Source organism: Arachis ipaensis, chromosome B8 (genome assembly GCF_059453495.1).
Source record: "Arachis ipaensis isolate K30076 ecotype BB chromosome B8, ASM5945349v1, whole genome shotgun sequence".
In the NCBI taxonomy this organism is placed as follows: domain Eukaryota; kingdom Viridiplantae; phylum Streptophyta; class Magnoliopsida; order Fabales; family Fabaceae; genus Arachis; species Arachis ipaensis.
In genome coordinates, this window is record NC_142443.1 from 40,398,408 (window position 1) to 40,542,586 (window position 144,179).

Below are 144,179 nucleotides of genomic sequence, written 5' to 3' on the forward strand. Positions count from 1 at the left end.
TGGCGTTTAACCTCCAGTTTAACCTTAAACTGGAAGTTAAACGCCAGAATGAGAATCTCACCAGGAAGCATTTCCACGTTTAACCTCCAGTTTAACCTTAAACTGGAGGTTAAACGCCAGAAGTAAGAAAGGCACCAGGAGCATTTCCACGTTTAAGCTCCAGTTTAAGGTTAAACTGGAGCTTAAACGTGTTCGACTATTTCTCTCCTCCAGGGTTGCTTTCTCATTTCCACGTTTAAGCTTCAGTTTAACCTTAAACTGAAGCTTAAACGTGTTCGACCCAATTGCTCCTCCAGGGTTGCTTTCTTCATTTCCACGTTTAAGCTTCAGTTTAACCTTAAACTGAAGCTTAAACGTGTTCGACATTTCACACTCCTGGGTTGCTTTCTTCCATTTCCACGTTTAAGTTTCAGTTTAACCTTAAACTAAAACTTAAACTTCAACTTAAACGCCACTTTTTGAAAGGATTTCTGGGCCAAATATATTGAAGTTTAAGTTAGCATTTGAGCACAAACATTAACTTAAACGTATTATGGTATGAAACCCAATTGAATATCATGGTTTATGGGATTGGGCCTGAAGAATTGATGAGTCTGGAGCTTCAATTTGTTGAGTCTTGTGTCATTACTTGTTTATCACTAAGTTTGCTCAATGAATGTTACAGAATTGGATCACAGCCTCATCAGGATTATGGACCATAAACCCAAAGCAAAAGGAAATCAAGGAAAGGCCTCAAAGCCCAAGAAACACAACAGAAGCTCAATTTAGAAAGTGTATAAATAGGATAGAATTTAAGTTAGTTAAAACTTTTTTTTGACAGGGAGAACTTGGGATCATTTTCTTTTAGTTTTGTAATTGAATTCAGAGCTATGACTCACTAAACCCCTTTCATTGGGTTAGGGAGCTCTATTGTAATTCAATGAATCAATAATAGTTTTATCTTCTTCTTCAATCTTTTCTCTTGAATTTTGTTAGAAAGCTTCTCGATCAAATTCCATTGGGTAGTTGTCTTGGGAAAGAAACTACCCATAATTGGAATCCTTCGGAACCTTGGGAAAGGAATGGAGGATTCATGCTAGAGAAGCTTTCTCATAGTGAATTGGATTGGGGTTTGGATGGATATTGTGACATGTAATCCTACCAAATCGTGGTTCATGAAACTGTGTGGTATAATCAGTGATCGAGCATCATCTCTTCTTATGAACATTTAAACCAAGGGATTGGGAATTTGTTTGTTTTTAGAGAGAATTGGTGAGCCAAGGGATTGGGATCCAATCATATAAGATTGCCAAGCAAAATTCAATGAATGCATTGGTTGAGGAAGGGATAAAAGTTGTTTTGATTCGGAGATCTCAATATCTCCTAACACCCAATGAACTCCCCATTTCTGATTTACCACTTTCTCTTTACATTCTGCAATTAAATTCATGCAATCACCCCCATCCCTTTTAATTTCAGCAATTTAGCTTCTCGCTCTTTAATTCATGCAATTTTACATTCCGCAATTCTCATCTAAATCTTGATTCCGCTCAACTAGAACATACTTCTAATCCGAATTGCTCACTCAACCAATCCTTGTGGGATTCGACCTCACTCTATTGTGAGTTTTTACTTGACGATAACCGGTGCACTTGCCGGAAGGAATTTTGCCGATCGTGCAATTTCCTAAATCGTAGCATATCAAGTTTATGCACATCATCTGTCCACTGACTTTTCTGCCTCGCGAAATATGGGAGAAAATTGCAGCAAGGGTTGCGTCGGCCTTGATCCATGATCTGTTTAACATGCAGGCGACCTGCAAGGTGTTTTTGGACGTAGCCCGCTCATCTGCAGTGTACAATGTGGCCTCCATAGCGGAGATACCCATCGTGTTCGGTTATGACATGGAGGACCGTCCCGAGGATGGGTTCCTTTATAAAAGCACGCGCGCAGGAAATCCAGCCGCTAAATTCCGTATAGGGATGAGGGAATTCTTCTGGATGAGGCCGACAAGTCGGTGGGTGCGGCACCCTTCTTGAGGCCGCCGATGCGGGTGACGTCCAAGCCCGCTACATGTGTGCGATGCTGCTACTGACGCCAGGTGTTGGGGACGAGGCGGACGCTAGCAGGGGGGTTGAAATGTATGAGAACGTGCTGGTTGCTGGAAAAATCGAATTTTATAGAGAACTCTTCGGGCAGTTGTTTGCAAATCCACTGATTAGAGTGCACCCGTCGGATCCAGGGAAGCCCGTCGTCTGCCGGTCAAGCGTCTGCCCGACCCGCAGGACCATGGGTGCTGCCAACAATTCGTCGAGCGTGTCGTGCATCCAGTGCCTTGCCGAGTTTGAGGTGTTGCATTTCCTTAGTCTGTTTACTTTCAGATGAAGCTTCATTGTATCCAAAGTTGAATGTATTTCATTGCTAATGATTCGTTCGGTTGAGTTGGGTGGCTTTGTAAATTCCCACTTTCGTGGGTCAGACAAATGACATATTCGAACCGATGCACGTAACTGTGTTTTAACTTTTAAACGCTCACACGCATAATCGAAAGAAGTACTATTTCATAACTTCATTAGCTAATAGGGCAAGCAGAATATAAAAAAAACACACAGACACACACACCAGAACAGTTCAATATCAGCGTTGGCCCTAAACAATACAATACTAGACCTAAACATACATTGCCGGGAAGGGGAGGGTTCGGTTTACAGTGTCTCCATCCCGTTGTTGCACTGACCCCTAAGACCTGGGACTTCACCTGTCCAGCAAAGCCTCGGCCAACTGCCATATGATTTCTCCCAGTTGAGTCCTGAGTTCCTGTCTCTCTCTCTCCATCTGGGATATACGGTACTCGATCGACGCAACGGCCCGTTGTATGTTCTCAATTGATTGGCTGATTGCAAGTGATGTAACTTTGTTAGCAACGTATTAATACCGACGCAAGTGACTAGACGTGGGGGTGTCGCAAGAACACATTTTACGCTTACCAGATGCACCTGATTCCGCGCATAACTATTTCTCATCGTCGTATCGTGCCGTTCGCCTTGAACGACGAATCGATTGAACTCAGACGGCGGCGGGAGCTCGCTGCCCAGACCCGGAACAGGCGGAGTCGTCGTCACCGTCGAATCGTGCCGTCCGCCGTGAACGAGTTGATTGAACCCTGACGCCGGTGGGAGCTCACTGCGCAGTTCCGTTAAAGGCGATGCATTCACCTGGAAGTAGTCGTTCCAGGTGTTCACGGCCTCTTGGTAACTCCGGTAACAAAGAAGCAGGTTCCGTGGAAAGCCATTCACCTGAGCCGCTGCCGTCTCGCTGTTGGGGTATATTCCGGGTATTCTCTCTCTAAAGACGACGTACCAAACACCTTCTGTGCGCATTGCCATCAGACTGTTAGAGGAGATCTGGTACACCCTTAAGAGGGAGAGGTGGTTAGGGTTGATGGTGGAATATACAGTTTATAGGTTTTTCTCTCACCTGGAGGCTAAGAAATGGAAGAGTAAACAAATAAAGCAACTAGAATGGTGGGGCGGGGGGGTGCAATAGCAGTCGAGGTCTACTTTCACGTGGACCCTATGTTCAGGAGTAGGGGTGCAGGGACTCTAGGTTCACGAATAGTGGTGTACTTGCACCAGCAAAGAACAAATTAATAACATTTATCTTATTATTCACCACTATTAAGGCTCCTTTAAATTACTTCATTCTTGAGAATATTAGCCCCACCTAGGAAATGGGAATCCAGTTAAATACGATAAATGCTTCTTTAATCAATATAATTATTATACTATCTGAACGCATCGGTAAACGAAAACATCTAGGGAAACGTATGCGGTACTGAATCACAACCCCCCCCCCTCCCGCTACCCCCCAACGGTAGTATATTAAAAGCAAAATGCCACAAGGTCATTTACAAATTCGTCCATCCTCCTTTTGTAATCTCCAATAATCCATCCACGAAGTCCCTCCAAATGGCCGGAAGTTCCCAAAAGGGCAAAACGAAACTGGACGTATCCATTCAGCAGAAATGTCTGCCGAATCTTCTTCCTCTCAAAATATTGTCTAGTATTGCCACGATGATTGCATCGAATTCGATTGAGGATTTGTTCAACATGCAGGCAAGTTGTAGGTTATTTGCATCTGTATGCAATTCCGACATCGTGTACAGGCATGCCTTGGTGTCGGTGTTGCCGATCGCTTGCTTCCTGAACTACTCTGGGCGGCCTGCAATGACATTTCTGCGTCGATGCGCCAAAGTGCAGAATTCGGCCGCTATGCTCTGCGTGGGGATGTCTCATTTATTCTGGTGTGGCCACCGCAGAGGTGGTATACGGACCCTGACTGAGGCAGCAGAGCTGTGCGATGTGGAGGCCTGCTACATCTCTGTGATGCTACTACTGTCGCTTGATGACAAAACCGATGATGAGATCCACCGTGGATTCGAATTTTTTTGCGTGGTCCGTCAGTCCGACGCAGTCGAAAGGTGCAGAGAGGTCTTCACGCAGGTGTTCGCGGGCCCGTGGTCGGATATACCCCCAGCGGACCCAGAAGAGCCCGTGTCATGCCGTTCCGGTAGTTGCCGTACCCGTGGGAGCATTGGTGATGCGAGCGATTTGTCCAGTGTGTCGTGTGTGCAATGCCTGGCCGAATATGAGGTGCGGAAGTTCTTGGGGACTTATTGCGTTTAAGTAGTTTTCTAAACCCCGATGATGGAAATGCTAATCATGCTCCGTCCGCGTGATGAGCGGATAATTTATACGCTTTTTGGCATTGTTTTTAGTATGTTTTTAGTAGAATCTGGTTACTTTTAGGGATGTTTTCATTAGTTTTTATGTTAAATTCACATTTCTGGACTTTACTATGAGTTTGTGTATTTTTCTGTGATTTCAGGTATTTTCTGGCTGAAATTGAGGGACTTGAGCAAAAATCAGATTCAGAGGTTGAAGAAGGACTGCTGATGCTGTTGGATTCTGACCTCTCTGCACTCAAATTGGATTTTCTGGAGCTACAGAACTCAAAATGGCGCGCTTCCAATTGCATTGGAAAGTAGACATCTAGGGATTTCCAGCAATATATAATAGTCCATACTTTGCCCAAGTTTAGATGATGCAAACTGGCGTTCAACGCCTGCTCTCTACCCAATTCTGGCGTTCAGCGCCAGAAACAAGTTGCAAAGTGGAGTTCAACGCCCAAACTGGCACAAAAGCTGGTGTTCAACTCCAAGAATGACCTCTACACGTGTAACATTCAAGCTCAGCCGAAGCACACACCAAGTGGGCCCCGGAAGTGGATTTATGCATCAATTACTTACTTCTGTAAACCCTAGTAGCTAGTTTATTATAAATAGGACTTTTTACTATTGTATTAGACATCTTTGGACGCCTGGTTCTTAGATCATGGGGGCTGGCCTCTCGGCCATGCCTGGACCTTTCACTTATGTATTTTCAAACGGTAGAGCTTCTACACTCCATAGATTAAGGTGTGGAGCTCTGCTGTTCCTCAAATATTAATGCAAAGTACTACTGTTTTTCTATTCAAACTCAACTTATTCCGCTTCTAAGATATTCATTCGCACTTCAACCTGAATGTGATGAACGTGACAATCATCATCATTCCCTATGAACGCGTGCTTGACAACCACTTCTGTTCTACCTTCGATTGAATGATTATCTCTTGGATCTCTTAATCAGAATCTTTGTGGTATAAGCTAGATTGATGGCGGCATTCATGAGAGTCCGGAAAGTCTAAACCTTGTCTGTGGTATTGCGAGTAGGACTCTGGGATTGAATGACTGTGACGAACTTCAAACTTGCGATTGCTGGGCGTAGTGACAGACGCAAAAGGAGGATGAATCCTATTCCAGTATGATCGAGAACCTCAGATGATTAGCCGTGCTGTGACAGAGCATTTGGACCATTTTCACAAGAGGATGGGATGTAGCCATTGACAATGGTGATGCCCTTACATAAAGCCAGCCATGAAAAGGAGTAGGATTGATTGGATGAAGGTAGCAGGAAAGAAGAGGTTCAGAGGAACGAAAGCATCTCTATGCGCTTATCTGAAATTCTCACCAATGATTTACATAAGTATTTCTATCCTTTTTTTATTATTTATTTTCAAAAACTCCATAACTATTTTATATCCGCCTGACTGAGATTTGCAAGGTGACCATAGCTTGCTTCAAGCCGACAATCTCCGTGGGATCGACCCTTACTCACGTAAGGTTTATTACTTGGACGACCCAGTGCACTTGCTGGTTAGTTGTATCGAAGTTGTGACAAATTATGAATTGAGATTAGAGCACCAAGTTTTTGGAGCCATTACCAGAGATCACAATTTCGTGCACCAAGTTTTTGGCGCCGTTGCCGGGGATTGTTCGAGTTTGGACAACTGACGGTTCATCTTGTTGCTCAGATTAGGTAATTTTCTTTTTGTTTTATTTTCAAAAATTTTTCAAAAATCTTCCAAAGAATTTCTCACCTGTTTTCGAAAAAAAAATTTAAAATAAAAATGTTTTCAGAAAAAATATATTTTTTCTTCAGAATTTTTAAGAATGAATTCTAGTGTTTCATGAAGCATGTTGAAGCCTGGCTGGCTGTAGGGAATGTCAGGCGTGTCATGTCTGAGTTACATACTAAAGCTTGGCTGGCTATTAAGCCATGCCTGACCCTTTGATTGGAGCTTTAGACTAAAGAGCATAAGATTCCTGGAATTCATATTAAAAATTTTGGAATCCTTATTTTTCTTTTTCAAAATGATTTTCGAAAAAATTAAAAGAAAATACAAAAAAATCATAAAATCATAAAATTCAAAAATATTTCATGTTTCTTGTTTGAGTCTTGAGTCAAGTTGAAAGTTTGGTGTCAATTGCATATTCATCTTGCATTTTTCGAAAAAATTCATGCATTCATAGTGTTCTTCATGATCTTCAAGTTGTTCTTGGTAAGTCTTCTTGTTTGATCTTGATGTTTTCTTGTTTTGTGTTGTATGGTGTTTTTCATATGCATTCTTGAATTCTTAGTGCCTAAGCATTAAAGATTTCTAAGTTTGGTGTCTTGCATGTTTTCTTTGCATATAAAAATTTTCAAAAATAAGTCTTGATGTTCATCTTGACATTCAAAGTGTTCTTGGTGTTCATCTTGACATTCATAGCATTCTTGCATGCATTCATTGTTTTGATCTAAAAATTTCATGCATTGCATCATTTTAGTGTTTTTTTCCTCTCATCAAAAAGAATTCAAAAATAAAAAAAATATCTTTCCCTTTTTCTCTCATCAAATTCGAAAATTTGAGTTGACTTTTTCAAAATTTTTTAAAATTCAATTGTTTTTATGAGTCAAATCAAATTTTCAATTTAAAAATCTTATCTTGTTCAAAATCTTTTTCAAAAATAAAATCTTTTTCATTTTTCTTAGTTATTTTCGAAAATTTTAAAAATATTTTTCAAAAATCTTTTTCTTATCTTTTTCACATAATTTTCGAAAATAACATCATCAATTAATGTTTTGATTCAAAAATTTCAAGTTTGTTACTTGCTTGTTAAGAAAGATTCAAACTTTGAGTTCTAGAATCATATCTTGTGATTTCTGGTGAATCAAGTCATTAATTGTGATTTTAAAAATCAAATCTTTTTCAAAACTAATTTCAATCATATCTTTTTAAAAATATCTTTTTATCTTATCTTTTCCAAAATCATATCTTTTTCAAAAAATTTGATTTTAAAATATCCTTTCTAACTTCTTATCTTCTTATCTTTTCAAAAATTGATTTTCAAAATTTGTTTCAACTAACTAACTAACTTTTTGTTTGTTTCTTATCTTTTTCAAAACTACTTAACTAACTCTCTCTCTCTAATTTTCGAAAATATCTTCCCTCTTTTTCAAAATTTCTTTTTAATTAACTAATTGTTTTAATTTTTTATTTTTATTTTCAAAAATTACTAACCTTTTTCAAAAACTATTTTCGAAAATCACTAACCCTTTTTCAAAAATAATTTTCGAAAATCCTTCTCCCTCATCTCCTTCTAATTATTTATTCATCTACTAACACTTCTCTTCATCTCACATCACTGCTCCTATCCTTACCCTTGTGTTTGGATTCTTCATTCTTCTTCACCCCTATTCCTTTTCTTCTTCTACTAACAATAAGGAACCTCTTTACTGTGACATAGAGGATTCCTCTTCTTTTCTTGTTCTCTTCTCTTTCTTATGAGCAGGAACAAGGAAAAAGGCATTCTTGTTGAAGTTGATCCAGAACCTGAAAGGACTCTGAAGAGGAAACTAAGAGAAGCTAAATTATAACAATCCAGAGATAACCTTATTGAAAATTTCGAACAAGTAAAGGAGATGGCAGCCGAACCCAACAACAATAATGCAAGGAGAATGCTTGGTGACTTTACTGCACCAAATTCCAATTTACATGGAAGAAGCATCTCCATTCCTGCCATTGGAGCAAACAACTTTGAGCTGAAACCTCAATTAGTTTCTCTGATGCAGCAGAACTGCAAGTTTCATGGACTTCCATCTGAAGATACTTTTCAGTTCTTAACTGAATTCTTGCAGATCTGTGATACTGTTAAGACTAATGGAGTAGATCCTGAAGTCTACAGGCTCATGCTTTTCCCTTTTGCTGTAAGAGACAGAGCTAGAATGTGGTTGGACTCTCAACCCAAAGACAGCCTGAACTCTTGGGATAAGCTGGTCACGGCTTTCTTAGCCAAGTTCTTTCCTCCTCAAAAGCTGAGCAAGCTTAGAGTGGATGTTCAAACTTTTAGACAGAAAGAAGGTGAATCCCTCTATAAAGCTTGGGAAAGATACAAGCAGCTGACCAAAAAGTGTCCTTCTGACATGCTTTCAGAATGGACTATCCTGGATATATTCTATGATGGTTTATCTGAGCTATCAAAGATGTCATTGGATACTTCTGCAGGTGGATCCATTCACCTAAAGAAAACGCCTGCAGAAGCTCAAGAACTCATTGACATGGTTGCTAATAACCAGTTCATGTACACTTTTGATAGGAATCCTGTGAGTAATGGGACGCCTATGAAGAAGGGAGTTCTTGAAATTGACACTCTGAATGCCATATTGGCTCAGAACAAAATATTGACTCAGCAAGTCAATATGATTTCTCAGAGTCTGAATGGAATGCAAGCTGCATCCAACAGTACTCAAGAGGCATCTTCTGAAGAAGAAGCTTATGATCCTGAGAACCCTGCAATAGCAGAGGTAAATTACTTAGGTGAACCTTATGGAAAAACCTATAATCCATCATGGAAAAATCATCCAAATCTCTCATGGAAGGATCAAAAGCCTTAAAAAGGCTTTAATAATGGTGGAAGAAATAGGTTTAACAGTAGTAAACCTTTTCCATCATCCACTCAGCAACAGATAGAGAACTCTGGACAAAATACCTCTAATTTAGCAAACTTAGTCTCTGATCTGTCCAAGGCCACTGTAAGTTTCATGAATGAAACAATGTCTTCCATTAGAAATTTAGAAGCACAAGTGGGCCAGCTGAGTAAAAGGATCACTGAAATCCCTCCTAGTACTCTCCCAAGCAATACAGAAGAAAATCCAAAAGGAGAGTGCAAGGCCATTGAATTAATCATCATGGCCGAACCTGTGAAGGAAGGAGAGGACGTGAATCCCAAGGAGGAAGACCTCCTGGGACGTCCAGTGATCAATAAAGAGCTTCCCTTTGAGGAACCAAAGGAATCTGAGACTCATCTAGAGACCATAGAGATTCCATTAAACCTCCTTATGCCATTCATGAGCTCTGATGAGTATTCCTCTTCTGAAGAGAATGAGGATGTTACTGAAGAGCAAGCTGCCAAGTTTCTTGGTGCAATCATGAAGCTGAATGCCAAATTATTTGGTATTGAGACTTGGGAAGATGAACCTCCCTTGTTCACCAATGAACTGAGTGATCTGGATCAACTGACATTGCCTCAGAAGAAACAGGATCCTGGAAAGTTCATAATACCTTGTACCATAGGCACCATGATCTTTAAGGCTCTGTGTGAACTTGGTTCAGGAATAAACCTCATGCCCCTCTCTGTAATAGAGAAACTAGGAATCTATGGGTGCAAGCCACTAAAATCTCATTAGAGATGGCAGATAATTCAAGAAAACAGGCTTATGGACAAGTAGAGGACGTGTTAGTAAAGGTTGAAGGCCTTTACATCCCTGCTGATTTCATAGTCCTAGATACTGGGAAGGATGAGGAAGAATTCATCATCCTTGGAAGACCCTTCCTAACCACAACAAGAGCTGTGATTGATGTAGACAGAGGAGAATTAATCCTTCAAATAAATGAGGACAACCTTGTGTTTACAGCTCAAGGATCTCTCTCTGCATCCATGGAGAGGAAGCATAAAAAGCTTCTCTCAAAGCAAAGTCAAACAAAGCCCCCACAGTCAAACTCTAAGTTTGGTGTTGGGAGGCCACAACCAAACTCTAAGTTTGGTGTCAAACCCCCATATCCAAACTCTAAGTTTGGTGTTGGGAGGTCTCAACAAAGCTCTGCACATCTGTGAGGCTCCATGAGAGCCCACTGTCAAACTATTGACATTAAAGAAGCACTTGTTGGGAGGCAACCCAATGCTTATTTATCTAATTTTCATTGTTTTTTTCATGTTTTATTAGGTTCATGATCATGTGGAGTCACAAAATAAATATAAAAATTGAAAACGAAATCAAAAACAGCAGAAGAAAAATCACACCCTGGAGGAAGACCTTACTGGCGTTTAAACGCCAGTAAGAAGCATGTTTTGGGCGTTCAACGCCAGAACAGAGCATGGTTCTGGCGCTGAACGCCAGAAATGGGCAGCATCTGGGCGTTTGAACGCCAGAAATACACCCTGGAGAAGAGCTGGCGCTGAACGCCCAGAACAAGCATGGTTCTGGCGTTCAACGCCAGAAATGGGCAACAAATGGGCGTTCAACGCCCAGAACAAGCACCAATCTGGCGCTGAACGCCCAGAGTTGTGTGCAAGGGCATTTTGCATGCCTAATTGGGTGCAAGGTTGTAAATCCTTGAACACCTCAGGATCTGTGGACCCCACTCACCCCTCTTTCACACAATCCCATAAACACTCTTCCCCAAAACCCTTCACCAATCACCTCAATCTCTCTTCCCCATCACCTCTTCACCACTCACATCCATCCACTCTTCCCCATAAACCTACCTCATAAACTCCACCTACCTTCAAAATTCAAAATCAATTTCCCACCCAAATCCACCCTAAATGGCCGAACTTACCCCCCTCCCTTCCCTATATATAACCCTCCATTCTTCCTCATTTTCACACAACACAACCCTCTTTTCTCTTCTTGGCCGAAACACACCTCTCCCCTCCTCTCCATATTTTCTTCTTCTTCTTCATCTATTCTTTCTTCTCTTGCTCGAGGGCGAGCAAAATTCTAAGTTTGGTGTGGTAAAAGCATAAGCTTTTTGTTTTTCCATTACCATTGATGGCACCCAAGACCAGAGAATCCTCTAGAAAAGGGAAGGGGAAGACAAAAGCTTCCACCTCCGAGTCATGGGAGATGGAAAGGTTCATCTCCAAAGCTCATCAAGACCACTTCTATGATGTTGTGGCCAAGAAGAAGATGATCCCCGAGGTCCCTTTCAAACTCAAGAAAAATGAGTATCCGAAGATCCGACATGAAATCCAAAGAAGAGGTTGGGAAGTTCTAACAAACCCCATCCAACAAGTCGGCATCCTAATGGTTCAAGAGTTCTATGCCAATGCATGGATCACTAGGAACCATGATCAAAGTAAGAACCCGAATCCAAAGAATTATGTTACAATGGTTCGGGAGAAATACTTAGATTTTAGTCCGGAGAATGTGAGGTTGGCGTTTAACTTGCCTATGATGCAAGGAGATGAGTGCCCCTACACTAGAAGGGTCAACTTTAATAAAGGTTGGACCAAGTCCTCATGGACATATGTGTGGAAGGAGCTCAATAGAAGATTGACTCCAAAGGCAAGCCGGTTCAACTAAGAAGACTGGACCTCAAGCCTGTGGCTAGAGGATGGTTGGAGTTCATCCAACGCTCCATCATTCCCACTAGCAACCGATCTGAAGTTACTGTGGATCGGGCCATCATGATCCATAGCATCATGATTGGAGAGGAAGTAGAAGTTCATGAAGTCATCTCCCTTGAATTCTACAAAATAGCCGAAAAGCCCTCCCCTGGGGCAAGGCTAGCTTTTCCTCATCTTATTTGCCATCTATGTTACTCAGCTGGAGCTTTCATAGAAGGAGACATTCACATTGAGGAAGAGAAGCCCATCACTAAGAAAAAGATAGAGCAAGCAAGAGAGCCCATTCATGGAGCTCAAGAGGCGCAGGAAGCTCATCACCATGAGATCCCGGAGATGCCTCAAATGCATTTTCCTCCACAAAACTATTGGGAGCAAATCAACACCTCCCTAGGAGAATTAAGTTCCAACATGGGACAACTAAGGGTGGAACATCAAGAGCACTCCATCATCCTTCATGAAATAAGAGAAGATCAAAAAGCAATGAGGGAGGAGCAACAAAGACAAGGAAGAGACATAGAAGAGCTCAAGGACATCATTGGTTCCTCAAGAAGGAAACGTCACCATCACTAAGGTGGACTCATTCCTTGTTCTTACATTCTCTGTTTTTCATTTTCTCCATGTTAAGTGCTTATCTATGTTTGTGTCTTCATTACATGATCATTAGTAGTTAGTAACTTTGTCTTAAAGTTATGAATGTCCTATGAATCTATCACCTCTCTTAAAAGAAAACTGTTTTAATTCAAAAGAACAAGAAGTACATGAGTTTCCAATTTATCCTTGAACTTAGTTTAATTATATTGATGTGGTGACAATGCTTCTTGTTTTCTGAATGAATGCTTGAACAGTGCATATGTCTTTTGAAGTTGTTGTTTAAGAATGTTAAATATGTTGGCTCTTGAAAGAATGATGACTAAGAGACATGTTATTTGATAATCTAAAAAATCATAAAAATAATTCTTGAAGCAAGAAAAAGCAGCAAAAAAAACAAAGCTTGCAGAAAAAAAAAGAAGAAAAAAAAATAGGCAAAAAAACAAGGGAGCAAAAGCAAGCAGAAAAAGCCAAAATCTCTTAAAACCAAGAGGCAAGAGCAAAAAGCCAGTAACCCTTAAAACCAAAAGGCAAGGGCAAATAAAAAGGATCCCAAGGCTTTGAGCATCAGTGGATAGGAGGGCCTAAAAGAATAAAATCCTGGTCTAAGCGGCTAAACCAAGCTGTCCCTAACCATGTGCTTGTGGCGTGAAGGTGTCAAGTGAAAACTTGAGACTGAGCGGTTAAAGTCAAAGTCCAAAGCAAAAAAAAGAGTGTGCTTAAGAACCCTGGACACCTCTAATTGGGGACTTTAGCAAAGCTGAGTCACAATCTGAAAAGGTTCACCCAATTATGTGTCTGTGGCATTTATGTATCCGGTGGTAATACTGGAAAACAAAGTGCTTAGGGCCACGGCCAAGACTCATAAAATAGCTGTGTTCAAGAATCATCATACTGAACTAGGAGAATCAATAACACTATCTGAACTCTGAGTTCCTATAGATGCCAATCATTCTGAACCTCAATGGATAAAGTGAGATGCCAAAACTATTCAAGAGGCAAAAAGCTACAAGTTCCGCTCATCTGATTGGAGCTATGTTTCATTGATAGTTTGGAATTTATAGTATATTCTCTTCTTTTTATCCTATTTGATTTTCAGTTGCTTAGGGACAAGCAACAATTTAAGTTTGGTATTGTGATGAGCGGATAATTTATACGCTTTTTGGCATTGTTTTTAGTATGTTTTTAGTAGAATCTGGTTACTTTTAGGGATGTTTTCATTAGTTTTTATGTTAAATTCACATTTCTGGACTTTACTATGAGTTTGTGTGTTTTTCTGTGATTTCAGGTATTTTCTGGCTGAAATTGAGGGACTTGAGCAAAAATCAAATTCAGAGGTTGAAGAAGGACTGCTGATGCTGTTGGATTCTGACCTCTCTGTACTCAAATTGGATTTTCTGGAGCTACAAAACTCAAACTGGCACGCTTCCAATTGCGTTGGAAAGTAGACATCCAGGGCTTTCCAGAAATATATAATAGTCCATACTTTACCCAAGTTTAAATGACACAAACTGGCGTTCAACGCTAGCTCTCTACCCAATTCTGGCGTTCAGCGCCAGAAACAAGTTGCAAAGTGGAGTTCAATGCCCAAACTGGCACAAAAGCTGGCGTTCAACTCCAAGAATGACCTCTACACATGTAACATTCAAGCTCAGCCCAAGCACACACCAAGTGGGCCCCGGAAGTGGATTTATGCATCAATTACTTACTTCTGTAAACCATAGTAGCTAGTTTATTATAAATAGGACTTTTTACTATTGTATTAGACATCTTTGGACGCCTGGTTCTTAGATCATGGGGGCTGGCCTCTCGGCCATGCCTGGACCTTTCACTTATGTATTTTCAAACGGTAGAATTTCTACACTCCATAGATTAAGGTGTGGAGCTCTGCTGTTCCTCAAAGATTAATGCAAAGTACTACTGTTTTTCTATTCAAACTCAACTTATTCCGCTTCTAAGATATTCATTCGCACTTCAACCTGAATGTGATGAATGTGACAATCATCATCATTCCCTATGAACGCGTGCCTGACAACCACTTCCGTTCTACCTTCGATTGAATGATTATCTCTTGGATCTCTTAATCAGAATCTTCGTGGTATAAGCTAGATTGATGGCGGCATTCATGAGAGTCCAGAAAGTCTAAACCTTGTCTGTGGTATTTCGAGTAGGACTCTGGGATTGAATGACTGTGACGAACTTCAAACTCACGATTGCTGGGCGTAGTGACAGACGCAAAAGGAGGGTGAATCCTATTCCAGTATGATCGAGAACCTTAGATGATTAGCCGTGCTGTGACAGAGTATTTGGACCATTTTCACAAGAGGATGGGATGTAGCCATTGACAACGGTGATGCCCTTACATAAAGCCAGCCATAGAAAGGAGTAGGATTGATTGGATGAAGGCAGCAAGAAAGCAGAGGTTCAGAGAAACGAAAGCATCTCTATGCGCTTATCTGAATTTCTCACCAATGATTTACATAAGTATTTCTATCCTTCTTTTATTATTTATTTTTGAAAACTCCATAACTATTTTATATCCGCTTGACTGAGATTTACAAGGTGACCATAGCTTGCTTCAAGCCGACAATCTCCGTGGGATCGACCCTTACTCACGTAAGGTTTATTACTTGGACGACCCAGTGCACTTGCTGGTTAGTTGTATCGAAGTTGTGACAAATTATGAATTGAGATTAGAGCACCAAGTTTTTGGAGCCATTACCAGAGATCACAATTTCGTGCACCACCGCACAATTTTGGTCAGCCTATGTTGTAATCTGCCAATACAGTGGCTAGCAATTGCCTGTTTGTTACGATCCTTCATTAACCCCTTGCTAATTACTATGCGTACTGATGGTGTATTTTATTTTATTTTTGTAATTTTTTTGTTAAAGAATAGTCTGTTTGATCAATTATCATGTGGAGTACACAGACGACGCAATTAATGTGTATCTTAGCTATAACTTAGTCCAAATATTTCTTTCTTCTTGACTGGGATATGATCTGTACCTTGCACTATTGAAGTGACGTTCGAATGGACAGAAGACTGTTTGGTCAATCAACCTTTTACACCATCAGAAGGTTTTTTTCTGGGGCTGGGTACTGAGACCGCGACAATGAATTTATGCAAAACTGGTAACTTGGATAGGCAATAGGGAGTGACCGAAAAGAGTCATGTAAAAAATGGGTACGGGATAAATTTTGTATGAGCAATGATGATAATTGACGATGTTGTATAAAATCTGTACAAAGGTTGATTAATGATAATGCGGATATGCTCAAATTGAACCACGGGATTGTATTCGCATAATATAACCGGGTGAGAGATTCAATACCTGTCCTTTAATGAACAAAATTTGCTTTAATATTTTAAGGAGTTTTTATTATGTAATCGCACTAAATGTATGTTTTATTATGTAACATGAGAGAGAACTAATTTGAATTTTGTTTCGATCAATGGCTTCGTATTCTTTGTTCGTCCAACCAATCTATTTTGAAAGACGTATTTCCTATAATATCATATAATATTAGGATATAAAAAAAACGAAACTAATTTTGGCTCCGTCGTAACATAAATCCCTAATTGTGTTTCAACAGGTTAAGAACAGAAAGATTAAAGTATGTATAATTATATTATCAGGGTTTAAGTTCCACTATAGAAGATCAAATGGGCGACAGCACAAACAAAGGAAATAAAAGGATCATACAGGCCTCGATGGAAAACATGACATTGAGATATCTTACATGTGCAGCAGGTCAAATAACTCCGGCCCCGTCTTCATTCTGCTCGGCTGGATGACGACCCCGATGGAGCAAAAACTTATGTTTTTCCTCCAAAACGTTGATCATGCGTTCCAGGTCACGCCACGGTAGAGCCTCCACCTGTTCCCGTTCACGGTGCTTGGCAACTTCTGCTTTTAATTCCTTTTCTATGACATCCAACTGGTGAAGGAGCACATCATTTTTTCGCTGCTCTATTTTCAAATCCCTTTTCAGCCATTGCCTTTCCTATACCTCTTCCTCTAGTTCATCCTTCTTTGCCTCGAAAACGAACTTGGCGGCCATCATCTCCACCTTCGCCTGCCTCAATTCTGCGCCGATTGTTACGAGTGCAGCCTTCAACATCTCCTCCCTCTTGACCAGTGCGGCCTCAACGAGGTCATAATCTGCGGACTTTTCATCTACGTGGTTGATGTCGATAAGTGCGTCGATCGAGAGATCCACTAGGTCGTCTAGACTAATGGCGTGATCAGTGACGGGTTCCTCCGACATTTTTTTGGGATAAGAAGACGACATATGGCAGTAGGGGTGCACAGACCCGGCCCGGCCCGAAGGTCCGGCCCGGTCCCGAACACTTTTGGGGCTAATTTGGTGTCATTTCATCGGGTTTAGGGCCGGGTAAGGGTCTCAAAAATAGACCCGGTCATTATTTCGGGTCAGGTCCGGGCCATAGCTCGGGTCACCCGAAGTCGGCCCAGTGGCCCGGTCATCATACACAATTAATATTTTGTATTATTAGGGATGGATCATGACTATTCTTATGTGGAATTTAAGTATTGTAAATCTTAATATTTTGTATTATTAGTCATTATAAGACTATAAGTTAATGTTTTATGTTTAGAATGCATAATATTGTGTTATTTGTATGGATTTAAATATTTGGTATTATTAGACAATATTAGTATTGATTGTGGTTATACTTTAGTATTGATTGTGGTTATGCTTTAATTTTGAAGAAGAGTTGGTTCTTGTTATATTTTTCTAAGTGAATTTTACCATGTTAAATAATGGTTGGAGTCTTGGAAATTTGGATATTTTTACATGCTAGCTTACAAGAAGGTATCAACGTAATGTAATGTTAACGGCCCGGTTTTCACCCGGTATAATTGTGGCCCGAAAGTGTATTAGTTTCATCGGGTCTAGGGCCGGGTTCGGGTCTAATAAATGGACCCGGTGTATATTTTGGGTCGGGTCTGGGTCACATCAAACCCGGCTTCACCCGACCCATGTGCACCCCTATATGGCAGTAATAACGGAGAAGGGTAGACACAGGGTTGAGAAAAGGAGTTACGGCATGGAATAAGGGAAGAAGGGTTGGTACTTAGTAGGATTAGGGTTTGTCAATAACGGGCACGTATATTTATATTTATATATTATGTTATGATGTAGGTAGAAAGTTGCTTGGTATCTTTTTTTTCGTAACTAATGTGTCCATGTGTCAATAATTGGGCTTTATTTTCAGAAAAATAAAACATTAAATTAAACTACTTCGATGGATATTAAAAAAAAAAGAAAGAAGAGATAACATTTATTCAGCGAGTAATTAAGGTAAGCAACTAAAGTTGACGTAAATATAACACAAATTTCGAACAGTGAACATTAAATTCTTGCGTTGTAAAACGAGTATTTCGTTCCTCCCCAACTTATTAATTATCTTATCTTTTCCATAACAATCGGTAAAGAAACATACGACGCACTGAACCTTTTTTTAAAAAAAAGAAAAAGATATAATAATAGCACAAAACATTTCTTTAGTGGTCATGTGTCGTCTTGGTATTTTCCATAATCCCTGGCCCAAGTTGCTTACAAAATGGCTAGAGGTGCCATGAAGATCTTAGTTAGTTTGACTTGGTTAAGCTTGATGGTGTAAATTGGTTTAGGGGTTTTTCCTCGCCTGGATGCTCAGATGTGGAAAAGTATAGGTGTATTGTCACGCGGAGCCCACGTTCAGGAGTAAGCATGTACTTCAAGCCGAAGTAGGTTCAGAAGCAGGTGTGCAGGGATACCAGAGTCAGGGGTAGGGGTGTACTGCACCCCACTTAGATAGAAAGAAAAAAGGTTTGTTCTGTCAATCAACATTTTACATTGAATCCAAATAAATGCAAATAAAAAATTTATCATTTAATTCGAATGTCAACATTCACGGTTTTTAAATCGGCTTAAGATTCTCTAATCTATACAGTTACAACATGTATTTAATTGTTTTATCTGATGCTTCTCAATATTAACCATTATCGATGAGCTTCATTAAAATTGCAAACAACAAAAACGTCTTTCACGTTTCCCATTTCCCATTTCTAAATATCGAGGCAAACTGGAAAATGAAAAGGAGACTGCCCACCGCCATTTGGCAACCCAAGAAAGACACTTCTTCTTGTACGTATATATAAATATGGGTATAAGTACATATATTAAATGTATTAATTATTCGGTATTATCCATAACGTTGGGCAATGAAATGACTGACACGCTGAGCCGTAATAATTAATTTATGTCAGTATATAACATAATATATTATATACATATATTTATAAATAAATTAACTTTTATAGGATAGAAAATTAGTGTTACAGTTGAGTATATAAACGTTTTGAAAACTGGTATTATCGCGATAAGTTAATAATTACCGATAATCCCTCAACAACCACCCTCCTGCCTCTGCCGAGCCCTTGCAAATGGCTGGATCTTCGAAGACAAACAGAAAGGAAGGAAACGTGCCCGTCGAGCATGAATGTCCGCTGAATCTTCTTCCTCGCGATATATGGGTGAGGATTGCCACTAAGGTTGCATCGAATTCGATTCATGATCTGTTCAACATGCAGGCGAGTTGCAAAGTTTTCTGGATGCAGCAAGTTCCAAAGTTGTGTACCAACATGTGATGATGCATGTTATACCGTTAGTGTCCTTTTTATTTTACCTTGACTGGCCGGAGAGGAGGTTTATCGATCGCTGCGTTGAAGCAGGAAATGCAGATGCTATACTCCGACAGGGGTTGAAGGAGTATTTCTGGATTGCCCACCGTGGCATTGGGATGGAACTACTTTCTAGGGCCTGGACGAAGGGCAACGTCGAAGTAGGTTACCTGTCTGCCATGTTGCTACTGTGTGATCACGAGAACGAAGAAGAAATGCAAAGTGGTGTTAAAATGTTAGAGTCTGTCCGTACTTCCGGAGACGTCGAAAGCTGCAGGGAGTTTTTCGCGGACATTTTCTGGGAGCGATGGGTTGACGAGAGACCATCGGATCCGGGAGATGCCGTGGTTTGTCGGTCCACCACTTGCACTACCCACGGCACCATGGCTTGTGTGAATGATGTGTCCCGTGTCTCGTGTGTGCACTGCCTGGCGGATTACGAGGTCAGGGTTTTCCTGGAGATGTTTAGATTTTAGTGAACGTGGTTGTTTATCAACGCTTGTCAATCTGCCCCTGGCTGAACTGTTGTGGGGTTAGCATTATGCAATCTACCAAAGCAGTAGCTAGCAACTGGCGATTTGTTTAGAATGTATTTCTTGGTTGAAAAAATGGCATTTTGATCCAATTAATTAACATAATTAACTCGTATTGTTGTTCACGCATTACTAAATAGCTTTATCCAGAAATAAAAAAACTGTAATGCTGCAAAAATTAGACATAATTAAGAAAACCGAGTTTTATGTAGGGGTTACAGAACATCAAAAGGACAGCTAAAGAAACAAAGCAAATAAAGATTTTGAACATAGATGCCATTGGTCATACAGCCTCGACATCGTCTTCATTCTACCCGGCGGGCTCCTGATAGTTAGAGCCATGTGCCGTTGCCGGATCTTGACCATACAATTGGCAGACCAATAACCCTAGCTTGATCTCTACAGTCTCGAGCCTACCTTCCATTTCACGCCACGGTGCCATCTGTTGCTGTTCCCTTTGACGAAGATCGGCAATTTCCGCTTTCAATGCTTTTGCTTTGTCTTCGAGTTCGCGAATGGTGGTTTGATGCTGTTCCACCTCCGTGCGCAACTTCTTTTCCAACCGGCGGCCTTCATCCAGTTCATGCTTCCTTATACTCGCCCTGACTTTCATGGTGATTGCCTCCATCCTCGTCGTCCTTGCTTCGTCTTGTGTCCTATGAAGACTATCACTCAAAAACGTCATCCTCCGTTGGAGGGTGTCGATCAGATCTGCGGTCGGAGGTTCCTCGAGGTCACTAGGACTATTGGCGTGGTCGCTGATGGATTCGTGCGACATTTTCTCGGGTGAAGACGGGGATGTCTGGTAGATGATGAGCCCTTCAAGCAACGATTTTTCTCCTGGCAGAGAGGTTATAGATAAAGGTAAGGATTATAGGAACTGACGAATGGTTATGATTTGTGACGGACTTGTGCGTTGAAATACATTAATCAAAATCAAAATTTCAGTTACGAATAAATAAATTAATACATTTTAATGTGGTTAATTAAGGTACGTCTGATATTCCTTGAAAAATGAAGATAATAATGCCCCTGGTGGTTTTATCAATAAACGAGGAAAAAGTCTGGGGAAACGTGTGCTGCATCGCTTGCGCAGAATTTGCAATAAATGCAAATCTTGGCAATGTAACGTTAGAGTAGACAGGAAGGGCTGAAGGGCTATGGACTGCTATGAATAACGTGTCAGATGGGACTGGCGGTGAGTTTATAAAAAAATGATTACTTGGCTAGGCAATGGGGATTCACCGAATGGGAGGTCAGTAACGGGGAACAATTGTATTTTTCATAAATAAGATTTTTAATACGAAATAGAAAACACATAAATAAAATGAGGGATGGCAAAACGAGTCACACAGTGGCAAAAATCATTACATAATACATAATACATATACTATGTAGGATAACTAAAAAAATATGGTCAACCCAATCCTATCCTATCAGTCAAAGAGGTGGACAAACATGATCAACTCATAGTCTGCCCGACAATGTACGTATGGAATATGAGCAACACCTCCATCACCGTCGTTTACGTGCCACCCTCTTCCATAGTGTTGATGGCAGTAAATAGCACCCATGTTTCTACGGCTTGGACATGCATGCGAATAACAGACTAGATTATCTGCGTTTAGCATTGGCACCCGACGCATGTGTGTCCACGTCCCCTGGATAACGCCGCGGAACTCCAATTTGCAGATTGTTAGGGCAGCGTCCGCCTCAAGCCCACGAAATGTTTTTAAGCCCTTGGTCTTTGACTCGAAGTCGTCGCGTAGCATCAGCACCATGGACACCGTGTACTGGGCTGCTAAATGGCCCTGGGCTGCGATAGTGTGCATCGTTTCCATCCCCGCGAAACGACACCCGCCGAGGAAAATGTCAGACACAGCATACTGAAACAGAACTTCCAGGTGCCCGCTCTGCCTACATCGCGCCAAGAGTTTCTTGCCGACTGGTGCATGGGACTCAAACTCCACCACCGTTGTTCCGAAACTGGAATCGAGGCGCGTCAGTAAACGAAATCCTCCTCCCCTGCATTGCGTGCAGCGGTGCACGACATCCTTAGACTGCACAAGTCCCTGACGGACCGTGCTGCGGTCCTCCCGGCAATTAACGTCCAAACATCGTGAGGAAGGTTGGCGGGGCCTGTTGGACGCTCCATCTCCTCTCCTTGTATTGAATGCCTGACGCGATGGATGAACGGGCGGTTATGTGTAAGTAGTGGAAAACAGAAGGGACCCGGCAGTATACTGTGATGGCTGTTGTTTAAGGTGCTTTTATAGGCACCCGGCGCCGTTTGCGATGGTGTGTCATCAGTTGCGTACCGTGCCTCTACACCAAGACAGCCACTCACACCGCTTCCTTTAGCAATCACGTCCCTTGTACTAAAATTATTTTATTATTATTATTTTTTTTTATTTTCCGGTCATGACACTCGTAACTAATTATAGGGGGCTACCACAATGAAGTGAGGATCCATGGCTTTAACTGAAGTCACCCGTGCGATTAAGACAAATGTTTCAGCTGGGTGGGTCTTTAACTTGATCTGGTTTTATTAAGTTATATATTAAATTAAATCTTATGTTCAAATTATATATGGTGTAAGTTTAAAGAAATCAATATATTTTTAGATTAGTATTTATATTAATAAATTTGAATAACTTTTTTTTAAAAGTAAAAAAACAAAAAAAAACTACAAAATAAGTCATAATTCATATATTTAAAAATAAATAAATTACTATAGAATAAATCATGTTGGAAAATATTAATTAAATAACAAATTAATTTAAACTTAAAACATTAGAACGTTATTCATATTTATAATTAAATTTGATCTTTTCATAGTGTACATAAACCCCATAATCTAAACTGTGTGTTGATCAGCCAACCACAATATGCCTGACAACCCACAACCCTAAATCCTCGGTATATCTACGTATCGTTCCACCTCATAGTCAGCGCGACACCAAATGCACGGAATATGGTCCGCACCTCCAACACCGTGGACGGAGCCCCGCCCTGCCGCCCTTCGGCGGTAGTCATACAGAAGACCCATATGGCCTCGGGTCAAGCATCTGGTCGAGTCATAGACCGTATGATCGTCTCATTTTTCCGGCATTTGGACTTCATCCGGCCAAGAAATTGCGAGGACCGCGAAGCAATTCGAGAAACATGCGGGGAGTAAGCCACCCGATTCGAGCATGCGAAATAGTTCCAAACCTTTTTTTTGACCTCGCTGTCGTCCCTTCGGATGAGCAACTCCATTGAAAGTGCGTACTGGGCAGCGTCCAACCCAGTCCTTGCTGCATTCTGCAGCATTTTCCATCCGATGGCGTGGTTTCGTCGTATGTAGAGCTCCCGCAGCGCCTCCCGAAACAGAAGCTATGGGTGACCAATCTCGAAGCACCTTTCGAAAAATCTTCGCCCTACCGGGTCCTGTATCCACCACCAATTCATCTCATGCAGGAGTGGTATGGCAACCATCCTGAGCACAGTTTCCTCATCGCCTACATCGCGCGCAACGCAACACGTCATACGGAAGCTGCACAGGTCCTCAATGGAGTTTGTCGCGACTTTAATGGCTTTTGAAGGCGGTAGACAAACACTCCATTGTAACTTTCCATTGGACGAGGGCCTGGCAGTGTATATGCTTAACACGGTGTTATCCAATGGTGTTGAGAATACGCAAGCTAGTATATTTATGGTTTAGGGTTGCCCTTTGAAATCTACGTCCCTCGGACTCAACTGTCGCATCTTATCCTTGGCGAAATCTATTTTCGTTTTTTTTTTTTAAAAAAAGGCTACTATGCACTTGCGTTGTAAATATAATAAATAACATTATTAATTGAGGGCATTTATTAGATTTGTCGTTACTCGCTGGTGGGTATTTAGTCGATGGCTATGAGGGTTAAAATAAAATCAAAATAAAATATATTTTAACTAATCATAATCGCATTCATATATATAATTAAGGAAAATCAGTCCTGAAAATTGCAACAAGCGTCCATGCACGAATGACGAAACATGAAGGGAAAGGCCGTAAACACACAAATAAAAAACTAAAGAAAGAAGCAACCTAATACTAACTTAGGCATGAGGGCATTAGCGCCATGGCTGGTTGAACCATGTATCCTATGCTGTACCAGGCGGTTGAATTAGGTGTTCTTTTTGGATTTTTTCCTCCGTAACTCTGTCCTGCTCAACACACGCTCCCTGATTTTGTTGAATGGTGTGCTGGTCAGGTTCACCGCAGTTGTTGCCCTGATCTCGTTCTCCCGTAACTGCAAAACGGTAAACACTTGGGTTTAATGTGCCCGTATAATATAATCGCCGTAATGTACTTTTTTTATTTGAGCGGACTTACAATTCTGTCCATGATCGGGTTGAAGTTGTCTCCTATGTTGAGCCACCCAATGACCCATATCCCAGAGTTCATGCTGAATGTTGATCGGACGAATAGATAGTAACAGTTAGTACGTATTATTGATAACCCATGAAACGCTTAGCTGTCATACATGCATGTTATGCTGGGTAATAACGTACCTCTGTCCACAATTTGGTATCCCTATGGGGCTCCTTATCGGGAAATTTCTGAAGTTGCTTGGTATGTTCATCAAGTGCTTCTCGTAAACTGCCTGTGTGATGTCGTATAATACCCTTGCCTACAAGAACCGCTAAACTTAAGTCAGAATGCTTTTATGCACGTCGTGTTGCATGCTATGCCAAATTAAAGTAAAGATTACAATCAAATTGTCTGGCAACCGTTTTCCGAATCCGGTCTTCCCGGTGAGGCGTCTCGAATTGGTTCGGCGATGAATCAAGGCTGTAAATTGCCCAGTCTTTGAAAGACACGAGCATCAAAAACCAGTAGCCCAACGCGTCCAGCATGGGGACATAAATCTGCACAAAATAAACACGTATGATTAATCCACTGAAGACACTTATTCGTGGTTTGGGTTTCGATTAACAAATAGTTCTCCGTCAACAGACAAGTTCAAGGAATCTGGATGGCCTCATCCATTTCTCCATGTAACGATTGAGCATTCCCCGTTCAAAATATCATCCTACAAAGACAACGTTGACGAATAAAATAAGTCGTGTTATATATATATATATATATATATATATATATATATATATCAGAGCGCCGACGACTGTCAACGAGCGTTAATGGCGCAATGATTCATTTCGAGTAGCAACAGCAGAGAGAGTTAAGTTACCGAGACAGACGGCGAAAGGCACCAGTACGAGGGGGACGTGGCAAGGATCTCAGCACCGGTCATTGTCATGGCAACCATATGGATGATCTGTTAACGAAGAGCATGAAAAAAAAACAACCCCGATGATGTCTCGCGATACCCTATATGTGTTTTTCCTCGTCAAAACAAGCGTAAACAGGTGCCATACCTTATCATCAACGTCATTTCCCGGTAGTAAGCTGTGTAAATCAACTCTGTCCGCGGACTTGACTTCAATACGAACAAGTTCCTCGCTACAGTAGGAGGAAAGTGTTAAGGCGTTAAAATAACCCCGATAAGCGGGTTTAAACACACACAAGCTCGAGTTTTACCATGGATCAAGGTTCCCGTCGAACATGTACGCGAATAAGGCCGACTGTCGGTTGTTGAAGTCCACGGTAGGAGTGATCTTGAACCTCATCTACAACACATGTTTGTCAAAAGTCAGTCGGTAGTCGCATTTTGCGTTAAACTAACTAACTGGTTATTTACCTTCTTGCTCGTTGAATTGGTAGACTTTTCCCTGCTGGAGCCAGATCGTATAGATCTATCCGTTCCCTCACCGGAACGTGGTCGTTTGGCGTTCCTTGTGGCCGATGGTGGTGTGCCAAACAACTTTCGCATGATGCTGTCAGTTCCTGTCAGGGGTGGAGTACTATTTTCTGCTGGATCTGGGGCAACCGACGTTCCACTAGCGATGCCAGATACAACTTTCATGGACTGCGGGGTTGACTGTTCATCCGTCTTCCTGTCGGAATCCAACAACACGATGGTTTTCTCGGGGATTGTAGCAGCTGCGTTGTTGGTCTCCTTCTCGAGATCCCTCTGTCAGAGTGTAAGCTAAACCGGTTTAGGATAAGGGACACCAACAAGACACATTACATACATGGCCAAGGAGTAAATCATAACCTAAACCTTTTCCACGAGGCCCCTCATCAAGTCCTTGACGATGAGATCGATCTTCGGAAACGACCAGTCCTTTTCCGACTGGATCTGATCACCTTTGACCGCATTAACATCATCCGGCTTGGGAGCTTCGTCTGAGGTTTCGGAGGTAGCTTTGGGTCCACCGGGAAACTACATATTATATTAAAAAAAGGACCAAAATCGAACCAGTTATTTGTTGAAAAAATGTGTGAAGTACACCTGAGCAGAAGATTTACCTCAGATGCTTGCGGGGACTGCGACTGCTCAACTGTATCTGCGTCGTGGACCTCTTCGCATACGTCCCTGCATGTACCCCGTACGTGGTTGTTAATGCAAATATTCGTCTACCATGCATATGCAACGTACTGCATTTTGTTGTATTCTAAAAGTCATAAATGAAACTTGTCTAACCTGTTATGTGTGTCACCGTCGGAGCTCGAGCGTGCTTCTCCGTCGCCCATTGTTTTTCTATTTTTTTTTTGTGTTTCGAATAATGGTGGTATAGAAGGGTAGGTGGGTTTATTTAATTGCAACGATCCTTGCAAATGCCGACGGTTGTGTCTTCCGTTTACAGAATGTGATGCGTTTATGTTTACGGTACTCGGGTGTTGTGGGTGGAGTCACAGGTATTCATTGTAATCGTCAAACTCGCGACAAATCTTTCACCCGTAAGGTACGTTCGTATGCGAGCTCGTTTTATGGTCTGTTCCGTATCCAAAAGTGAAAGCTCTGAGTGACACTATACTATAAAATTTCCTTTTGCAATCAATTATTATAGGACGATTGCGGTCAAATCTATCCAAAACTATCGATAGGCTTCCACTACGGCGCTAAATCTGACCATGCCTTCCCCACCCCCTCCCCGCATTATTTTAATTGATTATATCGTACAGGCATAGGACTGCGTGCTACATATGCAATGGGCGTAATGATTTATTTCCTGCACCAGTACACTGTCAAAAGGCATTCGTTGGAAGATGGGACAAAGCCAAAATGGCTAATACAGTAGATGCCTTTAGCTACCCGATTCCCTTCCCATCGTACATATTAACCAGTTTGTCCAATGATTGTGCCATACTTGTTTAAGCATTAAAATATATACACAGTGTATTGTCCCATACCCCGAATTGACATATACACCTGCTCGTCTGCATCTACCCAGGCCCTAAACCTTGTTTCGTTTTAATTTTATTGGTTCATTAACCAAAATAAATATATGAACCCTATATCATAAACTTTAAACCCTAAACCTTAAACCCTAAATCCTAAACCATAAATCATACACCATAAACCCTATCAACCCTAAACCCTAAACCCTAAACCCTAAATTCTAAACCATAAACACTAAACCATAAACCCTAAACTCTAAACCATCAACCCTAAACCCTCAACCCTAATCACTCACTCATAAACCGTAAACCATAAACCCAAAACCCTAAACCCTAAACCATAAACCCTAAACCCCAAACCCTAAACCCTAAATCCTAAACCATAAATCCTAAACCCTAAACACTAAACCCTTAACCATAAACCCTAAATCCTAAACCATAAATACTAAACCCTAAGCCCTATATACTAAACCCTAAGCCCTAAACCCTAAACCTTAAACCGTAAACCCTAAACCCTAAACCATACACCCTAAACCCTAAATCCTAAATCATAAACCCTAAACACTTAACCCTGAACCCTAAACCCTAAACCATAAACACTAAATCCTAAACCCTAAACAAAAAACACTAAATCCTAAACCCCAAACAATAACCCTAAATTCTAACCCCTAAACCCTGAACCCTAAACCCTAAACTCTAAACCCTAAACCATAAACCCTAAACCATAAACACTAAACCCTAAACACTAAACCCTAAACCCTAAACCCTAAATCCTAAACCATAAACCATGAACCATCAACCCTAAATCCTTAACCTTAAATCATAAACCATAAACCGTAAACCCTAACCCATAAACCCTAAACTATAAACCCTAAACCCTAAACCATAAATCATAAACCCTAAACATTAAACCCTAAACCATCAACCCTAAATTCTAAACCGTAAACCATAAACCCTAAACCCTAAACCCTAAACCCTAGTCACTCACCCATAAACCCTAACCCCAAAATCCTAAACCCTAAACAGTAACCCATAAACCCTAAACCATCAACCCTAAATCCTTAACCCTAAACCCTAAACCCTAGACCCTAAATCCTAAACCCTAAACCCTAAATCATAAACCCTAAACCCTCAACCCTAATCACTCACCCATAAACCCTAAACCATAAACCCTAAACCATCAACCCTGAATCCTTAACCCTAAATCCTAAATCCTAAACCATAAACCCTAAACCATAACCCTAAATCATAAATCCTAAACCCTAAACCATAAAACATAAAGCCCAATGTAGAATAACATAAAGTATTGTAAAATACATTTCTTTATAATTGGACATTTTTTGGGAATCTTTTATTTTTAATATTGGAGTGGTAGTGGTGTTTTTCTTAAATGTGGATTGTTGGGGTGTTATACTTAAATGTGGGATCGTTTAACTAGAGAAGCGAAAATCAGACTGTCCCATTTGTTAGAGGTACACAAATCGGACCATCCGATTTCTGAGAGGTACACAAATCGGACCCAAGGATTTCTGAGAGGTACACAAATCGGTTGCATGGATTTGTGTTAAAAAAATTAAAAATTTTAAGTACAGAAATCGGACCCAAGGATTTGTGTACATCAACAGTTTAAAAAAAAACCAAAAATTACAATGTTAAAGTATATCACCACTTTTACTTCCATAACAAAAAAAATTAGCCATTTTTTGAAATACCATGTTCATTCATTGTTTCACGGCTAACAAACAAATCACGATGTTAACATTTTCATCGTTATTATTATTTAGTATTAACATTTATCTCTCACATTATTATTATTATTATTATTATTATTATTATTATTATCATTATCATTATCATTATCATTATCATTATCATTATCATTATCATTATCATTATCATTATGTCTAGAGTCTATTTCTTTTTTCCGTGATCTGTAAATTAATATTTATTTGTTCTATTTTTTTCTTTCGTTCATTGGCTAAGCCTGATAACACTATCTAGAGCATATAGCCCCACCCATCAATTCACATATCCTCGTCTTATAATGCATCAAACCCAGGTGAGCCGAAGGAGCGACAGTAGTGGGAGAACACAGCGTGAAGGAGGACGAAGAGCAAAGATAAGGTTCTTGTATGGTCGGGCCTCATCTGAACCGGGTGTGGGGACTGGGTTGGGACTCGGGCGAATTACTTCTGTTGTGTTGGTTCGGGGTAGACTGCTGGCCCAGAATTGCGTCCAAAAAAAAAAGCTTTCGATGATATTATTGTAGGAGGCTGATTTTTTTTATATGGAAGAAATATTGGTATTTTTTTGGGAAATAGGATTATTTGGTGTAATTACAAATGGGTGAATTTTGTAGGTGAAAAGTCAACACGTGGGGGGCGTGGTGCAACACGTGGGGGCATGTTGGACACGTGGCAACATCCTGGCCAACACGTGGGGAGTGTATTGGACACGTGACAGCGTATTGGCCAACACGTGGTGGGCGTGGTGCAACACGTGGGGGGCGTGTTGAATGAGTTCCATAATACTGTAATACACTTCAAATATCAATATTCAACCAAAACACCATCTCCGTTTTCATATTAAAAATAATTTCTGGTTGTAGGACTCTTCCATGTTATTTGAATTTAGAATAAATCGAATTTATTGTTACCTAATATCTCGATATTCCTTGAAAAATGATGTGACATAATTTTTTGTATTTAATGGGCATTTATGTTTCTTGATGTGACGTGAGTGACTGCTCCAGACTACCTGCGGAACAAGATGGTCAGACCCATCATGATGCCCAACTATACGCGCTCGTCAACTATATAATACAACAAATGTGAGAAAGTGTATACTATACGCTTCCCTTAAATGCTTACTTGATTGCCTTTGTTGTGGATAGTCTAACTCACGGCATTGAAAGAAAAAAAAGTGAAAAGAAAAGCAACTTCAAATATGGAAAATCAGTTTTCGGATTCGTTGGCTGAGATGGGTGACCAGTTCTTTCCAGACGATCTTTTGATGGAGATTTTCACTCGAACAAACTCGAAGACAGCGGCGAGATGCAGAACCGCAAGCACAACGTGGCGTATCCGACTGTCTTCCGACAGATTTAGGAGAGACAACACGCTCGCAAACATTGGAAAACACCGTAAGGTGTTGCTCCAGATGGGTGACCCGGAGACGTACGGTTCAAACGAATCTTTCTGCATTGTGGACTGTGTAGACCGAGGAAGAGTAGCCGCGCCAATGCCAGAACAACTGGGTCCCCGCGGATGGTGGACTGTTATCGGCTCCGATTGCGGTGTGATCTGCGTGTAGTATAGCACGACTAGTCCTGATTTGAGACTCCTGTTATGGAACCCGCTGCTGCGAGTCGCTCGGCAACTGGATGATCCGGCCGACAAACTACTTAAACAAGGCATCATCGAATACGCATTTGGATACCGGGCGGGAATTGACAATTACTGCGTCGTCCATATGTCAAAGAGGCACATCCTAAACAGGTTTTTGCACTGCAATATTTTCAATTCCGCAGAGGGAAGCTGGAAACACGCGTACATAAACGATCAGCATCTCACTCACCTCGATGAGGGCTCAGCGTTCAACCTTGGTAAGGTCGTGTGGGTCAACTGGGGTGGACGTGGTTTGATGATTGCAACGCATGTGGTCGTGTTGGATGCAGACACCTTTCTTCTGAGCAAGATAAGGATTAACGGTAGCTTAATTCAGCATGTGCAGGTGATGCGTGTGCTCGACGGCATCCCACACTTGGTCGGGTATGAACGATCCCCGCACGGAGGACTGTCGACCATATGGTGCAAGATTGACTTGGAATAGATGTGCGTCATCCCGTTCATCAAGCTAGGAGTTGCCGGTCAGTATGGCGTCCCATGGAATCCTGTGACGATCATGGGTGATCGTATGATCACAGTACGCGAAAAGAATCGCAAATGGGCAAGAGGTGTTAACGGTGGTTTTCTGACAGAAATTTCGTTGGATCAGATTAATTTTGTTAGCCGACACAGAGTCACCGCATTCAAAGGTGAGTGGCCGAGTGACATGTACCTTCAGCGCGTTATAATTGTGGGGGTGGATTGTCTAGTTCCCTGACGGAGTGGCCGCTTGTGTGATTCAATCGCATATGCGGCAAGTAGGCTGTCACTCCGTAAATCCATTGCGACTACGTATGGACCAAGTGTAATCGTTGTTTGTATTCCTGATATGTTTAAATTATGTTTTTCGAATGGATTGATGTGTATCGTGGTTCATTATACTTAGTAGAATGCGTAAGGGAAATGAAAATTATCCAATTAGATTGAAAACACAGTGCCAATGCAATCAAATCCATGCTACAACTAAGGCTAAACAAATCGTTTTAATTAATTATGTTTTCCAGTCGTGAACACAGAAAAAAAATAGGCTCAACTAGCGACTTTGATCGGGAAAAAAACCAACAAAATGATCACGGATAGCAGCACGATGATCACAACCCCACGCCCCCTCGTCATCGCGACACTCGCAAGCATGTTGTCTTCCATGGCCATAGAGGCTGCAACGGCAGCCTCGAGCTCTACCCTAGTTTCATGCAAACTCTGTTTCAAATGACGCAGCTCATCTAGGAGTTCCTGTCTTGTCTTCTTTAACTCCGTGTTCTCGCTTCTAATCCACTCGTTCGTTTCCAGCAACCTGAAAATGACATTGGAATAACGAGCCGGGGGCTCTGGATCGTACCACTAAAAGAATGAGCATTTCCTGTTGATTCCGTACCCAGAACATCCATAAAACCTTCTGCTTGGATAGTCACATCTCCAAGCGGTTCTGATTGGCGACCTCACGCCACAGTGACAGCGAGGCGTCGGTGCATCGATGGAGGACGAGCTTATGGAAGAGGATCCCTGCATTGTGTGTTCAATAGTTCACGGGGGAGTGAAAGAGTGGCTTTTGAAATAGCAGCGCGCAACGATGGTTCATATTCACCTCTCTGCTAATGGCACCATGTCCTCACAATCTAACGGTCTTCTTGTTGACTGACACCTGTGACGCCAACCTGGCACGGAACGGTCGATTAAAGCCCCCAGCCCCAGGGCGGAGGCATCTTCCCCCATGGAGTTGTTAGCTGAAGATTCAAACCATTACCATTAAATATGTGGCCCGTTGTCTCCCTTTGGTATAATCTTTCTCTACGAAAAATGGTATGGAAAAAAATAATTCATATGTATATATCTTGTACGATCTGGTTGCATCCGGGTCTATGGGGAGATTGGATTGGTTTACGGGATGGATTCTTTCTACTGTTTTGAACCGTGGCAGACTGTTGGCCCAAAGTAACGTTTTAAAAAAACAAAAAAGGCTTTCCATGGTCATTGTTGCGGGACTCTTCCCAATGCAATCGTCGTAGGTTGATTGAAACTGGAATAAAACGAATTTATTGTCACCTAATCTCTTGTTATTTCTTGAAAAACGATGTTACTTAATGAGTTGTTTCATATTTTTTTGTATTTAAGGGGCATTTACGTTTTTTTGATGTGACGTGAGTGACAGACTCATCATGATGCACAGCCGCGCGCGAAAGCGCTACAATCTAGCAAAAGTGAGGAAGTGTATAGTACACGCATCCCTTAATGGTTTACTCCATTTTGTTCTGGACAGTCTAGGTCACGACATTTTAAAAAAAAAAAAGCAGAGAAGGAAAGCAGATTAGATTATCGCAACTCTGTTGGCAGAGTCATTGGGTGAGATGGGTGACCAGGTCTTTTCGGACGATATATTGATGGAGATATTCACCCGGACAGACCCGAAGATGGCGGCGAGATGCAGAGCCACAAGCACAACTTGGCGTGTCCGACTGTCGTCCGACAAATTTAGGAGGGACAACACGATCTCAAACAGCGGGAAACACCAGAAGGTGTTGCTCCAGATTGGTGACCAGGAGACGTACTGTTCAAGAGTATATTTCTGTCTTGTGGACTGTGTAGACGGAGGAAGAGTAGCCGCGCCAATGCCAGAACATCTGGGTCATCACGGATGGTGGAGTGTCATCGGCTCCGATTGCAGTATGATCTGTATCCGTTATAGCCGGGCTGGTTTTGATACGGGACTGATGGTATGGAACCCACTGCTACGAGTGGCTCGGCAACTGGATGATCCGGCAGACACCCTATGAAAACAGGCCGTTATCGGATACGCATTTGGATATCCGGCGGGAGCTGAAAATTACTACGTCGTCCATATATCAAAGAGACATCTCAAAAACAGGTTTTTACACTACAAGAATTTTGTTTATTTGTGGCAATTTTTTCTCTTATTTGTAGAGGTTTATAACCCCCACCAAATGGTTTGTGGGGGTTTCTAAAACCCCCAGAATTTAAGGTGCCACGAGGTCTTTTGTGGGGATTTTTAAAAACCTCCACAATCTATTCAGTGGAGGTTTTGTGTGTGTTTAGTGGGGGTTTTATATTGAATTTTTGTGATAGTTTTAAATTATTTTTTTGGTAATTTAAAACCCCCACAAATTAATTTTTAATTTAAAAAAAATTATCTATTTTGTGAGATTTTCAAACCTTCACAAATTCTGTAATTATTTATTTATTTTTAATTTCAAATTATTCATTAATCTCATCTCATTTACATATTTTCAAATTAACAAAAAAAAGCAACAGCAAGCTTGAAGTCCTAACTCTGGCTATTGTCAATTAGTTTTCACTAATCATTTTATCTATGAAACATGCTCTCCATTGTCCAAAACCTAGAAATAACTCTAATTGCAAGCTTAGTAGAAAAAAAAAGCATACACCAGCTTCGGCGACTTATCTTGAAGCATTTTCTATTGTATGAAAAATAAACTACATGCCAATATATATTCCTTATTCCATAATCCCTTAAACATGTAAGAACTGTCATAGAACAACCATTGCATTTAGAATAATAAAAACAACAAAAATGCACACTTCATCCTTATGTCCCTTGTCATGAATCTGAGATCCCGTACCAAAACTCTTTCCTTCATTGCAAGTAGATTCTTCTCTTACTCTTCAAAAAATTAAGAGCAGAGTACACATTGAAATAAGAGACCATATGTTTATAATGGTAAACATCAATGCAACAAAATAAAAAAATAAAAGCCATAATAGTATCATTAAAAAACAGAAACAAAAGAATTAATTACCCTCAGAGAAAAACAAAGTAGACAGCCAATTTCGAGAGACCACGGCATCCTGGTTTACACACAACAAAATTAGAACCTTGATCAAAAGCAAAATTAAGAGTTAATGCTTACTTTGGTCCAAAGGTTGCTTATTTTGACCATTGAACCTTTTTCTTTCCCATTCAAAATTCAAGTGCGTAGTTAATAATATACATATGGTCCAAAAGGATTTTTATTATATTATATTATATTAATTAACTAATATTTTTTATTTGTTCTGCTCAATAACTTCTAGAAACACTTTCACACACAACAGTAGTTTTTGGTCCAACATAGAATTGCATGATTTTGAGTGGGATTTTGGACTAAAAATATTAATGCTGACCTCATTTTTTTCATTTTCCATCAATCTGTCAACCAGGTGAGACCCAATGAATCTAGCTCCTCGGTGACCAATATTCTCATGTTGGACTGTAATCAAGAAGGAATAATAAATTAATAATAGGTAAAAGTAAAAACACGGCATAGATCGAGGTAAAAAGATGTTTCTGTGAAATTAGTGATTCAAGTAAAACTTATAGCCAAACACCTAATACAAATTGAATCAAAGATCCATAATTGACCTCTCATATACATAAACCAGAAGCATAGATACAACAAAGGATATAAAAACAGAAAGGAAAAAAAATCACTGAACAGTTAGTATACAGTTTATACTTATCTGTCTATAGTATCAATGTTCATGGGGTGAACATAGGCTTTCTGCTAGATCCAAAGGCAGGATTCCATTTCTCTCATAAATATTTCATGGTTATATATATATATGGATTCCATGGGTGGATTGAAATCTAGTACACTAAAAATAAAAGATAAATATCACACCACATGTAATATCACATGTGCATTATTCCTTTACCTTCATGTAAAATTCTCTAGCTGAGATAGGGATGACCTCTGATCCAAAGTCATTTACAGTTGGAAATCGCCATCTATATTTAATAAATTTGTAGCACTTAGCGAAACAAGATTTGCAATAGGATGAGTCAGTTCATTTTCAGTTAATATTATTTTATTTGAATGCTCTTTGTAAAGCCCCACATGTTGCTATACTTCAGTACCATAATAGATTTAGAAGTATCTCCTTCTTGAATACATACACACCCATAGAAGCAATGTATGGTTTCTTTACAGCCTCTTCCTTTGAAAGCCCAAGAATTGTTGTATCTACTTGCTATATTATGAAGCAGTATTAGCTGTAAACCTTATTCTTGAAACTCCTAATATGTAAGAAGTAGCACAAACATGAGTTATTACCATTGCTTTTAGGTCTTCTCCTTTGGGCTTTTCACTGAATGAGAGAATCCTTCCTTTATCATCTATCTTCAATAGACCAAAATCAGAGGCACGACTGTCACATATGAAGAGAGTTTTAAACAATAATATGTGACAAACATTGTTGAATCATTTATTCATTTGGACTGATAAAAGAGCTATTTTCTCATTCAGAGAAAGATGACAGAGTGATTTCAAGATATACATCATGTGATTATGTATACTAGAAACAAATTCGAAAACCATTAACCCAACTTACCTGTCATCCATGGGGAGACAAGAAAGAGTAATATCTGCACCACTCTCGCGATGATTCTGGATATGAAGATGAGTCAGAACATGTCAAATTGAATGCATCAACAGTATTGAAGGAGGAAAGGAAGTACTATTGATTGGACGAAACAGTGCCTTACTTGAACAAAGTCCATATAGTCCATTCGGTAGAGATAATCCCCAGAAAGAATCAAGACATCCTCAATATCCTTGCTTCTAGGATCCTACAGTATCATAGTTAAACAACATAACTTGGATTAAAAAGTTCAAGTGTAGATTATGTAACTACTATAATTTCTATAGAATTATTATACCTCAAAGAGCCAGTGGAACTTCCTCACGGCATCAACAGTACCCTGAAACCATTTTTTACCTGCCTCCCTGGAGTTTGAGTGGCAGCAAGAACCTGAAATAATAAATACAAGCATTCTTAGTCTTGAGTAATTACAAGTATAGTTCTTCAACACAGAATCCATCAAGTATACCTCAACATAGCCATCTCCAAAGGTGACACCAGTGCCAAAGTTGTACGCACGTGCAATATGCCTATTGAGTGAAGCTGAGTTGAACTGAGTGAGAATGTAGACCTTGTTAACTAAATCTATATCAAATCCTCTACCTTGACCTAAAAAATTTACAATCTATATCAAATCCTCTGCCTTGACCTGAAAAATTTACCAAAGAGAAGAGTACATTAAAACATAAGAAGCAGGATTTGTGTATAATTTTGCCAAAACTATATCATTAAATTATCACAAAATCTAACATCTTTGAAAAAAATTGAAGAATTGAAGAAAGCAAAGAATGAGAAAAAATTAGGAATAAATCCTCATTATAATGACTCCACAGACATGAAATCAGTTCCACGATATCTGATAGTTTTGAATGTAGCTTCAATCGAAGCTTACAGAGACTCACTAGCTCGCCTTCTTGATCTCCTCAGCTAGCACCACCGAATCCACGCCGAAATCGCACTATGAGTGCTTCAAGCCACCGGAAGAACAGCAAAACCAGCGGCACAACCCGCAGTGGAAGACGATGGAGAAGCAGAAGATTTAAAGCATTACCTCAACAATATGAATCAAATCGTCACTCTGAGAGGTCAACAAAAATTCAGAGGCTCCACGATCTCCATTCATAACTCTACCGGCAACGCTTGACGGAGGAGACGACGGCGGCAAGGAGATGAATGGTGGCGGCAATGAATCGTCCCTCTCCCTCTCTCGCTCGAAGCCCTCTTCTAACTGTTTTTTTTTTTTCAATTTTTGTTATTGGCTAATATTATTTGGGCTAGAAATTTTTTTTAGTATTAATTGAGCTGTGGGGGTTATTGTTAATAATTTAGGGAGGTTTTACAAATTGTCACTATTAAAATATATTATGGAGGTTTATAATAACTTCCACTAAAAAACTTCCACAAACAAGCAAGAATTTTGTAGTGTTACACTGCAATATTTTCAATTCCGCAGATGGATTCTGGAAACACGAGTACATTAACGATTTGCGTCTCACTCACCTCGGTGTGAGCTCAGTCTTCCACCTTGGTAAGGCCTTGTGGGTCAACTGGGGTGGACGTGATGCCACGGTTGCAACGCATGTGGTCGTTCTGGATGCATGCAACCTTCTATTGAACAAGATGAGGATAAACCGTAGCTCAATTCAGCACGTGCAGACGATGCGTGTGCTCAACGGCATCCCACACCTGGTCGGCTATGAACGATCCCCGCACAGACTATCGACCATATGGTGCAAGATTGACTTGGAATCGATGTGCGTGGTCCCATTCATCAAGCTAGGAGTTGGTGGTCAGTTGGATATTCCATGGAATCCTGTGACGATCATGGGTGGTTGTATGATCACAGTGTGAGAAAATATTCATAGACGAGCAGCAACAGGTGGTAACGGTTCTTCTGTGACGGAAATTTCATTGGATCAGATTAATTTTGTTAGCCGACATAGAGTCACCGCATTCAAAGGTGAGCGGCCGAGTAACATGTCCCTTCAGCGTTCTTTAATTGTGGGGGTGTGCTCGCTAGTTCCCTGAAGGAACGGCTGCTTGTGTGAGACGATCACGTATATCTGAACTTTTTTTTAATATTAGGTCTGTATTGGTGTAATCCATCAAAGTTCCAAGAAATTGTATTTAACTTCTTTGTTTTAATATAAAAAAAATCAGCCTTAACACTATTATAAATTATTGATTCTTATCATTTTGGACTATTAACTTTAACGCGTCACTATTAATTTATTATATAGAATAAATAATAAAAAGAAAATAAATCGTTCCCTTTGTCTTATTTTTTTGTCTTATTTAATATCGTAATTCAGGATTTCTGTTAACTTTTTTTTTGTCTTATTTGAAATCGTTACGCACGATTTTTTTTTATCCTATATCACTGCATTACACCAAAACATCATAATATTAATGAAAAACACCAATAATAACCTAATATAAAAAAAATTGGCCTATTCGTGTAATCTATCAAAATGTCTAAAATAAAAAATATAAATCTTCTTTTTTTTAAATAAAAAATAGCATTAACGTTTTGTATTTAATAAATTTAAAAATTATTTTTACATACCAAATGGCAGTGACGTTTTGTGTCTTTTAAAAAGTATAAACAAAAATCAGCCCCTTGGCCTTGCACTTCCCGTAATAATAACAATGTTAAATGTTCTCATTAGAATTTTTGTCATTTTACATATTAAGTTTTTATCCTTTACATGCCACACAATTAAATTAAAATAGATTTTAATATCGTATCGCCGTGTGCAGACGCTACTGATCTCATGCAATGGCAGGTCACCTTTTGCTATGTTAGGAAGCACTTTGCAAAGGCTTGAACATTGGACGGCACCCGAGGTTGCCTAACCGGTGCAATTCTAAACGCATGTGATGCATCCTGCGTCGATGGAGCTGACCGTCTTCATACTCCAAGAAAGGTGTTTGCAGACCCAACTTTTTGACCGGGAAACAGCTAGCCGATTCTATCCTCTTCACAAATCAAGCCATCGCAAAAACACAACCATCCCCACGCACAACCAATGCGGAACAACCCATCGGACGCCGACGACCGATACTGCAACGAACAATGGCCGATCATGGGACACCCGCTGCATCCAACAACGTGAACGATGACACGGCCTAGGTACGATTGTGGTGCATTGGCCGGTTTTGACTTTTTATTTATTTATTTTTTTTAAGTTATGCTTATGCTGCTCCCGATTCTACTGAGTTAGTTGTATACCACAACGTACTAACAAGCGCCCAATGCCAGGAGGACTAGAGAACATCGGGCCCAAATGACAACACTTCAAACAACGCGTTGTTGGAAATAATGAGAGAGGTGCTCGAGAACACGAAGGTTGGTAACACCCATCTCAATTTCCGCTCTAACTGTTTCGATAACTCCAACCATCTGACAGATCTGTTACGATCTTCCATGGAAGAACACGCAACGCCAAATGGACAGGGTGGAAGCAGAAATGGTGACGATTCGGTTGTTGGTGGGCGGTCTCAGAGAGCCTGTCACCCAGGTGCAAAAGGGACCTGCGGATATAGTCAACGCAACGTCCGATAGAAACCGGATTGAGAAACGAAGACTACCGGTCGCCGACAGGGAACATATGCACAACCCGATGTCACGCGCCTCCATTCCCAACCGTAGACAGTTGATGCTTCCAGGAACGATGAGGAAGAGACTGCATCAGTCGTCGACAAAAAGCAGCGGCGGAGACGTCAACATGTCTGTTTACGATGACGACGACGATCAGAAACGGGCCATGTACCCAAAGATGTGTAGGTCAAACACGCACGACGTCGAACATGGGCCTAAGGGTGGCAAGGCCACATGCTTCTTCACTCGATTCAAGAAAAAGGTATACGGGGGTAACCGGAGGACTATATCGCCCCAATGGAACAACAATGCAGACAACCCGACAGAGCGAATGGACTGCAGCCAACGCAAAACAGAAAAGGCAGTTTTCCTTTTAACACGGTGACATCATCCGACGAGAGCTCATCGAAGCCGGAACGCAGCCACGGACGGACAGCCGACACCTATAAGCAGATTCCGCGATGACCCCCGTCAAACTTGACCAAGAAGGGAACAAACACCACCAACGAATGGCCAATCTCTCAGCACGAGATGGACATCTGTAGGTACGTCTACGACCATCATGCCGACCCCACGTAAGTATTCTATCTGAACATCAACGACTAAATCTGCCGTGTGGCGTCATTAGTGCCGGAGGGCCGCAGTTAAATTGGGCTAGCGTGTGTAATATCTTCCATTTGTTGACCGCACAAGGAGATCGTTGTACGCGTCGGGTCGCAACATGCAACTCGTTCTGACATGGGATGCCTGTTAGACGGACGGCAACCAACCCCGAAGGCACGTAGCAATCCATCGTATCCTCTTCAAATTAATGGATTTTTTCCCGCTGACCCGGGTTTATTATTTCCATGCGAAGTCTTATTTTTTTGTTGGGTATGATTTGCAGATAATGGAGTTGATCACGATCATGGTTGCATCGCAGGGAGAAACCGATGGAGATCACCCTCGAGCAGTGTGGTGCTTGCATCCAAATTTTGCGGTACGCCCAAATCCTAATTCGGTAGTTTATTTGAATGCATAACTATGATTTAACGTTCTCTGTTTTAACACGAACCATGTGCCGTTGACATGCACGGTGACTTGTTTGAACCTTTGAATACTCCCTAAATAACCAGGCCGATGTAATGGACGGCGTCCACCCGGAAATTTTGGCGCAGCGATACGGCAATGACCACATGCACCCGACGGAAGACCTGCGCCTTGTAAGCTACCGACCGATAAGATTCTTGTACGCAAGTTCTGAACCTGGGCAGACTGAATTATGACTCTCTTATCGTATTCAACTTTTTTCATCAATCGCAGGTCTATATGCCAGTATTGGAAGAAGACTATGACAAGCACTGGTTCTTGGCTGTGGTTGACTTGTCGGAGAAGCAGGTCTTCCAATTTGACACGAATGCAACTAAAGAATCAAAGGCAAGAAGGAGACGTGTCATACAATGCATGGTAAGCGACACACATAGGTTAATTCAGCATCCTATCCGAATACGCTAATCTTTATTATCTTGGCGAATATGTGCCAGCTGACTGCGCTGGATGGAATCGTTGCAACTGACGGGTATAAAAACTCACGCTCTAAGAGCGCTCCCGAGTTTGCTAGTTTGGACATCATGGCCGTACTGGGAGTGCCAAAAAACAGCAGCAGTACAGACTCTGGCATTTGGGTCATGTAGTGGAAGGCAATGGGACGGAGGTTCACCCACGCGGTGTTGCCAATTGTAAGTTAATGCATGCATATAGGTAGAATGCAATTGCAATGTGTGTCTCTAATAAACGCTGCATTGACCATTGCAGCTGGACGAAGAGAAGATCAGGATCAAAATGGCAATTGCACTGCTAACGGGAAGATGCAACGAGAAAAGTGGTGCATTGCTTGCGAAGGCGGCGGAAACGGCCAAGACGGGGGAACCGTGTCTAAGAAACGTGTGAAGGGGCCGAATACAACGTTTTTTTTTCATGCACTGCAAATTTATGTTATTGTATGACAGTCTTCGTGGGCTGATTATATCATGGGCCATAAATCTTATTACTGTTATTGTATCTTTATGTTGGGCCCCTTTATGTTATATAATGTTATTTTCCAGCATGCATCTTCGTTGAAGATGATCGGCCGTGTCATCGCCACCATGCATCAAGTTTTTCGAGTCTTCCGAGCTTCTGTCGGAGGTGGAGTTGACGTGGGCGGAGCGAGGAGTTTTGCCTTCGATGAAGAAGAGAGTAGCTTCGATTAGGGTTGGGCATTAGGGGTTGGATTGCTATGCGAGTTCGGTTTCTGGGTTGTGGGTCGAGTCAGTTTCTCTGGCCCAACACCAAGTAAAAAAAATGTTATTTTCCAGCATGACAAAAAAAAAAACAAAGTTATGTTCCAGGAAAAAAAATTTAAAAACCGTAAATATACAAAAAAATGTAATTATGAACAACTTACCTGCTTCCATCGCCTACATCAATCCGTCCATCCACCGCCAAGGCAAGGCTGCCAATACGAAGTGACTATTCACTAACTCACGCAATGAAATGAATGGTAACATTAGATTAAGGCTTTGTTTAAATCTTGAACTCATTCGGTGGTTAGCGCTTTTTTTGAAATCCGATTACTGCCCTTGGTAATTGCACCAACATTAATGCCCCATTAATACCCAGTCTAATCAGGTTTAATGGTTATTTATTAAAAAAAAACTTAAAAAGGCGGGAGTTGTTTCACCTATTTAACGCGCGTACGTTTCTCAGTTACCAAAAAAAATGCAAACTTTTCGTAGAAGGGAAGCCATTGTTGGAGACTTAAAAGCTTCCGACAGTAAAGAACCGGAAACCATCAGAGAAATCACAGGCGAGGTATCACAATGCCGACGCTCACTGATTTTCGCTTCTTCAGATTCATAATCCCCAACACGGAGAATCAATTTGTAAGTTTTCAATTTTTTTGTTCTACAACCCTATCCCCAAGGCCCGCATGCAAGCCCACATCAATATCGATTTCTTACTCGTACAGAGAATGCCGGCGCCCTTCTCCAACGTTGTCCGGGAGAACATGAGCAACCCCGTCGAGGTAAGCACCACAAATGGTCAGTCGTGGAGCATCTCGTGGGTTGTCGAGGAGGAGCATCCGCATCGAATCGTCTTCATCGGAGGCTGGCGAGCCTTTTACGAACACTACCATCTTCGAATCGGTAACACAATGCTATTTTCGTATCACCAACCAAAGTTTTTCAATGTGGCCATCCATGACACAAGATACTGCGAGATCAACTATGGAAGGTAACAAGATTATTCTAGCGGGATTTCTGTATGCACTCGGCTAAGGCGTTTGTTTTATGCTGTTTTACGTTGTACCAGAAACTTGCGAAACGGAAGTCTTCCAGCAATACCCGCACATGGCAACTATACAGTCCAGTTCTTCGCGATAATCCCGGTGAACGACCCTGATACACTGGTATAAATGCCAATTTCAATTCCTTTACTACCTGCAATCATCAATCCATCCGTGTGTGACACATTGTAAACCTTTTTTTCACCATCCGCTACAGATGCTCCCGCTACGATTTTCGCGGGATTATGGCCGGTCCCTACCGTGACCCCTGACCCTGACTACGCCTACAGGACATCGTCATCGTGTGGCCTGGAATATGAAACCTAATGGAAGGATCGTGCTTCATGGAGGATGGGACGCTGTCCGGGAACACTACGGCCTAAGGGATCAGTGGCTGGTGCTGTTCCGTTATCACGAAGTTCAAAACACCATGTATGTCATGTTCTTTAATGGTCATACAATGGAAATCAACTACTTGGCCCATGCCGAGCCGGGGACGGACTCCACTTGTATAAGCTATCCGACGGCCCCCAATTCAAGGCACATAGCCGATGGGTTCAGATCGACCAATCCCTTCTTTGTCAGTCCAATTGTGCACAGACTGGCAACCTGTTTTCTCGTAAGTCTCCCGATAGTTATTTTTAAAGGCAATTATTTTCAGTGCTATTGTTCTATTTAATTATTTCATTGCTCTTACCCTAAAAAATATGTCCTCGTTTCCATCCAAATGTCCCCCCTCTGCCGGGAGTATACGAGGATAGCCCAATTTCGATTACCAACGAGAGGGGCGCGTGGACTGTTCAGTATACACACTATGTCGGGAGGACGAATGGATGTTTTGGAATGGGCTGGTGTGCCTTAGCAACTGCATGCCAACTAAGACACGGCCATGTGTGTGTCTTCGAGTGGCTGGCGCCGCAGGACTACCGGCTGCATATATATTGAGAACTCATGTATCCTAAACCCCCAGCCACCGCCTCCCAACACAATCCAAGTAACTAGATCGGTCAATGGTGTTTTCTTGCCTCAGTTTGTCAAATACAATGATGCAAGCTGCATGTCCATACATCTATATCTTTAATCTACATTATATTTCCAGGCATACAATTCTACCTTGCCCTCATTAACTTATGCTTTAGATGATAAACACGATAATCGTTTCTATTGTTAATATGCGCGTAGCATTGCAAATAGACTGATCTTCCAATATTAGAAATGTATGTCAATTAGTGCTTGTGAAGTTTGAATGTAATTTTAAGATGTGAAGCTTGAATGTAATTCGATTCACTTCACCTACTTTTTGTATGTTTGAATTTTGAATTTTGAAACTTCACACTGATTTATTAATACCCTAAAAATGAGAATTAGTAGTGGTTGTTTATTAATTCAGAGTTGTTGCCGTGCTTCATTTAGTATTGATTCAGATTTGTTGCCGTGCTTTATTTAGTGCATTTTATTCATCACGTCCAGTGTTTTAAGCGTGTGTTTTAAATTACATCCAGAAGCCATGATCCCTTACAAAGAATTTCAAAACCGCGATTGAACCACATGCATTTTCCAACTAGCACACAAGCTAGTACAAGACGTAACCAGTTCTGAATGTCTACTGCAAAGAGGTGGACGAAGGGAGTTTTTTTAGGAGACGTCCATCTGAATATCCACTGAACGTTACAACCAAAATATCCACATAAACGTTACATACAAAAGATCCACTTACCATACATACAAAATATCCACTACAGATATAATCGTTATAAAGATGCCCCTAACTACCATGTCCGGTTCAACAAAAGGGTCGACAACGAGCGATTAATAATACATCAGGTTTGACAATGGATTTGCAGCTATTCGCATGACACCACTTCACACCTCCACTTCTTGAATCCCGATTAAAATCTGTTATATCTAGAGCACACGGTCGTGACGACTATAGGCCCCCTTTGCTCAATCGCGAGAGACATGACTGGCACAGACGTGTTGGTCCCAGCGAAGTCGCTGTTAGCAAACCCAGCCTGCGTGTCACTATCGGAGCATTGGAACGAAGGAATCTCCGCGGTCGCATACAGATCGCCGGATAGGTTATCATAGAGCTGACACCAATGTAAAAAACAAATTATTAGAACTATTTAACAGGGCAGAAATCTTAACTAGATCGTCTATAAAGCGACTAACCCACCATGTCAGTGTCCATCGAATCCATGTCATCTGCAACTGCGCCGGATGACTCCATTGTGCGGCGGTTCGGACACGTCGTCCTGTTGTGTCCCACCTCCCGGCACAAACGACATCGCTGGGTTTTCTTTCCACCATGAGCACCGTTACCCTTTGTATTGCGCCTGGGTGGATTCCGCCGGGCCTCTGCCACCCTCAGTAGGTGGCCCCTCGGGTGGAAAACTAGTGTCCCCTGCATCTTCGTTCTCGAAGTGCTTCAGCATCAACATGGCAATGTCTCTTACAAACTGGAAATTTTCAATGCTGTGACATGCAATCTTGCACACTTCCCGGTACCAATCCATCAGGCACCAGTGTTGCGTCAGTTGTACAGAATCCAGAATCACGCCCATCGACTGCACCGCCACAAGTTTTGCATCCTTGGTCCATCTCGGCAATATCAGAGACCTCCGGATCTCATGAACATTGTTCAGAACAAGCACCGCAATTATATGTTCGCAGGGGACCCCGAAACATTCCATTCTCATGCACGTGCATCGGGCCTCCCTTGTATCAGACGTTGCAACAACACGCCAATCCTTCCCCAGAGTGCCGTATCGAGAGACGGTGTGGATAAAATAGGAACCGTTGTCTTCAGAGTCAACCACCCTCATTGCACAGGCCCTGTCAAGAATGGGAACAAACAAATAGAATATTGCACGAGTGTAGTTCTCGGCTGCACTCCACTCCAGCTGTTTCAGGTTTGTGCTCATAACAGGGTCACCCTTTGCACACTCGAAATCAGCCTCCACCTCCTTTGCACGCACGAACATCAAGCATCCATGGAAATGACGTAAAAACTCAGTGTAGCTGTATTGAGACTTAACATACCGTGATATCACAGCGTGCAAGCCCTCGCACCTTGATGTTGTTCGAAATCCGGCAAAGAACTTTCCCCGTATGTGTGCTGTGGCCCAACTATGCCTTCTCTCGTACATATCCTGTACACATCTTTTATCGGCGACGCCAAATTTCTCAACCATCTCAAACCACTTTCTCTGGAATGTTCGGACCTCGTAGTCGCCAAGCATGCAATCCCTAAACATCCTGGTGAATTTGGGCTTTCCGATGTTGCTAGTGGCGTTTCGGAGTAGATGCCAAGCGCAGAGTCGATGGTGAGCCTCTGAAAAAACTTGCTCGATCGCAGACTTCATTTGCCTGTCACCGTCGGTTATTATGGACATGGGAGCCTTCCCTTTCATTGAAGTTTGCAACTGTTGAAGCAGCCAGACATAGGTCTCTTCTTTCTCGTCTGCCACCAGTGCAGCGGCAAAGACAACCGTTTGGTTGTGGTAATTCACACCGGAGAATACTACAAGAAGTGAAAGGTAAACGTTTTTCTTGTACGTTGCATCAAATGCAACCACGTCTCCAAACACCTGGTAATCAATTTGGCTCGTGCCGTCACACCAAAACAAATGTTGCAACATGCCCTCACCGTCAACAACTTCCTTGTAGTACAGTGTTGGATCATTTGTCTTGCACTCTCGGAGATACCTTAGGCACGATTCCGCGTCTAGGCCACCCTCCCTTCGTTGCTTCGCATTTACATTGTGCATGTCCCTTGTTGTGTACGGGACGTTATGATACCCGCCGGCTAGGCTCGCCATAAAACCGTGGATTCGGGAGACACCAATGCCCCCTTTGCGCATGTCGTTCATCTGCTCGATGTCCGCTTCGCTCATCCTCCGATGGCCTGGGAGCATGGAAGAAAATTGCAACTCAAGAACGTGGTGGTTATGCGCGTCTGAAAAGTACGCAACGTGCCAATGTCCTGATTCATCGTCCATGCGGAGTAGCATCCTTGCAGGTCATCCGCATCGTGTCTCGGCCCTCGGCCTCTTTTGCCAGTTAGGCATCGAGTAGAACTTCGGGGATCGGAACCCTTGTCGGTGGCACACGAACTCCTGACGTATCCTTACTTCGCCGCATTTTTCGCTTCTGGAACGTCTCGCGCCGAAGCCATGGTGCTTTGCATATTGCTGGTAGAACTCAAATGCAATGTCAACATCTGCGAAATTAAACTGGAGAACATCTTCCTCGCTCAAGTTCAAAAAATCAATCCAACCTATCGACTCCACTGAATCAACAGCGTAAAACTCGTCCTTCGCATAATTGTCAGACATTCCTCCGGCGCCGTCCAAACTGTCTTCCAATTCAACCGCATCCCATTGTCGACATCGGCCTCTGCATGATGGTCGTGTTCATCTTCCTGAAAGTCGTACTCCTCCGACTCCATCCCTGCAGAGCCTTCGCCCTCAAACGATCCAACTCCGTGGTCTGTTCTGTCAGACATTTCTGCTTCATCGGCGACGCTAACGCCCCCAGTGGTATCTTTAACCCCGGCAACCCTGTGCCAAACAGTAACAATGCGGTAATTTAGCGAAACACGCAAAATTGGGGGATGTCCTCCAAAGAAAATTATAGTCCTATGACGAAGAAAAATGGGGATATTTGTAAATCAAGTGAAGGGTGATAATACAACGGGTACCTTCTTTCCATTGATGGAGACGGCGAAGCCATCAACTGCCGAAGACAACTGACAATGCAGATCAGGCTCCGTCGTCGTCAGAGGTGAGGCTGTTTGTGGGTTTGGATCTGCCTGAACAGACTCGTTAACACTGAACACTTTCTCAATCCCAAAGAAAAATAGCGTATCGTGGTTCAAGATCTCCGAATCTCGTCGGATCAGTTGCTGGAACAAGACGCTGCCGAAACCACCGTCGGTGAGTGGTGAGGAGAAGGAGTTAAGCTGAGTCGAGAAGAGAAGGAATTAAGCTGAGTCGGGAGGAGAAGGAGTTAGCGGCGGTGGAGTCAATGGAATGGACGGTGCGATTGCGACGGAGCCACGGAGGGGAATGGGAGGAAGAGAACCTGGGCTAGAGGAGGAAGTTAGCAGCAGTGATAACCTGGGCTAGGTTAATTGTTAACCAAATGCTGGGTGTCCAACTAATTCTGACCATTAAGTTAAGTGTATTCATTTTAAAAATTCTAAAAATGACCCCCCTAACTTATACGAAATTGTGGAAAAGACCCACAAAAAATATGCATTTTTATTCTTGCCTCATTCGGCTGGCCGGTGTATGGGTGGCAACACTACCCGAACCCGCGGGTACTCACCCCGCCCCTACCCGCTCGGGGCGGGTTTTAACGGGACGAATTCTTGGGCGGAGCGGGGCGGGGTCGGGTTTAGGTTAAACTCGCTCCTACCCGCCCCGGTATATAATATATATATATATATATATATATATATATATATATATATATATATATTTTTAATATATAATATATGTAACATATATAAATTTTTACTTTAATTTATGTTATGTATGTAAATAGTGGTTATATAATTTTTAAAATTTTATTTTATTTGTTGGATTTAATAATTATAGGGGTGGGTAGGAGCGGGGCGGGTACCCGCAGGGACGGGTTAGGATTTAACATTTTAGAGGTAATGACCAAATCAGTACCCGAAAGATTCAAACGCTGACATTTTGGTACATCACTATTGTTATTAACAAAATGGTCCTTAAAAGATTTTAAAATTTGACAAGCGTACCCACGAGTTCACCGGAGCACATTTCCGGCAAGCACAGTGCTGACATGGCCACTGCGTTTTGATGACATGGCAAATACCCTTCCCACCCTAATTCTTCTCCTTCTCCTTCCCCCTCCCCAACGCACTCCCCCCCTTCCCCTTCCTGAATGCATTCTCCCCCCTCCCCAACCCTAATCCTTCCCTCCCCCTCCCTAATCCTAATCCCCATTCTACAACGCATTTTCCCCCTCCTCAATCCAAAATCCCCCTTTCTGAACCTTAATCCCCTTCCCTTACCCCTTTTAATAAATTCATCAATTTCCGCTAACCTTTCAAAATGATTTGCAGATTCTATTTAGCATTTTAGATTAAAACTATATATATTGAATAATTTTGTGATTTGGCATTTCACATTCCAAAATCAAACACTTTTTCCTCATGTAATTCTCAACGATGTTAACAATTCAATCAAGGAGAAAATCACACGATTTAGCAGAAGGAAGAAGAAGGAATGGTGAATGCAAGATGATTTTAACAATTTTTTTTAAAAAAAAGAACAAAACCAGCAAATTCGTGAGAAGGAGAGAAGATAATCTGAAGCAGGATGGCAAATAAAGCGATTCCGAATGGCAAGGGAGGAGGTAGTGTAAAGAGTGACGGGAACCACGGGAGGGAGCTACTTGCGAGAGAGGAAGCAGTGCCAGAAGTGAGACCTCGTCTTCGATACACGGAAGAATGGAAAAGGGGACGGGGGCTAGCAGCAAGCACATCAAGTAGTGAAGGCGAAGGGGAGAGAGAGTTGAGAGTGTGAGACACTGTGTTGGGAAGGGGATTAGAATTCAAAAGGGTAAAGGAAGGGGATTAGGGTTCAGAAAGGGAGATTTTGGATTGAGGAGGGGGGAAGTGCGTTGGAGATGGGGGATTAGGATGGGAGGGGGAAGGAAGGATTAGGGTTGGGGAGGGGGGAGAATGCATTCAGAAAGGGGAAGGGGGGAGTGCGTTGGGGAGGGGAAGGAGAAGGAGAAGAATTAGGGTGAGGAAGGGTATTTGCCATGTCATCAAAACGCAGTGGCCATATTAGCACTGTGCTTGCCGGAAATGTGCTCCGGTGAACTCGTGGATACGCTTGTCAAATTTTAAAATCTTTTAAGGACCATTTTGTCAATAACAATAGTGAGATACCAAAATGTCAGTGTTTGAATCTTTCGAGTATTAATTTGGTTATTATCTCAACATTTTATTACCCGCAGATAGGGTGAGACGAGTTTTATGCGAATTTTTTTGTCAGACGGAGCGGAATCGGGTATAACAAAAATCCGTCCCTACCCGCTCCGTTACCACCCCTATACCGGTGTGCCAAACATGAAAATGGCGTTTCGCGTACCGAATCCGTGCTCCTCTTTCTCTTTCTCTTTCTCTTTTCTTCTGTAACTAGGTGCACAAAACGATGCCGTTGTTCCTCCCGGACGAGGAGTTCGTGCGGTGCTCCGGCGACATTGCCACCGTTGTGGCGAAGGCTGACGCCTACATTCGCAGTCTTCTCCAGGAGCTCGACACGCTCCGCGCCCGCTCCCACGCCGTCGACATCAACGCCGAGCAGAACTGCTCCCTCGTCGAGCAGAAGTTCCTAACCCTCGCCTCCGACTTCTCCGCCCTCCAGTCCCGAGTCTCCGAACTCGACTCCGAACTCGAACAGCGCAATGCTGACCTCGTAGACGTACAATCGCAGAAGCACCAAGTTCAGCTCCAATCGGTACCGAATTGTTCGACATTGCTGCTTTGAAATGTTCCGAAACGTCAATTGCGTTTTTCTTTTCCTTCTTATTTTCGTGGAATTCTTTTTTGCGCCCACGTCTTTTACATTTGGTTTTCATAGGTTGAGAAGGATAGGGAGATAGAGAGGTTGAGGACAGAGGTTAGCGAGCTTCACAAATCAAAGAGGCAGCTGATTGAGCTCAATGATCAGAAGGATTTGCAGCTTAGTGAGAAAAATGCTTCCAACAAGAGAAACCTTGAGAAGATTGTGAGCTTTTCCTTTTTCAACATTTTTTTAATCTGAATTTTCTGGTGGTTTTGGTTTTGTCTTGTGTGGTTTGGTTTGGTTTGTTAGTTAGGGTGAAGAGTAATTTTGATGATGCTGTTTTGATTGTTTGTATTGATGAAGGTTCATTTGAATGAGAATGCTGCTCAGAAGGAGACACGAATAAGTGAACTTGAAGCAGAGCTGGGGAAGTCTAAGGCTTCTTGTACTCGCTTTGAACAGGTGTTTTCCCGTTGTTCTCTTTTATAATCACTTTCCTTTGTTTTACAAAGCTGTTTTATGTTCTTGTAGAGGTATTGGATTCAATTCCTTAAAGGACTGTAAGCATGTAATAAGGTTGCGTTGCTGTTCTATGAAGTCAAAATTGTGTTTAAATATTTTTATTGTTCTTCTAGGAATTTTCTGGTTTCATCTGTGTTGTATGTTGTGTGTATGTGAGTGAGCAGGAGAAGGAGATTCTTGAGCGACAGAATGCTTGGCTTAATGATGAGTTGACAACTAAAGTTAATAGTTACTTTGAGCTTCGTAAGAAACACACTGAATTGGACGCTGACATGTCTTCCAAGCTTGCAGATGTAATAATTTAGTTTAATTTTTCTTTCAAAATGATCTTGTTAAATTTATTTTCTTATGTGTTTGCTTTGATAATATTTGATTTATTGTCATTGCTTTCAGGTTGAGAGACAATTTAAAGAATGCTCAAAATCTCTGCAGTGGAATAAGGATAGAGTGAGGGAGCTAGAAACAAAGCTTAAATCCTTGCAAGAGGTTTCAAATGTTCCATGGGTCATCTTGAATTGTGATTGCTTTTATGTCCCTTTTACTGATTGATCCTTTTTCCTCCTCCTCCTTTCTAGGATTTAATTTCAGCTAAAGATGCTGCTGCAGCAAAGGAAGAGCGACTATCAGCTGAACTTTCCACTGTGAGTTAATTCCTGAATTCTTTGGCTTTATTAAAATCTAATAGGGTTAGCCATTATGTAGACTCCTCTGCTTTTCATGTTTTTGGACTAGATGAGGAATTGAACAAAAGGAAATGAGAATCTGGATTCTAAAGTAAGATAGGTTCTCACAATCTTGAATAAAATAAAGGAAGGGTGGAACATAACAAATTCATGTCATGTGACTACTAAATTAATTTTCCATACCAACTACCGCATGTTTTCCGGGGGGTGGGGGGATAGATATTAGATAACAGCATACATTAGTTTTAGAAAAGAGGGAGACAACTAGAGAGAATTTGAGAGAACAGGTTGAATTTCTAATCTTTCATTAATTTGAATGAATGTCTTCACAACTGAGAATACATATGTATAGAGGTGTACAAATAATCCTCTTTTTGTCTATCTGACTTTACTATAAAGGGTACAACTGATCTCATATGACAGTGGCATTGCAAATGATAAGATACAAGCTGCTGCACTAACCTTTTGATATCTAGGCTGATGAAGTTAGCCTTTTTACGCTAAACTGCCAAATTTTGAATGTATGATTTGGCAGTGAAGTCAACTTTATGAGATAGAAGATAGGTGAAGTGCAGAGTGCAGTTATGATGCTGACTAGAAATGTCCAAATGGAAATTCATGTAGGAAACTTCTAAGGAAAGCAGCAACAGTGCCACATTGCTGGCCAGAACCCTTGCATAATTGAGATAGTAACCGTTTTTAAGTAGCCATGAGTAGAACATCCGAGAGTCAAATTGAACTGTAAAAATAAGTCCATCCTGGACCTAGATAATGTTTGTGGGCATAGATGTACGTTCTGTGGAGGTAAGATTGACCAGGCAATACATGAACCCTGGTCCCCTCTACAGAAAATAAAATTATAAATAAACTGATCATTGGTTTCTCATTTACTTTGTAAATTATGTTTGTATATTGATTTTTTTAAATTTAATTTTTAGGTTAATAAGCTTAATGATCTATATAAAGAAAGTTCTGAGGAGTGGTCTAGAAAAGCAGCAGATCTAGAGGGAGTGATCAAAGCAATAGAGGTGAAATTTGATTGTAATTCTGATGTTTCTGGGAATTGGAATTGCTCAGATTTGAAAATTGGGTATTTATTTAATGTCACTTGCTTCTGTTCAACAGTCTCAACTAAAGCAAGTTGAGGATGATTATAAAGAGAGACTGGCGAAGGAAGTAACTTCTAGAAATCAGGCAGAAAAGGTATTATTCTTCTTTAGTCACTTGATATTCAGAATCTTATTTTCTTTCTTATATGTGTAATCTGTTGTTATTTTTGAAGAAATAATAATTATTGTAATCTTGCTACTTAATAATCATTTAGAATGGTTCTGTAAACTGGAAAATATTATTATTATTATTATTATAGTTATGCTTGTATATGGTGAATGATGGATGGCAATTTGTTTTTGTTCTCCTTGTTTCATTTGTGCGTAGTAGATTTCTTGTCAAACTATGTTATGTGCTAAGGTGCTCTACTTGGTTCATTTTAGGAGGCTGCTGATTTGAAAGGAAAGCTTGAGAGGCTTGAAGCTGAAACTGAGGCAAGAAAGAAAACGACTGAGCTAAGGGATCATTCACTCACCACTTTTGCTGCTGAACCGTATGCTGATCACGACCCTTTGCTCCTTTGAACTCAGTTTCCATATTTTTCCTAATTTCCTGAATTTAATGGCATAAGTGTTGAAATAGTCAAGCCCCGCAGATGCACCATTATACTGTATATATTTTAGCAGTTATTTACATTTCAGATGATGTTTGATATTGTATGTCCCCCAAATTTCTGATGCCATTGGATCATTGAGGAAAAATGAGCTTGATTTATGCATAAACCTGCCACTTCATTCTGCATGATATCAGTACAGCCAGATTGAAGCTACTTTGTGATGCAGTTGATATCTTATGTCCCACAAATGTCTGATGCCAAATGGCAGAACCATGTTAGTCTGAAATGTTCTCTGCTGTTGGCAGCGTCTAATTAATAATTTACTAATACTGGGATTTGAGTTTTGCTTTGTGGTGTTGGAGTATTATGATTGATCAAACATCAGATTATTTAACTTAATTTTTCAATTCACTATTTAGGGGAAGTTTTCTTCTGGTGTAGTGATGAATATGTAAAATGAGCAAACCTATTTCTACTAATTGTCTCAATTGACTGAAATTTGTTTCATGGTGGGTGTGTGGCAGTGCTGTTGTAGTAGAGACAATTTTTGTATAAATTAGTCCTGTTGTATAATTTAGATCATTTTTATCTGTAAGAAATAAATTATCAATATATGTTCATGGCCATGATTAAGAGATAATGTGTAGGCCATCATCTATCTAAATGTATATTCAATATGTTGTGTTGTGTGATACTTCAATGACAATATGCACTGATGTAGTTTCTTCAACCTTATTTATCTATCATGTATCAACCACCCTACAGTACTTCTATTTTCTTTTGGGTCACAGGTGGACGGCATCAATTGAAGATGATAATATGACAGATGAAAATAATTTGCTTGTCCCAAAAATTCCTGTTGGTGTCTCTGGAACAGCATTAGCTTCTTCACTCTTGAGAGATGGGTGGAGTGTGAGTTCTCAAACCGTTACTTCTTGTTCTGGTGGTGTTGTTCCTTTTGATATGTGTATTTAAATGATCTTACTGTATTGTTCTGTTTGCTAAAGTTGGCCAAAATGTATGCAAAATATCAAGAAGTTGTTGATGCACTGAGACATGAGCAATTGGGTAGGAAGGAGTCAGAGACAATCTTGCATCGGGTATGGCTGACATTTCTCTATACATTGTGTGCCACAATTGACTTCTCTGAAGACCATTGTACTTTTGGAGTATCAGAAATGAGTATATTCAGTTGTTTTAGTTTGTCTCTTTGTTGGGCCTTTTGGCACATATTATCATTGACCGACAGTTTTGTTGTTCTGTCATGCTTACATGATTTGGCTTAGTACACTATCTGCTGGTGTTGTGGAGTTCATAAATTATGCTCTCATACAATTTCAATTTTGTTCATTTGTTTATTCTTAATTGACAAATATACACTTTTTCGAATTCTATGGTCTTTGAATATATGATATCCCTCCTGTACAGTATGTTGAAGCTGACTTTCTGTTTACAGATTCTGAAAGAGTTAGAGGAGAAGGCTGAAGCTATTAAAGACGAAAGAGGTATATATCTTCAATTGATTGTTTAGGAGCTTGCTAAATAATCTGTGAATGAAGGAAATTAGAGGAAAAAAATTCTGCTGAGGTTCTGGGGACTTGACACGCCTTATGGTGAGAGGCACCAAATGGCGCATGTCTCAGTAAAGACAGACATGAAACAAATTAAAATATATATTCATTATTATACGTAAATTTACAAGGTAGTGATGACTAATGGTTCATTGAGAGGGTTAATTGCCTGGGAAGGATAGTCACCATAGTGGCACCCAAGGTTATCAATAGTGGATAGAGGAGGAAAATGCGTGTAAACAACTCTACTGTGCCTTCATTGGGGTGACGAGGTTAGAACTCTATATAGGGTGGGAGTGGATGCTGTGTGGGGCATCTCAGAAAGTTTGAAAAGAATTGGAAGTGTAGGGAAGATGCAGACCTCTCAAACTCTGAAATACCCTTTACTGTTTTCTTCTATTTTATCTAAATGACATGAGGAAAGGTAGGCCACTCTATTTCTGCTCAAATCTGGGTTATTCAATGTTAATTTGCCCTTTTTATCTATTTGATTCCAATTCTCACACCATGCATGCATGGTCATCATTAAATTGTTGTTAATAACTGGCTAGACCCAGCCAAAATAAGTTGATGAAGATAGGCTAGGCTTTTCTACTAATTTATTATACATCCTCCTTGCAGCGGAACATGAAGAGATGGTTGAAGCATATTCCTCAATGAACCAAAAATTGCAGAACTCCCTGACTAAAAATACTAACTTGGAGAAAAGCATTCAAGAACTGAAGGTTTATACATAAAATACTATATAATCTATTTATTAATGTTTTCTTGTTAGATGTAAAACGTAGCTCTGAGCTTTTCTTTTTTATCTTTGTTTTTTTAGGCTGACCTTAGAAGGCGTGAACGGGATTATAATCTTGCACAGAAAGAAATTGATGACCTTCAAAAACAGGTAACGATGGTTTTCCTTGTTCCCTAATAGTTGATAATGTGTGTTCTGTTATTTTATCAGTGTATTTATTTTTAAGCCTTGGTTGAAGCTTTTGTCAATGACAGTAGTCATGATGGAGGATAGTAAGTGCAATAGCTAAAGGAATACCAAATAAAATATAATAAAATAAAATAAAATTTGATCCAGTTCATTGGGCAGGCCCTCTTAAGTGAAAGAAAATTTGGTGGTTGTTCTAATTGCAATTAAATCGGTGCTGTAATGTATTAGATTATCCATTATGTATTATTAATAAATGAAATGATTGATTCCTTGCAGGTGACATTACTTCTGAAGGAATGCCAAGATATACAACTTCGTTGTGGATCCATTGGATATGATATTGTTGAAGATGTTGCAAATATAGCTTCAAGGACAAGTATGGAGATGGAAGCTGAAAAAATAATCTCCGAGCACCTTGTAAGGCTTTGTTGGCTTGATTATCCAATAAGCAGTCCTCTACTTCTCAAACTCGTCTGAAATAACATTTGTTCAATTGAAATTTGGATGCAGTTAACCTTCAAGGATATTAATAATCTAGTTGAGCAGAATGTTCAACTTAGAAGTCTTGTTCGTAGTCTTTCTGGCCAGATTGAGAATCAGGAGGTGGAGTTTAAGGTCAGTTAACTTTTCCATTATCAGCACAGTGCAAATTCTTGATAATATATGGTTCTTTTCCTACCTCTTTCTACTATGAATTCTAGGAGAGGTTGGAATTAGAGCTGAGAAAATGTTCTGATGAAGCTGCTTCAAAAGTTGCTGCTGTTCTGCAGAGAGCCGAAGAGCAAGGGCGCATGATTGAATCACTTCATACATCTGTGAGTTTTCATTATTTATTTATTTATTTTTAAAACATGGTGTAGGGTGTTCTTTTTTCCTGCCATAAGTTTTGGCATATGTTGAGAAGGTTTGTAGAAAACCTAACAGTAGATTAGATCAAATAAAGGATAAACTATTAGGGATCAGAATTTTAGAGAGGAGCCTACAATCATCCAAGACATTAATGTAAATTGCAAACATAATTGATAACAGGACTAGAATCATCTGAACCATGTAGCTGCTGGCTTCATTTAGTTAAAACTGCCGTGTGGTGCCGTTTTCTCTTTGGGTGAAGAACGAATAAAATAGCATATCATACATGTGGAATTCAAGTACTGGAAGTTTATATAACCATACTTTCTATTTGTGTCATCAAAGTTTTAACTTATTTCATTGTTTGTTACCTGATATTTCTGTCAATCAGTTCTTATTGTTGCTACGTCATGTAGGTTGCCATGTACAAGAGGTTGTACGAGGAAGAGCATAGTCATCATTTATCCCAGACCCATTCTTCAGAAGCTCATACAGGTATTTATTTATTTATTATTATTATTATTTTTAAAATAAAAAAACAATCAAAAGAAGTGCTATCCATGTAGCACACTTATGATAAAAGGAAAATATATGTTTGTTGCACTTTTTCAAAGTGTATATGATTAACAAATTTTGAGAGATATTAGGGGCTTGAGACAAAAGTGCGGCTTCTGTGGTTCTTTGTTTTGGTGTTTGCCCATATGCTTTCATTGCATATTTTAAACCCATGAGAAATATAGCCAATGCATTCGATGTTATTACCTCAATTGGTTTCTGTTTTTAAGTTTCTTTCTCCTTACTGTTGCTTTTACATGTTCTCCTAGAACTTGTAATGTAATGTCCTATGATCATGCTTGACATTGAATTTTATTGTTATTCCACATTTCCAATAACAAAATATTTTGCTGGGTTGCAAATCATGTTAACCCAAGTGTCTTTAACTCTTAGGTAATTATATTTTTAATTGTGTCTTAAGAGGGGGAGGGGGGTGTTGGACTGATGCTCGATTAAGAAGTTTTTGGTAAATGCTGTTCAGCCACAAGCTGTAAATAGCTTTTGTGGCATAATGCAAGGATTTAGGTGGATGACTTTGGGGAATGATCTATATATAATGGGGATATGGAAGAGTTTTGACGTACAACTTTTTTTTTGTTCTTGCAATGCCCTTCATCGTATATAATTCATAAAAATGTATTTTTCCATTTCAAAGACTTTAACCCAAGACCTTTTAGTTAGAATGTAAGCACATATTTATTATTATAACTCACGTTTAATAAATAGAAGAGTGGATTATGTATAAAATTGTTAATTTGTTTATTGGAATTTGGATGTACACTTTTATGTCATATATATAGATAATTTTGTAGTACTGTTGGTCTTCTTTTGTTTATAATTTTGTAGTACTGTTGGTCTTCTTTTGTTCTGTTTTATTCTGCTTTTACCTTAAGATATCCAATTTTGCACGTTGTACTATTGTTTCTTCTCTATTATGTTCATCCCTAATCCCAAATAAGATTTTCTTCGGTATATTTTCTCCTATGTTTGTTCAAGCTTAGCAGTAAGTCCTGTATAATCTTCCTTTCATGTGTTTATATTGCTTTGAGAATGTTGGCACAAAGAATGTAAAATAGTTGTCATATCGATATTGTATTTGTACTGATATACCCATTTCTCGGGTATTCCTGGAATAGTAAATTTTTTTTTATTTTTAGTGAAAAAAGTAATTTAACCTCTCTGAACTTTAAGCTCACATGCACTTTACACCCAAAACTTTTGAATTTGCAATGCGCAACTTTGAGGTTGTCAAGTGGTGTAGAAAAGGTCCTATGTTAACTTTTTTTCTCTTTCAAATTTCTGATTTTGCACCTTTTACTATTGTTTTCTCTATTATGTTCATCCCTTATCCCAAATAAGATTTTCTTCTGTATATTTTCTCCTATGTCGTTCAAGCTTAGCAGTAAGTCCTGTATAATCTTCCTTTTATGTGTTTATATTGCTTTGAGAATGTTGGCACAAAGAATATAAAATAGTTGTCATATCGATATTGTATATGTACTGATATACCCATTTCTCGGGTATTCCTAGAATAGTAATTTTTTATATTTTTAGCGAAAAAAGTAATTTAACCTCTCGGAACTTTAAGCTCACATGCACTTTACACCCAAAACTTTTGAATTTGCAATGCTCAACTTTGAGGTTGTCAAGTGGTGTAGAAAAGGCCCTATGTTAACTTTTTTTTCTTTTTCAAATTTCCTTTCTAATAAAAGGGTGGTGTTGTCAATAAAACACTTCAAGTGAAGCAGTAATTTTGTATGAAATGGTAACACAGAAAACTTGCAATTGTCAAGTGAATATTTTGAAAGAGTGTAGTGTGCATAAGAGCCAAAGTTAATTGAATGGTATCCTAAGAAAACTATAAGCATTTTACATTACTTTTTAGATGCAACTACTATAAAGTATTGTTAATTGAATGCTCTTTGCATATCTTTCAGTTGTCAAAGATGTTGGTAGGAATGACCTTGCTGCTTTAATTGATAGTTCACAGGTAAAGTAGATGTTTTGACTCTCGGAAACAATGTTTCAATTCCATATTTCTGTTTTGAACCCACTCTCCCAATTGTTCATTAAGAACATAATCAACATATATGATGTCCTCTCATGCATAAACCCTTTGAGCTTGAAAGTTGAAATGTGAACAAGCCCATTTAACTATTTATAGTTCACGATATTAGCTTTTGTTAGTTCTGCAAGGAGAGTTTAGCCTTCTGCTTCTCTAGTTATCCTTGTATACAGTATATAAATCAATGTCCCACTTTATATGATTTTTTTTATCATCTCAACGACTAAAACTTAATTAAGCTCAAGTTTTTATTCCTGAGTTTTTTGTATTGAAGGTTTGTAATATATATTGTTTTCATTATCAAAGGAAGTGGCTAAGAAGTCCTTGGAAAAAGCTGCAGAGCGTGTGAGATGCCTTGAGGAAGATATGGCAAAGGCTAGGTAAGTTGTTTATTTGTTCTCAGATGCATCATACTGTATTTTATATACTGTTACATTAAAATATGATATGATGCAAATTATGCACTATAAGAAGCCAATTAACTCGATGCCAATTATAAAAATTTAGGTTCTCTCTCGCTCAATAGATTTGCAAGGAACCTATTTGGTCTTTAATGTTTTGTTACCATTTTCTACATCTATATCAGTACTAGAGTGAACCAGCATTTATATACATAGATGAGGAGTGTTCGGCATTCTAGATGAAAGGGGTAGAAGGGTCCTTACAAACATATGTTAGCTAGGGAGTATGGGGGAGGAATATATCTAGTTGGCAATTCCTATAACTTCTCTAACAACTTCTAGACTCTTCTAGATTCTTTACTCAATTCACTCTATTATGTCCCCTGAAACTGGGTTCTCGATAGCTTTAAAACTTTGTTACATGTAGCTTTTCTCGCAAACTCCGGAATTTAGCTTTAGAGACAGCCTTGGTCAGCACATCTACTGGCTGGTCAGTTGAGGGAATGTGAGCAACCAGTAATTTTCCTAAAATAACTATTTCTTTTTCAAAGAAGAGATTCAACTCGTTGTTTTTCGCTCGATTATGTAAAATGGGGTTGTGAGCTAGCAGTATGGCACTGAGTTTGTCACAGTACACCACTGGTCTTGTACAGTTTCATTTTGGTATGAATATTATTAGATCTGACATTGATGTTGTTGTTGCTTTTCATACTTCATAATAATCTTCCCTTTTTATGGAAAAGTGGATAATAAAATTCTTCTAATTTAAATAATTTTATTTCCTTATAAATCATCTTTTACTAAAAGCTGCACTAATTCTGTGTAGCTTGATTGGTTTCATGGTTTGCACTTTTGTGTATCTTCAGGAGTGATATTACTGTATTACGATCAGAACGTGATAAAATGGAACTCGAGGCAAAGTTTTCTAAAGAGAGACTTGATAGTTTTATGAAAGAGTTTGAACACGAGGTAATTGATGGAAATAATGTCAATTGCTTCATGTATGTGTTCTACTAATTCATGGATTCTGGGTTGATATTTTAGAAAGCTGAAGCAAATAGCATTTTAGCAAGGAATGTGGAATTTTCTCAACTTATTGCTGACTACCAACGAAAATTATGTGAAAGTTCTGAGTCATTGAATGCTGCTGAGGAGCTTTCAAGGAGACTTACGATGGAGGTTAAGATTTTATCAAATTACAATGCTGAGCTTTTTAAGAGTTTACTTTTTGTAACATTTTGATTTAGTACCTATTTATTAACTCACTGCCTCCCCTTATTTGTCAGTTATCTGTTTTGAAGCATGAAAACGAAGTATTATCAAATGCAGAAAAGCGAGCATCTGATGAGGTTCATAGTTTATCTGAAAGGGTGCAGCGCCTGCAGGTACTGCTCATTTCTTGTGTTTCTTTGATATGGCCTAGGAACTAATGAGTCCCGTAATGAGGTTTGGGTGAGATTGTGGGGTTATGGTAAGGATAAGGGGATGAAAGCATTCTTGTAGATTGAACCCTTTTGATCTTCTGTGTTTTTTCCAGTTCTAACTGACTAAACAAGTAAGAGACTACTTGCTATATTATGCATATTCAAGATGATGCTTATCTTAGTTTGCTATATTATGTTTATTCAAGATGATGCTTATCTTATGCTTCTGTTGCAGGCTAGCCTGGGTACCATACAGAGTGCTGAGGAAGTTCGAGAGGTGTGTTATTATTATTATTATTGTACAACCTACTTCGATTTTGCTTTCATAATTTTCTTATGAAAGTTTTATTGGTTTGAAATCTATAGGAGGCAAGAGTCGCAGAGAGAGTAAAAAAGGAAGAGTATATAAAGAAATTAGAGGTTTGTTCTGTTTGATTCTATATGAAACTTCCTATCACCTAGTGAACCATAATTTTCATCTTGAGAAAGTGCTTTTTGGGTTAAATTGTACCTTTTCAGAGGGAATGGGCAGAGGCCAAGAGGGACTTACAAGAAGAGCGGGAAAATATGTGGAGACTCATGCAAGATCGTGATCAAACCATAAAGAACAACACTATGCGGCAGGTTGAAGATTTGAGCAAAGAGTTAGCTAATGCATTGTCTGCTGTTGCATCTGCTGAATCTAGGGCTGCTGTGGCTGAGGTACATGTTTTAGATTTACACTTTTATATGCTTTATATGCTGGCAAAATTTTCTTAGCAAACTGTTGGACGATGAAGATAACTTTATTCCATATACACAGGCAAAACTCTCTGGCCTTCAAAGAAAAATGGGTTCCGTTGACGATAAGGTTTAGTTTCTTCTATAGTTTTTCTTTAATTTTTCAATGATCTTGCTTGTAGTTAGACAAGAGCCATGAATGTAGAGAAGCTTGCAAGTCCACCTGCATGTCTATGGTTTTTCATCGAAGGAAATACACTACTAGATTATGTGTAGCATGTACCTGCCATTACTTTGGTATGATATATTGTTAAATGTTGATTAGAAAGGGATATGATATGCTCTGTTATATAAGAGCTGAATTTTTGCAAACGAAAATTGTGTTAGTGGAGGTTTCTCGTACATTTTTATGGTTATTTTATTCTTTTTCATGGTAAACTCTGTATATATATTATTTTTGCACAATAGCTATTTTTTATGTTTACTATAATTTATTTTATTACTGATAACTGTCTGTAGGTTTTTGAAAAGGTTGGTGTAAGTGGATTTCTATCTAGCTCAAGTGATGTGGTGAGTGTAGAAAAAAAATAACTTAATTTGGCTTCTGTTACTAAGTTTGTATTTATGTATTATATGAAGTGAGTGACTCCAATATGGATAATAAAATTGGACCTGACATTTTATCTTTTTTATTCTTAAAAAGATATTAGTTTATTTTTATTATAAAACAAAACTATATTTTAAAACAAAAATAGCATCTGACTTACTATCTTGTGTCCGTCTTAGAAAGTGTGTGTGTGTGTTTTTTCGCCCCCGCGCGGGGGGGGGGGGGGGTGTGTGTGTGCATAGTCTGTATGCTATTTAATCTGTGAATAAGGGGAAGTAAACATTATTTTGTATACTGACTGTTAGATCCCACATCATGTTGAGCACTAAATATTTCCTTTCAATTCAAGTCATTATCAGTTGTGTTGTATTTGTGCATAACATTCCCCCCACCCAACTGACACAGGTTGCTGGTGAACTACAAGCAGCAAAAGAGGAGATTGAAAAATTGAAAGAGGAAGCTGATGCTAACAAAGCTCACATGCTACAGGTTTTCATTTTTTTGTTTCTTTAAAAGGATTAAATTTCTGCTTCACACTAATAACTACTTATGTGTTATATTTTACTTTGAAGTATAAGAGCATTGCTGAGGTTAATGAAGATGCACTCAAGCGGATAGAAACTGCACTTGAGAACTACAAAGTGGAGGTAATTTGCTATAATTAGATCTTCAAAGCTGTTTGTCTTACATCCTCCTGATGTTTTTTTGTAATTAAAAATTGTTTATCTTCTTCATTACCATATGTAGGCTGGGAATGAAAAGAAAGCTTTAGAAGGTGAACTTCATTCCCTTAGAGAGAAGGTGGTAGAGCTTAAAAATGAAACTAGTCTGAAATGTGAAGAAGTGGCTTCAGTAACAGCAGGCAAAGACAAGGCTCTTTCATCTGCTTTGGCTGAAATCACAACTCTGAAGGAAGAAATTTTAGCCAAATGGTAAGTTGTGTATACTATAATGCTTATTATTCTGCTTGTTTGGTTTCTTTTTTATATTAGTTTTTTTTTTTCCTGCTTGTAGTTCTCAAATATCAGCAATGGAAGTTCAAATATCTGGTTTTAAAGAACAGCTGGACGAGGAGCATAAGAAGTGGCGTTCAGCTCAAAACAATTATGAAAGACAGGTTTGCTTATGTTTGCTTCTGACTGTTGCTTGAATGAGTCATGCATTGGAAGTTTAACCTGATTTTGGTGTTTATGTCAATACTAAACTTAACAACATTAATAGAGTTAGGGAAGTGTCTAGAAGAGTCTAGAAGCTAGAAGTGGTTACTGATCTGTTAAGACAGTGCCAGCTAGGACAGTTCCTCCTAACCAACTCAAATTCCCCTAAGTGTGTAATGACTCTACTGCCCTTTTTCTCTGGCTAGATGAAGTTCACTCCTCTCTATGTATATAAGCACCGATTCCGTGCTATTATGATTCATTATTCAGAGTTATCACTTCTCACTTCTCTCTCTCTCTCTCTCTCATTCTCCAACTCTATTATGGTATCCGGAGCTTCAAATTACGGTAGCATGGATCCTCCTCTGTTGCCTCTTCTGGTGACTCCGCCATTGCCGATGGATCCTCCTCTTCGGCGTCCTCTCTGAAACATCCTTCCCTTTACACACCTGCCCTTCTTCTTCCCCATCTCCTTCCGTATCCAACCCCTATACATCCCCAAACACACAAATTCATTTTCCAGCAGACTAGTCACTCGGTCCATGATTCGAGGCCTCCTACCTACCCCTGACACACCTCCCTTGCACAAACGATCCTCACATACCACCCTAGCCACACACTCCCAGCCTGCATTGCAGAGCCTCAACCCTGCCCCACCTTAAGCCTCTCCTCTCAACCTCCAACAAAACAACCAGTATCCGGTTCTAAATATGTTTCCCTGTAACCTAGGTTTGTAGGTGATGCCCTGGACTCAGCTCAGCGGCTTGTTGCAATGACAGAAGAATTTCAGGTCGTCTCTTGCAAGTCTACTTGGTCCTTAGTCCCTCTTCCCCCAGGCCGCACTTGCCAATGGCTGCGAGTGTGCTGGGTAAAATAGAACCCAGACGGCGGTGTCAACAAGTTCAAGGCATGACTTGTTGCTAATGTTTTTCCTCAAAAGGTTGGATTTGATTACTTGGAGATCATTTCACCCATGGTGAAACCAGCCACCATTCGAGTAGTGCTAACCCTGGCTCTCACAAATGGTTGGGTTCTAAATAAATTAGATGTGAACAATGCTTTCCTAATTGGTGTACTTATTGAAGAGGTACAATAAGATAACCAGAGGTGTTCTTGGATGGATCTGGACTGGTTTGGAAACTGAACAAGTCACTGTATGGGTTAAAACAGGCACCGCGAGCATGGTTTGAGACCCTTAAGGCCTCACTTAAAAAGCCTCAGGTTCAGTAGTGCCAAGTGTGATCTCTCTCTCTCTCTCTATCAAGACTCATCAATCTAAGGTGACGTATATCCTAGTATACGTTGAGGTGATCCGCTTCTTCCTACATTCTGGAGCTTATCACTAGTCTTAATAGCATTTTTGTACTCAACAGACTTATGGGACTTGCACTATTTCTTGGGAATAGAAGAGCAAAAGTGCCCAAATGACTCCTTCTCTGTGCTAGCAAAAATACATCCAAGGCCTTCTGCAAAAGAGCCAAATAAGACAAAGCTAGACCTCTTTCAACTCCAGTGATTTCTGGCCTTAAATTATCACAGTGGTAATGACATGGTGGATAATCCCACTCATTACAGGCTGATCGCCCTGCGGTATGCCAGGTCGCTAGGCCTGGAATTTCTTATAGTTTGAACAAAGCTTGTCAGTTCATGTCCTTTTCTCAAGAGAGCCACTAGAAGGCAGTGAAACAAGTTCTTAGGTATCTAGCTAGTACTCAAGAGCTTGGACTTGTGCTCAGACCAGCCTTAGACCCACTAAACCTAAATATGCTGAGCTGAGAATGTGGACGATAGGAGGTCTACCTCAGGTTCCTGTGTTTATCTTACCTTGTAGTCCAGAAAACTGCCTACAGTTGCTAGATCCGACACTGAGGTGGAATACAGAAGTATTGTGGACCTCATTGTGGTTTGAATTAAGAATTCCTACCTCAAGACCAGTGGTGTATTGTGATGATCTTATTCTTAGTGCTATTATGCTGGCTCACAACCCTGTCTTGCACAATAGGACAAGGCATATGAAGTTAAAGCCCTTTGTGGAAGGGTTATGGAAGGGAATCTACTGATTGCTCATATTCCCTCTGATGAGCAGCCAGCAGATGTATAACCTAAGTCAATCTCTAAAGCGAAGTTCCTAAGCCTCAGAGAGAAGTTACTTGTTACAGATTTTCAAAGCTGTGGAGTGCCCAGTTTAAGGGGGTACATAATAGAGTGGGTTAGGGAAGTGGAAGTGGTTACTGATCTGTTAAGACAGTGCCAGCTAGGATAATTCCCTCTAACCAACCCAGATTCCCCTAACTTAAAGTGTGCAATGACTATACTGCCCCTCTTCTCTAGCTTGATGAAGTTCACTCCTCTCTATGCATGTAAGCACCGCTTCAGTGCTTCTATGATTCATTATTCAGAATTATCAGTTCCTACTTCTCTCTCTCTCTCTCTCTCTCTCTCTCTCTTGTTTCTTTTTTCTTCTCTTCTTTCTACTCTCGCTCAGTTTCTGTAACTCTATTATCAAGAGAAAAAATTCTTTTGACAATAAAGCCAGGAGATTGAAAATATCCATCATAGCAAAAGCCAAGGCCCCTACAAACAGAATACCAAATAGTCGTGTATCTGTGACCAAGGCAGATTCTTAAATGGGAACTTTGATTATGTGATTATATGGTCAACTGATAATTAAACTGAAACACAGTTTTCCCTCGTTAATAACCAATATAAAGAAATTCTCATTATTTTTATTTCTTATTTTTGCAATCTTCACATTGTATTTTTCTAGCCACAGATCTTGTCAAGTAGTACAGCCAACAGTAATGATAAAATGCAGTTGAAACCATTTTCTCTTTGTCTCATCATGATACACTACTCAACAATGCAAAGCAAGGGAGAGTAAAGATGGCACTCCCACCACCACTTCATCAATGCCTTGACAGTAATTAGTCCAATCCTTTTATTCTTCATCCACAACCTTTGCAGTTCATTCCTCGCTGTTATCCTCTGCTAACCCATGGTTTCTGTCAGTGTGAATGGGTGCAAATCTGACTGATAAATCGTAGGTTGACCGTGGTATATGCAGTTGGGTTTGTTCTTTGCACTCATAGCCTCTTATTGATATTCTTTCATCAAAATAAACAAATGAATGAATTTGGTTTAAGGGAATTTTTTAATTGCTTGAAGTTATGTATTTCTTTAATGATACGTGGTTAAAGGCGATGGTGGTTGGAAGTTGCTGGCTGGAGGTTTCATGAGGTGGAGTTAGGGATAAGTGGAATAAATACAAATGTGGTGGCACAGTGGCTGAGCTAGAGTCTGTCGTTCTACGAGTTAGATGGGACAGTGAGGTCATGTTAAAGTTAAGATGTGTGGTCACCTATATAATAAAATGTCATTTACAAATCTTAAATTGTAAATTTGAAGTTTAAATTTTGACCAATAGATTCCACTTTTGATGTTTGAGAATCAGTGACCGTGTCATCACACACACACAATGTCCTTGTGTAAGAACACATTGCATTCTACACATTGCAACATGTCATATGTGGTACTTTTCCTCTAGGTTTTTGTTCGTTGTTGGTTTAAAGGAAAAAATGCTATCATAATCCATACATCATCCTGTATTTAATCTTTGGAGAATTTGTTCTTTTGGATTTATTTTATTTTAATTTATTTTTGCATACTTGTATTCTTAGATGACTTTGTTCCTTTCTCATCACTTAGTCCCTTTGTGGCATTTATTATCATAGGTTATTCTCCAATCCGAAACAATTCAAGAGTTGAAAAACACATCTGAAGCATTAGCCACGCTGCAGGGTGAGGCATCTGAATTACGAAAATTAGCTGATGCTCAGAAATTTGAAAATGTAAGTTTCGAACTTTAGTCTTATCTTCTTTTTCTTTCTGTGTACTTCATCATGAATGCAGTTACTGTTTTTCGTATTTTTGATATTGTTTATTTTAGAAATTCCCCAACGTGTTATTTTGACTTACCTATTATACTTTTTGCTTTTACTTATGCTGTGTTGTAATTGTATTGAAACACTTGATCAAGTTACTGTATCTACTGTTGCTGTATTTTGACTGAAATATTGATGATTTTCCTCCATTAGAATGTTAAGTGAGTGGTATTTTGGTTTAAGATGGTGGACATCTTTAGAATATATACATTTTCTTGTCATTGCTGCTAGAGTTCAATAGAAAAATACATTATATAGAAGATTTTTTGAAACACATAATTAAGGATATCACATACTGAGGAAAAATGGAGCAGTCTAGGGTGAATAACTGTGACTGGGGAGTGAGAGTAAGGAAGTTGGCAGCTGGTATCTGTCAGTTCACCAGGTTCATAATTGTTATTTCAAACCTGACCTTCATTTCAGAGTTTCAGAGAAAGCTGAGTGTTCCTAGGTCTTTAAGATGAAAAATTGAAAACGGAAATCCAATCCAACTTGTTCCATTTTGTAACTTCTGAATGAGGTTGGTAATGGCAGTTAGGCTTACGAATAATAATATGAATCCTTGAATAGGAACTTCAAATGCCCATGTTCTTGACTGACATGTGAAACTTGCATAGCGTGTCTCGTGGTACTTTGATAGAGCTAGTTCAGTTGGATTTTTCATTTCTTCCTGCAAAGGGATATACCTATAAGCCACGTGGTTTACTGTTGCATTTGTCACTTTGTTTTGCACTTTGTCTACTTACTTTATATATTCTTTCCCATTAACTGGAATTTTGGTTTGTTCCATTTTCTGGATTAATGTACCGATAATTCACCGTGTTTGAATATTTGTGTCTTGCAGAGTCAACTGAAGGCTAAGTGGGAAGAGGAGAAGACATTGCTTGAGAAGTCAAGAAATGATGTTGAGAAGAAATATGATGAAATAAATGAGCAGGTTAAGTTTTCTTTTCACCCGTTTAGTTCGACTGATGCTTTATTCAGTTATCCTTCAGTTTTCTTGTTGAATTATTGTGTCCTAACTTTCTCTTATTGTTTAGTATCAAACTTTTGTCTACCCAACACATTAAAAAATTGTGGCCCATTGATGTGTAAATGAGGAATTAATTATTTACATTTTACAGGACTCTGTTAATGTACTTGGTATCTTTGGTGAGTGTTGGTTGCAGTTAGCAAGTCTAGTTAATCACCTTTAATGCGCAGTCTGTGTCATTGCCGGTATTTGTGTGAGAGTTTGTCTTTTGTTTGATTTTTTTTTTCTTTTTTGGTCATACAAATGACCTCTTCCTCCTTGCTCTGTATTTTCTCTTTATCTTGAACTCAAAATATAAAAGAAAAAGTGGTCACATTGCAATTCACTTTAAACAGCATGTCCATAAACAGTAGCACTGTTTCTTCCTTGTGGCAAGGCCAGATAGTGTGAACTGTTTCTGTTCTTTATATTTTATTGGATTGGTTTCTATCAAATTACTTCTGTGATTGATGTCATCAACCTCCTTCAGAATAAAATACTTCATAGCCATCTTGAAGCTTTGCATATTCAGAGGGCAGAGAAGGAGCGCAATTCTGCTGGTATACCATCTGGAAGTAGTAGTGCAGATACATTTGGTGATGCTGGTCTTCAAACTGTGATTAGTTATCTCCGGCTTTCAAAAGAAATGGTAAATAATTGTCATGTCCGGCAAAATTGTTTCGCGTGTGCATTTGTATGTTCATTTCTTGGTCATAATTTAAGTTCTCTACTTTCACAGGCAGAAAAAGAAGTGTCATTGTTGAAACAGCAAAAGCTGCGGTTGCAGTTGCAGGTGAAATATTGTATCCATCTATCTCTTGTTTGTCATGGCATGGTGTGTCATCATCAAACTACTGTTAGTAATAGCTTCTTTTAAATCATATCATAGTCTGAAAAAGTGAAAGGTGAATGATTTGAATATGTACCTAATATTTTACAGTACGTTGCTGTGTAGGGTAGATGTTTGTAGCCTTACTCGCCATAAAGAGAGATTAAAAGCTATTTTTATGATTCAACTTTGTGACCTCCTAGCTTTTACATCAAGACTGACTCTATTTGTGAAACAAAACCTCGATTCTGTTGCATGAGGAATAGAACAATTTGTATATATGTATAATATAAGAATTTGTATTTATTCTCATTCAAACAATTCGTAACTTGAGTAATATATTTCAGTCTTGTTTGTTCATTTGAAGGTCTAAGTTAAAGAAATTCTCTTTTGTTTACTGTTTCTTCTGATTTTCTGTGTATCTAGTGACATGCTTTTCTTCGTTTCTTGGTTTCATGTAGCTTGAGGGTGCTTTAAAGGCAGTTGAATTTGCAAATGCATCACTAGAGGCTGATCGTGCAAAGTCAAAATCGCGTTTGTTCACCGAAGAAGAGTTCAAATCATTGCAACTTCAGGTTTGGAATCCTTCTTTCATGATCTACATTACTTGTGATGTCAAATTAAGCTGACCTGTTTTGATGGTACTGTTCAATGAACTATATAATCAATCAAATAATGTGCCTTTTCTTTCCCTTCTCACCCCCTTCTCTCTGTCTCTCTCTCAACAATTATCTGCAGGTTAGGGAAATGAACTTACTTCGTGAGAGCAACATGCAGCTTAGGGAAGAAAATAAGCATAATTTTGAGGAGTGCCAGGTACATGAATACATGAAGTACTTTTGGTCATAAAATCACAATTAATCATAAGGAGATAGTGAAAATAAGAGTAGAAGGTATTTTTAAACAATTTAAGGATTATATTCCCACTGATTGAGAAAAGTAAAATAAAATAAAATAAAAATAAAGTGGTTGCTAAAGTATCATTCTTTCTCAGGTGATAAACCCAGCTATTAAATAGGAGGAAATTCTAATCAAGTGTAAAAGAAAAAATATTTCCTTAGATGTGATATACAGGTTACAATTAATTATAGGGAGAGAGTAGAAAGTATCTTAAGAAGAATTTAAGGATAAAACTCTAATTGAGCGAAAAAAATACTTCTGCATGGTATTTTTTATCCTTTAATAACAATAAACCCAACATTGTATCTCTATTAGAAATTGCGTGAACTAGCACATAAAGCAAGAGCTGAGGTTGAAAATCTAGAGAAGCTTCTGAGAGAAAGAGAAATGGAGTTGGCTGGTTGTAAGAATGAAACTGAAGGACTAAAAAGGGAGAAAGATGATCTCTGTCACAAGGTTTCTGAGGTATTGCTTCCTGAACATTACAAGTAACATATTTAATGTTACTGTGTTGGTTTTTTATCATTATTTCTTTTTTTAAACTTTTCTTCCCTTCAGTTGCTTGAAAGGAGTAAAAACATTGATGTGGAAGACTATGATCGAAGCAAGAAACTTGTTCGAGATTTGCAGGTAGTTCATATTACCCATTTATATTATTTTACTGTTGCTATCTAACATTAGATTGAGACCCGCACGATGCGCAGAGTGGTAAATTAATAATAGTATAAAATATATTTTAATAAGTATTATATTGTTTAAAAATTAATTAAAATATATACAAAATATTAAATTTAATGTGTTTTTTATTTAAAATATTTTATAATACAAAATTTTTTTATATTAAAGTTGTACAAAGGTACATCTTTATTTGTTTTTATTTTTGCATTTGTTTTAATTGGCGAACTTAGTTTTCTTATGTGGTATTTGTCCTCCTTTTTTTATTTTCGGTTGCCGTTAGACTTTTTTTTCATATGTTCTTGTAAAGACATGCTCTTTCTAAATTGTTAACTTGTATACATTTTCTATTGTCTTTTTTGTTCCATCTTTGTATGTATGTTTTTCTGAAAATATGTCGTGGATTCGTTTACTTTTCTTTTTCCTTAATCTCTTGATTGGTATGTCATCTATATCTGATGATATCAGTGTTAGTGAAGTTGGTTCCTATAATAAATAAAGAATATAAATGAGCAATATAAATGATATTTTGAATAAATAAAATTTTTGTAGTATTACCTATTAGATTTGTTGTAATACGGGTCGAGTTTCAGTATTTTTTGTTGGGACAAATATCTTGGTAACAGTTGAGAGCCATTTTTAAAATTAAAATAATTTACTTTAACTTCTAATATAAGTGTGAGGTTGTATAAATTCTTCAATTGAGATGACATTTTCGTGTCATTGGTGACTTGGAGTGTAATTAGATTTAAGACAGTTGTGTCCAATAATTTTTTTTTATATCAAATAGCACAAAAGTTATTGTAGTACTTTGATTTAGAACCATTAATTTAATTTTGAATATGTAATAATTATCGAGTTAGAAATTTATAATTTAATGAAAATTTTTATGATAAGTATAATTTGATGGAATTTGATAAAATTTTTTATAATTTGAATCTATAATAATTTTCTATGTTGTAGTACGAAAACTTCATTTTTTTGTAAATTTTTCTTTGATATCTATTTGTTTTCTTCTCCTAGTGCATACAGGTTTTCAACGATATCTATAATAGTAAGAATAAAATTTTTTAGAATATTTATTGTCTTGTCCAGTAAATTTTAGAATTTCTTAGTAATATGAGTGTTTTTTTCGTAAATTTGTTTTAAAAGTACAATAAATATTTTTATTTTGTACCTAATGATCTAATAGAATCATTTCTAAGTAGATAAGCTCCTCTTCATTTGTTGGTGTAAATATTTTTCATAGGCGAATCACGAATGTGCAATGAAGTAATAGTGGTAAAAGTCTTGTGTATGATATATAAGTAGGTCAAATAGGATGGAATTTAAATATTTTGTAATTTAAATTTTATTATGATAATATTATTATTATTATGATACTTTTGATGGGATGTTTATTACATTTAATTAATATTTTATATTTTCATTGAATAATAATACATAATAAATTAATTAATTATGGATGGGAGTTATGGTTTATTTTTTTTTAATATTTTACTAGAAGTTGATGGATTAATTTCTATGATTTTGCCAAGTAATCAAAATTGATGACGTGGCATCATTAGAAGAAGAAACATAGCTTAGATTCAATGTACAAATAGTTGGTATCAACTTTTATATAATAAGAATAGATTTTCTTTCTGTTTTAACTCTTGATTTTGTTGAACACTGGAAATGTGTTTCATGTTATCTTACATTCGTCCTGTCGCCTCTCTTCAAAACTGTTTAGACAGTGATTTCATGTGAAAAGCTTGAGGTTTCTGAATTCCTCAGCTCATATTTTTATATACACTAATTAATCATTACAATACCTACTAAAGATAAAACACAATTATTCATAATTGATTCTAATCTAACCTAATTGACACCTAACAACTAATTGACTGAATTATCTGAATATAATATCAACATCCCCCCCAAGCTGGAGCATATATATTATATGCACTAAGCTTGTTACAAATGTAATTACTATGAGGACCTCTGAGGGACTTTGTGAGAATATCAGCCAATGGTTCACTTGAATTAACAAATTCAGTGACAATTTCTTTTGATATAACCTTCTGCCTTATGAAATGACAGTCCACCTCTATGTATTTAGTTCTTTCATGAAATCCTGGATTGGAGGCAATGTGGAGTGCTGCTTGATTATCACAATATAACTTCATTCGGTTAACTGTCCTGAACTTCAACTCCGAAGGAGTTGCTTGACCCATATTAACTCACAAGCTACTAATGCCACGACGCGATACTCAGCTTCTGCACTTGATTGGGCAACAACACTTTGTTTTTGACTTTTCCAGGATACAAGGTTTCCACCAAGAAAGACAATACCCAGAAGTAGATCGTCTATCAATAGGAGAACCTGCCCAATTGGCATCACAATAGCCAATGACTTGGGTATTTCCTTTATCTTTGTATAGTAATCCTTGGCCTGGGGCTTTCTTGATATATTTTACAATTTGCGTTACAGCATCCCAATGATCACTGCAAGGAGATTGCATAAATTGACTCACTACACTAATAGAGTAATAGGGTATGAAATATCTAGTCTAGTCTAGTAATAGTGAGGTAGTTCAATTTTCCTACAAGTCTTCGATATCTCCCAGGATCAGAAAAATGTTCCCCTTGGTTACGTAGTAATTTGATATTAGGATCCATTGGACTGTCAACAGGTTTGCAATTCACCAAACCTATTTCTTCCAAAATATCAAGGGCATATTTCCGCTGCGATATAGCAACACCATCTTTAGATTGAGCCACCTCAATACCAAGTAAGTACTTGAGTTTACCTAAATTCTTAGTTTGAAAGTGATGAAACAGATGTTTCTTCAATTTTGTCATCCCCTCATGATTATTACCAGTGATGACTATATCATCCACATAAACAACCAGATAGATGCACTGTCCATGTGAGTTGTGTTGATAGAACACTGAGTGGTCAGATTTGCTTCTTTTCATGCCAAATCTTTGAACAACAGAGCTGAATTTGCTAAAGCTAGCTTGTGGAGATTGTTTTAACCCATAAAAGGAGCGTTTCAACTTGCAAACCAATCCTGACCCCCCCGAGCAGCAAATCCAGATGGTTGTTCCATGTATACTTCCTTGTCAAGGTCTCCGCGAAGAAAAGCATTCTTGATATCTAATTGATACAATGGGCACTGACGGATTGCTGCATTACAAAGGAATGTGCGGACAGAAGAAATCTTTGCTACCGGAGAAAGTTTCTTGATAATCCTGCCCATATGTTTGACTGTAATCCTTGGCAACCAAATGAGCCTTAAGATGATCAACTGAACCATCTGGTCCAACCTTAACTCCCATGTACCACTATACTCTAGAGCATTCATTTCATCAATCCTAGCTTGTCTCCATCCTGGATGAGAAAGTGCCTCATTGACACACTTAGGTGTAGGTATAGAAGATAATGTGGAAACAAAAGCATAGTACGGTGGGGACAATCGATGAAAACTCAACAAATTATAAATTGGATGAGGATTTCTAGTGTTACGATTACCTTTCCGAAGAGCAATCGGAAGCTCATCAACAGATACAGTTTGCTCCGTAGTAGGGGGAACCAAAGGAGTAGAACATGTGCCACTATCTTGTACCATCTCAGACTGTGAATGATTTGGCTGTGGACGACGGTGATAGATAATTAATGGTTGTTGTAGTGGACTAGAAGTAATGATTTGAGGGATGATGACACTATCAGCATTAGTGGAAGGACCATTTGTGGTGGTTGTTGGATTTTCTGGTAAGGGCAATAAGGGTGGACCAACATAAGGAATTGGAAGAACTTGTGAGACAACATTAGAGTCAACATGTGAGGTAAAGTATGGTGTGTCTTCAGAAAAGGTCACATCAGCAGAAACATAGTGACGATGAGTAACAGGGGAGTAACATCTATACCTTTTTTGGAGCCTAGGGTACCCAAGAAAAATACATTTAATAGACCGAACAGATAACTTATCTTGACCAGGAGAGAGAGATCATGAACAAAACAAGTAACCCAAACACACAAGGAGGAACATGGTACAAAATTGAAGTGTTTGAATGTATTATATTATAAAATGTACAGGGAATCAGCCTCTTTATAGAGGAATTACAGAAATAGAAATAACTAGAAAATAGGAAAGAAGGAAAAAATACTAGCCTAAAATAAAGGAAAGATTTCTAATTATAAAATCCCTAAAATTAAGCTAAACCCAAAAAGGAAAAGATTTATAATTAATTCTATTTACATAAGATTCATAAAAGGAATTAGGAATCTGATTTTGATTTGATTTAGTCAACACTCCCCCTCAAGCTGGCTTGAAGATATCATTCATTGACAGCTTGCTTATTATGCTATCAAAAGTCTTCTTGGGTAATCCTTTAGTTAGAATATCTGCTAATTGTTCCGTGGTTGGAACATATGAGATGCAAATCTGTCCTCTCTCAATCTTTTCCCTGATAAAATGCTTGTCAACTTCAACATGTTTAGTTCTATCATGCAACACTAGATTATGAGAAATGGAAATTGCAGATTTGTTGTCACAATACAACCGCATTGGTGGAGAAATGGAAACTTTTAGTTCTCGTAGGATTTTCTCTACCCATATTGCTTCACATATTCCATGAGCCACTGCTCTAAACTCAGCTTCTGCACTACTTCGTGCCACAACACTCTGTTTTTTACTCCTCCAACTAACCAGGTTTCCGCCAACAAAAGTACAATACCCAGATGTTGACCTTCTATCCATGACATTCCCAGCCCAATCTGCATCTGTATAAGCTTCTACTTGAAGATGTCCATGCTTTTTATAGAGTAACCCTTTTCCAGGCGACCCTTTCAAGTACCTTAGGATTCTAAAGACAGCATCCATGTGTTCTTGACCAGGTGAATGTATAAACTGGCTTATCATGCTCACAGCAAAGGCTATATCCGGACGTGTATGGGATAAATAGATTAGCCTCCCTACCAACCGCTGATATCTCCCTTTGTCCATTACATTTTCTGGTTCAGCTGGCTTCAATTTTAAGTTAGGCTCTATAGGTGTTTCAGCAGCTTTACAACCAAGTAATCCCGTCTCTTTTAAAAGATCTAGGATGTACTTTCGTTGGTTCATAAAAATGCCTTCCTTAGACCTTGCAAATTCAATTCCAAGGAAGTATTTTAATGAGCCAAGTTCTTTGATTTCAAATGCTTTGGCAAGCTTCTCCTTCAAGTCTTTTAGCTCCAAAAAGTCATCACCTGTCAATAATGTCATCCACATATACAATTAAGATGGCAGTTTTATTAGCTGCTGAATGCTTATAGAAAAGTGTATGGTCAGCTTGGCTTTGAGTATAACCAAGTCCCTTCACCACCATTCCAAGTCGTTCAAACCAAGCTCTTGGGGATTGTTTCAATCCATAGAGAGATTTCTTTAGTTTGCACACTTTATTCCTCCCTAGTTCAGCTTCAAATCCAGGTGGAAGTTTCATAAACACCTCTTCCTCTAGTTCCCCATTCAGGAAAGCATTCTTTATATCCAATTGGTGTAAAGGCCAATTGTAATTCGCAGCAAGAGATAAGAGAATCCGCACAGAACTGAGTTTGGCAACTGGAGCAAAAGTCTCTCGATAGTCTACTCCATAGGTTTGTGTATATCCCCTAGCTACTAACCTAGCCTTATACCTCTCTATGCTTCCATCAGCATTGCATTTGATGGTAAAAACCCACCTGCAGCCAACCAATTTTGTATTCTGTGGCAGATCTACAATCTCCCAAGTTTCATTTTTCTTGAGTGCATGCCACTCTTCCATCACTGCTAATTTCCAGTTGGGATCATCTAGTGCTTCCTCTATGTTCCTAGGCTCAAACAGATTTGTAATTTTAGAAGTAAAAGCTCGATGTTTTTGAGAGAGATTTTGGTAAGAGACATAATTGGAAATAGGATGGTTGGTGCTGGTTTTAAGTACCTTTTTGGTGCAGGTTCTGGTTTCTTTCCTAAGGGCTATTGGCAAATTATTATTAGAAGTGACAATTTCAGATTTACCTGGAAGTTCCTGAAGTACTACAGTTGAGCCGTCTTCCGGGTTTTCAGATTGGGTTGGTACAGAGATGATGGGCTGGTCTCTAGTCTTCTTGGGATATTTCCGAACATAACACCGAAGCTCCTTTTCTTGTGGTATTTCTTTTCCTGTTTGGATTCCAACTAATTCTGGCACAATTTCAGAATTGGTTTTCACATCTTGTTTTGCAATTGTTTCAGAATTTACTTGATTAGTGAAAGTTGTATCCTCAATATGTAAGATAGGAGTAGGTAAAGGTTCATGCAAAAAATTTTCTTCCCTTAGACTCTCCCTTGAAGAGAATTTTTTTGAAAAAAGGTTTCATGTTCCAAAAAAGTAACATCCATACTTACATGAAATTTCTTGGTGTGTGGATTGAAACATTTATAACCCTTTTGACTTGGGGAATAGCCAATAAAAATGCATTTTTCTGCCCTTGGATCAAGTTTACTTCGATATGAAGGTGTATGTAAAAACACAGTGCAACCAAATACTTTTAAAGGTAAGTCAAAATGCAATCTACATGCTGGAAAATTCTTTTTGAAAGTATCCAACGGTGTGCAGTAATTTAACACACGTGTGGGCATTCGATTTATGAGATAGGCTGCTGTTAGAACAGCATCTCCCCATAAATACTTTGGAACATTACCCTCAAATATAATGGCACGTGCTACTTCAAGGTGTTTATTCTTCCTTTCAGCAATGCCATTTTGTTGGGGTGTATTGGGGCATGTAGATTGATGTTGAATACCTTTCTTTTGAAGAAATTCACCAAGATTTTTATTAAAGTATTCAGTGCCATTATCACTTCTTAATATTGAAATTTTTGTGTCAAATTGTGTTTCTACCATTGTTGAAAAATACTGAAAAATTTTAGAAACCTCAGATTTTTCATGCATGAGATAGATCCAACATAGTCGTGTGTGGTCATCAATAAAAGTTACAAACCATTTTTTTCCAAATTGAGTTGTTATTTTCGATGGACCCCATACATCACTATGAATCAAGTGGAAAGGTTTAGATGCATGATAAGGTTGAGAGTAATAAGGAACTCTATGACTCTTTGAACGAATACAACTTTCACATTTAAGTAAGGAAGAATCAATATTTTTAAACAAACTTGGAAACAAGTGTTTGAGATATGGAAAACTAGGGTGTCCTAGTCTATTGTGCCAGAGAATTATTTGGTCCTTTATAGGCATAGAACTTATACCACTAAATCCTTGAGCTATTTTATCCTCCGAAATATCCTCAAAGTGATAAAGCCCATCCATCATCTTAGCACTGCCAATCATCTTCCCCGAAGTCCGGTCCTGAAAAATACCATGAGTGTCAAAGAATGTCACAGCACAATTGGAATCCTTGCAGATTTTACTAATAGAGAGAAGATTACAAGAAAGCTTTGGTACATGTAGGACATTTCTTAGGTCAATGTTTTCGGACAGTTTAATTGTACCTTTTCCAGCAATAGATGAAAAACTACCATCAGCAACTCTAATTTTTTCATTTTCAAAGCAAGGAGAATAAGTTTTAAATAAAGGGGAGAGGCTGGTCATATGGTCAGATGCACCTGAATCGACAATCCATGGTGCATTCAAGTTTGAGGTGCAGTTAAGGGACATAGGAATACTAAAATTACCTGTTTGAGCCAAAGAACCACTAGGAATTACTAGACACAGAACTGGAATTTAACAGCCTTATGAGCTGCTCAACCTGTTCCTTACTCAATGATGATTTTTCAGCCTCATGAGCAGTTGGGGTAGAGCGTATTTTGAGACCAGGTTTGCTGCCTTTAAGGTGTGCTGGTTTTCCATGAATCTTCCAGCAGGTTTCTCGGGTGTGACGAGGTTTATTGCAGTGGTCACACCAAAGATTGGAGGGGTGCTTCTGATTTGATGAACTTTTAAGTGCAGCAGGTGCCACTAAAAGTGCATTAGACTCCAAAGAGGTCTGTTCAGTCTTGCCTTTTCCCATCATCACAGCTCTACGAGTTTCCTCTCTTCTAACTTCAGCAAATACTTCTCCAATTGAGGGTAGGATTGCTCTTCCAATAATTCTGCCACGAACTTCATCTAGCTCCACGTTGAGGCCTGCAAGAAACTGGAATATCCTCCCTTCTTCCACTGTTTGTTGGTGGTGTTTGGCATCAGCGGCTGAATTCCACTTGTAGTTATTAAAGTGGTCAAGATCCTGCCACACCCGCTTCAATGTGTGGAAATATTTGGTGACATTGTCACCCCCTTGTTGAATTTCTCTAGCTTTTAGAGTAAGTTCATAAATCTGGGATTTATTCCCAAGATCAGAGTACATCTCCTTGACACTATCCCATAATTCTTTGGCTGTGGTATAGTACATGTAGTTACTGCTGATATCCTCCTCCATTGAGTTCACCAGCCATGTCATCACCATGGAATTTTCGGTATCCCACACATGATATTGTGAGTCAGTGATGTTAGGCTGGCTTCGCTCACCGGTGAGATATCCAATCTTCCCTCTTCCACGGATATACATCTGAACTGATTGAGACCACCTAAGGTAGTTTGACCCATTGAGTCGAAATGTGGTGATCTGAACTGAATGGGAGTCACCACTAACTAGTATCCGTTGCTCAGATTTTAAATCTGATGGAGTAGGAGTGGTGTTCTCCTTCTGTTCAGGATTAATGACTGAGGAACTGTCAGCCATAGCTATAAATCAGAGGCACAGTGCAGAGATCCTGCTCTGATACCAAATTGAAGTGTTTGAATGTATTGTATTATAAAATGTACAGGGAATCAGCCTCTTTATAGAGGAATTACAGAAATAGAAATAACTAGAAAATAGGAAAGAAGGAAAAAATACTAGCCTAAAATAAAGGAAAGATTTCTAATCATAAAATCCCTAAAATTAAGCTAAACCCAAAAAGGAAAAGATTTATAATTAATTCTATTTACATAAGATTCATAAAAGGAATTAGGAATCTGATTTTGATTTGATTTAGTCAACATACAATTTATCCTTGGGGAATAAAATGGAATGAGGAACTTAGTTATTCAAAAGAGAGGATGGCATACGGTTAATTAAATAACAAGCTGTTAAGGCTGCATCTCCCCAAAAACGTACAGGTACATTAGAATGTAACAATAAAATACCTGCTGTTTCAATGAGATGTCTATTTTTTCTTTTGGCAACTCCATTTTGTTGTGGCGTATGGGGACATGTGGACTGGTGTAAAATACCATGACATGTCATAAAAGAAGAAAAAGATTTGGAAAAGTATTCTCTATTATGGTCTTTACGGAGAACCTTAATAGTTTTATTAAACTGTGTTTAAATTTCAGCAACAAAGGAAGTAAAGAGGGAAAATAGTTTGGAACGATCTTCATTAAATATAACCAAGTACAACGAGAAAAATCATCAATGAAAGTAACAAAATACTTAAAGCCCGAAGAAGACAACACACGACTAGGACCCCATATATGAGAATGAATAAGAGAAAAAGATGACTTGTATTGATCCTTATTGTGATTAACAAAGGAAGACCTGACATGCTTTCCAAGTTGGCAGGATTCACAATTCAAAGACTCTAACTTAGCATAAGTAGGAACCATAGTTTTAAGTTTTGACAGACTTGGATGACCAAACCGATTATGGAGGAGATTAGGTGATGCAACAGCCGTACAGACCACGGGATGAATTGAACTAAGATGGTGGAGACCTTGTGACTCATATCCTGCACCAATCGTCTTCCCCATTTGACGGTCCTGTATGACAAAGGAATCAGCATTAAATGTGACATAACAATACAGAGATCAGGTAAGTTTGCTGAGTGAAATTAAATTGAAAGGGAAGTTTTTGACAAATAAAACTGAGGTTAAAGACACAGATTCAATAGGTGAGACACAGCCAACTCCTGTGGCAACAACTTTGGAGCCATCTGCTAAAGTAATAAACTTAGGAAATGCAGGTGAAAGAGAAGGCAAAAAGGGATTTGTCACTAGCAACGTGATCCGAGGCACCCAAATCAATTACCCAAGAACTTGAAGTATTACCAGATTGAGAGATGCAAGCTGTGGAATGATTCGAGTAACAGTGGTACCGGGATATGGATTCTGTTTTGCTGCCTGCAGCTGAAGATATTCATTAAATTCTGTTGGAGAAATGGCAATTGGTTAATTGCTAGAAGGTGCAGCAATTGTTTTCTCTTCAATGTGGCCAAACCCTGTCTGAACAACATTGACAGTTTCCTTGGGAAATCCATGAAGGGAATAGCATGTATCTTTAGTATGCACAAGCCGCTTGCAGTAGGAACATTGGGGACGACCGGGGCATTGACCAACTTGACTTCCACGTCCTCCTCGAGCTCCATGAGTTCCTCGACCACCACGAAAACCTGATGCAGTCACCATGGCATTGGCTTCAACTGAAATTGAGGATGAATTAAAGATTTTTGTTGTAGGAATTCTGAGTAGGCGAGTAATCAAGTCGTCCATTGTAGGGACATTCTGGCCAGTAAGGATTTGTTCACGAATATGTTCAAAATCTGGGTGCATTGCACGCAGAACCATCACCATATACAAATTATCCAGCTTTGTCTTGAGGGCTTCTTGAGTGTCAGCTTGTAAAAACAATTTTAACTCCTCCACTGCAGCTTGGGTCTGAGTAACAAAACTGGTCATATCAGGATCAATCTGCTTAAGGGAAGCCAATTTCTGAGCGGAATCTTATAGGTGCTGAATATCATTTGCAAATAAGCTCTGTCTTTTTCCAAAACGAAGAACAGGTCTTAAAAGACCTTAAATTAACCAAGATTGCAGGATCAACTGACTGCCGTAATAATGCACACAACTGATAGTCAAAACTTTCCCATTGAGTTCTATTTTCTTCAGGAATTTCATGGGCAGATTTAGTGAGGTGGTCTGAGAGACCTTGACCTAAGAACCATAATTCAACAGATGTTGACCACCCAAAGAAGTTTTTACCATTCAATTTTTCAGATGTAATTGTGGGAGTACCAGAAAAGGCATAAGTAATTGGTACAGTATTGGACAGTTGAGGATGAATATTTGGGGTTGTTGCATCTTCTGCTGGAGTATTTGCACTAGCAGTGGACATTCTGAATTTTAAGTAAAAGCTGAATTTTAAGGTTCAGATGTTGTATAAAGGGCTATATTTTTTTTATTTATCTTTTTTTTTCAAATAGAAGAGGCTAAGGGACGGTTCACAAGGAAGAAAATGATGGAACAAAAACAAAATTTGAGAAGAGAGATGAAAAATGAACAGGGGTTGAAATAGATGGTTTAAAGAAGATAATGATGGAGTGAACAGGGGCTGAAATGGATGGTTTAAAGAAGATAATGATGGAGTGACTGACTAGAACCTTCTGAGGTTGACTGTAGACTTGATTTTCCCTGATAAGAGCAACAAACTGATAGAACACCACAGACAGTCGTGGCTGATAAACCAGAAAAGAGCTGGAAAACAGAAAAGAACCCTATGCTCTAGATACCATGTTTAGACAGTGATTTAATGTGAGAAGCTTGAGGTTTCTGAACTCCTCCGCTCATATATTTATATACACGAATTAATCATTACAATACCTACTAATGATAAAACACAGTTATTCATAATTGATTCTAATCTAACCTAATTGACTGAATTATCTGAATATAATATCTACAAAAACTTTAGATGTTGGCTTTGTACCTGTCTATTTCCATCATCAGGGTGTAAATTGTGTTATCCTTCTCATGTATTCTGTTTCATGTTGATGCCACCATAGTTGAAGTATTGCAAAGTTTAGTCATATGCTTGTTTTATTTGTGGTACATATGTAATTATGTACTGGAGGAAAGGCTTAGATGCTATCAAAAGCAAGTCTCAATGCTGTCCGTTATTCTCTTAACAAAGCTCTATCCCACTAGATGGGGTGGGCTTCATGAATCCGATGACTTAATTGCGTCTTGTCCATGCATAAGGATTTGACATAGTTTTACATTGGCTGTCAAATGCCTAATACAATCCTCTTTCTTTTCGGGCTTGGAATTGGCTATGTAAACATGCAGACTTGCTGTCTGTTATTTTAAATAAGGAAAATATGAATATAGTTAAAAGTGGTATTTTTATTAACAGTTGACTAGCTAGGTTATCAAACTTCTTTGCCTCTTAAAAAAATTTCCTATGCATTTAATATTGTTGGGAGATGTTAACTGAGCATTGAATTTTACCCTGAATGCTTATGAGAAAATTTTACCACATCCATAAGATGAACAATATGGTATTCGTATGGGATCTGATGTTCAGCAGTAAAATGTCAACAAGTTAAATATTATGAAAGATGAGAAATCGAAATGGATTAGTCGGAACACCAAAGTACGTAGAATTCGAAATGTGTATAGTTGAGATAGTTCATAGTTGGGCTAGTGGCAATCGTAGAGTTGGTAGAATCCTAGGTGGTTGGACATGTAAGGTAATTAGAAGCAACTGTAACAAGAGTTGATCAGACGGAGGGTGGCGCTTGCGCTCGCTGGTCTTGTAGAGGGATCCATTCTGCATTTGCTGTTAGATAACTCTGATTACCATAAAAGTAAAATAGGGAGGATTCAGGCTGAGAATTCTTCAAAATGATGAATCTGATTCTGAATCACAATAATTTTAGATTGCAAAATATATAGGTGAATTATATCAGGTACATGTTAGTCATCTACTCTGTAAAAGTATCTACTAATCTCTTAGTGGTGAGCTGACACAGCTAGTTAGACTGGACTCTGCATGTTAGAATGTGCTCTAACCAATCATTCTATCTTTAACACTATTTTATCCCGGCCTAGAGGGAGACTTTTTTGGATAAAGAAAATGCTTTCTGTTTTCAAGTTTTGGAGAAGAAAAAACTGAAAGTAATTAGACCTCTATGATGTCTTTCTGTTTTGTTCTTAAAAAGATCCTGAATATAGAAAATGCCGAAATTGAAAATAGAACATGAAACACACAAACTAAGTAGATCCTTAGGCTTTATTTGGTAATAGTCCCAAGGCAAAAATACAGAGACACCAGGAGATACAAATCAGTTTGGAGAAGAACATGAATATAAATAGGCAAAATGTCTCTGTCATGGGACCAAAGTAGCCTATTCTTTGTCCTCCAAAAAACTGTGATATGGACAGGGTCATATATTTTGTCTTGTTTTTTCCTTCTCATGACGCTTACCAAACACAGGGTTACTTAGGGTTTATTATAGGCGAAACTGTGAATAATAAAGTAGTAAAAGTTCCATGACAACTAGAAAGTTAACAACTTTCATCTGTGAGGAGTACTAACTTTTATGTCTACACATGCACTTGTTAGATATAATATTCTGTTTTTCTCTATATTAAGATATAGCATCTTGGTATTTATTGTTTATTTACTACTTTTATTTTATCTTATCAGGAAAGACTCAAAGAAAAGGATTCTAAACTAGACGAAATGGGGAAAACTCTTTCTGTAAAGCAGGATTCAGTTGCACGTTTGGAGCAAGACCTATCAAACTGCAGAGTGGAACTAGCAGAGAGAGAAAAGAGAATTAATGATATTACACAATCTGAGGTCTGCATCATATTCTCTCTTATAAAGCTCTGAAGTTCCCCTATTTCTTACGAAATTTTGTTATGATTAATTTCTCAGGTTAGCCTAAAACATGAAGTGGACAGGCATAAGAAAATGCTGGGTTCATGGAAGGTGTATAAAAATCCTTGTTTGAAAAAATGCAAAGTTGTGTGTTTATCATAAAAAGAATAATCGATTTGGATCCTCTAATATGAGAATCTTTGGAAAGTGAGAATATTATTCTTGTTCTAGTTATATGATTTAATTTATTGTTCCAAGGGTGGATAACTTTTCTTATCGCTTTACAAGATTTCTCATGTACTGGATCCTTATCCTTTATCCCTTGTTAATATATTCTCCATTTCTGTTTTTGGTGATATTGTTGTCTTCAACTGTTTTGTTTCATCTTATGTTTCCTTGTCCATAATTACAGATCAAGAATGACTTGTTGTCAAAGGAGGTTCAACAACTTTCAAAGCAATTAGATGAAATCAAACAAGGTTCTTAGTCCCCCCCCCCCCCCCCCTTCCTCTTTCTTCCCTCCTGTCATTTCAATTTTCAAGTTCTATGGATATTTGTGGCTGGAGTATATTTATTATTTGAATTTTCAGGGAAAAAGTTGACTACTGATACAACTGGTGATCATGCAATGAAAGAAGAGAAGGACACCAGAATACAGGTTTACTTGAAAGTGGTTCAACCGTTTATTTTTGAAGAAATTTGATTCAGCATGTATTAATTTTGTTATTTCTATTCCTAGACTCTTGAAAAAACAGTGGAGAGACAACGAGATGAATTAAAGAAGGAGAGGGAAGAAAATCAAATGGAGAAAGGCAGACGAATTAAGACTGAGAAAGCAATAAAGGATTCTTACAACAATGTTGAGCAGGTGTTTTTCCTGTTTCCTAAATTGTTTTTATTCGCATCGCTTAATTAAATATGCATTGTGGTTGCTTCCAATAATGGATTGACGTTGACCCCCTTGCTCATTGTATGTTGTTGTACTTCTCTTTTTGTTTAAAAAAATACAAAAGCTAATCTTGCTCTATTAAAATTTGATTTTTAATAGAAGTTACTTGATACTTAAGTAACTTTATTGTTTGATCTATTTAAGTTTGTGTTCCTTGAGGGTTAATACTTGGTTGTTGCTATGGTTAAGTTACAAAGGGGGATTTGGTTGAGCCAATAATTTGTTGACACCAAACCCTCTTTATTTTCTTACTTCTCTCTTGTTAATTGATTTACTTTCAGGAGAAAGCAAAGTTTATTAATGAACTTGAGAGGCACAAAGAGGCTCTAAAGCGATTATCCGAGGAAGTTGAAAAGGTCAAGGATGTTGGCAATCTTCCTGAGGTAATGATGTAAAATAGTGGTTTGTCTTTCCAAACTAATGTTGGGGGGACTGCTAAGCTAGGATTTTATTGTGATGTTCTGACCCATTGTTGCTTCTATAACCTACGAATGTTTTCAGTAAAAGCTTAAAAAGCAATCTCAGTTCTGATATTGATTTTTTTTTTTCTCCTTTTGCTTTTGGTATAAATTTTCTAAGGGAGCAAATGCAGTTCAACTTCTTTCTGGATCCAATGTTGACAACTTAGCTGCTCCATATGTATCTGCTGTTGAAAGCTTTCAGAAGGAAGCTCATTCAGTATTTTCTGAGCTTGGAGGCCATGTGAACCGTGGTGATGCAACAACAGTTATGGATACTTCTGCTGCTACAGGTTTATTAACTTCAGTTTTTGCAGTGTACATTTAGATTACTTAAAAAACGTGAGCTATAGCGAGAGTCTGGCGAGCAGTAAAACGGTGAACGAAAATTTTCTTGATTTCAAACCAGACTTTCTGCATAAGGAATTTTTATATATCTGTTTATACTAATAATTGTATGCAAACATTTGACAGCTTCGGTGGTACATGCATCAACCCCTAGCGTCATATCCTTGCCAGCTGTTGGTGTAAGCGGTTTATCCCCTAAAGCCACCATAGATAGTGATAAAAGACCTCCATTCTCCCGGCCAAGTGCAGAACCCCGTAAAACTGGTAGAAAATTGGTCAGGCCCCGTCTGGTAAAACCTGATGAGCCACAAGGTGACACAGAAATGTTTGATGCTGAAGGATTAGGTAAGCCTGGGCCTTCTGAGGCAGCACCTCAAACTGGTTTTGCTCCATCTCAGCCTTTAGCTCGTAAACGTGTTGCTACTACCTCTACTACTGAGTTGCGGGAAGAATCAGTTGCAGTTGGTGAGAAAAGTTCTGATGCCCCCATGCTGAAGAAGTCGAAGAGATCAGAATCCCCGGAAGATAATGGTGAAGAACCTGTTACAGAACATGCTGGAACTAATATGGCTTCTGAGGAACTTGAAAGTGGTGAGTTGCCACAAGGCCAAAATGCAGGAGTTGTTGAAGCTCAAAATGAAGACGGCGAAATACCTGTTGTAAAGGATGAGGAAGCCAACAATCCACAGAACTTGGATGGTACTAATCAAGAGGAATTACATGATGACAAGCCCATTGATTTCGAAGAGAATCAGGATCAAGCAGCTGAAGTGAAAATGCAGTCTGATGATATGCACAGGGATCATATTGAGCCAGAAAACCAGCAGTCATCGTTGGCAGTTGGTGGTGAGACAGAAGAGGGAGAATTGTTGCCAGAAACTGGAGAACCTGAGGGTGGTAATGAGGAAAACCAAGATTCTCGGGAAGGTCAATCTGAGCCTGTTAGAACGCCTGAACCTTCTCCAACTAGGGCTGATGATGAAGCTCTCGAGGCCGGTGAGATCAATTCTCCTGAGCTTTCAGGTGATGATAAAAATGATGAGGGTGACTTGACTGAGGAGGCCGGCGATACACTTGACAAGGCGGCCGATGTTAACGAATCAACAACAGTTGAGACTGACAAGGTGGCTGAACCTACTCCCATTGCAAGTGAGGTTGCTCCGACTACTAGTGCTGCAGAAACTAGCTCCTCAAGACCTGTTACAAGGCAATCTACTGCCCATGGCAGTGCCACTGCTGAAACAGACGATGTAAAGCATACATCACCTCTGAACAGTTCATCAACCACCATAAATTTGTTAGAGCGAGCCCGAGAGAGGGCCCAATTGAGACAGGCTGGAGTAGTTTCCACTGTTGGGAGAGCACGTGGAAGAGTTCCGCGTGGTCGAGGTGTACGAGGTCGTGGACGCAGGCCGCCCACTAACGAATCTTGACTCATCAAAGTAGTGTGAATTGTTAATTAGATAGGACAGTATAGAGATAATAGTAGCTGTAAATGAGGCTCAGGTTCACGTAAATGCAATGGTTTATCATGTTCTAAATGATATGTACCCATAATAGGAAGCATATGTTTGTATCAATGGTTGACGTTTTGATAGATTAGATGACACTAGTATTTGTTAATTCATATGCATCAATACTTTTTATAATTTAAAAATTAATTATTTTCAAAATTTGATACGTTATCATCATCTCTATCTTACATAATTTCATTCAAGATTTAAAACATCTTCGTGAAATTAACAAAGGTTCTTATGAAAATCTGCAGCTTTTTTCCTTTTTGGTCTTTGCATCCATCTTTGATTTTGGGGGAAAAAAATTACAGTCATGAATTTGATTTTAATTATAATTAGACTAAAAACATGCTTGATATGTAGGGAGTTAAATTAATTATATTATATAGGATAAATATGAAAGTGTTATTTGTTTATAGGTATTGTGTGATATTATTTAAAAATTGATTAGATAATATATAGATTAATGTTATACTAAAAAATAAGTTTGTAAAAAATATTGTACAGAACAGTAATTTAGCATTTTGTACGCAGTTTAATATAATTATTTAAGAAAATTCAAATACAGAAGAACATATTTTATTTTTTTTAGGAATATAAATTTATTAACTTTTAAGACATTAGTTTTTGATATTGTAGATACATAATCATATCTTTATTTGTTTTCAGTTTTCGCCTTTGGTTTTGTTTACATATTGTTTTTATGTATTGTTTTTTCTCTTGTTTTTTCCTCCTCTTATATGTTCTTTTGATGTTGGTTTTTTTTCTTAAATATTGATTTATTTGTATTTATTAGTATCATTTTTGCTCTACATTTTTATGCCAGTTTTTTTTTTTTTGTTTTTTTTTGTTCTTTTGTTTTTTTGTTTTTTTTGTTTTTTGTTTTTTGTTTTTTGTTTTTTTGGATTTGTTTATACTTCTTTCTCCTTGAAGTTTTGACTGGTGTTATCATCATTTAATAATATTAATATTGGTGAAATCAGTATCTATAACCCTTTTAAAGAAATATTGCTAATGTAAGAATTCTAGTTTTAATGAGCACTATAAATAATGTTTTAATGAAGAGAAAGTATGTACTCTTTATATTTGTAACTAAAAGTTATTAGTTATTACTATTATTATCACAGTTTAACTATAGATGATAGTTGCTTTTAACCATTACCTTTTTATTTAATTGAGTAATGATTCATGCTGTGTGTCGTTATGATGTATATATCTAATTTTCTTTTATATTGCATAAGTTTTTAGTTAATTAGTGCCAACTATGTAAAATTGCTTACATGATACAATTACAAAAAACAATATTGCATAAACTTATTCTATAATAAGTTAGTATCAATTTTTTTTATAAAATATAAATAGATCGATATAAATAGATGATCAATTTGGTATAATAAAAATGTGCATCTTGCGATATTTAAAGATATTATACTCTACTTTTGTTGACATTCTAACTTTTTTTTTTATGCAGGAGTTATGCTTTCATTTTAAACATATTTTTAAGGTTAACTACCAATTTGATATTTGTAAAATTCAACTGCTGATAAAAAAGTTCTTAAAAGATGATTGATAAAATAACTTTTGAATAATTTAAAAATACAAAAAAACTAATAAATATTATATTTTTGTAAGTAATAAAAAAATTTATATTTAGTAAACGATTTATTTATTTGATCTAAATTTTGTGACAATAGTTAAATAAATAAATAAATATTTAAAAGGTACACAAAAAATTAAAAACAAAATTTGATCTCTAAATTTTTATGTTTTAAAAAAATGTGGTCATTCACAATAAAATTTTCTTTTGAAAAAATTCACTTAACAAAATCAAGTCTCTGTATTATGTTAGGTGTAAAGTATACAAAACTGAGTTATGTCTTAGTATCTTGTTTGATTTAAGATAAATACAGAGACTGAAATAATTAAAATTACTAAATTATCTTTGTTAATTAAAAAAAATAAAAACAAAATAAATAGTACACCCTAACACAGAACTTTACACTTAAGTCGTAAATCAAAGATAATGAGGCAATACAACACATAAAAGAAAAGTATATACATAGTATTTGAATAATAATGATATATCTAGGAGCATGTGAAAAAATTTAAACAAAAGACAGTTGTTAACCACACTCGAACCACATTAAATAAGCGAACATCGTATACAGAAACGAAATATATATACACACACAGAGACACACAAGATCCAAAATAATATACATAATAATAATAACTAGTCTTGATTCGCAAAGAAAAGACCAACTTAAACATAATACAAACCAAAAGAGTACAAATGTATCGTGTTTCTCCAAAATAAAATCTCTAAGAGAAAAATGTACAATACAATATTTTAAAAGCAGAGAAAAGTACTGCATAACGAAATAACTTCAAAAGTAAAGTCTTCTTCGCTTCACCAACGAGTCCTGCACTCTCAACGAGATGCATCACGTTCTGTATCTGAAAAACAAAAAATTCACGATGGGTGAGAACCCGAAGGTTCTCAGTAGGATAATAGTTCCAAATAAAGACTATATAAAATACATGAACCCGCTAGACAATTGTAATGTCCAAACTCACAAGTTCAAGCCTAGGATTCAACCAATTTCAACAAGGTCATTTTGCTAAATTCTCAACTCTGTAACTATTGCTGGTCTCAATTAGTTTCCAATATAATCTCAGGATTACTCCTAATATCAAATTATTTAGTCCAGCAATTTTAATCACAAAATAATAATTATACAGGGTTAAATCTTCTAAAGTAATTGTACTCTTTCCATTACTAGTCTCGTCAGTACTAAACAATCATCCCTATCAATATTTTCAATCTCATAAGGCTTAATAATCTCAATAGTCTCATGGAATTATCAATAGTATCATTAGTATCAATACATTATCAATAGTCAGTCTTAACAGAATCAATCACAAACAATACACAATACAAAGCAATCACAAATAGAGAGCAATTACATCAAGTATCATAAATAAGGACTCATCAATTAGGAAAACCAAAACATATGTGAACAACCAAACATTAGCAAACAAATGCATATGATACATTGATAAATTACTATTTTATGGTTTATCTTGTGCTCAATTGAGTGGATTTTATCAACTCTTTATCCACTTATTCATACTATCTGCATGGTTTTACATTTGCCTTCCTAATTATGTGCTTTGATTGAAAACATGCTTCTTTGGTCTTAAGTTCCCTATGTTTAATCCTCTCTTATTACCATTAGATGCCTTGATATGTGTGTTAAGTGATTTCAGAGATTACAGGGCAGGAATGGCTCAGAGAATGGAAAGGAAGCATGCAAAAGTGGAAGGAATACAAGAAGTTGGAGAAATTGCTAAGCTGTCCAGCCTGACCTCTCTGCACTCAAACGGTCATAACTTGAGCTACAAAGGTCCAAATGATGCGGTTCCAGTTGCGTTGGAAAGCTAACGTCCGGGGTTTCGATTTGATATATAATTTGCCATAGCTGCCCCGACGCTAGGTGACGCGAACGCGTGAATGACGCGCCCGCATCGCATCTGCGAACTTCAATCCGCGCGGACGCGTGGACGACGCATCCGCGTCACTTGCCCGCGACCTGAACGTAAGAGAAATCGCAGGGAGCAATTTCTGGGATGCTTTTGACCCAGTTTTTAGCCCAGAACACACAAATTAGAGGCTATAAAGTAGGGGAATGCAACCATTCATAAACAAGCTTTCACATTTACAATTTTAGGAGTAGATGTAGTTTTTAGAGAGAGAGGTTCTCTCCTCTCTCTTAGGATTAGGATTTAAGATTTCTCTTAGTTTTAGGAGTGCCTCTCAATCCCAGGTTCAATGTTCTTTTTATTTATTTTCTCAATTTAATTTATGAATATCCTTGTTATATTTGATTTCTTTTGTTAATGCAATTCGAGGTATTTTCAGATTTAATTTTGCTTTGCTTTATTTATATGAATGCTTTTAATTTAATTTAGATATTTTTCTTTTTGGCTTTGGTTAAATAATTGGAGACACTTGAGTTATCAAACTCATTGTTGATTGAAAATTGGAATTCTTCAAGAATTAATTCAAGTTCCAATAACTCTAACTTTTCCCAAGGAAAGACTAGGATCTGAGGAATAAAAATTAATTCATCCACTTAACTTACCTTCATAGTTAGAGGTTAACAAAGCGGGAGAAAAATCCAATTCTCATCACAATTGATAAGGATAACTAGGATAGGACTTCCAGTTCTTATACCCTGCCAAGAGCTTTTCTATTTATTATTTTAACGACTTATTATCTTACATTACTTGCTCCTTCTTCCCAAAACCCCCAATTTACAAGACTCATAACCAATAATAAGAACATACCTCCCTGCAATTCTTTGAGAAGACGACCCGAGGTTTAAATACTCGGTTATCAATTTTAAAAAGGGGTTTGTTACTTGTGACAACCAAAACGTTTGTAAGAAAGGTTGATTGCTTGGTTTAGTAACTATACTTACAACGAGTATTTATTATAACTTCTAAACCATCAATCTTCAGTTCTTTCAAAATGGCGCCGTTGCCGGGGAATTGCAAACGTGTGCCTTATTATTGGTTATTGTAAATATTTGCTTTTTACTTGTTTATTTGTTTTTATTTTTGTTTTTATTTTTGCTTTTTCGTAAATTAAGAGGTTATTGGTTTTTATTTAGTTATTAAAAACTTTTCAAAAAAATTTTTTCTTGGTGTTCATCTTGATCTTCAAGTTGTTCTTCATGTTCATCTTGACCTTCAAGTTGTTCTTAATTGTTTTCTTCGTTTTGATCTAAAAAAATTTTAAGTTTGGTGTCATTTTATTGTTTTTCTCTTTCCTCATTAAATTCAAAAATTCAAAATTTAAAACTCAAATTTCAAATTTTAAATTTTAATTTTCAAAATTCAAATTTAAAATTTTAAAATTAAAATCTCAAATTTCAAAATCTAAAATTTCAAAATTTAAATTTCAAAATTTAAATCTTTTTCAAAAAAAAAATATATCTTTTTCAAAATTTTATCTTATCTTATTTCAAAAATCAAATTTCAAAAATTTAAAATTCAAAATTTCAAATTTCAGATTTCAAAATTTAATTTTCAAATTCCAAAATTTAATTTTCAAATTCAAAATTTTAATAACCTTTTAATTTAAATTTATTTTTATTTTTGTTTTTAATTTTTATTTGCTACTATGAACTCTCACCCCTTTGGCTATGAGTCTGGTTACCATTATATTGTAGGAAGAGGAAATTACAATGAAAACAGGCATCAAGGTTGGAACAATCAAAGATGGGAGGAGCCACAAGGATTTGATAAACCCTCATGGCAACAACCACCTCCAATGGACTATCAACAACCACCACTATATGCCTACAAACCCTCTCCTCAACATGACTTTGGACCACCATACTCGCAAGCCCCTCATCACCAAACACCACCATATGACCCTAACCCACATCCACCATACCAACCACCATATGAACCAAATGAACCATACATAGATCCACCCCAACCTCCATTGGATAACAATACACTCATCGCTAACATCATTGGTCTCACCTCTACACTCCAAAATCTTATATCCCGCATGAACCAACCTTCTACCTCCAATATTCAACCCGCAAGCTCCAGTGCACTTCCATCTCAACCACAGAATGATCTCTCCATCCCATCACCACCATCCATGGAAGAGCACCCACATCCATCAATCCGAGAGCAACATGATCCCAATGATGCTATTGACATGGAACAAGAGAGAAGGGATCATCTTCGCGAATCCATACTTCATAAGGAGCTAGAGGAGGCACTAAAGGTGAAGGTAGAAGAGACCTCTGCAGATGGAGGAGTAGTTGAAGGGAGTTATCATAGAAAAGTCACCATCAAGGAGGAGTACGATTTTATACTTAAACAATTGGATCAAGCGATAAATCGATTGCCTTCCCAACGTTCAGACATTCAAGGAACCCCCATGGCTTCATGTGGACAATCTAATGAAGAACGTAGTATGAAGGAGATATTAGAAACTCCGGTGGACAGCAAGGAGCATGAATTTGTACTGGAACAAGTGGAGGAAGCCGGAATTATTGAAGAAGAAGAAGTGGTTGAAGACTTAGGAGATGCTGAACCTCCTTGGGAAAGTCAAGACATAGAGCCTCCCTCAAAGACGTTTAAAATTGATGTTGAAGAGGGTGTACAACCTCCAAGACATATCATGGTTGAAGACTTTAAAGAGGTTGATCAAGAGATGGATTCAATCATTGATGAATTCTTATCCGCAATTGAATCCTCTCCCATTGAACTTGACATGGAGATGGAAGAAGAAAAAGCACAACCTCCCACACTCTTGGTGAACAATGAAGAAGAGATTGAATTGGAAGACAGCTACCAAGAGGAAGAGGTTGAAATTGAAGAAGCTTGCAAAGAGGTGGAAGCTGTTAAAGAAGAGCCCAGGGGAATGGGGCTTGAAATCACCTTGCCAAAGTTATTGGAGACCCCTCCCCCTAAATTGCCATCATCCTTCACAATATTCAAGTGGGTAAAATTGATATCCCTTACCTTTCTAATTCTACTTGAATATGGGCTATTGGAGACGGATGGTCAACTTAGAGCTCTTTGTGACATTAAGAGTAAAAGGAAGATGGTCAGTGGTAAGAATTGTCCTGCAAGGTTCATTATGGTTGGAAGCTTTAAGTTTAAACGCAAAGGTTGGTATAAAACTCAACTGAATGGGTCTAGGAAGCTGTTTGGATGTCTCAGTAAGAATTTCGAATGTTCACCACCCAAGTGGAAAAATGATGATCAACAAGAAGATGGGTGCAAAGGCAAGGTCTGGGACCCCAGAATTCAATCTAGAAATCAGCACTCTTGGGGCCTTGTCACTTGCTTTAACTTATTTGAAGGCTTTCTGCACCTAGTTTGGGATCCCGGAGGCTGTTGGCATTCTAAACATTGGTGGAGATTTCTGGATGAGTTCAAGCATAAGCTACCATAACAGGAAGCTCATCACATGTCCAACTTAAGGACTTTAACTAAAAGTGCTAGGTGGGAGACAACCCACCATGGTATGATCGTCCCTTTTTAAGTTTTAATTCTAGTCTGTTTTGTTTGTTTTCGAGTTTTATTTTATTTTATTAAACCTGGAGTTTTGCATAACATTCATATTAGCATTGCATTCTGCATACTGCATTATTTAAAAAAAAAAAAGCATGCACGCGACGCGGCAGCGTCGCCAACGCGTCCGCGTCGAGTGGGAATACTGGCCTCCCATGCGACCGCGTCAATCACGCGGCCGCGTGCCCTGGAATTTGACGTGAAAATGGTGCACGACCGAAAGTTGTGCTAGAGTGGTGCTGGATTGGTGCTGAACGCACAACCCTTCCCACGCGGACGCATGACCGACGCGTCCGCGTCATATGCTTATACTGGCCACTCACGCGATCGCATGCCCCACGCGATCGCGTCGCCCAATATTTGGCATTCAATGATTTTGAACAGAGAGTTGTGCGAGCGCGAGGCTGCCCTCGCGCCAGCAGCATAAAACGGGTCACGCGACCGCGTCAATCAGTTTAAGCGCAAGTCGCGCGACCGCGTCGCTTGCGCCGCACAGCTCATCCAACTCTGCCAAAATATCTTATATTTTTCTTTTCCAAATCCTTATTTTTTTATCTTTTCTTATTTCTTTCTTATTTCTTTCTTACTTTATTTATTTCCCTTCTCATTCTTCTTATCTTTTATTTTATTTAAGTTATTTGCATACTTTCATTCATTGCATTATAATTTTGTATATTTTTATTTTCTTTTCTAAATTTATTATTTTCCATTGGTGTTCAAATGTTCTTATTCAACTGCTATATCTTTTCTGGTATTATCTTAGTGCTTATGACTTGTTTTATTCTGATTGGGTAACATTATTTAAATCAATGCTAATCTTTTATGATACTTGTACTTCTCTTGCATTGATATGAACTTATACTATCTTGCATTACCCACATTTCCCTCTCCTTTGTTGCAAATTCTGCACCACTGGTATGCCATGGCTTCTATTGTTTTCTCACGTACATGTTGAAGCTTCCACGTAAATGAGACCCTTATCATTTGGCATTAACACCCATATTTTATTTATTTTCTATCTTTTGGGTTACTTTTCTTCTTTTTCTCTTCTTTTAGGCTGGCCACCGAAGACGGAAAAAGAGAGAAACCTCTAAAAGGGGAGACAAACAAGTCCATCTGCACAATCCTTGAAGAAAAGCATCAGTTGGAACAACCCGTCCACCTGCACATCTCAGCATGCACCGAGGACGGTGCAATCTTTAAGTGTAGGGAGGTCGATACCGATCTCCATGGGTTAGTATTTTCTTATCAACACCAATATTTTATTTTCCTTGTTAGTTGTTGCATTTGCATGTTTGATTGCATATTTATTTGATTTTGTGCATATTTTACCACTTGGTTGAAGTAATATTTTCTTTTTCAAGAAACCTTTTAGAGAATTTCACTAATTTGAAAAAAATTTTATGTTAAAACTTGTTTGGAAGTTGTATTTGGAACATGATTTTTGAGCTAAAGAACACACAACCTGTGAGATTTGAGCTTATTTATATGGTTACATTATTTAACCATAAATATTTTATTCTTGTGTGTTTACTTCTCTATAATTGTGATCTTTACTTTGTTTCAGTCTATATGTCTAATATTTAGTGTATCTACATGTTTGCATATGATTGAGGCCATTATTTGATTTTAGCTCACTTATCCCAAATAAGCCTACCCTTTACATCACCCTTGTTAGCCACCTTGAGCCTTTTAATCCCCATTTGTTCTGTATTTTACCACATCACTAGCCTTAAGCAGAAAAATAATTAAATATCCCAATTGAATCTTTGGTTAGCTTAAGATAAGGATTGTGCAACAATTATGTGTGGGGAAACTGTGGGAACTTGGGTTAATAAGGGAATGTATCATGTTTCTAATTTTGAATATTGGAAAATTTGGGTACCTACTCATGTAAAACAGGAAATTAAAAATTCCATATGCATTGATATGTTATTCTAGTTTTTATGTCTCTCTAAAAAAAAAAAGAGAAAAAGAAAAAAAAAAGAAAAAAAATATATATATAATATAAATAAATAAACAAGGGGACAAAATTACCCCAATGTTAAGTTAATAAAAGATCAATGCATATGTGATAAAATTAAAGAAAAATTGATACATGAGTATGTAATGCAAAAGTGAAGACTATGGGTAGCTAGGCATGATTCTAGAGTTATATAGAGTATATGTATGTTAGGTGAAAGCTTAGGTTAATTAAAGATTCAATTTATAAAGCTCACTTAGCCATATACATATATCCTTACCCTTACCTTAGCCCCATTACAACCTTGAAAGACCTCATGATGTTTGCATTGGAACATTAAATATTTGTTGATTGGTTAGATGAAGAACAAAGTTTAGAAAGCATGATTAGAGAAGAGTAGAGTGAATTACCCTATACACTTGAGTGATTAAAGTGCATATACACTACCAGTAAGGGTTCAATGCTTAATTCTATGTTCCCTGCTTTCACAAGCTATCTTCCTACAAGTTTACTTGTCTTTTGTTGTATGATTTAGATTAGTGGAATTTGATTTATATTTGTCTTGAAAAACTTATTTACTTTTAACCAAGTAGGTAGAAACATTCTGCATGTAGTTGCATTCATACAGATAGGTTACATTTCATACATTCTACCATTCCTCTTCATCTTTATAGCTTCTCTTGAGCTTAGCATGAGGACATGCTATTGTTTAAGTGTGGGGAGGTTGATAAACCACTATTTTATGGTTTATCTTGTGCTCAATTGAGTGGATTTTATCAACTCTTTACCCACTTATTCATACTATCTGCATGGTTTTACATTTGCCTTCCTAATTATGTGTTTTGATTGAAAACATGCTTCTTTGGCCTTAAGTTCCCTATGTTTAATCGTCTCTTATTACCATTAGATGCCTTGATATGTGTGTTAAGTGATTTCAGAGATTACAGGGTAGGAATGGCTCAGAGGATGGAAAGGAAGCATGCAAAAGTGGAAGGAATACAAGAAGTTGGAGAAATTGCTAAGCTGTCCAGCCTGACCTCTCTGCACTCAAACGGTTATAACTTGAGCTATAGAAGTCCAAATGATGCGGTTCCAGTTGCGTTAGAAAGCTAACATCCGGGGCTTCAATTTGATATATAATTTGCCATAGCTGCCCCGACTCTAGACGATGCAAACGCGTGAATGACGCGCCCGCGTCGCATCTGCGAACTTCAATCCGCGCGGACGCGTGGACGACGCCTCCGCGTCACTTGCCCGTGACCTGAACGTAACAGAAATTGCAGGGAGCGATTTCTGAGCTGCTTTTGACCCAGTTTTCAGCTCAGAACACACAGATTAGAGGCTATAAAGTGGGGGAATACATCCATTCATAAACAAGCTTTCACATTCACAATTTTAGAAGTAGATGTAGTTTTTAGAGAGAGAGAGGTTCTCTTCTCTCTCTTAGGATTAGGATTTAGGATTTCTCTTAGTTTTAGGAGTGCCTCTCAATCCCAGGTTCAATGTTCTTTTTATTTATTTTCTCAATTTAATTTATGAATATCCTTGTTAGATTTGATTTCTTTTGTTAATGCAATTCGAGGTATTTTCAGATTTAATTTTGCTTTACTTTATTTATATGAATGCTTTTAATTTAATTTAGATATTTTCCCTTTTGGCTTTGGTTAAATAATTGGAGACACTTGAGTTATGAAACTCATTGTTGATTGAAAATTGGAATTCTTCAAGAATTAATTCAAGTTCCAATAACTCTAACTTTTCCCAAGGAAAGACTAGGATCTGAGGAATAAAAATTAATTCATCCACTTAACTTACCTTCATAGTTAGAGGTTAACAAAGCGGGAGAAAAATCCAATTCTCATCATAATTGATAAGGATAACTAGGATAGGACTTCCAGTTCTTATACCCTGCCAAGAGCTTTTCTATTTATTATTTTAACGACTTATTATCTTACATTACTTGCTCCTTCTTCCCAAAACCCCCAATTTACAAAACTCATAACCAATAATAAGAACATACCTCCCTGCAATTCCTTGAGAAGACGACCCGAGGTTTAAATACTCGGTTATCAATTTTAAAAAGGGGTTTGTTACTTGTGACAACCAAAACGTTTGTAAGAAAGGTTGATTGCTTGGTTTAGTAACTATACTTACAACGAGTATTTATTATAACTTCTAAATCATCAATCTTCAGTTCTTTCATGCATGCCTGTCCTACTGGCTGTGAGCTCACTTGTCAGTTATAATGCCAAACCCAAAACACATCTGATAGCTAACCCAGATATGGAATACTACAACACGGAGCAAGTGAGATGAAGCCACGATCCTTGCATCTTACCCAGGCAATTAATCAATGATCATTTTCATAATTCATCATAACTCACCCAAGCAATTAATCAATTGGAGGAAATCCTCAACCTCTCTAATTCGTGAGTGGGATAAGACCACCGTCCTTACCATGAACGGGACGAACCATCATTCCCACAACATCACACCATAACCACGAAACAAGCGGGATGAAACTACTGTCTTTACCCAATGCAGGTGCAAAAACCATACACAAGTGGGACGAGCCCACGACCTTGCCAATCAATAATCATGATCAATTTTAAACACGCAAGCGGGATAAAACCATTGTTCTTGCCAAATCAGTCATTTAGACCACAATCAGTGATAATCATTTACTTTAATCAATTTTATCAGTTATTAGATTCATTAACCTCAGTTCTTTATTAAATACTCAATTTTGTTCTCTCGTGAGCAAGATAACACCACCGTCCCCACAACAACTACCTCGCAACACTGAGCAAGCGAGACAAAACTCATGTCCTTGCATCTACCAGGTGCAAGTGTCTCATAAATCAATTCTTTCTCAAAAAATAATTCATTAAAATTCATCATATCTACCCCCAGCAACACTTATAATTATCATCGACCAATCCCATTATCCTCATCAAATTCACCACTAATCATATTTGCTAGTATAAGTATATCTCATTCATAGTTTTATCATAAGCCTCATATCAATTTTCACTCAACCACAATAATAATTTCAACCAACCATAACCCCATTTGTCTATCTATTAATTAGTATCATTATCTCATGAGCGGGACTAAGTCATCGTCCTCATTGCGGGTAGGACAAATCTCTATCCCCGCAATAGTTTCATCCGGTTAACCAAGTGTTTATCCAGAAATAATTCAATTTAATTCATTATATTCCTCCCCGGTGTGTTCAAAGCTTAATAATTAGATATTCAACTCCATATTGAGGTTAAAGGGATTACAGACTCGCCGAAAAGGCAAAATAGTTCAAAATCAGTGTTTCTGAAAAATGAGCACAGTCGTGCATACGCATGATCCATGCGTACGCACGATTTCAATTCGGGATGCACATCATGCATATGCATGCCTCGTGCGTACGTTCAAATCCCAATTCATGCGTACGCATGCATGGTGCGTACGCGTAGAATCCACCACTTTTCAATTCTATTTCAATTTCATGCGTATGCACGCCCTGTGCGTATGTGCAAGTTCATTTTCATGCGTACGCACGATAGGTGCATACGCGCGATTTCAATTCTGCCAAAAACACTATAAATTCAGTTTTTCACACTCATTTTTCAAACATCAATAACTTTTGTTACAAAAATCAATTTTCAACCGTTCTCGAAAAGTTTTAAAGTTCTCTTCAATTTTAATTCAAGATAATTTTTACCCAAATCTGAACTCCGTTTGCCAAGTTATGTCCCGTCGAAGTTGGTCAAAAATACGTTTTTATCCCAATTTTCTGCAAAATGTCATTTTGTACATTCTGAAGTAATTTCATTTCAAAACCACCCCAAACCATTTCTAGGCATCCTCAACACTCATTTATCAATTCTCAATCACTTCATACTATCCAAACCCAAAGCACCACTTCCATTTCAATTAACCCTCTCGTTACTCAACAGCAATATCAACCAACACTCAAACATATCAATTCACACAATTTAGTCAATTAAGACCTCCGGCCACAAATTCACTCAACAATTTTCAATCAACTTATCGGGATGCTTTCGAACACGGCCTCTGGCCCAATTCACCACTCAATAATCATTAAGAGGCAATTCAATTCACAATATCTATTCCATCACAATCATTTAGCTATACCATTTACAATTCAAAATCACAACTTCATCCATCATTCAACACAAGCATTCACACTAATCCCTCAATAATTCATAACAATATTTATTTCCATTAAATCTTATCCTAGGGGCAATTAACCTAGATTTTTACATAACCTTACATTAGGTCTACCCGGAACTAAAACCGTATCTTATTGAAGGCATTTTCCAACCTTTGAATTTCCTCTCACAAATAAAACCCAAGCTTCAAGCAATGCCACCAACCGTCCACTAAGTGCTCCAAGATCAACCCAAGTGTCTAACTCGCACCCAAATTGAGCCCTTGAATATTTTTTCTCCATCAATCAAAGTCAAGCACTCAAGCAACTCAATTCACATTTCAAGCTAGGATTTGCACATAAAAGGGGGATCAAAAGGAAAAGAATTCCCTTACCTTAAGCCACGTGTTCATAGATTAAAACCTGGCTAGAAGTTGTGCTTGAGCTTCTCCTAAAGCATCAAAATTAAAAATTTCAACACCACTCTAACCAAAACGTATTTTGAGTGGAAAAATAGAAAATGGGTCAAAGTTCTCACAAGTACTCACCACAATACTTAGATAAAAATGAAGAAGAAGATGAGACAAACGTGTAGTCACAAACAAGTTGTCAATCGGAGCTATGATTTGGAAGTTTTGTAAATTTAAAGTTTGGTATGAATAGTGTTTAGGGCATTTGTTTCTTCACTCTCTTCTCCTCTTCGTGCCCTCTCTCTCTCTCTCTCAAAGTGGGGGATGAGGTGCAGAATTTGCTAACTAAGGTAAGTATTTATATCATGGACTTAAGTGCCCTACCTTAGAACAAAATATTTAAAATATATGTCTGGGTTTTTATTCTACATATTTTTTCTTATCATTTTTACAGTTTTAATTTTCTCACTCACAGTACCGATCAAACTTATGCCAGTACAGTAAATTTTAATGTCGGTACACGTTTTTTCGCAATTAATTATATTTTTTGTGCTCAATTTATTTTCTAAATAAAAATTTTACTGGTAATATTTCAAACTATAAATTTTAATTTTCTAACCCTTTTAGCTCACTTTTAATTTAAATAAATAATTATTTATTATTTTTTTGTCTTACATTTTACCCACCTAAAAAAAAAAATTTTGCCCTGAAAATTTTGATCACTTAAAAAAAATAGGCGAGTGTGGCTCTTCTTTACTTCAACTCCCAGTTTCTCAATCCTCTACTGATGTTTGAATACAGCAAACTGCAAATTCGAACCAATTACGTTCACCTATACTAACAACACATCCTAAACCATATCTCTTTCGCATCATAATAGCCTTGAAGCAATTAAAATCACCACGTACTTGTCATCATCAGGTTTCTACCATCAAGGACTATACTCGAAGTTTCAGACTCAACTCTAGGTTTAATTACAGCGGTCCTTCAAGTTTCATTGCAATATCTATATTCAAATCTTGGAATCTAAAAGCTACACACTTTTCACCTTATTGATACTCTAACCCGCTTTCGCTACATTACTCTGATTGTTAGCCATTAAGAATCTAATTATTCATTTATTTGTCGACGTCAACAAAAAATCTCCTTAATTTCTGCCTACTCTAACGGCAACATTTCTTACGGCGCAATTGACATTGGTCCTGCCCGACGCTAATTCTATCACAATTTATAGCTCTCGAAGAGGAGAAAATTCAGGTATTTCCTCGAAAAATACTTTGGGAAGTTCTCTCACTATAGGGATGTGATCTAAGTTTTGTTTGTCTCCTGACGAGCTAGCGACTGACAACACATATCCTTGACATTCACTTCCACTACTGTTGAGTTAAGAAATTAACTAAATTAATTAGTGATGACAAACATTATTTTTGGCAAAATAAATAATTTGTGTTTAAGTAATTATAAATTGAATATTACTAAATTATTTATTGTTGCAGGCCAAAATTCAATTAAAGAGAACAAATGGAATATAAAGCAAACAGCAAGGATGGTGGGCTGAAAGAAAAATTAAGAGCCCAAGGAAAAGCAAAGAAAGAAGCCAAAGGAACCAATAGGGCCAAGCTAATCAAACCCGATCCAAGCCCGTTCCATCAATTCAAGTTGATCCAAGCTTCTCATACAAGATTGAAGTCCCCATTCCCTCTTACTTGCTTTTACCAAAGCAACGTTCTTCTCCCCTCTGTCTTAGTCAAATCACACATTCAGAAAAGTGGGAAAGATAAAGAGAAAGATTCTTCCCAAGGTGATCTTCAAAGAAGCAAGAAAGAGAAAGTCCAAGCTTGAAATGCAGAAGTCTAATCAGAAAATCTAAACTAAATCAATCTTAGGTTAAAGGTAACCCATTTCCTTTTACATGCAACACACTTTCTTCTCTTCATCTTCAACTCTCTGTATCTCCGTTTTGAGTTATATGGAAAAGAGGATTTATGTTCCTCTCTGCTGTAAATCTACGGTCTCAAACATGTCTTGGGGACCAAGTTGGTTTTCAAGGGTTCAGATTAAGTTGACCATTGGAAGACTTTTATGGTTGCTGCTTTATGGCTTTCGGTCAAGATGAAGAAGTCAGAAGCAAAGTTTCTACTCTAAGGTTTAATGAGAAAAAGTGAATCTGTGGGTTGGTGAAGCTCAAGGCTCAAGGTGTTGACCTTGGAAGAAGAACCCAGCAACATGTAAGGAAATAAAAGATGACTTTCTGCTCATTCAGAAGCAAGGAGAGAAAACCAGAGTTGTGTGAGTAGTGTTCTGTAAAGAAGTTCCTCTACTTGGATAATGCTTTCTTTCAAAGAAGCATTCGGCCAATACTGAAGAACTCAAGCTGAGGTTTGCAAATCTGGTTTTGCACATAGCAAAGAGGCTGCTGATGAAGTCAATCTCCTTCATGTTTTACAGATTGTAATGTACTTTTCTATGTTTATCTTTCTGTAATTTCTTGTGAGAAAAGGCATTGTGAGAAAGCTCAAGTAAAAGCCATGAGTGGAAAAAGGCTGAGTGATACACTTGAGAGAAAAGCCTAGAGTTATTTTCAGATTTCTTTAGGTATGTTCATGTCTTGTATCTTGTACCTGTGAGGTATCCCTTTCTTAGTTGGGTTAGCACTAAGAGTGAATAGTTAGGTATTAGTATAGCCAATGTCAAGTTAGGTTAGAACTTGAGTGTGAAAGGATTCGGTCAATCCTGTGAAATTGGTGTATGTAATACTGTTAACTATAGTGAAAATTTTTCCACTGTTGTGGAGGAGACTGGATGTAGGTTGCATAGCACAAGGCAACTGAACCAGGATACATGCTGGTGTTAGCTTTTCTCTTCTCTGTTGTGTTCTATTTTCTGATTTTCATGAGACAAAAATAAATTGTCTCATAAATTTCCGTTGCTGAATACAAACAAAATCAGAATTGAAAGTTTGTATTAAAGGGTCATAACAACAACTTAAAAGGAAGGCATAGATTCACCCCCCCTTCTCTAAACCTATCATAACCTTCAATTGGTATCAGGAGCTAAGGTCTCAAGAATCAAGCTTAACCACTTGCAGCAAAGATCCAATGGCGAACAACTTGGGCACAACCACAGTTGCCTAAACCCTCACTGAAGGCTAGTCAAACAACCGGCCACCTTTCTTCAACGGGAAGAACTACTCCTACTGGAAATAAAGGATAAGAATTTTCATCCAATCCATTGACTACAACATATGGAAGATTGTTGTGAGCGGTCCAAAGATCCCAACAAAAACAAGTGCTGATGGAGTGGTGACTCCAAAAAAAGAAGCTGAATGGAATGAAGATGATAAGAAGAAGATAGAGCTGAATGCCAAAGCAATCAACCTTCTTCACTGTGCAATCAGCTTTAAAGAGTACCGGAAGGTGTCTAGATGCAAGACAGCCAAAGAAATCTGGGAAAAACTCTAGGTTACACACGAAGGCACTAAACAAGTCAAAGAAACGAGGATTGATATGTTGCGAAAAGAGTACGAGATGTTTAGCATGAAGGATGGAGAAAGCATTGATGAAGCGTTTGAGAGATTCTCAATCATAATCAACAACCTTGATGCTATGGGTACAAACTATGGAGAACAAATCTTGGTGAGAAAACTCCTTAGAAGCCTCACAAAAGAATGGGAAAACACTGCCACTGTCCTAACCGAGAGAAACAACATAAGTCCCATAACCTATGATGAGCTGAGAGAAAAACTCCTTCCCTATGAAGCCACACACACAAACACAGACTCAAAGAAAAAGGGAATAGCCCTCAAGTCACAAATAGAACCGAAAGAGAGTGAGTCTAGTGATGGTATTTCAGATGACGAGCTTTTGTTTTTTGCTAGGAGATTTAGAAGGATGATGAAGAACAAGGGCAAATACAAGGGTTCGAGTTCAAAGGAGCACAAGATCGATTTGAGCAAAGTGACGTGCCATCACTGCAAGGAGGCTGGACACTTCAAGCTAAACTGTCCAAAGCTCAAAAAGGAGGACAAAGGAAAGAAGGAAAGGAAAAGAGTACTCATGACAGCTTGGGAGGATGTTGAGAATGACTCAAATGAAGAAGAAGAATCTGAAGGAGATGACAAAGACTGCTTCATGGCTGGAAACAACAATCTTGATGAGGTAAACTATTATGATTTGACCATTGAGGACTTACATGCTATTATTGATGATCTCACTTTAAACACTTCTAAACTGCTTGACAAGTACAATGAATGCAGATCTGAAAGAGATGTGTTAAGAGCTGAAATTGATTTTTTAAAAGAAAAAGTGAAGGAAACTGAATGTGCTTTGGACATCATTGAAGAAAACAAATTTCTAAAATCTGAACTTGAAAAATTAAAAGGAAAGCACATTGTGGATCCTTCTCATGATTTAATTACTGAAAATAAAAGATTAAATGATATGATTAAAAGGTTGAATGGTGACTTAGCAAAATTTGCTCAAGGTTCTAGTAACTTGGACAAATTACTTGCAAGTCAAAGACCATTGTTTGAAAAATCTGGTTTAGGCTACAAAGCCAAGGAAGATGCAGTTTCCAACACTTCCTCTATAAAATTTGTGGCTTCTTCATCAAATACCAAATCCATACCAAACAAATTGGGTATTGGATATGTTTCAACTTTTGAAGAAAAATTTGATGAAGTGTACACAAGTGAAACTGAGCCTTCACCAAGAACTGATCCGAGTTCAAACCGGCCTGGTTTGGGTTACATTTCGAAAAATGAGGCTGCTTTCAAGAAACCACCATTTTACAACAAAACCTCATTTTCGAAAGGTAAAAATGTTCAAAAAGATTCTGGTGAAAATACTTTTGTAAAGAGGAATAACTTTAATAAAAATCAATTTGTAAAAAAAAATGCATCTCCTCCAAAAATCAGAAAATTTCAACACTTTAATCATTTCAAGCAATATAACTCACCTCAATTTCAGCGACACACATCAGAAAATCATTGTGTCAATTGCAAGAAATTTGGTCATTCATATGCACAATGTTTCATTGAAAAAAGAGTTGTTAGAAACAAAGTTTACAATGTTGTTTGTGATTTCAATGCACTTGGACAACCAAGATGGATTAACTTCAAAGGATCCAAATTAATTTGGATACCTAAGGCTACTTGAAACTCATCATGCAGATTTGCCTAGCATCCAAGAACAAAAAGGACATGTGGTACATGGATAGTGGATGTTTAAGGCACATGACTGGAAGGTCAACCTACTTCATCAAACTAAACAAGTATGATGGAGGTTTTGTGACCTTTGGAGATGATGGTAAAGGTAAAATCATTACTGTTGGAAAAGTAGGTAATGAGCAATCTACTTTCATTGATGATGTACTTTTGGTATGTGGTTTGAAGCACAATCTTTTGAGTATAAGTCAGCTGTGTGATTTAGGATATTTAGTGATTTTCAAAAGATTTGGATGCTGTGTTGTTAATGAAAAGACAAATGAAGTGATGTTTGTTGCCAAGCGTTTTAATAATATGTATGGACTTACTCTTGATGAACTAAAAGATCAAAATGTAGCTTGTCTTCACTCTAAAGAATCTGAAAAGTGGTTATGGCACAAGAGATTGGGCCATACAAGTATGTTTCAAAAAAACAAACTTGTTAAGAAAGAATTAGTAAGAGGTCTTCCTTTGATAAAGTTTGACAAAGATATCACTTGTAATGCTTGCCAAATGGGAAAACAAACAAAAAGTTCTTTTAAACCAAGGAAGACATCTCTACTAAAAGACCACTTAAGTTGCTACACATTGATTTATTTGGTCCAACAAGAACTCAAAGCCTAGGTGGTAAACATTATGGTTTAGTAATTGTGGATGACTACACTAGGTTTGGTTGGGTTTTATTTCTTGCACACAAAAATGAAGCCTTTTCGGCCTTTGAACCTTTTTGCAAGAAAATTCAAAATGAAAAGGATTTGAAAATCTCTTCTATAAGAAGCGATCATGGAACTGAATTTGAAACTAATTTGTTTGAATCCTTTTGTGAGGAATCTGGAATATCTCACAACTTCTCTTGTCCAAGAACACCACAACAAAATGGTGTTGTGGAAAGAAGAAATAGAAGCATAGAAGAGATGACAAGAGCTATGCTTTGTGAGAGTAATGTTCCAAAATTCCTTTGGGCTGAAGCGGTTAACACAGCTTGCCACATTTTAAATAGAACAATCATAAGGAAATTTTTGAAGAAAACCCTTATGAACTTTGGAAAGGCTACCCACTAAACTTAGATTACTTGCACATCTTTGGATGCAAATGTTTTGTTTTAAATAACAAAGAAAATTTGGAAAAATTTGATCAAAAGGCTTATGAGTGTTTGTTTGTAGGATATTCCACAACTAGTAAAGCATATAGGGTTTATCATTAAGATGCTAGAATTATTGAAGAGTCCATACATGTTACATTTTGTGATACTAACTTGGTGCAAAGCATTTTGGAAGATTGTGATGCAGGAAATCAAGCTCAAAAGGAAGTTGAAACTGTGCAAAATAATGAAAAAGAAAATTCTGGTCAAACTGAACTAGACACTGCAACTGCTGAAAATTCAAGAGACAATTCCATTTCGTCTCATGAATCTGAAGGAAATCCTGAAGCCAGCAGCACCCAGAATCCCTTGGTATCTCAATCTGCCTCCAAGTCCACCAGACCTCGTGAATGGAGATTCTTGAAGAATTATCCTGAGGAATTTGTCATTGGGGACGTCTCTCATGGAGTGCAAACAAGGTCTTCTACTAGAAAGGCAAATGAAGGATTAAACATTGCCCTTCTTTCACAAATAGAGCCTCAAAACGTCAAGGAAGCACTCAGTGACCCTTCTTGGGTTAAAGCTATGAAGGATGAGCTTCTTGAGTTTGAAAAGAACCAAGTGTGGACTTTGGTTCCAAGGCCAAGTGGAAAGAAAGTGATCGGCACCAAGTGGATTTTTCGGAACAAGTTGGGAGAAGATGACAGCATTGCAAGAAACAAGGCAAGACTAGTGGCACAAGGATATGACCAAGAAGAAGGAATAGACTTTGATGAATCCTTTGCCCCTGTTGCCCAAATGGAAGCCATAAGACTTCTCTTAGCTTATGCTGCATTTTGTGGTTTTAAACTATATCAAATGGATGTGAAATGTGCATTTTTGAATGGTGTGATAGATAGAGAAGTGTATGTGGAGCAGCCACCTGGTTTTGAAAATAAAGAGCATTCTAATCATGTTTTCAAATTATCTAAAGCTCTCTATGGTTTAAGACAAGCTCCTAGAGTTTGGTATGAGAGACTTAGCTCTTTTCTTTTGAAAAATGGTTTTCAAAGAGGCACCACTGACACAACTCTATTTATCAAGAATTCTAATGATTCTTTTATTCTAGTCCAAATATATGTTGATGACATTATTTTTGGATCAGCAAATGAATCCCTTTGTTCTGAATTTGGAAAGCTCATGACAAGTGAATTTGACATGAGTATGATGGGTGAACTTAATTTTTTCCTTGGGCTGCAAATTAAACAAACTGAAAAAGGTATTTTCATTCATCAAGAAAAGTATGCCAAGGAATTAGTTAAGAATTTGGTATAGAAAATACCAAACCTATGGGAACTCCCATGCATCCTAGTTCAAAATTAGATAAGGGAGAAACTGAGAAAGATATTGATGAGACTAGGTATAGAGGAATGATTGGTTCTCTTATGTACTTAACTTCCTCTAGACCCGATATTGTGCAAAGTGTTGGATTGTGTTCTAGGTTCCAATCCAAACCAAAAGAGTCACATCTTTCTGCAGTTAAAAGGATCATTAGATATGTTTATGGCACATCCAATTTCGGTCTTTGGTATCCTAAGATTGATGATTTTTCTGCAGTTGGTTATTGTGATGCAGATTTTGCCGGTGATAGAGTTGATAGAAGGAGCACTTCAGGCTTATGTTGCTTCCTTGGAAAGTCCTTAAATGTATGGTCAAGTAAGAAGCAACCAACAGTGGCCTTATCCACTGCAGAGGCTGAGTATATTACTGCTTCTTCTTGTTGTTCTCAGCTTTTATGGTTAAAAACTCAGCTTGCCGATTACAAATTAAATGCTGAAAATATTCCCCTGTTGTGTGATAACATGAGTGCCATTAATATTTCCAAAAATTCAGTTTTGCACTCTCGGACTAAACATATTGAATTAAAATTTCACTCAATTAGAGAACATGTCCAAAAAGGGGATATTAGCATTCAATTTGTTAAATTGAAGGAGCAATTAGCAGATATTTTTACAAAACCACTTGCTGAGGACAGATTCTGCATGCTTAGGACTAGCCTAGGAATTTTAAGCTATGATTCATTGCTTGAAAATTACTGATGTGTTTGTTGAAGTCTTTGTCTCATAGGTTCGGATGAGAAAATTCTGGGCAGAAGAAGAACCATCACTCTGAATTTTATCTTCTGGGCTTTGAACATTCTTGGAATAGGGTTCTGAACTTTCTTTTTCCAAGAACACTCTTAACTTGCTGCAATTGCAAACCTATTCATGTATTGTGCATGTCACTTAACATTTCTCTTTATCATCATTTTAATTTTTGGAAAACTGCAACTTCTGTTTTAATTGTGCTAATGTCTTGTTTGAGAATTCTATTTTGCAGGTTCTGTTTTGTTTTATTTCTCCCACCTTGATAACAAAAAGGGAGAAAAATGCATATATGAGGCTTGATAAGACATAAGACTTACTGAGATTATTGGATATTAGTTTTGATTAGTCTTGTGTTTGTTAATTGACTTGTGTTTATGAAATGAAACCTGTTTGACTTGTTTGTGAACTGAACTTGGCTAACTTGTTTGTGAACTAAACTTGGATGACTTTAAGTTATTTGAACTTTATGTTGTGCTGGTGAATTGTTTGTTACATGCTACTATAGTTTGCAATATGTGCTTGTATGGATTATTAGACTTTTGTGCAACCATAGAATACTAGATAAGAATGTATATACTTTAGATTGTTGTGTTGGAATTATTGTCTGTATCCTCAGGTTAAGTGACATTCATATCTAAAAGGGGGTGGTTCAGTGAAACAGCAAAAGGGACCCACTCGTTCAGCGAGAGTGGTATTAGATGATGATGATGATGATGACTTTATCCCTGAGGAATCTCCTCCTCCTTCCACCGAGGGTACTTCCATCTCTACTGGCCAGAAATCTGCCCTGCTGAATGTTGTCAAGGATGTTGTTCAGGAGTTTGTCTCCTAATCAAATCACTTGATTGCTATGAGCAAAGAGCAAAGGAAGCTAGCAAGCAAGCGCGAAAATTTCCTCCGTAAGTCAAGAGATAGAGTGGCTGTGTTCATGACTTTCATTGATAACCTTCAAAAGGATGAAGACCCTGCCACTGATGCTGATGAAGAAGTTGATTCGGAAGGAAATGATTCGGATGACTAAGAATTGTTTCATGAAGCTGCTGCTGTCTGCTCATTTTGTTTCATGAATTCTGCTTCTTTTGCTACTGTTGAACTCTTTTGTTCTCTTGAATGACTGTAATAACTTTGGATAACATTGCACCTTTATTAGGACTGTGCACTAACTCTCTTCTGCAGGTTATAAGGTGCTGTTTTTATTGATCTTGCATATTATCCGCCCTTGATGACAAAAGGGAGAGTAATAGTAAATGTGTCCTAGGAATCTTTAATAGTAAATGTGTCCTAGGAATCTTTTGGCATTGCTGTAGCTACTAGTATTTCTTTTGGATTTTTTGTCTGATTACTGCATTAAAAATTGCTTTCACTTATTAAATTTTTTGTGCTGCTGATATTAGCTTGTTGGGTTAGTTACATAGTATTGTTTGCTTGATATCCCTTAGACAAGATAAATGTGTATAGCTCTTTATTGTGCTCTCTTTAAGTGTAATGTAAAATAGGAACAAAGAGGAAAGCATAAATCCAGGGGGAGCTAATCTTGAAAAGGAAAGGGGGAGCAACATAAGAGCAAATGACAAAAATCAAAGGGAGTTTCTAAACCTTACTCAAACTCAGTTCCTTTTGATTATTGCTTAAATCATGTTTGTCATCAAAGAGGAGATTGTTGAGTTAAGAAATTAACTAAATTAATTAGTGATGACAAACATTATTTTTGGCAAAATAAATAATTTGTGTTTAAGTAATTATAAATTGAATATTATTAAATTATTTATTGTTGCAGGCCAAAATTCAATTAAAGAGCCCAAATGGAATATAAAGCAAATAGCAAGGATGGTGGGATGAAAGCAAAATTAAGAGCCCAAGGAAAAACAAAGAAAGAAGTCAAAGAAACCAACAGGGCCAAGCTAATCAAACCCGATCCAAGCCCGTTCCATCAATTCAAGTTGATGCAAGCTTCTCATACAAGATTGAAGTCCTCATTCCCTCTCACTTGCTTTTACCAAAGCAACGTTCTTCTCCCCTCTGTCTTAGTCAAATCACACATTCAGAAAAGTGGGAAAGAGAAAGAGAAAGAGAAAGATTCTTCCCAAGGTGATCTTCAAAGAAGCAAGAAAGAGAAAGTCCAAGCTTGAAATGCAGAAGTCTAATCAGAAAATCTAAACCAAATCAAGCTTAGGTTAAAGGTAACCCATTTCCTTTTACATGCAACACACTTTCTTCTCTTTATCTTCAACTCTCTGTATCTCCGTTTTGAGTTATATGGAAAAGAGGATTTCTGTTCCTCTCTGCTGTAAATCTACGGTCTCAAACATGTCTTGGGGACCAAGTTGGTTTTCAAGGGTTCAGATTAAGTTGACCATTGGAAGACTTTTATGGTTGCTGCTTTATGGCTTTTGGTCAAGATGAAGAAGTCAGAAGCAAAGTTTCTACTCTAAGGTTTAATGAGAAAAAGTGAATCTGTGGGTTGGTGAAGCTCAAGGTTCAAGGTGTTGACCTTGGAAGAAGAACCCAGCAACATGCAAGGAAATAAAAGATGACTTTCTGCTCATTCAGAAGCAAGGAGAGAAAACCAGAGTTGTGTGACTAGTGTTCTATAAAGAAGTTCCTCTACTTGGATAATGCTTTCTTTCAAAGAAGCATTCGGCCAATACTGAAGAACTCAAGCTGAGGTTTGCGAATCTGGTTTTGCACATAGCAAAGAGGCTGCTGATGAAGTCAATCTCCTTCATGTTTTACAGATTGTAATGTACTTTTCTATGTTTATCTTTCTGTAATTTCTTGTGAGAAAAGGCATTGTGAGAAAGCTCAAGTAAAAGCCATGAGTGGAAAAAGGCTGAGTGATACACTTGAGAGAAAAGCCTAGAGTTATTTTTAGATTTCTTTAGGTATGTTCATGTCTTGTATCTTGTACCTGTGAGGTATCCCTTTCTTAGTTGGGTTAGCACTAAGAGTGAATAGTTAGGTATTAGCGTAGCCAATGTCAAGTTAGGTTAGAACTTGAGTGTGAAAGGATTGGGTCAATCCTGTGAAATTGGTGTATGTAATACTGTTAACTATAGTGAAAATTCTTCCACTGTTGTGGAGGAGACTGGATGTAGGTTGCATAGCACAAGGCAACCGAACTAGGATACATGCTGGTGTTAGCTTTTCTCTTCTCTGTTGTGTTCTGTTTTCTGATTTTCATGAGACAAAAATAAATTGTCTCATAAATTTCCGCTGCTGAATACAAACAGAATCATAATTGAAAGTTTGTATTAAAGGGTCATAACAGCAACTTAAAAGGAAGGCATAGATTCAACCCCCCTTCTCTAAACCTACCACAACCTTCAACTACAATTCACCATTACCAAGTTCAAACAATAACCTCGGGCTACTACTAGTCCTTCTAACTTTTCTTGTAGAATTTTCAGCGGTCACTTCTTACCACTACACTCTTTCTCACATAGTCCTCCGTCGCTCTACTTTTTTTAACCAACTCTGAAAAACTCCTAATCTCCATCGGAACCACAGTACTCATAATATCATCTCCAACGCCATGTCTATTACCACCTCCATTGCCATCTCTAGCTTGTAGTCCCATTCTATCCACTGCTCAGTTGGTCACAGCAATAGCAACATTAATGGCAGCAGCCATGTTCATCATTTCAGCCATAAAATCAGTCGGATAATCTCCCGGGACGGTTCCCTTATTACCTCTCTGTCCTCGTCCTTGACCTTGTCTATGTCCACGAGATGCTATTTGGATCTTGTCCACATCGAACAATTGATATTAAAGCGATCAATCTCAATATCTCAAGTATAGTGCTTCGAATCCCCAAGAGTATGCTCATGAATAGTTTGTTATATTTGTTAATCAGACATCCTAAATAACATATAAACCCAATCCAAAGTATGCTTAGAAGCATAGTCAGTCCATTTTCCAGGCTCTACAGGAACAAACTACTCTGATACTATAATATAACACCCTACAACACAGAGCTTTATACTTAAGTCGTAAATCAAAAGTGGTGAGGCATTACAACACCTAAAAGAAAAGTACATATATAATATTTGAAAAATAATGATATATCTAGGAGAATATGAAGATAATTTTAAACAAAAGACAGTCGTTAACCACACTCGAACCACATTAACATAAGCGAACATCGTATACAGAAATGATATATATATATATATGTGTGTGTGTGTGTGTGTGTGTGTGTGTGTGTGTGTGCGCGCGCGCGCGTTTACACACACAAGATCCTGAATAATATACATAATAACAATAACTAGTCTCGACCCACGAAATAAAGGCCGACTAGTACTTAATGCAAACCAGAAGAGTACAAATACATCCTATTTCTCCAAAATAAAATCACTAAGAGGAAAATATACAATACAGTATTTCAAATGCGAAAAAAAGTACTACATAACAAAATAACTTCAACAGTAATGTTTTTTTCGCTTCACCAATGAGTCCCACATTCTCAACGAGATGCGTCACGTCTTGTATCTGAAAAACAGAAAATCTACCATGGGTGAGAACCCGAAGGTTCCAAGTAAGGTAATAGTTCTAAATAGAGACTCTAAAATTACATGAATCCGCTAGGCAATCCTCCCCCTACTAAGCAAAGTGGACAGCCGGAGAGATGCTTTGGTTGATTTCCTCAATTATTGATGAACCTTGGACCGCTTTCTCTGAAAGCACCGAGGTAGCGCTACCCACCTAACGGAAGGCACGAAAGAAAAGCGAGCCGGGAATTCGGCATCATATCGGTTAGCTGAGCCGGCCTCAAGGAAGAACTTTGATCTTGCCTTTTTCCTACTTTCGAATTTTCTTTCCGGGCAGTAATATCAAGTGATCTGATGATCCAACAGTTAAGTCAAAGGCTACGAAAAAACCTTCCTCTGTAAGTTCCTTTACTCTCTCTCTCTCTTGAGCGCTTTCTGGTGAACACTTTGTGTAATCATTGAGTTCGATTTGAACTAGTTTCAAAGGCTGGATTTCCCTTGGGGAGAACTAGAATCCTATCTTCAGATCTTTCCCTATTCTGTAATTTTGAGACCAAAAGAAGTAGGGATTGGATCGATGGAACGCCTTTGTGAAGTCTAGCTCTGTTCTATGCCCGCCCCTAAAGAGAAAATCTTTCTATGATATTCAAAAGAGCTCCCGAATATCTTTCTATCAATCGAGAGAGGTATAACCAACCTTATTGCGAGTCTTATGGGTCGTGCAAGCGACGACGAAACGGTGAAGTAGGACTAAAACTCCTGGTAAATCCCTGTGAAAATGAGTTAGTTTACTACTGACAAGTGCGAATAAGATTAAGAGGAGATAGCTATGAATGAAGCGGAAGACAGATGAGCGGTTTGGGGAACTCGTCTCTCGGGCTAGGCTCTCTATTGATTGGGCTGCGATCAACTGAAGAAAGAAAGAGCTCTTTTGTATATACATACACAATGAAATGTACGAAAGATGGCTATTAATCCCAGCCTCTGAGAGCACTCTGCATTGAAAAAGAATTCGATTTCGGGGGAATCGTTGAAAGAGCTAGACTGTAAAAAGGAGATTTCAGATCTTGGATGCGCGAAAGAATCTACCTCAAAAACCAGCTAGTCTCCAAATTCACATGTTCAAGCCTAGGGTTCAACTAATCCCAACAGTATCAATTTTCTAACTTCTCAGCACTGTAACTATCATTAGTCTCAATTATTTTCTGATATAATCTCAGGATTACTCCCAATATCTAATTATTCAATCCAGTAATTTCAATCACAAAATAATAATTAATATGGGCTTAAATCTTTTAAAGTAATTGTACTCTTTCCATTACTAGTCTCGTCAGTACTAAACAATCATCATTATAAATGTTTTTAGTCTCATAAGTCTTAATAATCTTAATAGTCTCATGGGATTCTCAACACTCTTATTAGTATCAATACATTATCAATAGTCAGTCTCAACAGAATCAATCACAGACAATACACAATACAAAGCAATTACAAATAGAGAGCAATTACATCAAGTATCATAAATAACAGTTAGATAGGACTCATCAATTAGGCAAACCAAAATATATTTGCACACCTAAACAATGGCAAACAAATGCATATGATACATGCCTTTCCTACTGGTTGTTAACTTGTCGGTTATAATGCCAAACCCGACACACATCCGGTAGCTAACGCGGATATGGAACACTACAACACGGAGCAAGTGGGACCTAATCACAACCCTTGCATCTTACCCACCTAACCCGGAGCAAGTGAGACGAAGCCACAATCCTTGCATCTTACCCAGGCAGGTGTTTAACCGTTTACCTGGAGCAAGTGAGACAAACTACAATCCTTGCATCTTACCCAGGCAATTAATCAATGATCATTTTCATAAATCATCATAACCCATTCACATACATATATATGTATAACCGGAGAAAATCCTCAACCTCCCCAATTCGTGAGTGGGATAACACCACTGTCCTCACCATGGACGGGATGAACCACCATTCCCACAATATCACATCGCAACCACAAAACAAGGGGGATAGAACCACCGTCCTTACCCGGTGCAGGTGCTAAATCCATACGAAAGTGGAACAAACCCACGACCTTGCCAATTAATAATCATTATCGATTTCAAACACGCAAATAGGAAAAGACTACTGTCCTTGTCAAATCGGTTATTCAGACCACAATCAATCATAATCATTTACTTTAATTAATTTTTTAAGTTATTAGATTCATTAATCTCAATTCTTTATTAAATACTCAATTTCATTCTCTCGTGAGTAAGATAACACCACCGTCTTCACCGTGGGCGGGATAAATCACCATCTCCACAACAACTACCCTACAACACTGAGCAAATGGGACAAAACCCATGTCCTTACATCTATCAAGTGCAAGTGTCGCATAAACCAATACTTTCTCAGGGAATAATTCATTAAAATTCATCATATCTACCCCAGCAACACTTATAAATATCATCAACCAATCCTATTATCCTCATCATATTCACCACTAATCATATTTGCTAGTATAACTATATCCCATTCATAGTTTTATCATAAGCCTTATATCAATTTTCACTCAACTACAATCATAATTTAAACCAACCATAACCCCATTCGTCTATTCATTAATAAGTATCATTATCTCGTGAGCAGGACTAAGTCATCGTACTCACCGCGGGCAGGACGAACCTCTATCGCCGCAATAGTTTCATCTGGTTAACCAAGTGTTTATTTGAAAATAATTGACTTTAATTCATTATATTCTTCCCTAGTGTATTCAAAGCTTAATAATTAGTTATTCAACTCCACATAGAGGTTAAAGAGTGTAACAGACTCACCGGAAAGGTAAAACAGTTCAAAGTCAGTGTTTTTAAAAAATGAGCACAATCGTACGTACGCAAGTCCCATGGGTATGCATGATTTCAATTCGTCATGCACATCATGCGTACACATGCCTCGGGCGTACGCGCAAATCCCAATTCTTGCGTACGCATGCATGGTGTGCATGTGAAGGATCTACCACTTTTCAATTCTGTTCCAATTTCGTGCGTATGTATGCCCTGTGTGTATGCGCAAGTTCATGTTCATGCGTATGCACGATAGGTGCGTACGCACGATTTCAATTCTGTAATAAATACTGCAACTCTGCAGAATTCAATTTTTCACACCTATTTTTCAAACATCAATAACTTTTGCTATGAAAATCAATTTTAAACTGTTCTTAGACTGTTCTAAAGTTCTCTTCACCAATTTTAATTCAAGATAATTTTTACCCAAATCTAAACTCCAAGCGTGAAGTTATGACCCGTCGAAGTTGGTCAAAAATATTTTTTTATCCCAATTTTCTAGATAATGTCATTTTGCACATTCTCAAGTCATTGCATTTCAAAACCACCCCAAATCCTTCTTAGGCATCCTCAACCCTCATTTATCAATTCTCAATCACTTCATTACTATTCAAACCCAAACCACAACTTCCATTTAAATTAACCCTCTCATTACTCAACAATAGCATCAACCAACACTCAAACATATCAATTTATACAATTTAGTCAATTAAGGCCTCTGGCCACAAATTCACTCAACAATTTTCAATTAACTTACCAGGATGCTTTTTATCACGGCCTCCGGCTCAATTCACCAATCAATAATCATTAAGAGGCCATTTAACTCACAATATCCATTCCATCAGAATCATTTAGCTATACCATTTACAGTTTAAAATCACAACTTCATCCATCATTCAACATAAGCGTTCACACTAATCCATCAATAATTCATAACAATAATTGTTTCCATTTAATCTTATCCTAAAGAAAAGTAACCTAGGTTTTCACATAGCCTTACATAAGGCCTACTCGAAACCAAAATCAGTACCTTAGGATTTCCTCTCTAAAATGAAAGCCAAGCTTCAAGGAATGCCACCAAGCCTCCACCAAGTGCTCCAAGATCAATCCAAGTGTCTAACTTGCACTCAAATTGCCCTTGAATCTTTTTTCTCTGTCAATCCAAGCCAAGTACTCAAGCAACTCAATTCACTCTGATTACACCAATTTATTTACATTTTAAGCTAGGGTTTGCACATAATAGTGGGAATCAAATAAAAAAGAGTTCTCTTATCTTAAGCCACGCGTTCATGGGTCAAAATCTTGCTAGGAGTTGTACTTGAACTTCTCCTAAAGCATCAAAATCACAAGTTTCAACACCACTCTAACCAAAACACGTTTTAAGTGGAAAAATAGAAAATGGGTCAGAGTTCTCACAAGTACTCACCACAATACTTAGATAAAATTGAAGAGAAAGATGAGACGAATACGTAGCGATAAATGGGTCGTCAATCGGAGCTACGGTTTGGAAGTTATATGGATTTGAAGTTTAGTGTGAATAGTATTTAGGGCATTTGTTTCTTCACTCTCTTCCCCTCTTCGTGTCCCCTCTCTCCCTCAAAGTGGGAGATGAGGTGGTGCTGAATTTTCTAAGTGAGGTAAGTATTTATATCATGAGCTTGGACCCAATGTGGGTCCGTTTGTAATTTGGGCCCATTGATCCTACCCTGGGCCAAAATATTTAAAAGGTTTAATTACTCTACAATTTTTTATAGTTTCACCGAATTTTCAATTAGGTCCCTATACTTTTTTTCTTTTCAATTGGGTCCCTATACTATTTAATTTTTTTTATTTAAGTCTCTACCGTTACAAAAACGTCTAAAATAACAGAATCTTCTGTTAAAAATTGGAATATTCTTAAGTCAAGGGTTCTAAAACCTAATTGAAGACACCTAAATATTTTTTAAATTCCAAAATTATCCTTTTTATTTCAATCTTCAATACTTCTCCAGGGATTTTTCTTTCAGTATTGAATAGTGCTTCTTTTTCTCCTCCATCATTATTCTGCCCTCTGTGGTTAGCGTTGCCGTTCCGCCCTCCGCTATTGCGAGGCTGTAGCGATCCCACTCAGACTTGTAATGAAGCTTTCGCTCTGTTTCATCAATGAATTCTTTGTTGCAAGCGTTTCACGTTAATCCTGACATCGTTTCGAAAGCGGCTCTGTTTATTAGTTGAATGGTTTAGGTGAAGTTTGGTTGGGATGGTTTGTTCAAAGAAGAAGAAAGGATTGTATTTGGATGAAAGCCAAAGAAGGGTAAAAAGTGAGGGTTCGTTTTGTTGTCGGCGAAATGGAATGGAAAAGAAAAACGATAAAGAAAGGGTAGTCGCTTGTGCTTGTGCAATGGCTTTTGTCATTCATCTTTTTTTTTTAATATATTTTTGGTCATTTAAAATTGGATCTGGTCCTGTTCTTCTTGCTTTTTGACCCACTTCCTCCGCATAGACATGCATCTTCATTGATGCCGCTTGCAATTGTCTCACCAGCCGTCTTGTGCACCTTCGTCTCCACTTTCCCCTTCACGACAGCGCCGTTGTCGGCGTCGTTTCTAGTCATGCATTGCACACCATCGTTGCATTGGGTGGTTCTGCCACTATGGACGTCGTCGTCTTCCTTAGCCGATTCTGTTCCCTACCATGTACGATCGCCGACGTTCAGAGCTCGTGTTCCGCAATCAGGTAATTGGTTCCAGAATTAGAAGCTCAAATTGCAGATCTGGGATTGTTATTTTTTATTTGAATTCGTCATGGTTATATTACAGAACTCGGAATGTGGAATTTGTATAATTGAATTATATATTCTTGATCAGGAATTGTTGACTATAATTTTGTTAATGATTTTTTTTAATACGAATTTGTTGTTGCCGACAAGTTTCTCCCTTTCCATCCATTGTCAGTGTTTGTTGCTCACTACCTCAGATTCAACCTCTGTTCTACTTCATTTTTATGCTTAATTCTAATTTTGCTTCAGCTTCTATTTTATTCTGTTTCTACTTTTACTTCTGTTCACTGGTTATGTCAAAAGAAAAATTTGATTGTGCTAACAAATTTTGACTATGAGTTCTGATTATGTATTTTGCTTGTAATTAATTGATTATGTTATGGTAAAAAATCTGATTTTGATCATGCTAATTTTTGGATTTGTGTTGATTATGGCAAAAATTTTACAGTGGTAGAAAAGGAGCTTATTGATAGAGAGAAGGTGGTAACGGAGGAAGAAGGTAAGGAGATGGTGGATGAGGTGAAAGACAGTAAAAGTGAAAATTATAAGTGTAGAATATGGGTAAATAAGTAAATTCATACTTCACTAACGGTTTTTAGACGTTTACTGTCAACAGGGACTTAATTAAAAAAAAATTAAATGGTATAGGGACAATTGAAAAGAAAAAAAATAGTATAGGAACCTAATTGAAAATTCGGTAAAACTATAAGGACATACAGAGTAACTAAACCTATTTAAAATAAGTGTCTGGATTTTTATTCTAAATATTTTTCTTGTCATTTTTACGGTTTTAATTTTTTCACTCACAGTACCAGTCAGACTTAAGCTGATACAGTAAATTTTAACGCCGGTACATGTTTTTCCACTGTTAATTATATTTTTTGCCCTCTATTTATTTTCTAAGTTAAATTTTTTTCGGTAATTTTTTAAATTATAAATTTTAAAATTCTAACCCTCTTTGCTCACTTTTAATTTAAATAAATAATTATTTATTTTTTTCTGATCTTACAATAAATCTTTATTTTTTCTTCTCACCATGTTTTCCCTCTTACGGTTTCGGGTTGTGCTAAAAAACTTGATGCGAAATTTTGCAACCACACAACTCGGCAAGTGCATCGAATCGTATCAAGTAATATCATGGTGAGTGAATTATCATTCCCACGAGGATTAATGGATTAAGCAACAATGATAAATTAACTATTCTAATTAGACAAACCAAAATCAGAGAAAGGAAGGAATTAAACATAAATAGAGGCAAATAAAATAGCAAATAGTGAGTGAAAACAATAGTGAAGAGAATGTTAATATTTCAGAGATGTTCACTCGTTAGAAAAATAATCCTTGTGTTCATTTATTTGAGACTTGCAAAGATCAATCACGATAAATTATAAATAATCAAATTCTAATTCCTTGGTAATTCAATTTCTCTTTAATCTAATTAATCGCTAATTTCTTAGTTAATTACTAAAGAAAAGAGGTGAAGCACAATTCTGATTTAATTTCAAATAAGATTCAAGAATAGTCCTTAGGTTGATTTTATGTCACTTATTCAAACTAGTCCTAAACAATTGAAACTTACAAGAAAGAATGATTTTCAAAAGTTTTCTAATCCAAAATTTATGCCACTTATTCAAACTAAAGTAATTAAAAATAAATATGTGTCTTACACTCTTGAAATACTATTCCTAGTTAAATCAAAAGGTAGTGAGAAAGAGTTTTCAAGCTAATTCAAATATCACTTTTTCCAAAACAATATTTAGAGTTCAAAATGGAGTTAGAATATTTTCTAGCAATTATAATTCTTTAGGGACGAAGAACAAAAACTCAATCATGAAATAGATCAAAGCATATACCTCAATTACAATAAAATACTTAGATTAATAATTCATAAAAAGATAATCAGAGCTCCTAACCTTAACAGAGGAGATTAGTTGCTCATGGTAGATTAAAAACAAAACTATTAAGTTTGGTGTATTCTGTTGTCCATGGAGAAAGCCCCAGGACTTATTTAAACCTAAAACTAAACCTAGAATCAAAATTAAATTAAATCAAAATAAAATCAAATATTTTCTAACAACTCTTAATTAATTAGTGATCTTCCTTGTATTTGAAATTCAAAACTTGGTGCCTTACTTAGTTGAAATCATGGGCTTGAAGCTTAATCTTGGATCATCTAATTAAGTGCTTGAAGAATTGAAGGATTAATGAAGGATTAGTGAAGGATTGAAGGCCCTAGGAGTGGCCCATTTGGTGCGTGGAATGCACCCGTTCATGCGTGCAACGTATGTAGCCTCCGTTTGATGCTTCACGTTGCGCGTTGCGACACCCTATTACCTTAAGCCTTATCTCATGCCATAAAGCAAAGGATAATAAAGTGAAACAACAGTTCTAAGGCTCTTACAATAAAATATATGGAAAGAAATGATAATAATATAAGCCCAATGAAGGAATAGAAGCTCACAGTCGCACAAAGCGAAATTACAATGCGCGAAGCATTCACACATGATAACTAAATGCGTAGGCAAGATAAGAATAGTACATATAAAAATACAACTTTGTAGTAAATCTCCAAGATACAAGGAAGTAGCTAACAAATAAACAAGGTGTGTGCGTGTAAATATATATATATATATATGTTATACAAAAGAAACTAGTCATAGCCTGCGGAGTTTAGTGAAGAAATACAACAGAGTTTTATAAAAGGTTTACTCCTATCTCTCAAAGTTCTAAACAAAAGCCTCTAAGGCAACAAAGTTATATTTATACAAAAGATGAGAGAAATAACTACAAAAAAGTAAAACAAAATAAAAACAAGTGAAGTCATCCTCCACTCTGTCACCAATCTGCAACTCACATAAGTGGGTTGCGACCTGCATCTGAAAAATAACAACATATGGTATGAGAACCGAAGGTTCTCAGTATGGTAATAGTGCCCAATATATAAGATATAAGGTTTCGGGATGCCAAAGGCAATCCTAGAACTTCACATTGATACAAATAATCAAGCTTAAAGAAATATAAACTTAAACCATAAACAGGGTTATCTACTTAAGGGATTTCTAGCTAAATACCAACCACCACTGTCCCACAGCCTTCACCAACCTACCCTCCATCGATCCTATCGCCACTGCCTACCGAGCCTCCTCAATCCCAGCAGAAAGCACAAATAATGAAAACAAGTAAAGCATAAGTAATATACATATACAACAAGTAATTCGATTAGTAATTAGACATGTTATTCAATTACGCATATGATGAATGCCTGTTCTATTTGGTTCGTGATATCACTTATCGGTTCAACTGCTAACCCGAAACATCCTTTCGAATGTAGCCTTTCTGCCACGTAGAGATATAGTGCCTTTCACACTCTTTCTTGGGGCTTCCTGGTGTATAATGTCCAGCCCTTTTTATTTCTGCGCCCCCAAGAATTAAGTGCTTGGTCCACTCTTTCGGGTTTATAGTGCCCGAGTTCACTCTTGCGGCAGAGGAAGTTATGTGAGCGGGAAATTACCACAATCCTTGCATCTTAACGTAGACCAGAGACTGTCATGGCCCCTACCCAACGTCGCTACCTTGACAAGCGGGATTAACCACCGTCATTACCAGGTGGATAGCGACTTACCAATATTAGTATAGTATATAGTATGTCTCAGTGATTCACTATCCATTCAGTCTAGGTCCATTCATACTCAAGTCATCAATCCCATTAACCATACTCATTCATTTCTATGTCCCAAATAACCCATTTCTTTAAGTTCACAAGTTCATCAACAATATAGTACTCTGTCAAATTACCCTACTAGTCCATCCTCAGTACTCCAGAAATCTAAGTCTCCGTCTTCTAAACTCGTAGCAAAACATTACCAATTTAAATCACTAATTCATCTTTACTAGCCTTATAGTCTAATTGCTAGCTAGAAGTCATAACTAAAAGTTAGAGAAGTTTAGAAAGCTAGAGAACCCTTAAAAGTGAAGAAAAACTAGTTTTCAGCAAAACAGGATTCTCGCATACGCAAACCCTTTGTCCGCGTATGCAAAGTTGCAAAATGGGTGGTCGCATACGCGACGCTTCCCTTGCGTACGCGAGAATCCCGACCCGAAGAAAATTCCCATGTTGCATGTTAAATTTTGCATACGCATGCCTCAAAATCACATGCTCGCGTACGCATGCTAGTGCCCGCGTACGCGAGAGCACTTGGCAGTGGCCAATGCTCGCGTCGCATGCATAGGTCCATGTACGCATGCCTTATCAGACTTAGAAAATTTTGTAAGTTACATAATTTCAGATTTTCATACCGAACTTCAAATGCGCATAACTTTTTCATTTTAAAATGTTTTTCGTTTTTTCTTCAAACGTCTAAAAGATTTTGGACCCAACTTTCATTTACATCAAGTTTCATTAAAAACAAAGGTTCGAAGGTCAAGTTATGCCTCGCCAAAATTTGTCAAAAACAAAGTTTTGCAAAATATAATAAAGTTCTCTAGTTTTCCAAAACATCAAAATAAACCAAAATCAAACACACTCTACTCAATGCCCAAAAGCTATCAATCAATACAAATACTTCCTAATCTCTTTCTCCACTCATAAATCCACAAATCCAATAATTCATAATTTAGACATACAACTCAACCATCTCCACAATTAAAAATCATCACAAGCATTATATATCAATATATCACCATCAAATACTCCTCAGCCTTAACAATCACCAAGAATCCTTATCAATATCAATAATTCCCAACAATCATCATCAACCTCAATAATTAATAACAACCAACAATTAACATCAATTCAATCCTATCTTAAGGTCCACTAGCCTAAATTTCAAGAAATATTATATATTACATAAAAAAAATTATACATTAGCCGATTTCCACGCAACTCAAAAACACCAAGCAAGGCCAGCAAGCTCAATCTCAAACCTCAAAACCACCAAGCTCACTCCAACAAATACCAAACCTCAATCTAACATCATATAATATACCAAAATCAACACTAGGGCTATCCAAAACATCAAACCACAAGGATTTTGAAGATACTTGCCTTATCCAACAATATTAGGGGCAAAACCCAATGATATTCCAATGCTAGATCACACCTAAACAAACAAAATCACAAAAATCTATTCAAAACCAAACCTAAAAACATGAAATTACTTAGGGCAAAAAAATGAAGTGTGAGACGTGAGTTCTTACCCACAAAGCTTAGTTAGAAATGACAGGCTCAACAACAACTTTGCGTGACCGCAAACAACACGTGAATCAGAGTATCGTAGCTCAAGTTATTGCTCAAAGAAGGTGATGATGAATAGTAACTTCTTCTTCCTCTCCCCACAACTCAGCTGCACACACACTTGTGTTTCTTGGTGCAAATGAGTTGAAATACTCATAAAGGGTGTTTATATATGTTGGGCTTGGGCCCAATTTAGACCCTGTCCAACCCGTTAGCATTTTTTATCCGTTTGCCCCAACTTTGGGCCAACACCTATAAAATTAGTGTCCGGTTTTAAATTCTAAATATTTTCCTAAGTTATCTACTGTTTTATTTTCTATCACACAGTACCAGACAGACTTAAGCCGGTACTGCCGACTAAATTCCCAATACGTATTTCTACGCAGTTTTCTGCAGAAAATTATATTTTTTCACTCAAAAGAATTTGCTGAACACAAATATCACGTTAAATTTTCAAATTAAGATGTCTAAGTTTTTGAACCTATTCCAGGAAATTAACTTATTATTTTATTTTATCTAAGTGGTTACTTAACTTCCGGTTCTTACACACGCATAGCTTTCCTTATGCAATTGCCCTCTGTTTGGCTCTTCACGTTGCATGCATGGGCTCCCACGTGCAACGCATGGCTATTGGATCCAATTGGCTTCTGTTTCCTTCTTCACGTTGCACGCACCAAATCCAACGTGCAACGCATGGTTCTTGGAAGTCATGGAGTGCATTATGTGACTTGAGTGTGGTTGCATTAGATGTAGGTTCACTATAGACTATTAAATATCGTTGAAAAATTTTGAATGTCATCTTTCTAACGCAGCTATAACTGCGTCATTTGGACCCCTCTAGCTCAAGTTATACTCGTTGGAGTATGAAGAGGTCAAAAGGGCTTTTGGCCTATGCTTCAAGTGCAACGCATGGGCTCCCACGTTGCATGCATTGTTTAATTTGGCATAATTTGCCTCTTCTTTGTGATGATTCCTAGCCTCTTCTTCCTCCTTGCTTCTAGTGCTTCTCTTGCTTGCTTCTTTTCATCCTTCTTCTTTTTTATTTTTAACACTCTTCTACACATACCAAAGCTCAAAGCAACTCCTAAAAACATTGATTAAAAGTAAGAGAATCTTAATAAAAATAAAACAATTACTAACTTTATTCAAAGAAATAATAACTAAAAATAACTAAAGATGCTCATGCATCAGATTGCACCGTGGAAGCAGAACCAGATGCAGAAGCAAAAGCAGGCCATTGGCAAGGAAAGTAGGCCGCCGTGAGGTGAGGAAAGGAAACCGCAAGAGCACAGGATCCGAAAAGTCAGGACGAAAGAGGCAGAGGTGCAGACCATGGAGGAAGCAGATACTGGTGACATGGAGATGACGTAGGGGAATCGACAAGAGGAGTGATGACCTCTGTTGGTTGTCATTGTTCCGTGACCGCTGCGGTGAGTGTTCGAGTGAGGCAAGAAGGAGGGAGAATGTAGAGAGTGAGTGGGTGAGGCTGAGGAATGAAACGTCGTGGGTCAGAGGGTGGGTAAAGGAAATTGGCATTTTTTTAATCTATTTCTTCTGTTGGTTGCAAGTGATAGAAAACGGTGACAGTGGGTACGATGACAAGGTTGTGGTGATCCTAATAAACTACTATTTTGCGATTTATTTTGTATTGAATTGAGTGGATTTTATCTATTATTCTCACACTTATGCATATAATTCTCATGTTTCACATTTTCCTTCCTAATTCTGTGCTATGATTGAAAACATGCTTCTTTGGCCTTAAACTTGCTAATTTTAATCCTCTCTTCTTACCATTCGATGCCGTGATACGTTTGTTAAGTATTTTCAGGGTTTATAGGGGAGGAATGACTTAGAGGATGGAAAAGAAGCATGCAACAGTGGAAGGAATACAAGAAATTAAGGATTTCAGAATCTGATAGCGACGCGCACGCGTGGCTGACGCCTACGCGTGGCCAGTGAAAAGCCCAGCGATGCGTACACGTGGCTGACGCGTACGCGTGACAGAGCGTCACATGCTGCATTAAACAAAATTTGCTGGGGGCAATTGCTGGGCTACTTTTGACCTATTTTCAGGCCCGAAAATACAGATTAGAGGCTGTAGAGTAGAACTGGGAAGAGGAATCATTCACTTCACATTCATTTTTACACTTTAGGTTTTAGATGTAGGTTTCTAGAGAGAGAGGCTCTCTCCTCTCTCTAGGTTTTAGGATTTTTAGTTTTATTTCTTCTCCAGTTCCGATTCCCATCTTACTTTAATTTAGTTTCTATTCTACATTCTATTATTCTAGAATCTTAGTTTATCTTTTTTTGTTGATTTCTTTATTTTTCCAATTTAGTTTATGAACTCTTCATGTTAGATTTAATTTCCTTTTTAATGCAATTTGAGGTATTTCATGTTTATTGCTTCTTTCTTCATTTGTTATTATTGATTTCTTGCAATTGTTGGTCTTAGATTTTACATTTTCTTATTACCTTTCTATGCTTTTATTTTGCACCTTCCAAGTGTTTGATAAAATGCTTGGTTGAATTTTAAATTAGATTTTTGTATTCTTAGCTTAGATTGAGTAATTTGGAAACTCTTGAATTGTCAAAGTCTCTTGTTGGTTGGTCATTGAAAGTTGTTAGTTGGCTTGAGTTTCACTAACTCTAGTCTTTGATTAGGACTTGTGAACTCAAGTTGATTTGCTCACTTGACTTTTCTTCAATTGTTAGAGGTTAACTAAGTGAGAGCAATTAGCAATTACCATCACAATTGACAATGACAATGAGGATAGGAATTTCGATTCTCAATCCTTGCTAGGAATTTTCGTAGTTGTTAGTTATTTTCTTGTTATTTACATTCCTTGCTTATTAAACTCAAAACCCAAAAAGATACAATCTCATAACCAATAATAAACCTACTTCCCTGCAATTCCTTGAGAGACGACCCGATGTGTAAATACTTCGGTTAATTTTATTGAGTTTACTTAAGTGACAAACAATTTAAACATTGATCAAGGATAATTAGTTGGTTTAGAACTATACTTGCAACGTGATATTTTTGTGAAAATCTTTACCGACATTTTTCCTCCATCAGGTCCTAGCGGTAGTGACAAGGCAGCAGCTTCAAGTCTGATTCTTCGATGGTCGTCCTAGGTATGGGGACGACAATGATGCTTCTTCAACTAGGAGATGAGAAAAACTGAATAAAGATAAACTTGAAATTATTAATTTAAATTGAGAGTATTTATATTAGTTAAATTTCAATCCTCATCCTAGAAATTTTAGTTTCTGTGTCCCAATTTTCTGAAGGTACTAAAAGGACTAAAATTTTGTATCTCAGAATTAAAATTTTAGTTTCAATCTCTGACCACTAAACATAATACTGAATTCTAATCCTCCAATCCCAGTCTCAATAGCCCGCACCAGATGTTACCTAAGTATTCTGGCCTAACAAAATTATGTGTAAATATTATTTTCTCATGAACAAAATTTTGTTACTTGTTTCATTTATCCTGTAAACTAAATATGCGTATATTCAATGCCAGATCTTGAAAAAAAAAATTACGGGAGCCAAATATATAACTAAGTATGTAAATTATGTAAAAGTGTTTATATTTAAAATAAATGTGTCAATTTTTATATTTTTCAATCATTATAAATTCATAATTATAAGATTGTTTAAAATCTAACTATTTTTTTTATTTAATTCTATGATACCACTTATTTTGTTATGCAACATATTTTAACAATGAGATAGAATATTAAAAAATTAGACTTATTTCAATAAAACTTATATATATATATATATATATAATATGAAATTAGTTTATTTTTTTATAGTTTAGTTGAAAAATAAATTTGTATTATAAAATATTAAAATAGTATAAAATTATTTGTTTATATTATTTATTATTTTATAGTTGGATTTTATTTAGTAAAATTTTTATAATTTAAAATAGTTAATTTGTCTTTCTAATTATAAACTTAAGAAATATTAGCTATAATTATAATATAAAATAAATATATAAATAAATAAAAATAGAAAAAATGAAATTTGATGACATTGAAAGAACAAAAAACGAAGAGATAGTTGTAACAAGAATTGAATCTAGAATATATAGCAGGTTAAAATTTTTTATGAAAGAAGAGCGTGTGCAATCTAATTCTATTGGCTTTGTGTGTGTATGTTTTTTTTTTTTTTGGTATGAGAATATGTAATCGTTAGGCCTGATTACTTTATAAGGGAATTTTGTGAAAATTTTTTAATATTAAATTGGAAGATCTATTTTTATTTTTTGTGATTCTTTTTCGAAATTCACAAATTAGAGTCCAATAAATTGGAGGTCCGATTTTTGCTCCCAAAAAAATCAGAAGATCCAATTCTACACTTTAAATCAGAAAGTGCCATATTTGAGATTAACATCCTTATAATCCATGATTATGAAAAATATTATTCTCAACCCAATATAAAAAATAATTTGCATCTATCATAGAACATTGTGCAAGACTTACAAAAAGAATGAAAATTAACTCAATAATATTTATACATTTTGAAACAAGTGGTAATAGTCTTTTTTTTATAGAATATTTGAGGAGCCATAGCCGCATGCCCATTGTCCCGATAAAAGCTCTGCTCCTGCATATTTATCATGTTAATTGTGTGACTAATTTTTTTCATATGAATATTGTATGTGTGTTATGCATATGGATGTGGGTTGTGTTATATATTGATGTGGCAACTACTTTTTGTTAAATTTACAGAGAAAAAATTAGACCATTTGATTTCTTTGGCACTGAAGATGGATATAAGTGGGACGGTTCTATTTGTTTGGAGGAAGAAAATTTCAAATTTTGTAGTACTTAAATCGGTAGGTCCAATTTCATTGTTTGAATTTTTTTTATTTCGACAAAAACCAAATCGAATCAGCCAATTTGTAATGTTAAAAAAAATTTTAAATGCTGAAATGCAAATTGGACCATCCGATTTGTATCGTTATATATAGGCCCTACCCTAACCCATTTGGTAGAACTCTCTTTTTCTTCTTTGTCACCCCTCAGCTCTTTAAAATTCTCCTCCTCTGTCATACTCTCTTTTGTTGTTTCAAAAAATTACAATGAGTCTTTTGTTGTTTCAAAAAATTACAATGAGCTAGAGTGTCGTGAGTCAAAAAAATATAATAGATGATAGAATTATGTTAAAAGTATATTATCTTAGTCAGATTTTGTTACAAACATCTGAAGAAGTGAAATTTGTAGGTGAAAATGTATTGAATATTGTTATTCCATTCACACTCTCATTTGAAGAACTAAAAGCTATAATTTGTGAGAAGATAGATTCTTATATATCAATGAGAGTGTCATGTATTTTGTACAGGTATTCTATATCAGTATTTGGTGGATTCGTTCAATTTCAAACTTAAATATGTAACTGATGAAGCGAGCGTGTAAGAGATGTTTTCAATGTATATTGAAACTTGCTCTTAGATGTCGTTCATTGAGCTGTGTGTTGAGTTTGAACAATTTGAAGCTGACCGATATATTGAATGGAAAGATTACAATAATGATAGCGAGGAGAAATTTGAAAGCAACTATGAGGTCGTTGATCTAATTAGAGACGAAGATTAAGCTGATGGTACTATAGAGGTAGATGTCACAGATATGGCAAATGCATTAACAAACCAGCATCCATTTAAGGAGTCATCTTTCATGCGCGCGTTGGATTTAGAATCTATACATGCACCGAAATTTTTTAAATATAATACAAATATGTAATTTGAATATTTGTATAAAAAATTAAAATTTTGTTATTTTTATGTTGTAGATCGATTAATTACTTATGTGATATGTGAAAATATAATTAATTAATATTTATTTATATATTTATTCGATTAAATTTAAGATAATTACCTTATTAGGTTTGAATAATTTTTTATTTAAATTTGAGGTAATTACTTGATTATAAATAATGTATATATTTATATTAATTTATCAAATATTTATAATGTATACTTTTTATTTATTTTAGAAATATAAATTCATAAATATTTATTTATCATTTATAATTTATAAATAAATTTTAATTTTAATTTTACTTATTTAATACTAATTTATTAAATATTTATTTTGTGGTGTTGTTGTAGCGAAATTTTCTGTTGTGGTGGACGATGAAGTTGCCATGAGAATGAAATTTAGTTCTAGGGAAGTTGCCATTATGGTGATGAAAGATTATACTATCTACAGAAGTGTAGATTGGTGCGGAATTTCTAACCACAAACTGACCAGCAAGTGCACCGGGTCGTACCAAGTAATACCTTAGGTGAGTGAGGGTCGATCCCACGAGGATTGATGGATCAAGCAACAATAATTGAGTGATAGGCTTAGTCAGGCAAACAGAAAAGAGTGTTTGAATATTCAAAGAGCATTAAACAATCGTGCAGAAATTAAAATAGTAAAGTAATTTAGTTGGGAATAAAATATGGAGAAAATAGTTAAGGTTTCAGAGTTATCTATTTTTCTGGATTAACTTTTCTTACTAACTATTTTAATCATGTAGGATTTAATTTACGGCAAACTATATGTGACTAGACCCTAATTCCTTAGACTTTTCTAGTCTCCTCTAAAATTCATCAACTGCCAATTCCTTGGTCAGTTAATTCCAATTAGAGGGTGATGATCAAATTCCAGTTTATATGCCACAAAAACTCTAATTACCCAAAAATAAGAGGATTATATGTCACGTATCCCGTTAAATCCAGATAATTAAAATTTAGGAGAATATGTTTTCAAGCTGTTGTTCAAGTAAATAGCTTTTCCAAGTTATACAAGAACTCAAATAGAAAGAGGGTCATACTTCCGTTCCACCCAAATTCATAAGATAAAGAGTGAAAACAATTCTTAAATTATAAATCCATACATGAATTAAAATAGAAAAAGCAATAAAATCAATCCATAGAAATAGATAGAGCTCCTAACCTTAATAATGGAGGATTAGTTGCTCATGGTTTATAGTAGAAAACTATGGAATACGGAATGTCAATTTCTATAGAATTGGAAGTCCCCCTTTAGAGAAGAAAATTGTCTTCCTTTTATATCTAATCCTAATAAATTTAAAATCTAATTTTTTAAAATTAAAATAATATCTTTTCCTAAAAATAAGATTTGAATTTAAATCATAATTAACTAAATAATCAAGTCTTCAATTGATGGGTGGAGACCACTTGTTTTGTCCATTCTGTAGCTTCTAATATGTATTTTCTTGGTTGGAAACTGGGTCAAAATAGCCCAGAAATTGCTCCCACTGTTTTCTGCATTTTCTACACGTGGCGCATGTCATGCGTACGCGTCGATGGTCTTTTTTGCGACTCACGCGGCCGCGTCGGTCACGCGCACGCGTCACTGTGCAAGTCTTCAAATCCCGCGTACGCGTCAGTCACGAGCACGCGTCGCCATGAAAAGCTCCTATTCACGCGTACATGTCAGTCACGCGCACGCGTCGCTCCTCGCTGCCATCTCCTTTGATTCTTGTGCTGCAGAAACTCCATCAAATCCAGTCGAATGCTACCTAAAATAAACAAAATTACAAAAGACTCAAAGTAGCATCCATATTGGCTAAAAGATAATTAATTCTTTATTAAACTCAACAATTTAGATACAAATTCACTGGGAAAAGATAGGAAAGATGCTCACGCATCACAACACCAAACTTGAACTGTTGCTTGTCCTCAAGCAACCAAAATTAATATAAGCTTAGGATGTAAATTTTGCATGAGAATGAGAGTTCGATTAAGCTCATGTCTCTTCTTATAGTGGGGTTTAAAACTGCAATCCTAAATAATTTTGGCATCTCACTTCTTTTGAATCAGAAGGATGTCACTGTCATTCGGAATTAGAATCCGGATAATATTATGAATTCTCTGATCTTTTGTAACTCAATTTAATCCTTGAACACAGTAGTTTTTTTTTTCTGGTGCTTTGCACCTTGAGCCTATCCGTGACTTTAAATGTTTTGTCTCAAGTTTTACTTGACACAGAAACACCACAAGCACTTAACTGGGGAACTCTCTTTAAGTTCTAAATATTTTTATTTTTATTATTATTATTTTTTTTTTCAGTTACTCCCAAACAATGGTGCTCAAAGCCTTTGGCGTACTCTGCAATTGATCTCGACTCTAAATGTTTTGTCTCAAGGATTACTCGACACAAGAACACCACAAGCATGTGACTAGGGAAATAACTCTTTGAGCTTTTAATCATTCTGACCTCCCTAGTCATTGATACTTAGAGCCTTGGACCTTGCTTTTTTTTATATTTTTTTTTCAATGCTGTTTCTTTTGCTTCAAGGATTAAACTTTTACTTATTGCAGAGATTTCATAATAGTTCTCTAAATTCCTTTTCCTTGTACATCAACATCCTTTTATTCAAATTCAACTATGCACTGTTCATATCATGCATTCAGAATTACAATTAATACCACCACATTTAAGTAAATAAGACTACTCTTAAAATTAAACTCAATTTCTCATGCACTATATCTTTTCTCCTTTCTTTTTGATTTTAAGCTTAGTGGGTAATACATGAGACATCTTTTAGAATTAAAGCAATTAACAAAAAACTGAAATAGAACCTAGGGATCTAACTAATAAAGGATCATGCAATAAACAAAGTAAAATAGCAGAAAATCGGAACATAACATAGCAAGAGCGGGAAGGAATATAGAATTAAAGGAACTCAACCACCTTAGTTATCCTCGCGGTCGTTTTATTCTTCAGGTTGTGCTTCTCCGTGAAGATGATTCGCTTCCCTTTGGTGCCATAAAAATAAACAGAAAACCCATAAGCGAAGCGTCAACACCAAACTTAAAGGTTTGCTTGTCCTCAAGCAAAGAAGAACTAAAAACAAAAACAAAAGGTATGAGGAAAGAAGAATAAAAGGATAGAAGAACAAGAGAGAATTAGGATTTGAGAGGGAGAGAGAGTGAAAAATAAAAAACTGGATGGCGCATGCGACGCGTACGCGTACATCACGCGTACGCGTGGGTCGAGCGATTTTCTTAATGACGCGTGAGCGTCAGGCACGCGTACACGTGCCCATGAATTGTGCGCATCGCGCGAAGGCAGCCGAGTCCACGCGTAACTATCTGTTCGCGTGGCTTGGGAACTAAAATTTTCATACGACGCGTGCGCGTCAAACACGCGCACGCGTGGGTGGCCATCTGTGAAAAGGACGCGCACGCGTCAGGGACGCGCACGCGTCAGGGACGCGCACGCGTCAGGGACGCATACGCGTGTTCAAATTTGTGCTTCCAGCACACTTCCAGCCCCAAGTCAGCACAACTCTCTGCCCAAACACCTTTTACGCTGATTTTACTCATCCATGCGTGTGCGTGCTTGACGCCTACGCGTGGAGTGCCAAAATCGCAAATGACGCGCACGCGTCATGGACGCGTACGCGTCGACATGTTTGTGCACAAGGCACACTTTCTGTGCCACTCCCGCGCAACTTTCTGTTCACTTTTATTTTTCACGCAAACACATATGTCGCGTACGCGTCAGCGACGCTTGCGCGTCGTGTGCTCGTTTTTTTTTTTCAAATATTCGGTTCCTGTTCCAAAATAGCTGCATGATCAGAAAAACAGTAAAAACTCAACAGAAATCAAATAAGTAGAAAACTACTACTACGAAAAATAGCTAAGGATACGAAATCATCGGGTTGCCTCCCGACAAGCGCTTCTTTAACGTCACTAGCTTGACACTTGATTATTGAAGTTTCTTTCTCTTCTTCTAGTTGGTTAAAAGAAATGTCTCCAAGAGGGGAGAGTTGAAAATTAGTGTCCCCTGATATAAATTCCTCCTAACAAGCTTTCTTTTATTGTGATTAGCTTGGTTCACCTTACTTGTTGGTATAGAGGTTGGATTGTTTTTTTTTCTGACCTTTTCTTTTTCATGGATATTTTCTTCTGTTTCTTAGTCACAATCCCCTTTTCAGTGCTTTTCTTGGTTGCCTTCACTTCTTTGATTTCAAAATTTGGGTGTTGTGTGATGGTTGGAGTGTACATGAAGAACTTCTTGAATTGGCGGTTCAATAAACTCACCCTCTATGCCACTCTCTGCTTCATTGGAGTGTAAATTCCTATAATTGTTTTCATCCCTTACAACCTCCTTTGTTTGTGCATCTTCCTTCTTTGTTGGTGCATCTTCCCCCTTTATTTTTGCATCTTCCTCTTCTTCCATGTGTGAGGGTGGAAGGTTCTCTAATTCACTGGAGTATAAACTCTTTTGATTGATTTCCTCACTTTCTTCCATAGGATCTTGCATTATATCTCTTGGGAAGGAATTTTCTTGTTCCTCTTCCTGTGACTTGATAATCGACTGCACATGTTTCTCTATATTTTTGACACTTGTCTTTATATCATGTATGAATTCTTTCATGAGAAGCTCAAGATCTGATGGTATTTGACATGAATAAGGAGATGGTGGCTCTTGATATGAATAAGAAGGAGATGATGATTCTTGATAAGTATAAAAAGAGGATGGTTCTTGGTATGAATAGGTAGATGGTGGCTCTTGATATGGGTAGAAGGATGATGGTTCTTGATATGGATAGAGAGGTGGTGGTTCTTGGTATGAATATGGAGATGGTGGTTCTTGATAGTTGGAATATGGAGCACTAAAGTTTCTTTGGTTTTGACCTTGCCAACCAAAATTTGGGTAGTTTCCCCATTCATAATGATATGAATCACTCCTTGGGTGTGAGTAGTAACCCATGTGATCCCTCTCCATTATTTTTCCTTAGCACAAAATACCAAACAGAATTAAACGCACCATGTGGTAAATAGCCAAGCAAAGAGGAAAGAACATAAGGAAATTTAAACTCAATAAATAAAATAACTAGGGAGAATAAAACAACTAAAGAGACACCAAACTTAATTTCAGAAATTAAGAGAAAAGAAAAAAATAATGGTTTAATTGAATAAATCAAAATATTTTTTTGAATATTTTTAAATAAAATTTAAATAAAATTAAAACTAAAACGCCTAATCTAAGCAATCAAACAACTAATAGTTGTCAATCACTATCAATCTCCGGCAACGGCACCAAAAACATGGTGCGAAATTTCTAACCACAAACTAACCGGCAAGTGCACCGGGTCGTACCAAGTAATACCTCAGGTGAGTGAGGGTCGATCCCACGAGGATTGATGGATCAAGTAATAATAATTGAGTGATAGGCTTACTCAGGCAAACAGAAAAGAGTGTTTGAATATTCAAAGAGCATCAAACAATCGTGCAGAAATTAAAATAGTAAAGTAATTTAGTTGGGAATAAATATGGAGAAAATAGTTAAGGTTTCAGAGTTATCTATTTTTTCGGATTAACTTTTCTTACTAACTATTTTAATCATGTAGGATTTAATTTATGGCAAACTATATGTGACTAGACCCTAATTCCTTAGACTTTTCTAGTCTCCTCTAAAATTCATCAACTACCAATTCCTTGGTCAGGTAATTCTAATTAGAAGGTGATGATCAAATTCCAGTTTATATGCCACAAAAACTCTAATTACCCAAAAATAAGAGGATTATATGTCACGTATCCCGTTAAATCCAGATAATTAAAATTTAGGAGAATATGTTTTCAAGATGTTGTTCAAGTAAAGAGCTTTTCCAAGTTATACAAGAACTCAAATAGAAAGAGAGTCATACTTCCGTTCCACCCAAATTCATAAGATAAAGAGCGACAACAATTCTTAAATTATAAATCCATACATGAATTAAAATAGAAAAAGTAATAAAATCAATCCATAGAAATAGACAGAGCTCCTAACTTTAACAATGGAGGATTAGTTACTCATGGTTCAGAGTAGAAAACTATGGAATACGGAGTGTAAATTTGTATAGAATTAGTAGTCCCCCTTTAGGGAAGAAAAGTGTCTTCCTTTTATATTTAATCCTAATAAATTTAAAATCTAATTTTTTTAAAATTAAAATAATATCTTTTCCTAAAAATAAGATTTGAATTTAAATCAGAATTAACTAAATAATCAAGTCTTCAATTGATGGGTAGGGGCCACTTGTTTTGTCCATTCTGTAGCTTTTAATCTGTGTTTTCTGGGCTGGAAACTGGGTTAAAATAGTGCAGAAATTGCCCCCAGCATTTTTCTGTGTTTTTTGCACGTGGCGCATGTCACGCGTACGCGTCGATGGTCTTTTTTGCGAGTCATGCAGACACGTCAGTCACGCGCACGCGTCGCTGTGCAAGTCTTCAAATCACGCGTACGCGTCAGTCACGCGCACGCGTCGCCATGGAAAGCTCCTATTCACGCGTACACGTCAGTCACACGCACGCGTCGCTCCTCGCTGCCATCTCCTTTGATTCTTGTGCTGTAGAAACTCCATCAAATCCAGTCGAATACTACCTAAAATAAACAAAATTGCAAAAGACTCAAAGTAGCATCTATATTGGCTAAAAGATAATTAATTCTTTATTAAACTCAACAATTTAGATGCAAATTCACTAGAAAAAGATAGAAAAGATGCTCATGCATCACAATACCAAACTTGAACTGTTGCTTGTCCTCAAGCAACCAAAATTAATATAAGCTTAGGATGTAAATTTTGCATGAGAATGAGAGTTCGATTAAACTCATGTCTCTTCTTATAGTGGGGTTTACAACTGCAATCCTGAACAGTTTTGGCATCTCACTCTCCTTTGAATCAGAAGGATGTCACTGTCATTCGGAATTAGAATCCGGATAATATTATGAATTCTCTGATCTTTTATAACTCAATTTAATCCTTGAACACAACAGTTTTTTTTTCTGGTGCTTTGCACCTTGAGCCTAGCCGGGACTTTAAATGTTTTGTCTCAAGGTTTACTTGACACAGAAACACCACAAGCACTTAACTGGAAAACTCTCTTTAAGTTCTAAATATTTTTATTTTATTATTTTTTTCAGTTACTCCCAGATAGTGGTGCTCAAAGCCTGTCGCATACTCTGCAATTGATCTCGATTCTAAATGTTTTGTCTCAAGGATTACTCGACACAAGAACACCACAAGCATGTGACTAGAGAAACAACTCTTTGAGCTTTTAATCATTCTGACCTCCCTAGTCATTGATGCTTAGAGCCTTGGACCTTGCTTTTTTTTTATATATATTTTTTCAATGCTGTTTCTTTTGCTTCAAGGATTAAACTTTTACTTATTGCAGAGATTTCATAATAGTTCTCTAAATTCCTGTTCCTTGTACATCAACATCCTTTGATTCAAATTCAACTATGCACTGTTCATATCATGCATTCAGAATTACAATTAATACCACCACATTTAAGTAAATAAGACTACTCTTAAAATTAAACTCAATTTCTCATGCACTACATCTTTTCTCCTTTCTTTTTGATTTTAAGCTTAGTGGGTAATACATGAGATATCTTTCAGAATTAAAGCAATTAACAGAAAACTGAAATAGAACCTAGGAATCTAACTAATAAAGGATCATACAATAAACAAAGCAAAATAGCAGAAAACCGGAACATAACATAGTAAGAGTGGGAAGGAATATAGAATGAAAGGAACACAACCACCTTAGTTATCCTCGCGGTCGTTTTATTCTTCAGGTTGTGCTCCTCCGTAAAGATGATTCGCTTCCCTTTGGTGCCATAAAAATAAACAGAAAACCCATAAGCGAAGCGTCAACACCAAATATAAAGGTTTGCTTGTCCTCAACCAAAGAAGAACTGAAAACAAAAACAAAGGGTATGAGGTAAGAAGAATAAAAGGATAGAAGAACAAGAGAGAATTAGGATTTGAGAGGGAGAGAAAGTAAAAAATAAAAAACTGGACGGCGCATGCGACGCGTACGCGTACATCACGCGTTCACGTGGGTCGCGCGATTTTCTTAATGACGCGTGAGCGTCAGGCACGCGTACGCATTCCTATGAATTGTGCGCATCGCGCGAAGGCAGCCGATTCCACGGGTAACTCTTTGTTCGCGTGGCTTGGGAACTAAAATTTTCATACAACGCGTGCGCGTCATACACGCGCACGCATGGGTGGCCATCTGTGCAAAGGACACACACGCGTCAGGGACGCGTACGGGTGATCAAATTTGTGCTTCCAGCACACTTCCAGCCCCAAGCCAACACAACTCTCTGTCCAAACACCTTTTACGCCGATTTTACTCATCCACGCGTACGCGTGGAGTGCCAAACGCGCATGCGTCATGGACGCGTACGCGTGGGCATGTTTGTGCACAAGGCACACTTCCTGCGCCACTCCCGCGTAACTTTCTGTTCACTTTTATTTTTCACGCACACACATATGACGCGTACGCGTCAGCGACGCTTGCACGTCGTGTGCTCTTTTTTTTTTTTTTCAAATATCCGGTTCCTGTTCTAAAATAGCTGCATGATCAAAAAAATAGTAAAACTTAATAAAAATCAAATAAGTAGAAAACTACTACTACGAAAAATAGCTAAGGATACGAAATCATCGGGTTGTCTCCCGACAAGCGCTTCTTTAACGTCACTAGCTTGACACTTGATTATTAAATTTCTTCCTCTTCTTCCAGTTGGTTAAAAGAAATGTCTTCAAGGGGAGAGAGATGAAAATTAGTGTCCCCTGATATAAATTCCTCCTAACAAGCTTTCTTTTATTGTGATTAGCTTGATTCACCTTGCTTGTTGGTGTAGAGGATGGATTGTTTTTTTTCTGAACTTCTCTTTTTCATGGATATTTTCTTCTGTTTCTTGGTCACAATCCCCTTTTCAGTGCTTTCCTTGGTTGCCTTCACTTCTTTGATTTCAAAATTTGGGTGTTGTGTGATGGTTGGAGTGTACCCTTCATCAAGAACTTCTTGAATTGGCGGTTCAATAAACTCACCCTCTATGCTACTCTCTGCTTCATTGGAGTGTAAATTCCCATAATTTTTTCATCCCTTGTAATCTCCTTTGTTTGTGCATCTTCCTTCTTTGTTGGTGCATCTTCCCCCTTTGTTTTTGCATCTTCCTCTTCTTCCATGTGTGAGGGTGGAAGGTTCTCTAATTCACTAGAGTATAAACTCCTTTGATTGATTTCCTCACTTTCTTCCATAGGATCTTGCATTATATCTCTTGGGAAGGAATTTGCTTGTTCCTCTTCCTGTGACTTGATAATCGACTGCACATGTTTCTCTATATTTTTGACACTTGTCTTTATATCATGTATGAATTCTTTCATGAGAAGCTCAAGATCTGATGGTATTTGACATGAATAAGGAGATGGTGGCTCTTGATATAATAAGAAGGAGATGATGATTCTTGATAAGTGTAAAAAGATGATGGTTCTTGGTATGAATACGTAGATGGTGGCTCTTGATATGGGTAGAAGGATGACGGTTCTTGATATGGATAGAGAGGTGGTGGTTCTTGGTATGAATATGGAGATGGTGGTTCTTGATAGTTGGAACATGGAGCACTGAAGTTTCTTTGGTTTTGACCTTGCCAACCAAAATTTGGGTATTTTTCCCATTCATAATGATATGAATCACTCTTTGGGTGTGAGTAGTAACCTATGTGATCCCTCTCCATTATTTTTCCTTAGCACAAAACACCAAACAGAATTAAACGCACCATGTGGTAAACAGGCAAGTAAAGTGGAAAGAACATTAGGAAATGTAAACTCATTAAATAAAATAACTAGGGAGAATAAAACAACTAAAGGGACACCAAACTTAATTTCAGAAATTAAGAGAAAAGAAAAAAATAATGGTTTAATTGAATAAATGAAAATATTTTTTTTGAAAATTTTTAAATAAAATTTAAATAAAATTAAAACTAAAACGCCTAATCTAAGCAATTAAACAACTAATAGTTGTCAATCACTATCAATCCCCGGCAACGGTGCCAAAAACTTGGTGCGGAATTTCTAACCACAAACTAACCGACAAGTACACCGGGTCGTACCAAGTAATACCTCAGGTGAGTGAGGGTCGATCCCACGAGGATTGATGGATCAAGCAACAATAATTGAGTAATAGTCTTAGTCAGGCAAACAAAAAAGAGTGTTTGAATATTCAAAGAGCATTAAACAATCGTGCATAAATTAAAATAATAAAGTAATTTAGTTGGGAATAAAATATAGAGAAAATAGTTAAGGTTTCAGAGTTATCTATTTTTCCGAATTAACTTTTCTTACTAACTATTTTAATCATGTAGGATTTAATTTATGGCAAACTATATGTGACTAGACCCTAATTTCTTAGACTTTTCTAGTCTCCTCTAAAATTCATCAACTGCCAATTCCTTGGTCAGTTACTTCCAATTAGAGGGTGATGATCAAATTCCAGTTTATATGCCACAAAAACTCTAATTATCCAAAAATAAGAGGATTATATGTCACGTATCCCGTTAAATCCAGATAATTAAAATTTAGGAGAATATGTTTTCAAGCTGTTGTTCAAGTAAAGAGCTTTTCCAAGTTATACAAGAACTCAAATAGAAAGAGGGTCATACTTTCGTTCCACCCAAATTCATAAGATAAAGAGCGAAAACAATTCTTAAATTATAATTCCATACATAAATTAAAATAGAAAAAGCAATAAAATCAATCCATAGAAATAGATAGAGCTCCTAACCTTAACAATGGAGGATTAGTTGCTCATGGTTCAGAGTAGAAAACTATGGAATACGGAATGTAAATTTGTATAGAATTGGAAGTCCCCCTTTAGGGAAGAAAATTGTCTTCCCTTTATATCTAATCCTAATAAATTTAAAATCTAATTTTTTTAAAATTAAAATAATATCTTTTCCTAAAAATAAGATTTGAATTTAAATCAAAATTAACTAAATAATCAAGTCTTCAATTGATGGGTGGGGACCACTTGTTTTGTCCATTCTGCAGCTTCTAATCTGTGTTTTCTGGGCTGAAAACTGGGTCAAAACAGCCCAGAAATTGCCCCCAGCATTTTTCTGTATTTTCTGCACGTGGCGAATGTCACGCGTACGCGTCAGTCACGCGTACGCGTTGATGGTCTTTTTTGCGAGTCACGCGGACGCGTCGGTCACGCGCACGTGTCGCTGTGCAAGTCTTCAAATCACGCGTACGCGTCAGTCACGAGCACGCGTCGCCATGGAAAGCTCCTATTCACGCGTACGCGTTAGTCACGCGCACGCGTCGCTCCTCGCTGCCATTTCCTTTGATTTTTGTGCTGCAGAAACTTTATCAAATCCAGTCGAATGCTACCTAAAATAAACAAAATTGGAAAAGACTCAAATTAGCATCCATATTGACTAAAAGATAATTAATTCTTTATTAAACTCAACAATTTAGATGCAAATTCACTAGGAAAAGATAGAAAATATGCTCACACATCATAGATTACTAGGTGTATGAGTCAGAACCGATGACATTTTGTGCCAAATGTACACAATACGTCACAGGCTATGATTGCTAATCATGGTTAGCATGATCTGTAGGAAGTACTGTTGGGTTATAAGGAGGTACAATAGTAGTCACACTTGTACCAGTGTTACCATTTCTCAGAACCATTCGAAGTTGGATTCCAACACAATGGCTGAAGCAATAAAGCTGTTGGTAAAGGCTGACCCCTTTATAAATGTGAAATCAGTCATTGCAGAAGTACAGTCGAAGTTCAATTACACCATCAGTTATCGCAAAGCATGGTTGGAAAAGCAAAAGTCAGTGAAAAAAAATTTTAGAAGTTGAAAAGTAAAGTACAAAGTTTTGCCCATATGGTTTGAGGCCATGTGTCACAAGGAGCCATCAGCAGCCATCCATTTTGAAACTATACCTGCATAACAGGGCGATGACTTGGTAACTGATATTCGAATATTACGTTGAGTCTTCTGGAGTTATTACCCACATTCAAACATTGCAAACCAGTTGTCCATATAGATGAGACTCACTTGTATGAAAAATATAAGGGTTATCCGTTGGTTAGAGTTTCACAGGATGGTAACAACAATATCGTGCCTATTGCATTTGCCATTGTGGAGAGATAGACTTCTGATATGTGACACTTTTTTCTTAGTAACTTGCGACAATATATGGCGACTCGGGATGGTGCAGGACTTATCTCTAACCGATACAACTCCATTAGTTCAGTTATTACCCTTAGTAACAAAGTTTGATTGCCTCCTAGAGCTTTCCACATGTTTTGTTTAAGGCATATAGAATCGAACTTCTTGAGGAAGTTCAAGGTATCGTACCTGTAAAATTTTATCGTCAACATAGGTAAATTTGAATATATTAAGATTTTTTATTGTTAGAGTTACCATTATTATGAATCTTATTTATACTTGATGTTTGTATTTTTTTTATTTTTATTGCAGAATATTCAAGAACGGTTTGCAAATACAAGATCAGTTATCAGCATTTACAAGAATGGGGTGAGGCTTACACTAACTGGTAAAACTGAATCCTACGTGAATAGTATGTGTTGGCATTCGATGGTGGTAATCAATAGGGTCATATAATCACGAATCTAGTGGAGTGCATCAATTTAGTTTTGCAGAGTGTGCACAATCTCTCTGTCACTGCACTTGTTAAGGCAACATTTTACATGCTTAATGAGTTGCTCACCAAAAAAAGAGCCAATGCTGATGCTCGCATTAATGATGGACATGTTTTCTCTGAGCTTGTGATCTCAAAATTGCATGCAAATCAACGTGCATAAGGAAACATCCAGGTTAATTATTTTGACAGGCAAAATGAGATTTTTGAAGTGCGTGAGATGCCCAGTGGAGTGGAGTATGCAGTTAACCTACGTGGACAATGTTGTGACTGTAGCAAATTCTAGGTGGATTGGATTCCATGTTGACATATATTTGCTTATTGTGCGAATCAGCAACTAGATTGGTAAGTGTACGTTCATGATATTTATAAGATAGACCAAGTTCGAAGTGTATACAGAGCTAGGTTTAGGCCACTAGAAAATCTCACAATATGGCCTGCTTACCACGGACCTCAATTCGTATCAAATTCATTCCTCAGACGAGTTACCGAAGGTCGATCAAAGATGACTCGCTTCTTGAATGAGATGGACATTCAAATGTTGCGTGATTCTAGGCACTGTAGGCAATGTAATGGTGA

General features: G+C 37.7%; 6 protein-coding genes, 1 non-coding gene and 3 pseudogenes across 10 annotated transcripts; 4 read left to right on the forward strand and 6 right to left on the reverse strand.

Annotated features, from left to right (window-relative positions):
• The first annotated feature begins 3,947 nt into the window (after positions 1–3,947).
• Positions 3,948–4,664, forward strand: LOC107610935 (uncharacterized). Its single transcript, XM_016312911.1, has one exon. The coding sequence runs from the start codon at positions 3,948–3,950 to the stop codon at positions 4,662–4,664; it is 717 nt and encodes a 238-aa protein (XP_016168397.1).
• Positions 4,665–8,720: 4,056 nt separating this feature from the next.
• On the reverse strand, positions 8,721–8,828 carry LOC148547781 (small nucleolar RNA R71). The gene has a single exon (XR_015898263.1). It is a non-coding gene; the product is annotated as a small nucleolar RNA R71 (small nucleolar RNA).
• Positions 8,829–19,071: 10,243 nt separating this feature from the next.
• Positions 19,072–19,784, forward strand: LOC107610936 (uncharacterized). Its single transcript, XM_016312912.1, has 2 exons — positions 19,072–19,129; positions 19,219–19,784. Exons 1-2 carry the CDS (start codon positions 19,072–19,074, stop codon positions 19,782–19,784), a joined length of 624 nt encoding a protein of 207 aa, XP_016168398.1.
• Positions 19,785–34,651: 14,867 nt separating this feature from the next.
• LOC107610937 (glucose-1-phosphate adenylyltransferase large subunit 1, chloroplastic-like) lies at positions 34,652–36,990 on the reverse strand (annotated as a pseudogene).
• A 5,318-nt stretch (positions 36,991–42,308) lies between these two features.
• LOC148547782 (B3 domain-containing protein Os03g0212300-like) lies at positions 42,309–42,904 on the forward strand. Its single transcript, XM_088495538.1, has 3 exons — positions 42,309–42,371; positions 42,458–42,723; positions 42,802–42,904. Exons 1-3 carry the CDS (start codon positions 42,309–42,311, stop codon positions 42,902–42,904), a joined length of 432 nt encoding a protein of 143 aa, XP_088351664.1.
• Positions 42,905–44,664: 1,760 nt separating this feature from the next.
• Positions 44,665–46,188, reverse strand: LOC148547783 (protein FAR1-RELATED SEQUENCE 5-like; annotated as a pseudogene).
• A 95-nt stretch (positions 46,189–46,283) lies between these two features.
• On the reverse strand, positions 46,284–46,788 carry LOC148547784 (protein FAR1-RELATED SEQUENCE 11-like). The gene is made up of 2 exons (XM_088495539.1): positions 46,366–46,788; positions 46,284–46,298 (listed from the first exon to the last, which is right to left on the reverse strand). The coding sequence occupies exons 1-2, from the start codon at positions 46,786–46,788 to the stop codon at positions 46,284–46,286; spliced, it is 438 nt and encodes a 145-aa protein (XP_088351665.1).
• Positions 46,789–49,738: 2,950 nt separating this feature from the next.
• Positions 49,739–87,884, forward strand: LOC107610940 (nuclear-pore anchor). 4 transcript variants are annotated; one of them, XM_088496354.1, is made up of 48 exons: positions 49,739–50,277; positions 50,401–50,547; positions 50,689–50,787; positions 51,012–51,140; positions 51,241–51,333; positions 51,423–51,488; positions 52,469–52,558; positions 52,656–52,733; positions 53,024–53,133; positions 53,988–54,108; positions 54,204–54,296; positions 54,653–54,701; positions 55,389–55,492; positions 55,591–55,659; positions 55,975–56,115; positions 56,209–56,313; positions 56,400–56,513; positions 56,964–57,042; positions 59,040–59,092; positions 59,474–59,547; positions 60,435–60,537; positions 60,613–60,747; positions 60,855–60,953; positions 61,228–61,269; positions 61,359–61,412; positions 61,512–61,694; positions 61,795–61,842; positions 62,232–62,282; positions 62,725–62,808; positions 62,892–62,966; positions 63,067–63,251; positions 63,334–63,436; positions 67,208–67,324; positions 68,262–68,354; positions 68,920–69,078; positions 69,169–69,222; positions 69,720–69,833; positions 69,997–70,074; positions 70,474–70,623; positions 70,717–70,788; positions 84,280–84,435; positions 84,514–84,567; positions 84,869–84,935; positions 85,047–85,114; positions 85,196–85,324; positions 85,687–85,788; positions 85,985–86,156; positions 86,338–87,884. In XM_088496354.1, the coding sequence occupies exons 1-48, from the start codon at positions 49,972–49,974 to the stop codon at positions 87,642–87,644; spliced, it is 6,174 nt and encodes a 2,057-aa protein (XP_088352480.1). In that variant the 5' UTR covers positions 49,739–49,971; the 3' UTR covers positions 87,645–87,884. The 4 variants fall into 4 exon arrangements, with proteins under 4 accessions (XP_088352480.1, XP_088352483.1, XP_088352482.1 ...); XM_088496357.1 differs by having other exon boundaries at positions 56,469–56,513; XM_088496356.1 differs by lacking the exon at positions 84,514–84,567.
• Positions 78,188–79,852, reverse strand: LOC148547785 (uncharacterized). Its single transcript, XM_088496358.1, has one exon. It carries the CDS (start codon positions 79,555–79,557, stop codon positions 78,532–78,534), a length of 1,026 nt encoding a protein of 341 aa, XP_088352484.1. The 5' UTR covers positions 79,558–79,852; the 3' UTR covers positions 78,188–78,531.
• On the reverse strand, positions 80,806–81,966 carry LOC148547786 (uncharacterized; annotated as a pseudogene).
• Positions 87,885–144,179: the final 56,295 nt, after the last annotated feature.

Coding starts and splice junctions, on each gene's coding strand:
- LOC107610935 (XM_016312911.1), top strand. CDS start 3,948: ATGGCCGGAAGTTCCCAAAAGGGCAAAACGAAACTGGACGTATCCATT.
- LOC107610936 (XM_016312912.1), top strand. CDS start 19,072: ATGGCTGGATCTTCGAAGACAAACAGAAAGGAAGGAAACGTGCCCGTC. Junction 19,130..19,218: donor CGTGCCCGTCGAGCATGAAT/GTCCGCTGAATC, acceptor TTCAACATGCAG/GCGAGTTGCAAAGTTTTCTG.
- LOC148547782 (XM_088495538.1), top strand. CDS start 42,309: ATGCCGACGCTCACTGATTTTCGCTTCTTCAGATTCATAATCCCCAAC. Junction 42,372..42,457: donor CCAACACGGAGAATCAATTT/GTAAGTTTTCAA, acceptor TTACTCGTACAG/AGAATGCCGGCGCCCTTCTC. Junction 42,724..42,801: donor TGCGAGATCAACTATGGAAG/GTAACAAGATTA, acceptor ACGTTGTACCAG/AAACTTGCGAAACGGAAGTC.
- LOC148547784 (XM_088495539.1), bottom strand. CDS start 46,788: ATGCTACTCCGCATGGACGATGAATCAGGACATTGGCACGTTGCGTAC.
- LOC107610940 (XM_088496354.1), top strand. CDS start 49,972: ATGCCGTTGTTCCTCCCGGACGAGGAGTTCGTGCGGTGCTCCGGCGAC. Junction 53,134..53,987: donor ACCACTTTTGCTGCTGAACC/GTATGCTGATCA, acceptor TTTGGGTCACAG/GTGGACGGCATCAATTGAAG. Junction 62,283..62,724: donor TATCTAGCTCAAGTGATGTG/GTGAGTGTAGAA, acceptor CAACTGACACAG/GTTGCTGGTGAACTACAAGC.
- LOC148547785 (XM_088496358.1), bottom strand. CDS start 79,557: ATGGCTGACAGTTCCTCAGTCATTAATCCTGAACAGAAGGAGAACACC.